The sequence below is a fragment of the Perca fluviatilis genome, chromosome 11 (genome assembly GCF_010015445.1).
Source record: "Perca fluviatilis chromosome 11, GENO_Pfluv_1.0, whole genome shotgun sequence".
Classification (NCBI taxonomy): Eukaryota; Metazoa; Chordata; class Actinopteri; order Perciformes; family Percidae; genus Perca; species Perca fluviatilis.
In genome coordinates this window covers 17,180,997-17,296,793 of record NC_053122.1, presented here as the reverse complement: position 1 = coordinate 17,296,793, position 115,797 = coordinate 17,180,997, and the positions used below count along the sequence as shown (strand labels likewise).

The window sequence follows — 115,797 nt, the reverse complement described above, 5'->3', positions numbered from 1 at the left end:
GTTGCTCAACAAGGATACTATTACAGCAGCAAAACCACAATAAGAGGCTTCAGTACCCACAACTAACAATACAAAATGTGTCTGTTTCACTGTGGATGTATTATATAAAGTGCAGAAAATGCTGCTGTGTGTGTGTGTGTGTGTGTGTTGAAGCTTTTGTAAATGTCTATTGTTCCTCATCCAACTTGCCTACTATATGACCCAGCTCCTGCCCCTCCCGTCCCCCCCCTGTGGAGAGTGTGTCAAACGGACATCTGACCTGCCTTACTAGGTTTTGTTCCGGGTCACTTCTCCCAGTGAGTCTGTGGGTCACAGGCATGTAAAAGTGAAGGGGCCCTGACATGTTTGTGGTGAAAACACTCACTAATAACTCACCTCAGTGCAGACTGACACATAAGGACTAAAGGAATAAAGATCTAATTTTACAGTGCAGGTTTTGCTCTGAGGTCCCTGTTCACATTAACAGCACTGTTCTCTGTAGGAAAAGTCCAGCCAAAAGCAGACAAGTACAATAACATTTTTTATTTATGAATCTTTATCTAAACAGCAAAATACACATAGCTTCATTATAAGTCAGGTCATAAGTAACCTATATCCTTGACTTTCCACTTCCAGGATTGCTCCAGTGCCGCAGGAAATTCCGCCGGATGCATGTATTTTTGCCGATGTCCGTTTCCTTCTGCTTTCTTTGTGTTGGAATTTTAAACTCCAGTTGATGCATGGTATATTGAGACAGCTAGCTAGACTATCATATGTCATATGTCATTTTTATTTTAGATGTTTTAGGGTCAAATTAGGACCCTAAATATATTTTTAACCTGCAGTAACTGATTTCTTTGGAAAACTGAATGTGTACAATAGTGTCATATATCTGTTTTTGGTCTTGACGAACTCCTGCAAGAAATATGTGGCACTGAACAAGTTCCTTCCCCTCAAATACAACCCATAGGAGCGTTTCAGAAATTAGCGCCTCTAGCGGTGGCAGGATATAAATCCCACAGTCGTGTGTTCTGTCCTCATATCTAAACCAGAGAATGTAAGGATCATAGTTCATAACACATCTGTTACTTCACTCCTGGTTATGCACATGACCCAGAATGTGACTAAGTAGATAAATCTCACCGGTAACTTTTATTTTCAAACAGGACACAAACCTGATCTCCTGGGTGAAAGTCCTGTGTCTGATTGACTCATCCACCACCCTAACCTACCTCCTTGCATGGAATTTGGTGCTCTTATACTTTGTCACCTTACTTTCTGCTTTGCTCCTGTCATTACTATGTCCACTAGAGGCTGCCGCTACTATAAACATAAATATGAGTCGTAATTGCTGCTTGAACAAAAGACTTATGGGGGCATTTTTCGGGGGAGGACAGTCTCCTAGCTCTTTAGCTGCTAAATTCTCCACTATGGCTGTCTGCTGTGGCCGAAAACTACACTATAAGAGCAGTGATAGTGAACCAAAGTGGTAAAGTTGCGTGCTGAACAGTTACACAATGAGCTGAAACTCTATAAGGTTCCATAAAGCCGAGGGTAGCTGCAGATTTAGGTGATAATACTCTATAGGTTAATCATGGGCGACCCTGTTCACATTGTTTCACATTATCATTTGACATACTATTATAGAACACTGATGATAGCCACTTTAAGGTTTCTTTTGAAATACTGGCATGAAGTTTTCACCCGTAATGACGCATCATGCTCTGTGGGAGGAGATGTCAGAGAGAGTTAAAGCCGAAACTCCCTCACATTTTCCCATGGGCCCCAAAAATTCCAGTCAGACCAAAGTCCTTTCCTGTATGGACAACACAGGACATACCTCCAGAGGCGATGAAGGGTTTTGGGGACAAAGCTTTCTTTCACAGCTCGAGCTCTGAGACCAGGTGAAGGGAGAGAAGCTGGTCATTTGATTCCCGCCTCTGGTTCTTCTGTCATGGGAAAGTGGAAGAGTCATAGTGAAGGGGGGCAGAGGGTTGACTGGAGACAGGGGGAAGAGAAAGTTAGGAGGAATGAGAGACAGATGAAAAGGAAAAGGAAGGAATGTGGGTCAGCAGGTTAAGAGAGAGAAGGAAGAAAAGAGAACAGAATGAGAGGTGAGTGTGGGGTGTTAGTTGAAGACAACTGAGGAAAAATGAGAGAAGAGAGTGCATGTAAAGGGGGGTGCTGCTGTAGTTTAGGGCAAATAAGGAACAACACAGAGGGAGTAAGTGGAAAAAGAGAAGGGGGAGTAAAACCATAAACAAGAAAAAAGGGGAGCTGGGGAAGAAGAAGCTGTATGTACCTCGTCTTCTTACACCTCAGGACGCAATGACACAGTGAGTTAAAATAGTCTTACCAGTATAAATGGTATTGCAGACACAAAGCAACCAGGGTTATATTTAACTCAACACTCAATGGGCAAAGCTACATCACTCACAACGTTGGAAACCACTATATTGGATTAAGAGGTGTCAAATAAAAACTCCAACCACATTTATGATCCGGTAACAGTCTGATCTACAGGATTTGTCGCTTCACTGGGTACTACAAAGATTTTCTGCCCATAACTTTGCATGGTATTTTAATGATCCCAGAAATGCCATCAAGTGGACTTACAAGTGTTTCTTGCTCTGAAGAGAAGTGTGTCACCACATTTTTTCCCCTACAGATTTAGATGTTTTTTTTTAAAATCAATCACATTTTGGGAACTTTTCAGATTTCCTCAGCTAAACCAGGCATACTAGGGAGAAAAAGGTCTATAAAGTGAAATCCACAGGCTCTTCCAAAGGAAAGTTTCAGCCCAGTATCCTCCTCTTTCTTTTTTTTGCCGTGATGATATGTTGTGCAGATGTTGGGAAAAGCTTTCCATCTCACTGCAAAGAATAACAGCAGCAGCGGAAGTCCCCCAGGAGAGGTTCATGCTCTGAAACTTGCTAATACACACACATACACACACATACAGACACATAAAACACACACGCATATGCAGACACAAACTCAAATACCTTTACATTTTTAGACAAGTCATGGATTCAGATAGTTGCTCACCATCTCTTTCTCTCACACACATGCTCTCCATCCAGCCTGAGAAGACACACACAGACACATGCTTCTATCTTGAGACATTAAAGAGATCCATGTAGACAGTAATCTTAATCTTGTTTCCCAAATTATTCATGTCAGTGAGTCTTACCACTTTAAGAGGGGCAACAGTAGTCTGGACTAGTCTAGAGTGTTTTTACCAATTAATCTTTTCATGTTTTTAAATTAACTAATTATTTGTTTTATACTTAAAAATGTAAGTACCCAGAGCCCAATATGTTGTCCACTTGCTAATTTTGTCTGAAGAAAACTTAAAAATGATATGAGAGTGAGAGAAGTTGCAAAATCTCACACTTGAGAGCCTGTAATCTACAAATGTTTGGAATTTTTTTATCTGATTACTTACACCTGCAATAGCTATTTTTTTATTTTTATTAATTGGTGGCAGCAACAAGCTGTAGGTAGTGTCTTTTCTATACCACACCACCAGTTGAAAATATATCCATGCTGTTATAAATGCATCATCTCAAAGTCCAAATCCAGATAACCCTGAGGACATCATCATTATTATTTTCAAAAGGATACAAAAAGATATGTCTCAAAGGTTCAGAAACATAAGGTCCAGTCAAATACCGATTATAATGCATGTTCAAATTCAACTCATGCCATGACTTTGCATATAGTCTCTCTTCACTGTCACATATTGCCACGCATACCCGATTCAAGATTTAACAGACATGAAACAACTATCTACAAAAAGCCAAATGTATCCCAAAGACTAGTGCTTTGCAATACATGCCTTCAATTGGATTTTAATAGAACTAAATAGAAGGAATGCCGTCCCGCTGCTGGTGACTGGAAAGTTTACCAAAAATTTACAGATGGAGTCAATTTTATGATCCTCTTTCACAGTAGTCAGCGGGAAATGAGAGCTTTGCTTTCACAGTCATAAGCTGAGCAACAGTTTTGCTGTGAGGAAAGTTCCCGAGCTCCCCTGTACTGACTGCTTCTAAAATGTTTGTCTTCTTCAGACATTTGTTACCATTTATACTACAATAACAGTAAATTGAAAGGTGCAGAGTTTCAGCTGTATGGCCTTTGGGAAACACTTGATTCCACCTTGGCTTCATTTTCTGCGATTTCCTTCCTAACAAATATTTCATGATATTCCTAAGAAATGCAATCACCGGGCAAAGAGTAATGAAACTACATCATTGATTTCATAAACTACTTATGCAACATTTAAAAGTGGAAAGCTCAGAATGAATTCCATATGAAAGCAAGCTTAAGATAAATCAAGTTTGCTAAGAATCTTTGAATCTTTAGAGCAGCAGTATTCCCTTTGACTCTCTCCCACACCTGACTGACTGTCAACCTTTTCCATGATATCACTGCTGGCTTAGAGAAATAGAGAGTTTCCTTCGTTTTCCAGCACTCTGCTCCTCCAAAGCATGGGGGGGGGGGGGTGCTTTTATCAAACACGTGCTGGAGTAATGCCTTAACCCACTGACCACATCAGCCCAAACCAAACATGCCCTCCAACAACACCTCAGTCTCACTCTGCTGGTTATCTCTAGTTTGTCTTAGATTGGTCATTTCAACAGACACCAGGGTTCACTTAACATAACGTGAGTGTGAGGGACCACTGCTGTTATAGTATCACATATTTGGTCAATGGAAATATAAGGGATATAACTGGCATCCCAAAATGCTCCCCAGATGATGAACATCCTCGCTAAACTGCAGCCATGTGTGGGGCAGATGTCAGTCTGTGGCACAGGAGGTAGCATTACAGCACTGAAATCATGTCTTTAAACACTCCTATCCTCTCCCTGAAGAAAATATAGCAACAAGTCTTTAAAGGCGAAATCGCAGTGCTGTAGGTCTCAGGCTTATACTTAGAGAGGAATAATGACAGGTTGTATAGTTGGCACGGAGAGGGGAGAGGTTGGCTGTAAACCTCAACCTGATCTCACACTAATGAGCTTTTGTATAAATGTGCCCAGCACCCTTTCGTTTGTTCTCCACTGACTTTATTTGTTTTCAGTTGTAAACTGTGGAGCCCAAGATGTGCCAGATCTGTCCAAGTTCCTGTCTTCAACTGGCTGCTTCTCTGTACTCACTGCCATAACAGTAGCCAAGAACTACCTCTGTGCAAGGCACTGGCACACACACACACACACACACACACACACACACACACACACACACACACACACACACACACACACACACACACACACACACACACACATATAGTATTTGTCGGACTGGGAGAATGTGTGTCAACAGATAAAGTTAGTCTCACTTTTATGATTTTTGATTACAGTCAATATTGAACTACCATGCTGTAGAACTATGCTGTAAAACATGTCTGTATGGAACTGTAAGGGTTGAAAAAACACATCCAAAATGAATAAAACAGAAAGTTGCTTAATATTTCAATATTGTACCTCTTTAATCCATTTCAGCCCATGTCTTAGTCACAAAAACTGAGCACTCAACTTCAAAACGTGAATCTTACCAACTCATATTCAACTTCACACAGAACATCACAGGAAGTTTTCAAAGTGATACTTGAAACTCCTAATTGATGGCCTATGTGGGGGTTATTGTCAGGTATTAATCTTTCGTACATTTCACCTCCTTCAGTCATGTGCGCTCCAAACACATGGTGTATTAATTAAGAAACAATGGTCTCTTTCTCGGAGAGACAGAGACGGAGAGAGAAACAGAGGGAGGAAGGGAGGGAGAGAAGGAGGTGGACTAATAAAGCACATCCCTTTTCCATACTGTAATACATTTAACCCAGTTTTTTATGAGAAAAGTGTGTCTGAAAGTAAGGCACACTGATACTGTGGAAAAACGTGTGACAAATTAAAAGAAAAGAAAAGAGGAAAAATAGTCATAACTTTGCGTAGCTAATATTGTAGCTAATGTGTTTTTTCTGTCCTCTACTGTTGATCATCTCAAGACCCATTAAATTAATCTTGTGACCCCTAGTGGAAGGTCCCACCCCCCAAGTTGGGCATCATTGCTTTAAGCCAATCACTGCAGGATTTTCTCCTCCCACTGCTTGACTAGAATTTACACTTATATTGTCATCTAATAATCTTAATACATATATATATATATATATATATATATATATATATATATATATATATATATATATATATATATATATATATATATATATATCATATGCAATACACCTCTTTGTTTTACTTGTTTTTTTTTTTTTTTTTTTTTTTTTTTTTTTTTTTTTTTTTTTTTTTTTTTTTTTTTTTTTTTTTTTTTTTTTTTTTAAAAAAAAAAAAAAAAAAAAAAAAGTTATTTGTGGGCTTTTTTCTTTTTTGTTTTAAAAATTGTTTTAAACATAGAGGCCCTGTAGAATATCCAGGAAGTTAATTTTGGAGGACTTCCATGAGGCATTCTGGAAAAATCCCCTTTCCTGCCAAATCAAATTAAAACCTCCAGAGTTGTGAGAGTTTGCAGCTGAATAGGATTCACCCCGTCTAACCTGTCCCTTGGTGTCTATTTTCTGTCTATTATAATCTCATCCCAAAACACACTGCAGTCACAGAGGATCATCAACACACCATAAACACCACGCTTTGGGCCTGTGACTGCAATTGTAAGTTTCCAACACTAGGGGTCTCTCTAAGGACTTGCTGAATGAAAGCCAAATTGCTCAGCAAACAAACCAGAAATTAGAAAAAACCCTGGTTATAAATTAATAATAATAATAACTTTGACTTATATAGTGCCTTTCATGGTACCCAATGTTGCTTAACAAATAGGGTGGGGGGTGTTAGGGGTCAAAGGACTTAGCGAAAAGAAATGTTTTGAGGTGCTTTTTGAACACGGGCAGGGATGGGGCAGAGCGGACGTGGAGTGGTAGACTGTTCCAGAGTGTGGGAGCATTGGCAGAGAAAGCCCTGTCCCCAAAAGTCCGCAACCTGGTGCGGGGGGTGTCCAGCAGGTCCTTGTCAGAGGACCGCAGGGAACGTGACTGAGTGTAGGGTTGGAGGAGATCTGTGAGGTATTGTGGTGAGAGTCCATAGAGAAATTTGTAGGTGAGCAGGAGGATCTTGTAGGTGATGCGTGACTTGACAGTGGAGCTGGTTGCCAAGCTCACCTCGTCAAGCAGGGGGAGGGCAAGTAAGACATCTTGTGCCCAGTGACCCCACCAGGGCAGCCTGGGAATGGGCAGCAGGTTTATTGACTCATTACATTACATTACATGTCATTTAGCTGACTTACAATTAAGTGCTTTCAACTGTGAAGGTTCAAACTCCAGACAAGTAGTAAATGCAAGTAAATTAGCTTTAAATAAGCAAAGCTACAAAGAGACATATGAAATATATATATATTTTTTTTTTTATCCGAGGTGTAGTCGGAAGAGATGTTTTTTTAGCCTTCGGCAGAAGATGTGTAGGCTTTCGGCCATCCTGATGTCGATAGGGAGCTCGTTCCACCATTTGGGAGCCAGGACAGTGAACAGTTGGGATTTCGTTGAGTGATTAGTTCTCCCTCGCTGTGAGGGGGCAGCAAGCAGTTTGGCTGATGCAGAGCGACTCTTAAAGCTTACAGAGGAGAGAGCTTTTGCCTGAGATTTCTCTTTCTCTCTCACACATTCAATTTCAGTTTGCTTTGCAGGCATGAAATCTGAAATATGTTGTAAAAGCACATAAAGAAATATAGTAGGTAAAGAAAAAAGAACAACAACAAACAAAAGTGATTTCAGTACCATTTCTCTTTTAAATCAGTTTTTTCAGTTACTGTGTGTTTTGTGCTGCTTTAAACTTATAATCCATTACATTATATAGGGGAACATTTTAAAGATCAATATTTTATATGGAAAACATCAGATTAGGCGTGTAAATATGATGTATGGTTTTACTTAATACGGTGGGTCCCGTCTTTTAATTCAATCATTCATTTAGAAGTTTGATTATGTATATGTTGTCCCTCTAAATGGTAATTTAAAGCCTTTGCTATTGTGGCGAGATCCAACTCTGGAGAAATATCTCAGAAAAATGAGTTCCCAACTGGGAAAATTCACACTGCATTTAACATTTTCAGATAGGGCATTCCTTGGCAGAATTCTGTGCTCTCTGAGTGCCCTTATGTTTATATTTGTTGTCTAATAAGGCTAAGAGTCAATAGCCGTGCAACTGGCTATTTGAGGCTCAACTATAGGCAGAGCGTGGCTTAAAACTAATGTCCAGCGGCGGAATGTAACTAAGTACATTTACTCAAGTACTGTAATTAAGGTACTTTACTTGAGTCTTTTCTTTTCATTTTCTTCTTCTACTCCACTACATTTCAGAGAGAAACATTATACATTTTACTACATTAATCTGACAGCTTTAGTTACTAGTTACTTTACCAAATCAGATTTTTGCACAAAAAACACATGTAGTTTATAAAATACAATTGTATTATAAATTAAAATACCCAACAATATATAGGCCTACAAGGCCAACTGAAATAATTAGCTGAGTGGCAGATGATTGACAGAACAGTTTTGATTGTTTCCAGTTTCTAAAATGTGAAGATTTTTCTGCATTGAGTACTTTTACTTTTAATACGTAAGTACATTTCCCTGATACTTTCATACTTTTAGTTAAGTAACATTTTTAATGCAGGACTTTTACTTTTAACAGAGCATTTTTATAGTGTGGTAGTAGGCTACTTTTACTTAATTAAAGGATCTGAATACTTCTTCCACCACTAATAATGTCAATATGCTAACATGCTCACTATAACAATGCTAACATGCTGACATTTAGCAGGTATAATGTTTTCATAACATTTTCACCATTTTACCCATTGTTTTTTACAGCCTTGACATATGTGACTAAACCTCTGCATTGTCATTTTATGCATCCCACTCCTCTGTTATGGTGTGGTGGCCATTTCAGTAGATTTAGTCACTAATGTTGTGGAAACACAATAAGCATGGAAACTAAATGCACACTTCCTGCATTACTGCATTACTTCAAATACTAAGTTACTCCTCTAGTAAACTAGTATTCACATGAAATAAAACAATAAAACATTGAGACCATTCAACAAAGCACTCTGGGTAACAAATTCAACATACAAACTGGTTGCTATGGACTCGTCAATAGGCTTCCTCCAATTCGCCGTTTAAACAAAGTGGAATAAACGTATAAAAGTCCAAATCTACACAAAACCTGCAATCAATTAGTAAGCTGACATCAAATGTGGCATTAAGGAAACCTTTATTGCAATGTTGGCACAGCAAGATGTCCAGACTAAATTTTTGTTTTTTATGTCCTGCTGCTCCCATCGTCAGCCAGGAAATAATGCTCAGTAGTACACATATATGGTTCTTTAATGTATTTGCATTGTACTAAAATGCGTTCATTTTCAATGGACATCAATGTGGCTGAAACAGGTGCATCCCAAATATTTCAACATTATAGTCATTATGGCCTTTAGAAAAAAAAATTTGTGGCGGTGGGGTAGTGCACTATAGGCCCCTGTGGCGCGGCCTAAGCATTTGTCATTAATGGCATTTTTTCCCCTTACATTACTTTTACTTTTATACTTTAAGTAGTTTTGAAACCAGTACTTTTACACTTTTGCTTGAGTAAAAAGCTTGAGTTGATACTTCAACTTCTACAGAAGTCTTTTTAAACCTTAGTAACTATACTTCTACTTGAGTAATGAATGTGAATACTTTTGACACCTCTGGGTATGTGGCCGCTGCCCGCTGGTCAAACTGTACAGCCTCTGCTCAACCCGTACGGCGGTCCGCAGCAGCCTCTTATTTCAATACAAACACAGGCTAATCAGAAAGCACTAACGAAGTGCAGGTCACAACTGTGTCTAGGATTTTCAGAAATATAGGGGGATCAGTGAGTGGCCCCTCCCCAAATGGCATAGCCCTGGTTGGCCTATGACGTTAAGCCATCAAACACCTCTTTTTTTCCTCATCACGTTTGGAAGTCTAATGTTAACAGATGTGAGTGTAATGATGGAAACCCAAAAAAGAAAAGGGAAAGGTGGCGCTGAGAAGGTCAGACTCAAAAGGAAAACAAGGGATCGTGTTGCTGTGCTGTGTGTTGTTCATTCATTCACTGGATCATCCGACCCCAGCAACTACTTTGGCATGGCATGAATGTAACGGACGCTCATTAATATCAAAAAGTTATGCACTAAAGCTTTAAGTAAAAGATCAAAATACTTTGCAGTCCTTACAGCAAAAAACAGACGATGCTGGCAGTGTTATAGCCTCATCAACAGTGCAATGGGTCAATCCAAAACACAAAGTAACTTTACTGAAACATGTTTATGAGTCAAGTCATTTTCACAACATTTACAGTCAAAGTTGTTTCCAGGGATGTGTTGCGCTACATTTTACAGACTCTCCATCACAAATCAGATTTCTAATTATCAGAACTTCCTAGTTGAATGGTGCAATAAAAGAGGTCTGTCAGTTAGTTGTATTTGCTTCTTTATTGAGTGTGATCGGGTTTCGGCCAAACGTTTGGAGCCAAACCTAAGCCCAGACTGTTATTAAGTGTGTGTGTGTGTGTGTGTGTGTGTGTGTGTGTGTGTGTGTGTGTGTGTGTGTGTGTGTGTGTGTGTGTGTGTGTGTGTGTGTGTGTACAGCACATATCTGAAGCTTGTCTGACAAAACCACCCCGTATTGGGAAGTGTGGGTAAGAGTGGTTTCAATAACATAACTGCAGCTATAAGCCATTGATGTGACATCATGTCTTCAATTACACTGAGATGATCGCAGGATGATGGGGCCACTTGTCACATTTGTCTAAGGAGAAACATCTTTCTATGAAACTCAAAAGTATTTGGTTTCTCCAAGATATATTATGTAATATATGACATAAGTGGAAGATTCCTTCACTCATATCACTTGTGTCTCTTATTCTTATCCATTTCCTTATTCCTCTCAATCTTTAAGAAAACCTTCAATCTCACATCTTATTTTAGGCTTCTCTCCTCACTGAACTATTGCAACTTTTCTTAGACACTGAACAATGTGCCCACATTTCTCACCCACTTACACCTAAACAGGAACTTTCAAAGTACAGCCTTTAACTTTGTGTGTATGTGTGTGCGTACATCTCCATCCATGACTTTAGTCGTGCACGGGTGTGCGTTTGCTTCACAGTTTATGCGTATATGTGATTTACTGTTATATTTGTTCCAAGGTATCAATTTGGTGAGCAGGGCTTGACTTGGTGGCCAGTAATAAACTTCTATTCCAGTGCTGTCTTTGCAGTGGCCTTCACCACAGGCAACTATGTGGCTGGCCGCCCGTGCCACCACAACGAGAGCCATACATTTGGCTGGTATGAGTCACTGCCCCTTTACTCTCTACAGCTCTCACACACAGGGCCACAAAGTGGTGCATCAAGTTTTCAGGCTTCAAAGTAGCTTTGAGTTTCAAGAGAATTATTTGGGGATTTTTAAGTTAAATTTAGATTAAAAATGCTTGCACATGACGGGCCATCTTGAGATTCACTGAGGACAAGGATTTCATAGATTTCACCAGTCATTATTTTAATAAACCCAAACGGTTTTGCATTTAAATCTATCTGCTCTGTTGAATAGGTAGGCTACAGTGCAGTTGTTCTATTTACTATATGTCCTTCACTCTGCTCACTCAAACTGGGTCATCAATCACAATTCTTAGATCAGAACAGTCCTCCTGCATGGATTAATTCCCAGCATTTTTGTAGAGACCTGTATAGCTGACAGGAGAAAATTAAATATATAAGAAACAATTCTACCTGATTCGTCGCAAAAGCAAAGCTGTCTTTGGAAATAATGACCCTCCTAATGGGAGGAATGATTCCACATGCGGGAATGTGTTCTCACACTTATTAAATGATTCCAGACACACTGCTCTCCCTATAGGCTTTATGCGGGTGTGCGGGCAGCAACATGCCCGAGTATAAGCACAAAAATGCCCATATACACACACTACCACTCCTTCCACCCGTGCATAGGCCTACACAATCTTGAATCTCTTTTGGGCTCAGTCGGGGCTCCACTGATCTGCAGCCCCCATGAGGTTTTGCTGCAGCATCACTTGTCAGTGACTTGTTATGGCATTATGCATCTGAGACCAAACAAAGGCCATTACTGCAAATGTAAATCCAGCTGCTCTGCCACCTCCATCTTTGAGTCTTAGCCAAAGAAGTGTAAGGATGTCCACTGGAAAAGGCAATAGATCAACGTCACTCAAAAATGTTCATAATGGTCTTTTCTGTTATTGCAGGTCCACCCAGCAGCTTCCTTTCCTTAAAGCCAGGATTTGGCATACTTTGACAGCCAGATGTTGGACGTAGAAAAAAGACATCTGGGTGGTGCCAACCTCTCTTATTAAGAGCAAAACTATTTTTGTAAAACTGCCGTGTTACAAAAACAATGGGAAGTTAGGTATTATAGTTTGGTCCGCTGTTGTGGCCAGCTTAAAGCACCAGTAGATGTGACACACAGCTTATGTAGGCAATTAAGGTAGGCCTACTTTAAAACCCTATTTGTGATTGCCGCGCATTGTTTATGTCAAAATTGTAGGCTACATCTTCTTAGAATCAAAACCCAATCAAATCTGAACACACATAAATGACCGACATGACAGAACACATATTTCTAGAATCAGTGTGAGTTTGTGTACTTTCCGAGGATACCACCATCTAAGAAAAGACGTTCCCTCCAGTTTTTAAGTTTTCTTTAGTATCAAAGTAATCTAGTGATAGTTATCCATACATCCATTGGTACATTGCAAACAGGAACTGATAATAACTAATTCGACATACTTTTAACAATGCAAATTTGGCAAAAATATTAACAAATATAGGCTACAAAAACCTGGGGCTCAAATTGTAACCCACAATGGCACCATTATACTTCCTGTTTACATCTCCCAAAAGGGGTTACAAAACTTAAATAAACAAATAATAATTATAGGAATCTGTTCTGAATGCTAATATTGGCCTGAGTCTGGGTGTGTTGGTATGTAATGTTGTTGTTGGAGGTATTTTGATTCCATATAATAAGGTTGTATTGTCTCTATCAGCTACTGAATGTTCAATGTGCAGAGAAAAGAAAAGAACACACTTTGAATATATTAATGGTAGAGCTGCAAAGATTAATCGATTAATAGATTAGTTGTCAACTACAGTATGAAATTAATTGCCAACTTATTTGATAATCAATTAATCAGTTTGTCACTTTTCTTATGAAAAAATGTCAGCTTCTTCAATGTGAATATTTTCTAGTTTCACTCCTCTGTGACAGTAAACTAAATATCTTTAAGTTGTGCACAAAACAAGACATTTGAGGATGTCATCTTGAGCTTTGGAAAACACTGATAAATATTTTTCACAATTTTCTGACATTTTATAGACCAAACAACTAATCGTTAAATCACCATAATAATGTTGAATAATCAACAGATTATTCAACAATGAATATAATAGTTGCAGCCCTAATTAATGGGAAACTCATATGGTTCCTTTACCCTCTTGCATGCCAGTCCCGTGTGTAAGAATGATGGCTTTTGATTGGCTTGTTGCAGAAACTTGTGGAGGGACGCAAAGGCACAGCAGCTTACAGGCACCGTGGAAACAACGCTTCATCCAGTTGGTGGTTACTGTAACCCAAACCACAATGTTGGAAAACATCCAATCCATACACTGTGGGAGGTGATGAACATGGAAAATAGTGAGCTACTGCTGCTACTGCTTTTACCTTTTCTACCGTAACTGTCAATATAAATGCGGGTAACAATCAGGATAGAGGGAACATGTATAAAAACTCCTGCCCATAGAAAGTACTTAGTTGAATAGGCTATCTACCAGGAGTACTCATCAACCAAATTATGTCGTACTTTACTCAAGCAAAGCATTGTTGCTGTGCCATCAATGGAATATATAGTTAGGGCCTCGTTGCAAGTGGAACAAAATGGCCCATTCATATTCTCAGTGTTGGGGGTGATATGAGTGCAGTACTCTATAATCTACTTCAGCTGTTTTTCCATATCTCCAGCCACAGTTGTGTCTTTGGTCTTGCCAGATTCAATCCTTGACCCTATTCTATTTTATTCTTATTCAAGTTCTTTTCAACATGTAGTTAAACCAAGAGTGACCTGATGTCAACTCCACTTACAAACATAAAAGTTTGCTAGTTTCACTAACAAAGACCACGGCAATACAGATATAGTTTAGAATAGTTTAATGCAAATTGTGGATAAAAGGCTATGGTGCTGTAGAAGGGAAGGGTTAAGGGTTCGAAAGGAGGAATGAGGGATGCAGGGCTGAGGGGTCGAGGGATGAAGGGATGGGGGAATGAGGGATGGCCGTAAGGAGGATGGAGTAGTGGATGGAGGAGTGGGGAAGCCATCTTTTTGTGCATTGCAATTATAAAAGTGCCCCTCCTGTAGCTCTTGTATTTAAACAAAGAGAGAGAAGGGAGGGATAAAAGAGAAAAGGGGTCAGGGGGGAGGGATGCAAAAACTGAGACAGTTAAGGGAACGGATCAGGTGCTTGAATACTTTTTAGTTGGATGTGTTCGAGGCGCCATCTTTATTCCTGAACCTAGTTATAAAACTTCATTAAATAACATTCCCTGTGCAAAGGTAAAAGTTTTATTACAATGATGATTATGCAGTGTATTAAGTAAATTAGCAACACTCAGAGTCTATAGCCAGCAGCTCTGTGAGGCTGTACTTTGGCACAGCGGTGATTTAAACTAAATGCTAATGTCAGTATTCTGAAATGCTCACAATGACAATGCTAACATGATGTTGTTTAGGAGGTTTTATTAGGGCTAAACAAAATGAAACACAAATAGATGTCATTAGTTTTGCAAGTATTTGGTCTTAAACCGCAGTTGTTGAGCTATTTCAGTCTAAACCAAAGTGGTGGGCCGACCCGCGAACAGTGACATTGTCATCCCATAGAGCCAGAAAGGGTTTAAGTGCCATCAGGACCAGTAAATACTGTAAATGATTACAACACAGATACCCTTAATAATAATCTCTTAATTGTTTGCCTTATAGTTTCAGACATACTGTAGTCCTTTTTTCTCTTCATTTGGCACAGGCTATACCATGTGTTGATTTACAGTATCAAATCCTCCAATTGCTTGATAAATGGTCTACATTGTGCCAGTTCAGCTGATGATTCTGCTGTTGATTTATGAGTTGAAGCTGTGTTTTTCCTCTTGGTTTCATTCATTGCATCATACTTTCCTCTTATTTATTCACACAATAAAAAACCATGGCTATCCATTCATGAGAATGACAGACCAAGGCAGGGTTTCAGGCTGATTTAAAAAGACACCTGGAACTCCCATTGTTACTAGCTTGTAAGAGTATGTGTCCAAACAGCTTCAAAGACTGCTAAAAACAAGTTAAAATTAGCCAAATACCAAAATGCAGCTCAGCACACAGCTGGGTTCAGTAAATATGCCTATATGTATTTGTGTGAAACTGTTATCTTAAAAGGGTGATGGCTGGTTGGAAATGGAGTCTCCTCTGTGACTGCTTTTATGACTGGAAACCCTGCTTGCATAACCACTCATTAAGATGTCACATTGAATATACCTGATGCAATAAAAAGTTAGCAAGCATACATTTGCTTAGTCACTAAACTGTGTGCCTGTGTATCTTGACAGTTCTCAGGAAAAAAGTGGAAAGAATAACTGTCGCCTGAATGTCAAAACATTTACACCAACCTTGAACATAACAGGGCAGTTTCTAATTTTTTACAGGTTTATCTTTAAGGTTCCCTGTGGAGTTTCTGACCACTAGTAGTCCTATGTTCTGATGAGTAGGTCCTGGTTTTGTTTGTATCTTGTGCAGGCAATTACCCTTCAATTAACTATTTCCTTGCTGAGCTGGGAAAAAGATTGTAAATTTAGAAAATGTATTTGGCTAACACAGACTGCTTAAGCCTATTAGCTTCAGCTGAACAGACACATCACACAGAGCACCTTTATCATCAACCCACAGTCATGTTTCTGATCACCGAAAGTCCACTATTCCCTCTGCTTTTAGCTTTGGTTTGGTCTCCACCAATTTCTGAAAAAAACACATAAAACTTGCTAGGTGTTTGTCTAACTTCACCAGTCAGTTGCTATAACTACAGTTGCTGTCCATGTTACTTTCATTGTCAGCAATTATAATATAGTGGGTTTATCAGGGCTGGTTGGCTGAAAGTGGCTTAAGAACGGTGAGATTGATCCATTGGCTACATTCAATTGGCAGGTCATAAAAACCAAAAACAATAACCAAAAAGAGACAAAAGAGCACCTTAAGTTGTTAAAAATGAATAGTCGTTATTTCATTGAATGCAATACGTCCAGAGTAATGCAGCTTTTTGGAACACTGAATGTTGCTGAGCTGCATTCACATGTGGTGATTCAACAGATTTTTTTTATTTACTTTTTACCACCTCAAACTTTGCCTAATTCCCAGTTGCTCAATAAAGATCTGCACACAAGTTTGTGAGAATAGTCACATTCAAAACAATTCCTATTGTACAAATGTCAGAGTGAAGCTGAATTCTCTGAATGTAAGTTTGTATGCCGAGCATCGAAGATGACACAGAGATTTATGCTTGACTACAATAAACAAGAGTAATGAGGAACATGCATGGCCTATAAAAACAGAAACTCTCAAAGTGCTCTAAATCCAATAAGGTTCATGAGTTCAAGCATACTCAGTAAATAAGCTTTGTGTCTTCATCTGCCAAGTTCTCTGCTTGTCTGCTTTTTTCTCTCATCTTTTGCAATTTGTTTTGTGTCTCGACTAACCCTACCCCCCCATGTATGATAACAGGACATTAGTTAACAATAGTTTTTGTCTGTGCCTTGCTGCGTTTGTAAGCCTCCACATTCAGTCAGCTAGTCCCTCTCAGCTTTCAGTTTTTACTGCTGAAGGCTGGAGACATGGGCTCAGGGAGACTTTGGCTCATGAAATACGAGATGCTTGGGGCATGTTTAGATTATGAAAGACCTCTCCACTTAACTCTCCATAACGCTCAGTTCACTGCTGAGAATAAAGGCATTCACATCACATAGACTTGACAAGAAACATGAAAATAGGATGCCCTCTCTTAATCTATGTCACTCCTCTGGTGTACTTGGAGGTTGTTTTCTGTGATATCTGGTCTCTACTTTTGTAACTATACAAACCTACCTCTGTACTGCTATCAAGATGGCACCTTTCATCCAGCTCCCGTTTACAGTGTGTGTTCACTCCATAACACTCACATCTAGTGTAGTACATCTTAATCTGTGTAAATTTCTGATTATGTTGCTGCCATGGCTCTAGGGATGGCGATGATGGTCTGTCAGTCAGTCCCCCACTTTGGTCCCGACTGAAATATCTCAACAACTACTGCATGGATAGCCGAGAAATTTGGAACAAATTTATATTGTCCCCACAATTCATTGACTTTTCCTCTAGTGCCACCATGAAGTTGACGTTTTAGGTCATGGTAAAATGTCTCAACAACTGTTAGATGGACTGCCATTAACCTGGGTACAGTCACTCATGTCCCCCTAAGGTTCAAATGTAATACATTTATTACACGGCTTGGTTGAATTCTTGATTCTGATTGGTCAATCACGGCATTCTAATGTGATGTACAGATTGGGGATGATTGTTTAATTTATTTGTGTATTGTGCAATATGATTGATTGACACAGCTGCCAATATTGTTGTCACCTGTGGTGTTGTGTCGGCTGTTTCGATTCTCCTCTGTTCACTACGTCAATGTGTAGCAAGAGATGACTCTGCAATATAAAACCAGATGACCTTACAAAATTTGAAAATGAAAGCACACCTTCCCACGTCCTAGCAAACACTAGGTGAGTCTGTCTGGGTACCACATGCATCTATAATAAGCATGCCTAGACAAACATACATTCCACTCGGTGGTTATGTGGTCTGCAGTGTCTAGTATGCATCCCTCTCCACCCCCAAGCCACACACTGCCTTCTAGCTGGATAATTCATGGTAAGGAGAAGCTCCTGAGGTTACATCTACTTTTGACCTGGTAGTGAATGTTAGAGATAAGAAGACCTTGTTGAAACTTTTTTTGGCATATTAATGAAGGGAAGGATCATTCAGCTGGATACATGAGTTCTAGGGCTCCCTGTCATCCAGGTGAAGTAGCTTTGAGCAACTGCTGAATTTCTATATGCTCCAAGGTTGCTGACAGCCATGTGGTGGAAGCAAATGGAAAGTCAACGTCAATGAGCTGTTATAATGAGTGTCTTGAGGAAATGCTGCTGCACATTGAGTTAGAAGACATTTTCTGGACACTGTATGGTGTTCCATAAGCATCACAATAAATGTACAGACATACAAGAAAATGGTCTGTCGTGCATTTAAGATAACTTTTATTCTTAAACTCCTGAACTCAAAAGACTGTGAGCTGAATTTTATTCTGAAACTTGAAAGCACTCAGATTAAAAGCTGCCTGCAAGAGAAAAACACAGCCACTGGGCAACATTTTTAAGAATTTTTTGTTTTTATAGCTGCTCTAGGCTGAACCTCGCAGGGAGTAGAGACTTATTATAGAATAATTATACAATGTCCTCTTGGCACACATTGGCAGTAAATGCATCAGTTGTAATCATATGCTTCCAACTACAAAGAGGGCAGCTCTAACGTCAAGTTATCCTGAAAATTGTAGACTGTCCCAAGAAACAAGAATCTATAAGGAGCCGCTGGACATCTGTCAGTACATTTTGTCAGCTGTCCTGTTTGAAAGGCAAACTGAAGACTTTCTTTTTGGTTGGTTTTTGTTCAAATTTCCACTCTGCCAACACAAGAGGGCTTGTCAAATTAAACCAAGCATTTTGGGCCATAGTCCCAGAAAGCAACATGAACAAGAGGTTCTGACATTTTCTGCCAAACAACTTGAAACCATATTACAAAAAAGCCAACCATCTGCCAGAAAACTAATAAACACAGCCAGGCTGCATTCATGAAAGTTTTAGTACTGCTGAGCAAGCACAAGGTCATCACATCAGGTCCTAGATAAATGATGCAAATAGTTCAGACAGTCCAACATCACAAAATTAGCCTCATTCTATCCCACCAAACATGAACAGTAATCCCTTTCTGTTCATATTTTCTTTTTGAGTATCATTAAAAACTCATTTAGTGGGTAATTTTTAGTGGGTAATTTCCTCCAAAGCAATTGTTCCAAAAGTGAGAATCAAATCCTTAAGTACACTAGGAGTCAATGTTCATCCCATTGATACTGTATGTTTGTTTTTGTTTTTAGCCATGCTATGTTGATCAGACTTTGGTCAGGACTGGAGTATCTCAGCAACTATGGGATAATTATGAAATGATGTGCAGACATTCATGGTTCCCATAGGATGAAGCCTGCTGACTTTGGTGATACTCTGACTTTTACTCTTGAAAAACTGTTGGATGGATTGCAATTAAATTTGGCACAGGCATTCATGATTCCTTTACTTTTCCTCCAGCGCCATCATCAGGTCAGACTCATTAGCACTTTGTGTTTATTGCTAATAAGCAAAGGTTAGCATGCTAACCTAAGATGGTGAACAGTTTACCTGTGTGACGTTAGCATGCAGACATTAGCATTTAGCTCAAAGCACCACTGTGCCTATGTGCAGCCTCACAGATCTGCTAGCATGGCTATAGTCCCTTAGTCATGTTTAAAACTGGTGTCAATTTCCAACCCTTTGATATTGCTGTTTGTCGTGATCACACCTTTTTATTTCCATCAGTACTCTGGTTCAAAGAGTCAGCTATAAAACTGAAAGTTACCAGTTTACATCCACAGTCAGGTGAGGAAATTAAAGGTTAACTGAGCAGTTAATTGAGCAGCTGCCACCAAAAGTGCCCATGAGCAAGATTTCTTCTCTTGTCTAGTAGAGCTGCACAGTGACCAACAGTTTAAAACTGTAGCTTTACAAAGGTGCAACCAGATTGTTTGAATATGCAAATTTCCCTGGGTAAACAAATGTGCATGGCCCTAATGAATCAGAGCATTACTCCTGCACAACCCTGGAGTCTAAAATAAATCAATCCACACTTACACACACAAAAGCATTTGACCTTATTCTGAAAGAAAGTCCAGACATAGCCATTAATCTGCATTTTTTAAACTAAAGCCCTATTAGTCATTGTCCAAACTATTTGTATTTAATTAGCCACACCTGCACTGTGCTGTACTAAAACTTTACTTTAGCATACTTAATATCTGCTAAGCCTGTGGTTCTAATTTCTGCCTTGTGATAAAACACGTAAACACTGACACATTTTCTGAAATATGGTTTGGGTTTGTGTGACAATGGCTGCCATCACACAGTTAAATCCGTCTTTCATCAGTACACAAGGAAAACCAAATTGAGGGGAGGACTCTATAGCTACCACCTGTGCTTCCATTCTTTGTTCCAGACATATTTAACCATTAATTATTTTCAGGCCTCAGGAGCCCTGCTTTCAGAAAAAAATCTAAGGGCTCTTTTGAGGAAACTCCTATAGTTTGGAAATCATTTCATTTTGGCAATTGGGGCTTTTCTATTAGCCATTGGCCAGTGTAGATGTTATTCAGGCTATTTTCACATTATTAGGTTTTCAGGAAACCTCTAAAAAAAACATCTCCACCACTTAATTTGCATGTTGCATTTAGTTTATTACCACTTTGCCCATTCTTATAAGCTTATTTTCTTTCGGGAAAGTTGGGGCAATGCCCTTTTATTTGCTGTATTTTCCTTTAAAACTTTGTAAAAGATTGTAAGAAACGTGTTTAGGAGCGCTTCTAGGATGTTTCCAGGATAATGCACCGGGTCCTGTAATTAGGTTGCACTGGGATGTAGTGATGCTCCGCTTGTTGCTGTTGCACAGGGGGCGGGTCCCGAGACAACTTTCCCGACTGGTGATTTGATGAACGGAGGAATTTCCAGTGTCAGTATCTTACAGTCGGTTCAGGTTCAGTATTGCGGCGTTTGTCCAGCCTCCTGACGGTGCGCGACTCTCAGGGAACAGAGTGGTTTCCCTTTTTTCTGGAAAGCCCTTCACCATCAGTCTGAGAGCTGGGCTTAAGGGGGAGCAGATCTGAAGGGCCCAGTCTGGCTGTGAGAGACATCCTTAGACTTTAACATATGGCGCTGTAGTATAAGCACACTTTTGTGGATTGTGGAAGGGACCGAATTTGGAAGGGACCGAATTTTATCAAAAGTCGCCCGTTTTCTGTACAGGCGTTCATCATGGAGATGCAAAGGTGGACCACCAGGTGGAAAACGAAAAGGTGGCTATGGGATTCAACGCTAGTCGCTGTGGTCACATTAAGTTTAATTCTACAAGCTGCCAATGTCAGAGCAGGTAAGAAGTTACTCCATGCCGCAGTCACTGTGCCAACTCCTGTGCATCCTGTACAGCTTGAGAGCGTCCTAGCTGGCGGCTAGTCCATATGTGCCAGCAATTTACTTTAGTTTAGTAGACTGCCAATGGCTGGCAAGGAAAGTCACCATAAATCAGTTTACAAACCTCAGTAGACCTGTCCACCTTATCCAACAGAACTATCATACTTAGCCTACTACTACTGTGTGTGTGTGTGTGTGTGTGTGTGTGTGTGTGTGTGTGTGTGTGTGTGTGTGTGTGTGTGTGTGTGTGTGTGTGTGTGTGTGTGCGTGCGTGCGTGGGTGCGCGTGTGTGTTTATATTCAAGGCAATTTATCTTATGACTGAATTTGTTTTTAGTTGTTTACGTTTATTTTTGAGTGACACCAAACTGAGCCCATATCACATGACTGCACCTGCATCCAAGTTTAGTAACACAGTGTGTCTCTACGATTGTTGATGAATTTGAAACGTGCCTTTACGCTTTAACAATATAGGCAACCTACATAGTTTGTATGTGTCCAAATTCATGTTGGATTGTTTGTGTGTGGCACCAACCGACGGAGATGCTGCTCTCTCTCTCTTAGTTCCCTCTGAGTATCTAAGTAGGCAAACTCTGCCATCGAGTTGTGGTCAGTGAGGAGAGACTGACAGTGTTGATTTCGTCTTGACACAATACTCTGGAGGTCCGCGTAAAAAGTGTGCGTTAACATGACGTGAGCAATGGACAATGGTAGCGCTTACTAGCGGTGAATATATACTGCGATTTACATACACATAATTTTGGAAGCTAATGTTATCACAGAAGAAAATAATATATTTGTGTTCCATTTTACCACTTGGCAGTAGCCTACTAGAAACCCTTAATGTTTTACGCATAACCTTTACGCACGACGTTTGGTGATATAACTAGTAGCCCACATATACGTTTTTCCAAAAAATCAGTTAAGCAAGAGCCTAATAGTTAAATGGAATTCACAAATTCATAAAATTGGCACATCATTGTTGTTTTTTATTTTGTCTAATAAGCTGTCAGCTGCCTTGCTGTCACCAGAGTTGTACTGTATTGTGTTTTGTGATAAGTATTCTGATACTTCATATAGTACACTGGGCACAACACTGTGGAATTCTGGGAGTGAAATTCATATTCTGGCCTGAAGGATCACCATCTTTCCACATTATTTGGGCTCCCACTAAGTCCAAGGGGGCGTTGATGGAAAAAAAGAAAAAAAGAAAACTGAGTTTTTTTTTGCTTTAAAAACACATATGTGGGTCACATTAACTACTTCTTTTATATTTCCTTTGTCTGTGAAGTCCATCCAGTACTGTGGCTTTAGCCGGGTTGAATTTCTGTGTCTATTTGGATGCATGTTGCTTTTTAATATTTGTGGTTTTGACATCAGATCAGTTATTATGCAACCTTTCAAAATATGCCTTCTTGTATCAGAGCCATAATACTGACAGAAAAATGTTAATTTATGACTTAATGAAAATAAATTAATGAAAATAAATTAATCAGAAGCTAATATACAATATTTGGTGATTTGTGTAATGTATTACATCATGTCTAGACAGTTGCTGTCTTAAGTCCCACCTTGTTTTGAATCATTGTTTTTACTGTACGATTTTTACTGTATGATACATAAATAAATCATTCAGCAGAGCGCAATTTGCAGAGAGTGCCCCCAAAATGAAAAGATCATAAAATCCATTATCACAGTGGCATGGCTTGCCCATTGCCCATCTTCCTTCACTCTGACTGATATTTAAACTAACCATAATTGCATGATGTGCTAGCAAACATTTACAGGCTTTCCAGTGTACTTTAATTGCTGCCTATTGCTGCCAACTGACTGGAAGCCAGTGACACAAAAAAGACTGACAAGACATCCCAATATGTTGCCACACGACCACAGAGACATTAAGTCAGAATGTCATGGATTGAAAAGTTAATCACAAGTCTAAACCTAAACATTAAACTGTATGGCTTTGAAGATATAGAGAGTGCTGGAAATTTTGACTATACAGCTGAAAATGGTATTTAAATGTTGCTGCTGGTGAAATTGCTTTCATGATTTACCAGGTTTCTCCTGTCACTACATGCTTCCCTGCCTCTGGGGAAATCCCACTTCTTTGTCATGTTAGCTTGTTAACATGGCAGATAGTATATCACAAGTCCCCAACAGCAGTCAGGAAGATGTGTCATTAAAAATCAGAGAGACTGACAAATTACCCCTCAGACAAGACTGTGGCTAGTCTGAAGCTGCTTTGGTACCTTTAGCATGAGAGAACTGTCTTCTCTCTCTAGTGGTTTTCATCCTTATCATTAGAATATGGGTTATTGCTTTTTAAGAAGAAGGTGGAAAAAGGGGAGTCTTTTTTCAGCATGTGTTGAGGGTAAAGCATGCTAGCTCCAACAAAGCTGAAAAGCATTTAAAAAGCTATGCCTAATTAATTTGGGGTCTTTAATGGTTTTGGGATATTGCCTGTTTTTCAGGGCTTCTGTGAAGCGATGGTTGAGGAAGGAGAGGGGCTGAGGAGTCGGGGGTGCGGGTAGGGGAGTGTGGGGGGAGGGGGGGTTCCTGGCCAATTCAGCACATCTGGAATATATGAGGCCTTGAGGTATGCAGTAATGCAGAAAGGCATTCTGAAATTCACAAAGAGACCTTTAGTACAAGCTTTCTATTTTTTTTTCCAAGAACCAGTAGCTCTGTACTTGGGACAATATTCAGAAGAGCCACAGACTATTTTCTTTTTTTATGAGGCATTTTGTGTGAGGTTTTAATCTTGGCGTTTGGTACCACACATTTGTATTTTATTCTGTCTGTGTTCAAGTCAGAAATGTCTGTTCAATTGCTCTTTGTGCAGTGTCAGTCATAAAGTCTTTGTTAATCCATCTCTCAGTTGAAATTAAAAGAAAAGATATGCTGATCTCCCAACAGTGCAGCTTGATTGATGGTTATACTCATACAATTTACAATTTAAATTCATGAACTGTGCCATCAGATGATCTGGACCCAAATCAGCAAAAAGTCCTTTCCATCACTTAAAGAGCAGATCTGCATAACTTCAAATGAGCTAAAATTTGAGACACAATCCCCGAGCATGTGCTGGAATCAAGCGAGTTTGATTCACCACTCAAGCTGTTATTTTTCTGGTCACAGGAGAAGTAGCTACAGGGATGGGGCCTTCTCCGTTTAGTCTCATGTATGTTTTAGTTGGGGGGTATAGGGAGTGGTGCCAGTACCATAATGGGTTCAGCATGTGGACTTTTAGCTCCACCCATCAGACCCCCTCCTGGTCACTAAAAGCGAACAGGAACTGCATAAGCAGTTCCTGGCTTAACGTGCCACATGACTTACAAAAATGGAAAATGTAAACAGGCGTATATTTTTACAATAAAATTCCTTCAGCTTTTACTAGAGATTGATGTTGAAATGTTTAGTTAAGAGGTACTATAGAAAAGTGTGGTAAAAGTACAGACTAACACAGTTTAGGCTCTACATTTTGCATTAAAAGAAAGAACATGTCGTTCTTCCATTGATGGGGGGAAAAGGGGTTTTGACGCTCTACTCCTTAATTTGATTTATCTATGTTGCTTGACCAAACTTTCTTTCTGTTTCGTGCAGTTTAATGGAGTATTATAAGGTGGATGAGGAGATTTCCTGCAATGTGAAATTCAAGAAACTCTGCTGTCTGATCCCTTGAATGATTTTTCCATAATGCTTGCAAGCCGGTATCAAACACATGAATCTCTAATTTTTTCAAGGAAGGGAGATTTCACATTAAGCCTGTTATCTGACATTCCTTTAAGACCTTATCTTACCAGTGCAATTTTAACCTGAGCATTTATACATTGTTTATCATTGCTGGGCCTTTTGAAGAGGACTCACTGAAAATACATATGAGTCATATGTGATGTCTGGTTGTGCTGGTTTCTGCTGCTGTGGTTTTTTGTAACAGTTAAACAAGTAGCATTTAATACTTGGGTTGCACTGAGTTTGGTATGGAGTGGAAACTCTTTATTATTAGTCATTTTATTATCTGCGTTGGTCTAGCTTTTAATATTCCCTTCTTAGTTGGGTAAAAGAGTTTCTGGACAGTTTGTAGATCACATTTTTCTTTAGGCCAATATATACTGCAGTATTGATGTGCAGCTTAAAGTCTTTGTTTTCACTTTAGTATATTAACAGTACATTAGCACAGATATTACATTTGGTGAATCTCATTAAATTACAAGGCAGCAAATGTTACAACATTTATGGCTTAGAAAGTGTTTGATCTGTTATTTTGAGTTCTTGTTTTAGAGACCCCATACCAACAGAGATATGAAGTAATAAATCATAGTTTTATTCATGATTGCTTATTTAAAGTGAGATTTTTGAAAGAAGTTCAATACGCGATAAAACACGCTTGCTCACTTCACCAACTCAGGGGTTTTGCTACAGCTGGTCTGGTCTGACTACGCTTATGGCTAATGTTAGCAAATATTAGCAAATATTAGGACATTTTAAATAGATACTTGTGTGTAACTGACATTACTGAGTCCATTTTTTGTCTTCATAACTCTTCTCTACAAGTATTACTGTTGCTATAGGCTACATGTTAGCATTTGCCGTTATCCTGTAGCCTAATTGTGACTTCTGGCCACAGTAGCTGGTGATCAGCAAAAGTTGCATAGTCTTGCTTGAAATATTTGGGTTTGAAATACATAAAACCTGCTTATAAACACTAGAGCTAGACTGATAATTGGCCAGGCAGATGCACGTGTGTATTTTACAGTGAATGGATCACTTAAGTTCACAATGCAAAGTACAGACAAGTATTAACCTACTGTAAGAACAACACTGTCACAGTCACAAAACACAAACAATTTGTTCAAACCTCAAATTAACAGCCTCCTCTTACTGTATATTTCGAAACGTACACAGACTCAGGCAGACATGCGTTAAATCAGGAATGGCGTTGCGCTGTACGTCAGCACTCCTGTTTATACACTAGCCTTAAAACATACCCCTTTTAGGCTTCTTAAATTCCCCATAATCACACTGTAACTAATGATGCGCCTCGGGGATTGGGAGAGGTACAGTAGAGGTTAAAGAGAAAAACATTTACAGAATGGGACAGAGAAAGGCACTCAGAATAAAGAGTAAAAGTCTCAGGAATGAAGGTAGAGTTGGACTATTGCAGGAGAGAGAATAAATGTGGAACAGTGTTTCTAACTGCACAGCACAGTAGTCTGACTCCTGAGCACCAGGTCCATTGATAGAAATGAGTCTAGTGTTAAGAAGCTTGTAAAGCTGCCCCCCTCTGCGCTCACTTTATTCCAAAGACCCAGTGATCAGCAGCAATGAGTTTTATCATCCCATAGATGCTGTGACTTTTGGCTGTGGAGGTAACAGTAGAGGTGGGGAGGGGGCCAATTATGTCTGCTGAATGGTTACCAACATTTGTACTGCTCCTCTGACAAGGTAGCTCATAAACGAAAAACTGGTTGGACTGACCGATTTGGCCAACAGTCAAGGGGTGTAATGGGTGTAAATGTTGACTTCTCATCTAATGCCAGTTCTGATTGGATTTTCTGTTAACTGCAGTAATATGCTTACAGTGTATTGTAAAATAACAAGCAGCTTTTACAACATCCATTGTAATAAAAGCATTTACTTCTGTAATCTCACATACTGTATCATCTTTATTGTTGTATTTATAAATATTTGATTGTTGTATGTATTTATAAATTTATTAGATTTCTATTAAATTAAATTAGGTGACTTTTTATTGTAACAGCATATGCTGCGAGTTATACCTTTAGCAGTCAATAAAATGTTCATTTTCTTAGCACATGATGCAGTCAGCCTGTGTTTCCAGCAGACTGAGAATTTACTTTGACATTTAAGAGTTTACTGGGAAACACATTTACAAGCTGAATTATGATTTGGACAGTCATGTTTTCCAATCTAAACAACTGCATATGAATACAGCATATAACAGTTTCCAAAGATATACATTCTGAGTTGCATTTTTGTATTAATACATACAAAAATACAAGAAAGAAACTCCTAAAAACTTTTTTAGTTGGGAACAAAGCTATTTCAGTGTCCCACGCAAATAAGGAACACTGACTCAGCACTTTGGACAAATGCATTCCCCAAAAAGCTTATTGCTATGCAAATGTTATGAAATGTTTCGCTGCCCAAGTATCATTGGGTAATGTAAACAATTCTTTGTTCTGTCTCCTCAGCTGAACCAGTAGATGTACTAAAGGCTCTAGACTTCCAGAGCTCTCCTGAAGGAGTACAGAAAACAACAGGCTTCTGCACAGTCCGGAGAGGATCCAAACCCAACATCGCTTACAGAGTGGGAAAACAGGCTCAGATCAGCGCTCCAACCAAACAGCTCTTCCCAGGTAACCACGCTCCCACAGATCACGTGCATTTACACTGAAGCTGAACCAAGCAACCAATCAGAAGAAAATGGATTTCACAAGAAAAGAGAACCCCATAATTAGTTTAGATGTAAGAAAACTGCCACAGAATTCACCAGATCATCTTGAGTTTGTTACGCTTTATACCGAAGATATGAAAAGAGGCTGAAGTTGTAATGTTGGTGAGTGCAGCATTTTCTTGAGGGAGGAGAATGCCTGACGTGCCAGGTGTTATACCCACACTGTACATTTGGTAAGCGAGACCTATGGTTCTAAACCTTTTTCGAGTCACGACCCCCCAGAATAATGAGGTTGGTGTTCATGACCCCCCCTTTACCCCCCTCGACAGCGAGAGAAAGAGAGCTGCAAACCGGTGTAAACAGCTGTTTCTACACGACTCCCCCTGTTGATTTTGAGTGATTTCTGTGAATGCTCTGTTTAATACACGTAAACAAATAATTCTTTGCTTTAATGACAGTTTAGTTTTAGTTTTAGAAGCTAGCACATAGCCTTGTCCAATGTGCTCCAGGCTCTGTGGATTTTTGATGCATTTGTGACTTTTTCTCTCCCCTTGACCCGCCTTCAGACCCCTTTCTGTGTTCCAGGACTTCCTGATTTACAAATGAAGCTCAGTCTAGAATATGTTATTTAATTTTTTTCTCCCCAACCATTTAGCGACCCCCAGAAATGATCTTGCCACGCCCTTGGGGGTCCCGGCCTCCAGATTGAGAACCACTAAACTAGACTACAGGGAAATTTACACAATCTCATTGTAAAACAAGCTACCTGGCCTTTAAACAGGACTAAATCTGCAGCCATGCTAGCCACTCTGTGAGGCTTTACTTAGGCAAAGCAGTGCTAGATGCTAACGTTGGCGCGCTAACATGCTCACAATGACACTGCTGTTAAGCAGGTGTAATGCTTACCATGTTCATCTTAGTAGACAATTTGAAATGTGAGGGGTAGAGATATTTCAGTCAAGACCAAAGTGGTGGATCAACCGACCGACAGATGGACAGTTTGACATTGCTATCCCTAGAGCTAGAAATGTTATGTCTACTCTAACAAATAATTGGATGAAAATGAAACAGATGCTTTTGTTTACTGTCTTGAACCACTTATTGGCAAAATAGAAACATCTTCACAATATTTAAATTTCACAATAAAATAGCAAAAAATGATGACTAACTGTAATGAAAACCCTCCACTACAAACACCTGACTTCTAAAATGCAGTGCAGACGTTCAGCATTTATTTTCTAGAAGATGCGTTGGTGTTTCAGTAGGCTCCAAGAGCCCATAGGGGATGAGAGTCACTCAGGACATGGTGTATGAAATGTCATGTAAACATATGATTCAAGTAAGAAGAGCAACACCAGATTTGTATTTGATATTTTGGGGGAACACACTTGTTACAGAAAATCAATGAGATGAATATTTCTTCTGATGTTTTGTGGACTGAGCTTGTCAATAAAGTATTTGTCCTCAAGTTTGATTGCTGGCAGACTCCAGTACACTGGGTTGGGCTGATGATATCATACTGAGTGCGTATTGCCTGATTAAAGTCTGCTGCCCGGCTGGTTGTGAGAAATAAAAGCCATATTTATTTTATTAGTAAAGAGTCCACTCAGAGAATCAAAAAAGTTATTTGACTGTAACAATTTGATTTGCTACTTTCTTACACTCATTGCTACTCATAAACTAATCCAAAAGTGTACAAGACTTCTGTCATTACTGATGGCTGTAGCCTGTATAAAACCAATGAGCTGTTGAGAGATGTGCTATTTGTCAATATCCAATCTTGCCAATTGTTTTTTTCTAGCTGAAATATGAAACATGGTGTATTTAAGCACAAATACAACGAAATATAATATATAACAATAATACATTCATACATCAATTGGAGGCCTGTTCATTTTTTTTATTCCTGGGGCAAAGTGTAGAAAGCACTCCCAATTGCTTACCTACTCAACACTAACTTGGCAAGAAAGAGTATAGACATTTATTAGGTGAGTACTGTTGGATAATTTGTCCCAGTCTGTGTTGGTTTTTCTTCAGTTTGGCTTGATGTCAAAGAATACTAAAAAAATAGTTCAAAAATAGTGTGAGGTATTAGAACTAAATTTCTGTGATTTTTGGCATATACTGCCAGCACACCTTACACTTTCAGTAACGGAAATTTGAAGCTCTAATTAAGCTTGAGAGGTGAGCCATTGTAGGTGCCATGGAAACAAAGTGTCAAAATGTCCTCAGTCAGAATAACTGGACTTTTATTTGATCAGGGTCACATATTTTGTCATTGAACCCAGCCATTATGGTTTGAAAAACTATGACATTTGTTTGAGTATTTACAGCCCTTGTAAAATTATTGTGGATACATCAACCCTATTGAGTCCTTTCAGGGGATGCCAAGGTCTCCTTCAGCTTCCTTAATAAACACTGATCCAGGTCCAGTTGTCTAGACATTAGGGTTTAATGTGAGAAGAGAAAGTTAGAGAGCTAATAAACTTGCCATTATTCAATTTAGTCATTAGAATACAATTGCCCTTGTAATGACATCAGTAGAAGACTTATGAGTAAAGGACGTGACATAAGGTGAAATGGAGTCTGCATTCCATTTCTAGCTTCATATTCACTGTACACTGTAACTTAACAGAGTGGCATCAATCTCATCTAATCTCAGCAAGAACATTTATTTTTCTCTAAATGTCAAACTATTCATTTAACTTAAAAAAATTAAGGAAGCCAATAAACCAACATCCACAAGAACTTTTTAAGTAAAAATACCGTGGTTATACTGGGAAGTTCCCATGTGAGTAATTGTATTAATCTGAAGCAGAGCAATGCTATAAAAACCTCTGACAAAAATGTGCACCTACATTTTGTAACTAAGTATCTGTGGTCTTTACTAACATACCAACCTACATGCCTGCTGCTTGTTCAACCTTCAGGAGGAGATTTCCCAGAAGATTTCTCCATCCTGTTCACCATCAAGCCCAAGGCTGGCCTCCAGTCCTTCCTACTGTCCATATACAACCAGCAAGGCATCCAGCAGCTTGGCGTAGAGGTGGGCCGTGCCCCCGTCTTCCTGTATGAGGACCAGCATGGCAAGCCTGCCCCGGAGGGGTACCCCCTGTTCCGCTCCATCAACCTTGCTGACGGCAAGTAAGTGACTGACTCCTTCTCAAGAGGACTTGTACATGTTGGCTCAGATGTGGGTGGTTGATTTTTATGTCCCCTGGATTTCTGCTTGTCTGTGTCCCATTTTCAGTTGAATGTAAAAGCTCAAGTTTGTTGTGAAGCTTGTGTGATTGGCTCAAGAGCAAAGCAACACATTTTTAGGCTCATCTTGAGCAATTTATAGGTTATGCTTTACATATTTTCTCAAGCACTTAGAACATAGTTAACTCTTCTTGCTAAAAATCTCTGAGGATTTATTATCATCTTATGTTTGTTCAGTCATTAATACCATATGGAACAAATTAGACAGCAATGGCAAATATATTGCTGGCAGCAATTTGATGACAGCCTTTTCTTTTCCAGATGATTAACAGCAGTTGTATACTGATATGCAATACTAAACAGGATCTTCATAAATGGCATAGCTGCCCAATGATGCTGATACAAATCACTGTTAAAAGTTGCCATCAATCATTAGCACAAATGCCAAAAGAAATTATTCCATCGTTTGTCTGCAATAGATTACATCATGAACAAAAATATTACAATTTGACACTTTCCAAATGTATACTAACAATACTACCTCTGTATTTATGAACTAACCCATGCAAAAGCAGTGGTATATTAGATATTGGTATAATTTTTAAATTCATTGGGTTTGCATAGGCTTTTTCTGATTCTCTCTGACATGCTGTATCACCATATATAAAATATGTATGGAACATGTGGACATTCATAAGAATAGTCTGACATGTTGGAAAATACACTTAGGCTACTTGTTTTCGAGCCAAGAGTTAGATGTGAAAGTCGATACCACTCACATCTGTAAGATAAATATAACGCTACAGCCAGCAGACGATTAGCTTAGCATAAAGTCTGGACAGAGTAAAACCGCTAACATGAGAGATATTGTGTTCATTAGTGAACTTTAGAACTAATGGTAGACATATTTAGTTACTTTCGGACAGAGCCAGGCTAGCTGTTTTCAGCTACTTCCTGTCTTTATGTTAGGTTAAGTTAGGCTAATCAGCTGCTGGCTGTAGCTTTATATTTTGCGTACAAATCTAAGAGTGGTATAGATCTTCTCATCTAACTCTCGACAAGAACACATTCCCAAAATGTCACACAATTCCTTAGACTGGCAATTGTCTTTAAAAGGATAGGAAGTGCCATTCTGGTTGTATTTCTGACCTCCTTCTTTGCTCCCCTGCTGCACAGATGGCATCGTGTAGCTATCAGCGTAGAGAAGAAGAGTGTCACCATCATCGTGGACTGTAAGAAGAAGGTGACCAGGCCCCTTGGCAGAAGCGACCAGGCCGTCATCAACACAGAAGGCATAACTGTCTTTGGCACCAGAATCTTGGATGAGGAAGTCTTTGAGGTAAAGGGGCCACAATTAATCCTTATTCTCCTGGATTAAGCTAGCTGTGTTGTGACGACTATGATGTGAATGGGTTTAAAGGAATGTGAATGGGAAATGCACTTATTTGCCTTTTCTGTTGAGAGTTAGATAAGAAAATGGATGACACAGTCAGATATGAAGGTGGTACCAATCGTCTCCTCTAAATGTCAGCAAGAAAGTGAATGTGTGCTTTCCAAAAATCTTTAACTATCCCTTAAATGCCCTCCTTGGTTGTATCAGTGCAGAGGACTTCAGTATGATTTATGTCAATGGCTAAATTATCGTTTATTGTTATCGTCTTGCTTTTTCAGAAAGACATAATATAATTAACCTGTGTGGTAAGAGTCTGCCTCAAGGTGTCTTCATCATCTCCACAGGAGTGTCTTTCACAAATATCATGTAGACATTCACCACTAGATTGAAGGGATTATGTTTTAAGGGAGTTTGGAAAACTCACCTAGATGCAAGAGATTTCTCGATTCTGGATAAGTATGGATGTACTAGGATGTAATAGAAAGCACATTGTGAATCTGACTCTCAATGAATCTCATTTACCATTGTGCAAAGGGGATAATTTAAGTGTCTAATACTTTAAGTCCAAACGCTTTAAGGCCGGACATTTTTATTTGTCTTTCATTAACTTGTGCATACAGTAATGGTGACTTTTATTGGCCAAAACAACAATATTGGCTTTGTGTACTTCAGTCATGGGCAATGTCTGTGGAAAGGTAACTTGCGCAGTGTGTTGTTCAAAGTGCTTTTTTTCTCTCAACACTGGTTTGGATTTGTCTGAATAGTTGACTTATTAAAAGGCTTGAGGTATTATAGGATTCAATTGTTTATAGTCTGTTATTTGAAATGCATGGATTTTGCCACTATTTGGGAGAGGATTTTTTATATTATTCCCTCAATAGCTGTGACTATCATAGCTCAGAATCAGAATTAGTTTATGGTTCCTGAGCTGGTGATTATTCAATGGAGGCCCTACCAGGTTTAGCACAGGTAGCTGTAAACTGAGTGGAAAATGTGAGCTGAATGCTTGCTCTGAAGACAATAGCCTCTCTTTGATGTCTGCATGTGGAATGCTTGCTAAGTAGAACAGCCTGCAAAATGTTTGCCTCCAGGTCAGAGATGACGTTCCCCAGAGGAGCCACTAGAAAATGGGATCCCACCCTTCTTCAGTGATAGGTTTTTGGCAAGCAGATCACATTGTTGGATATAGCTGTTAAACATACAGACAAGTTTAAGCCATGATAAGAAGAGTCAATTTACAGCAATATTTTGTACATTTGACATGTACTATAATATTAAAGTACAATGGGCACAACCATAGTAAATTGCTGAGTGAAGGCCACAGTGATTAGAGTTGGGATTGTAGTTAAGGTAATTGAGAGTTAAGTGGAAAGGCTAAAAGTAGCTTAGTACTATCACCAAGCATTTTCTATTTTAAATGCTGATTTAAGACCGTCCATTTGGCTTTTGTGAGTGCTCTTTGTTTGAACATATATTACATTTAATGTTGTTGATTTACAGAGTCATTTGTTTTGTTTACTTTTTAAAAACCTAGAGAAGAGAAAATATTTCCTTTTGTTCCCAGAGTTGAGTTTTTTTTGCACGTCCCAAGGTGGTTTTAATCAGTGTATCACACAATAGCAATGTTGTGGTGGCCTAGCTAGAAATGCAGCCATATCTTAAACTGTAATTATTTTCATTTCAAGTTTGATAACCCTGGATTTGTTGATTGCAAACTGGCTACTTGTCGACACACTGCACTGCTGATAATGGCAATAATTCTTACTGGCCACATGGGTTTTGGCTATTTACTATATATTCTATACATAAAACCAGGTTTGTAAAGTAGATGTAAGCCATGAGTTTGGGTCGGATTTGTTGGTTATGGGATTATACTTTGGCATCCATTCTACAGCTGTTATGTATACTACAATGAGCACATTGGAGGCTGTGGAAACTTTTGGAACTCTTCTGGCTGCACTATCTTCTGTAGATAAAGACTGTGAAAATTTGAAACGTCTCTTATTGAGTCCAGTTCTTCCAAGGTCTTGTGAAGTATTTGTGTTTAAATCCTATACAGCTTCTAGATATGCGCTAAATTATGGATTCATTTAAACAGTGATTCTTAGAATTCCTATCCAGCTTCATTGTTTGGATGTTAGGTAGGGATGTGCCGATCAGCTTTTTTGCCCCCCATCTGATCCCATTTTTTAAATATTGATATACCGATACCCGATCCGAAACTTGTATTAGCTTGCAGCCGGTCTCACAAAATTCGGTGAAATGATCATGAACTGTTAACACCGCATCACGTGGTGGTGGCACATAATGTGTGAAAATTCTGTGTGGCCACCACGGAAAACAATGCCAATGTAAAGTCAATGAGAAGATGACAAAGCATTAAGAGCGACTACGGTAGTGAGTAGTATGAAAGCCGAAAACTCTGCATAGGGAGGTTGGTTGGGGTGGTGGATGGGTCAAACAACACAGGACTTGTTCATTTCATTTCACGGAATACTTCTGTGGGCCCATCACGGAATTTTTTGCGATTCCCGCGAAACTGCCACAGATTTTGAGTAACTCAAAATCTGTGGCAGAATGGATGAATTCCATGGAACTCTGAAATGAACACGGCCCCGGGGCCGTGTTCATTTCATGGAATTCTGTGAGATCATGTTGATTTGCTCAGATAATAGAGCTGCACACCGTTTTTTTTTTGTTTACTAAGTAAACACAGTAATTAAAATATGTCTTAAATGTAACTTAGTGCAGCAAGCATGTCTTTTCTCTCAACACAAACAGTTCTCTTTAGGATCCCACCACGAATAAACATCAAGTTTCCCGCAGGTCTTGTGTGATTAAAGGTGGTGATCACTACAAGCTGATGTACATGATCGGAGTACTGCTGCATTCCAGGCAACCCATAACTTGTGTTTTCACAACCTTCTACCCGTGAAAGTGCCCTGGAATGGCAGGCCCGTAACTTACTACTCGTGAACTCGTACCAGATCGTTGTACTCCCAGTTACAGTTTTGACGTCACACACATAAACAACAATGTCGACCCCTTTTGATGCTGTACCGGTGATTAACAGTGAGAAATAGAAACAAATAGACATAAATAGGCAACGTAAAATAATTCTGCACATTGTAATCAAAACAATACACATACGATTGTGTACTACTACAGGTTATGTTTATTAAATGAAGCCCAAAATATGTTGCAGACTAGAAATCGCTAGTATCAGCTAGCGCTAGCTAACGTCAACTGTAGATAGGCGCTAGCTAACGCTAGCTAACACTAGCTAGAAGGGTTTGTCGTGACTTTGCCTGGAATGCTACCAACTCGTGAGTTGTGACTTGAAGTCGTAATTTACGGGCTAAAAATTGTGTCTGGAACGCAGCATAAGGTAAACGTGGTGAATGTCGATCCCCTATGAGTAAAAAAAAAAAAAAAAGCCCAAATCGGCTCCCCGATACTGTGATCCGGACCGGGACATCCCTAATGTTAGGTAATAAAGCTCTGCTGTGTATTGTATAACGAGATACAACATGTCACTTGAGGTTTTTGTAGGTGTGTTTTTGCACGGTGGAGAGAGCCAGGCTAGCTGTTTCCCCCTGCTTTCTGTTTTTTTGCTAAGCTAGGCTAACCGAATCCTTACTCCACTTGCACACTTAACATTTTTTACATTACATTTAGTTGATGCTTTTATCCAAAGTTACTTCCAATTAGCTAAGTGCTTTCAACCTTGAAGGTGCAAACTCCGGACAGCAAGAATTTCTTTACAATTAATTTAGCATTCATATTTATAATTTTCCAGAGGATGGCTCCCAATGGTTTAGTTGATCCCTGACCTTTGTCAGGTCAAATCCCACTGTACCTATAGGACAAGATGGAAGCCCATTCCTTAAAAAAACAAAAATAACATGACCATTTCCAGCCCTAACTTAAGCATTAAAGGTATCTACTTTATATAACTTACCCATCTCAAGACTCTTACCTAAGGTTACCTTGGTAAATGCATCCAACATTAACTGCAGATTGTCTCTCATCTCATGATCTAAAGAATTAGAGGTTTACAGCTATGAGAAAATATCTAAAACATATCAGATTAAAAAATTGTGGCTAACCAAGCTTGAACTTTGGAGTTCCTTAGTGTAATTGCTGAGCTTGGCTGTGATAATTCTCACTAAAACTGCTTTTGAGCTGTGAGCACATGGCTACCTTACTGCAGTAGATTGCATAAGCAGGTGTCAAAGTTGGAAGCACAGGGGAGAGTGAAGGCTTGGGGAAAATATGATCAGTGTGTGCTTAGTCTTGGCTCAGATTACACAGCTGTTTAAAAGATATGCTCACTGACCGGGCCTCCAAATGCCTTTTTTCTTCTGCTTTTTCTTCTTTAAAGTAAAAGCTGCATGGTATTTGAATCATCATTTTTATGCAAATCACTTCTTCAGATTTTATAGGATAGGGTGGGATTGTTTGTGTGTGTGTGTGTGTGTGTGTGTGTGTGTGTGTGTGTGTTGTGTGTGTGTGTGTGTGAGGAGGCGAAGATAGTTTGTTTATATGTCTGTCATTACTGCATAGTAGATTGTTCCCAAACGCTGTCCCTCAAGCAGGACAGTCTTTGGCAGTGGCATCTAACAAGGCTCTGATGGGCTTTAAGCCTTAAAGTGAATCATTGTTTATGGTTGAGCTGGCAGGAAGAGAAACGGTCTGACTGTTTCTCATCTGCCTCAGTCACTTTTCACCCTCCAGTACTTGTCACAAAATGTTTTGGTTAGCGTTGTGTAATAGGAATATAGTAATATATATTTGAATGAGTTTGAGAATGAGTGTTACTGAGAAAGGTCATCAGTCACTGATATTTTCAACATGTGTATCTGACCTCCTTGTGCTGTAACCCTCACTAACTGGTCCCAGCACAGCCAGGAAATAATGGACCCAAGGTGCTTCTTAAAAATCTTTGCTGATGGAAAGGAGCAAAGCGAGGAAAAAAAAAACTGAGGGAGAGAAGTGACGGCAGAAGGGCAGGCAGACAAGCAAGCAGATGGTTCAAACAGTTCAACAGTTTTTTGAGCTACTGGCAGATGAAATGTTTTAATATTCGAAGGGTGCAAGACATTATGCCTCCAGTGCTTGAAAAGAAACTTTATCCTTGCACTGACCACAACGGCTGGGAGGAATCAGTAGAGTATTATACATTTTCCTCTTCTCTGCTTCTTGGTTAATTGTTGTCGTACAGTTTTGAAATTCCATCTGTCTATTTGTCCTTTCGAGATGTGCTCCCCTCCCGGAGAGTGGAAAAGTTGAATTTTTAGATGATAAAATAAATATAATACAGAAGTAAGTTATGGCTACAAGAGATACTGCACATTTGCACGATATGCATGTTAAAAGCAGAAACATCTGCCAGAGACCTTTGATTTGAGCAGCTGTATTCTGCATTGCCTCTGAGCTGGCCACATCTGGCTGATAATGGTTTAGTGTGGCAGGCTGGTTACAGTGACACCCGTAAAGGTTTCGTTTGAACTATTTCTTTGATACTGTAGAAAGTAGTTCTAGTAAAAGGTTTTTACCAGAGGTGTGACGAGATCTCGTCCCCATGAGATCTCGCGAGATTAAACGTGACGAGATTTCTCGCCGAGGTAAAAAGTATCTCCCAATATCAGTACACAAGTGTAGAGCAGCAGCCTTGAAATTAGCATAGACAATCCCCTGCCCATTCTATTTTTGTATGTGCTCCGCCTTCTAACGGGCTTCTTCTTCTTTATTTATCTCTGTCTACTGTACAATTAAACATTCAGGTATAAAACAACTGGTCTCAAATACTGCCAGAAAATGCTTAGTTATGTTGTAACCTTGGTTCTCTGAGTGAAGAAACTATCTCTCTACCATACATATGGAATAAGTAACGGTGTAACTGTTGGTTATACAGGAGAGACGCCAGTCATTTGAGTTTTAAAATAGTGTTAAAATCTCGTCTCGTCTCAATCTCGTGAACCCAATCTCGTGTCTAATCTCGTGAACTGGGTGTCTCGTCCCACCCCTATGTTTTACAGCAAGGTCTGTGGATTATCCTGAGTTGGGTCATTATTTCTGGAAAAGCAAGATGTAAATATACACCTTTAATGTCATCTTAAATCTCAAATGAAGTTGCAGTAGTAAGTAGTATTGTCCTTCATTCATCATTCCTTCATCCATGTTGAGAGCCCATACAGTTACCCTTTTTTACTCAGATAAAATCCTGGTGCCATGTAGGGATGCTGTTAAATAGTAGAAAGTCTGTAAAATAAAAATGTATCACTCGAAACATATAATTGTGATCACAGCACCCTTTTTCATTTGTGTTTTAGTGGGTCAGACTGTAGTCGCTGGCATATTTCCAAATGTGTGTTCCAGGTGCATTAATATCCCCAAGCTGTTCCCTGCAGGCAAAGTGACCTGCTGCACCTGGCCAAAGACAACCTTTCAACCACCTAATTACATAATTAAATGTTGTTCTGTAGGCATTAGTGAAAACTACGTATTATATTTAAATAGTGTAGAATAGGGCTGCAAATTGGGATTATTTTGTTATTGATTAATCTGCTAATTACTTTCTCAATTAATTGTTTTGTGTATAAAATAGTCCCAAGCCCAGGATGATGTCTTCAAATGTTTTGTTTTGTCCAATCAACAGTTCAAAACCCAAATATATTCACTTTGTAATAATCTAAAAGAGAACAGAGAATAAACAGTTGCTTAATACTTTTTTTTCACAATTGATTAATCTACTTATTGTCTTATTTGGCCACATCCACGTTTAAGTTATTGCATTCACAGATTGTCCTGATTTTAATGTGCTTTTATGTGTACTTTAGGTACAAGCACAGATATGGGAATTTATTTGGGGGACTGCAGATATGTCCCCGAAATTTGTACCAAATGTAAAACTATTTCTGCATTTTATAAGCCTCTCAGGCAGCACTTTGTCACAGGATTTGTACTGCTTTAAGTCATACATGGTTGAGGGGACATGTGTAAAAAACATGATTAAAGTAGGAGCATGGATGGTTTAAGGTTTTGCCAACCCCAGCCAAAGAGACAGATTTGAATGCAGTTTAAAAAGATGGTATGCCTGTAAGGCCTTGGGGGAAAAACAGCCAACATTGAGGTTGATATACCTCCAGAAATTACACTCTAATGTTGATCAAGTTTATAAATCAAGTATGGTCTCATAATTCTTGCGTCAAACACAAACTACATCTTTGTTTATGCCTTCAAATTAGTCCAACAAATGGGAAAACCCTCATGCCTCCTGTCATATCTGATCTGGCGCCAGCGAGAGCTATCTGCATCTAATCAAAGTTGTGCCTTGATTTTTGAGGTCAGTCATGTGCTTTATGAGTAGGGATGAGGATCTTTAATTTTAATTGATATTGATACCATTTTGAAGACTGTTGACAATCCGGGTCTTTATCAATACCATTATCGATACTTTTCTATTATTTGGTGGAAAGACGAGACGACAAATTCTTAATCATAACAGAACTATTATTGCTTTTATTGCAGTCTGTGACTGTTTGATTTCTTCTGTCTCTGTAGCTGATGAAGCGGCCCGCAGAGCGTGCTCTCGGTAGCCAGTCCAACTATGTTTTCAATGATTTGTGGTGGGAAGGCTAGTCTTTACCTATGGTCTTGGTACGCACACACTGTGCTCATAAATAATTTTTCTGGTTTGCGCACATATCTATTATCTATATATAATCCACTAGTCTTCATAGCAGTATCGATAAGCTCGGACCTTATTGATTTTCGGGTTTGGAGAAATTTGGAACCGGGTCCTAATAGAACCGGGTCTCGACCCACCCCTATTTATGAGGTAATGTGTGCTCATAATCAGATGTCAACTACTCATTTGACCCCCCCCCCACCCCCTCCCCCAACACACACACAAACACACCTCTAGCCTTCTGAGTGGCATACAGAAGCTCCTATGTGACATCCTATTAACAATATAATGCCAAAGACAGATTTCATGGTCTGCTGAGGGCTTGTAATACCGTTTACTGTTAGGCAATCATCCATCTACCAGTTATTTTCCTTAAATTACTTGTGTTCCTTGTGGGTGTGGGCTGTGTTGGGAAGGAATACTCTTCACAGCCAAGGTCACCTAGCTCAGGGAGAATCCAGTGGCGTGTGTTTTACATTTCTTAGCTTAAAATCAGATGTGAAATGTGTATGCTTGAGGAAAAACCAGTAGTGTCTATTTCCAATACAAAAAAGCAGTCATTCTCTGAAAATGGTTTGCTTACGGGTGAAATATAGATGAGAGGAGGGATTCAAGGATGCTTCAAGTCTCTTCTTTTGTCTTTGACCAGTCAGTCTCATCCTTTGTGCCTTTATGTACTTGTTTCCCAAATAGTTGTCGTTACAGCGTGCAATGAAGGTTAACATGTATTCGAGGGGCGTTGTATTTACACCCACATGCACATTCTTACCATACCCATTAATCGATCGATTGTAGTGTAGCCTAGACAGAGGATTTATTCCATTGTGTCTATGCCAGCTCTGAGCAGAGCCAGGGCATTGCTGTATATCATTCCTGGAATTCTGAGATGGAACCTCAACTCTCATGCCAGAGAGGTGTGCAAGACAACCCAGACAGTAACATTAACAAAAGCACTGAGATGCAGACAAAGGAGACACAAAGGGTAAAAGAAGAGAGGGGGAACGGTGAGGGAGAAGCCAGTCAGGGAGTATGGGAGTTATTGAATCACTGACTTCTCCGTGAACCATCACCTTATCGTGGTGGAGAGGTTTGTGTGTCTCTGTGAACCTGAGGGCTGTGTTGTCTGGAGCTTTGTGCTCCTGGTAGGGTCTCCCAAGGCAAAGTGGTCTCAGGTGAGGGGCCAGACAAAGAATGGTTCAAAAACCCCAATGGAAAAACAAGGTAGAAATGGAGTGACCCTGCCCGGAGGAAGCCCGGGGCCCCCGTCTGGAGCCAGGCCCAGACGGCGGGCTCGTCGGCGAGCGCCTGGTGGCCGGGTTTGCCACGGAGCCCGGCCGGGCACAGCCCGAACAAGCTACGTGGCTCCCATCTCTCCAGCCCATGGGCCCACCACCTGTGGGAGGAACCACTGGGGTCGGGTGCGCTGCCACATGGGTGGCAGTGAAGGTCAGGGGCCTCGACGGACCAGACCCGGGCAGCAGACGCTGGCTCTGGGGACGTGGAACGTCACCTCTCTGTGGGGGAAGGAGCCGGAACTGGTGCGGGAGGTGGAGCGCTACCGGTTAGATCTGGTGGGGCTTACCTCTACGCACGGTCTCGGTTCTGGAACTGTACTCCTGGATAGGGGTTGGACTCTTTTCTTCTCCGGAGTTGCTCAGGGTGTGCGGCGCCGGGCGGGTGTGGGGATACTAACAAGCCGCGCCGCGCGCGCTGGGAGTTTTACCCCGGTGGACGAGAGGGTCGCCTCCCTACGCGCGGGTTGTGGGGGGGAAAACTCTGACTGTTGTTTGTGCATATGCACCAAACAGGAGTTCGGAGTATTCGGCCTTCTTGGAGACCTTGAGTGGAGTCCTGCATGGGGCGCCAGTGGGGGAATCCATTGTTCTGCTGGGGGACTTCAACGCACACGTGGGCAATGATGGAGACACCTGGAGAGGCGTGATTGGGAGGAACGGCCTCCCTGATCTAAACCAGAGTGGTTGTTTGTTGTTGGACTTCTGTGCTAGTCATGGATTGTCTATAACGAACACCATGTTCGAACATAGGGATGCTCATAAGTGTACCTGGTACCAGAGCACCCTAGGCCGAAGGTCAATGATCGATTTTATAATCGTTTCATCTGATCTGAGGCCGTATGTTTTGGACACTCGGGTGAAGAGAGGGGCAGAGCTGTCAACCGATCACCATCTGGTGGTGAGTTGGGTCAGGGGGTGGGGGAAGACTCTGGACAGACCTGGTAAGCCCAAACGTAGTGCGCGGGTAAATTGGGAACGTCTGGAGGAGGCCCTTGTCCAACGGACTTTCAACTCGCACCTCCGGGCGGAGCTTTTCGTGCATCCCTGTGGAGGCTGGGGGCATTGAACCAGAGTGGACAATGTTCAAAGTTTCCATTGCTGAAGCGCGCGCGAGGAGCTGTGGTCTTAGGGTCTTAGGTGCCTCAAGGGCGGTAACCCACGAACACCGTGGTGGACACCGGTGGTCAGGGAAGCCGTCCGACTGAAGAAGGAGTCTTTCCGGGATATGTTATCCCAGAGGACTCGGAGGCAGTTGCAGGGTACCGAAAGGCCCCCGAAGGGCTGCAGCCTCTGCCGTGAAAGAGGCAAAGCAGCGGGTGTGGGAGAAGTTTGGAGAAGACATGGAGAAGGACTTTCGGTCGGCACCAAAGTGCTTCTGGAAAACTGTTCGCCACCTCAGGAGGGGGAAGCGGGGAACCATCCAAGCTGTGTACAGTAAGGATGGGACACTGTTGACCTCAACTGAGGAGGTAATAGGGCGGTGGAAGGAGCATTTTGAGGAACTCCTGAATCCGACTAATACGCCCTCTATGTTAGAGGCAGAGCTGGAGGATGACGGGGGATTGTCGTCGATTTCCCGGGCGGAAGTCACTGATGTAGTCAAACAACTCCACAGTGGCAAAGCCCCGGGGATTGATGAGATCCGTCCAGAAATGCTCAAGGCTCTGGGTGTGGAGGGGCTGTCCTGGTTGACACGTCTCTTCAACATTGCGTGGAAGTCTGGAACAGTGCCAAAGGAGTGGCAGACTGGGGTGGTGGTCCCCCTTTTTAAAAAGGGGACCAGAGGGTGTGTGCCAATTACAGGGGTATCACACTTCTCAGCCTCCCTGGTAAAGTCTACTCCAAGGTGCTGGAAAGGAGGGTTCGGCCGATAGTCGAACCTCAGGTTGAGGAGGAACAATGCGGATTCCGTCCTGGTCGTGGAACAACGGACCAGCTCTTCACTCTCGCAAGGATCCTGGAGGGGGCCTGGGAGTATGCCCAACCGGTCTACATGTGTTTTGTGGATTTGGAGAAGGCGTATGACCGGGTCCCCCGGGAGATACTGTGGGAGGTGCTGCGGGAGTATGGGGTGAGGGGGTCCCTTCTCAGGGCCATCCAATCTCTGTACGACCAAAGTGAGAGCTGTGTCCGGGTTCTCGGCAGTAAGTCGGACTCGTTTCAGGTGAGGGTTGGCCTCCGCCAGGGCTGCGCTTTGTCACCAATCCTGTTTGTAATATTTATGGACAGGATATCGAGGCGTAGTCGGGGTGGGGAGGGGTTGCGGTTCGGTGGGCTGGGGATCTCATCGCTGCTTTTTGCAGATGATGTGGTCCTGATGGCATCATCGGCCTGCGACCTTCAGCACTCACTGGATCGGTTCGCAGCCGAGTGTGAAGCGGTTGGGATGAGGATCAGCACCTCTAAATCGGAGGCCATGGTTCTCAGCAGGAAACCGATGGAATGCCTTCTCCAGGTAGGGAATGAGTCCTTACCCCAAGTGAAGGAGTTCAAGTACCTTGGGGTTTTGTTTGCGAGTGAGGGGACAATGGAGCGGGAGATTGGTCGGAGAATCGGCGCAGCGGGTGCGGTATTACATTCCATCTATCGCACCGTTGTGACGAAAAGAGAGCTGAGCCAGAAGGCAAAGCTCTCGATCTACCGGTCAGTTTTCGTTCCTACCCTCACCTATGGTCATGAAGGCTGGGTCATGACCGAAAGAACGAGATCCAGGGTGCAAGTGGCCGAAATGGGTTTCCTCAGGAGGGTGGCTGGCGTCTCCCTTAGAGATAGGGTGAGAAGCTCAGTCATCCGTGAGGAGCTCGGAGTAGAGCCACTGCTCCTTTGCGTCGAAAGGAGCCAGTTGAGGTGGTTCGGGCATCTGGTGAGGATGCCCCCTGGGCGCCTCCCTAGGGAGGTGTTCCAGGCACGTCCAGCTGGGAGGAGGCCTCGGGGAAGACCCAGGACTAGGTGGAGGGATTATATCTCCAACCTGGCCTGGGAACGCCTCGGGATCCCCCAGTCGGAGCTGGTTAATGTTGCTCGGGAAAGGGAAGTTTGGGGTCCCCTGCTGGAGCTGCTCCCCCCGCGACCCGACACCGGATAAGCGGACGAAGATGGATGGATGGATGGATGGATGGATGGATGACTGACTTTATAAATGGACCAAGTGTGTTTGGTCCCTTGACAAGCCCCATATGACGTTTTTGTACTCTTCTTCAGATCTTCACCACATATTTGTTTACTTGTAGTAAATACATTCTTGATATGTACCTTTTTATTTTCTTACTAAATATACATATCAGGAAGACGTAGACATGAAGACGCAGACAGAGAACTGTCTATGTGTCTATGTTTTTAGCTGTCCTCTCTGTTTCTGGCTTTGACTTTGGATCCATTTGGGGATTAACAAGGGCAGTCATTAATTAGAATTTTTTTGTCATTGTAGTTTTAGTTGAATAGGAGGTTCAAAAGGTGCAGGATGAACTCTTTTGAGCAGGGTTTCTTCTTTTTTTCCCACTGAGTGTAGGTTCAATAAGCACACATTTACCACACTCCGTTACACACATTCACACCCGGAAGCTGCCCAGTACAACCATAGTTTGATCTGTTGGCCACAGTTGGGCATTAAATGTCTAGAGGGGTGAGAGCTGTTTGCACTCTCCCCACCCAGATTTATGCTGTAGTCTGGGGATGAAACTGATGACCTTTAGCTTTTTCAATTAAGTGTCTGTGGATTTGAAGGAAGACAAACCATTTAAATTAAATGTACGGTACTTCTTTGTCTTTTAGAATGATTGTGCATTTTTACAATTCTAATTCAAATTTGTGAAATTCTTGAACATGATACAGAAAAGGGTTGGCATGTGCAGATCGTGAGTGTTACTGTTACTCAGCACACATGCATTAGTCCTAGGGGTGTGAATCTTCACTAGTCTCACGATTCAATTCGATTCAAATCGATTACGATTATCCTGTCAACGATTCGAATCGATTCAACTTCCCAATGCATCACGATGCGTCACCCCCTCAATATTATTATATATTGCTACACATGGTTTTCGTCAACAAATTCAAGCAGTCAGATATGAACTCCCCTTTTTTATTGAATCTGCTCTTAAAATAGACACTTGAAACTAGACACCTGACAAACTAGACACCTGAATATAGCGGAGTTTGAACACAGCGGACAACAGATAAAGGCGGAAACAAAAAAAAAGCACGACCAGAAAATCAACATGTAACATATAATTGGTTATGGTCTGTCACTGCATCGATGCAGAATCGTTCAGGTCCGCAATGCAATGCATCGATGCAATGATTCATTTCAACACCCCTAATTAGTCCAAATGTAAAATTGTTTATATCTTTTGGTTGTTGTTTGGGTTGTTTAATACCCTATTGAGAAATACTGGTCACGTATGATGGAAGCACGGGGCGGTGAATATCTAATGTGTTCCAGAGGTCTAAGCTTGTACAGATGTGGCCTCCTGTAATTTAATGCAATCTGCATGTATGTGCTTCCTCTTAAGGGGCCACCCTGATCGCAGCCTTCTTTCACCTTTACACAGCATTTAGGTTATTTTCCTTATATATTTGTTCTTTTTGTTACTTACTCCAGGTGGATTTGGAAAAAAGGTCAGCTGAGGTGGCCCTTGTTGATGGGTATAGATAACATTCTCCACATAAGTGGCATAGCAGTTCCTGGTTTAAAAAAATCCTTAGGAGACGATCATGGAAAAAAGGGCCTTTGGCTGATGGAAGGGTTGGGAGTGGGGATCTAATTTCCTTTGCCAAAAACTCATGAAAAACAGACGGCCTCAGATAAGTACAGACCTAGGTTATTTATCTGCTGTGTAAAGGGGACTTGCCGTCCCTAATGGCTGAGTGGGGGGACTATACAATAGTTCTTTTGAAAATCTTACAGACTCCCCTAAAGCCTTGATTTATTCCATAAAGATATATGTAATTAATAGTCAAGAGACTACTGCCTTTGGTACTGGACAACATCTGCCTTGTTGTTTTATTGTCACATTTTATTATCACCACATTGGTGCAAAGCTGAGGCAATCAAGTGAGGAGGAATAGGTGTAAACTTCATCGACATGGTTTCTATTTGTATTAATGAAAGAAAAATGAAATGGACAATGTGAGTGGTCTCTGGTGTGGTTTTGGGTCAGGCTTCAGGAAAGTCACGTTTATTTTCTGAACATACAATGTTAGCTGATTGGCAGTTGGAGCACTTCCAAGGGGCTTGGATGGGCATGAAATTCAAGTTGAATTTTGAGCACAATAAATTAACAACTGTCAGAAAATACCTGCTTCTTTGATCAAAAAGTTTAAAAGCAAACCCTGTGTACAGTACATACAATTGCAAGTAGAGTGGTCAACTACAATTTCCAATGAGCATTTCCAATCATATCACAGTTCCTGTTGGCTACAGCTCTTATTTGTGCCTCTGACTGGCGTCTCCTCCTCAATAGCTGGCTAAGGCTCCTCCTTATTGTAGTATTTGGCGCCATTATCCAAACCACACTGGAAACTAAGTTGAAATAAATAAAATTGATGGCCATAACATAAACATATACTGCAGTAGTTTTATGTGAGAGACACTGAGGATAAGAGAAAACTGACATGGGGATTTACAGTGGGGAAAGCCTATGGAATTTGTTGACATGACTTCTGCTGACATGCTGCTTTTCTTCTTTTTCTCTTTTTCCAGGGTGACATCCAGCAACTGCTGATAGTGGCAGACCCCAGGGCAGCCTATGACTACTGTGAACACTACAGCCCTGACTGTGAAACCCCCAACCACCACGACACCCCCCAGGCTCAGCAACCTGAGGACGAGGTCAGTATCTGGTGGAGGGAGGAAGGCAGACTGGGCGAGATGGATTTATTTAGGAGAAGAGATCGGGTGGGGGTGTAGTTGTCCGGAGGGAGGTAAGAAGGAAAAGAGAGTTGGGAGAGAGGAGGGGAAGGTAGGGAGGGAGGAATAGTTATAGTGAAGAAAGGAAGGAGGGAAACACAAAGGGAGAAAATATGGGAGCTGGAGTTTGAGAATTAGTAAGGATGATAACAGGAATTTTGAAAGAGGCCTTCAAACGTGGGTGTTGTTAGTAAAGTTAGAGAATAAATTACAGTAGGAGGCTTGGATGGATGAAAAATGAAGTAGATCAATTTGAAAGATGGGGTGGCTTAAAGTTAAACAGGAATTTGAATTATCTTAACTTTTAGTGAAAGGAACTGAAAACTATAATGATACTACGTACATGTACATCTGTTGCTGAATGTTACATTATTTATTTTAATTCATCCATCAATCCACAGTTGTTGCATTTCGCTAGAGTGCCCAGAGTATGCTCTGCCACTCTTTGAGTGTGGTGCTCTGAATAATCGAACTGTATATTCCAACAGCGCTCCAAATTTACAAACGGTCCAGTTTGGGCCAGAATGTGCTCTGGCATTCGGGGTGACTATTTACAAAAGTACCCTCAGCTTTAAGCCGGTAGGTGGCCCTTTCCCATGGCAACATACCACTAAAATTCTACGGCCGAAGAGATGTTCTGTCAATGTTTGTCGTGAGCTACTGACTGGAGAACGTCGTAGCCCTGTATGCTTTACAAACATTGATGTATAAGATACTTTTCCCCTTTTTTCAGTGCCCACTAACCCAGATAAAGCACCAGTTCCACGCCCCCTGGAGAACACTAATGTAGGGGGCACTATCATGGCAGAGAAATAAATAAAACCTAATTTTCTTCTTTTTGAAAGACCTACTACCTACTAACCGGATAAATACATGAGTGAAAACAAACACCATATCTACTGATTTTTTTATTTTTTGTTGTTGCAAAAATTAAACTTCAGTTTGAGTTTAAAAAGGTTGGGATGGTTTGGGGGATGATAAAAGTACAAACTTGATGCTTTAAGGCACAGAGGGAATGATTCTGGGTTGGACTGTCAGCCTACTGGTTATTTGAGATACACCAGTTAAACACATCACCCTAATTCCCCCAATTTTTATTATGTAACATAAACAATGGTCTGTGACTAATCAGTCTGCCAGAAATGCACAAAAATTGCAAAACATTCTCTGCAAATGATGTGATATTAAAACATTTTTACAAACATTCCTCCAGGCAAAAGTACTTTGACAGAGACAGGCTTGTATGAGTTTCTATGTCAACTCTAATATGTCTCTTTCTTTAGTCTGTGTTTTACTGGTGGAAATGCTGACATATCAAAATACATTGTTGAGTTTGAGCTCATATTCTCAAATTCAAAATGTATTGCCACTGGCTCCAAATCATCATTTGTTGCAGCCTCTTCAGCCAAATATCTTAATTGAAATACAATGCTTAGTTTCAGCGCCTCATTTTTCTTTTTTCATCTTCATTTTTTGTTATTTTGCTAGTTCAAGCCTTTTTGTCGGCTGACATTTTCCTTCAGTATTTCACTAAATAACTGATGAGCTCACACTGGAAACTTTTCCTTTTGCCCTGCCACGGAGTCTGAGCCCGCTTTGGAGTGGCCCCGTGAGTTATATCACTAACGAGTTCAGCAGGCTCTGCCCAGACTCCCAGGGAAATTTAAGCTTTTCCTTCCCCAGCTATCCAGTACCTGGAAAAGTAGACTTTAGATCCCTGGTTCAAGAAAAAAATCAGGAGCCGGTTCTCTATTTGAAAATATTGGCTGTACAGTGGGTATCGTGTCCTGGAAAATATTGCTTCATCATCAAGTTACTCTTCAGTGCCAAGACAAGGAGCTTGTCAATTCTAAATAGACAGCAGGGAGCAGTTTGGTTTCAAGAACATTGTAAATCTGGTTTATTTATTGTTGGTTTCTGTACAGTTATAACAGGAATATTTTTCCTACATTCCACATCAGAATTTTAAAGAATTCATTTTCTCTTGCACAACTGAAAAATATTTCGTTTCACAGCTCACCAGTTTTTTTAAACTTTAAAAAGTGTTTGTGTACGTAGCTTTGGCCTTAGCCTCTGATGATGCTCCTTGACCTGAGGCACTCCGCTCTTTCAGTCGTCAGCCACACGTCTGCAGCTGGGTTAAGATAGGAGCAGGGAGTGATGCAGGAGGAGGAAGGGGGAGCTTTTTAAGAGCCCACTTTAGTATTTACGCCTTTCATCCAAGCCTGTGGTGAAGGCCTTTAGCTCAGCCAAGCACTTCAACATCATAAATCTTTATAAATTCTTCCTTCGTTCTCTATCTTTCTCTATGTTTCTCCCTGAACCCTCTCCTTGTCTCCTCTGTCAGTCTAGTTGGTCTGGCCAAGGCTTCTCTCTTGAGTGACCTCTCTCTCTCTCTCTCTTGGCCACTGAATGGAGTCCAGGCCAAGACTGCAGCAGGCCGTGGATCTTGTATTATTTTTATGAGCTTAGCAGTCGTCCAGGGACTAATATTTATCCCTGCGCTGATAGAGCGATGCATATCAGGGGCTGGTCTGTTATCTTAATCTACCTCACCCTTTTTTCACAATGTCTATAGAACTACAAGACGAGGAATCTTAAATTTATGACAAGACAAATTGCATTCTATTAAATTGGTTGTAGGCAGTGTGCCAAGAAATAGCTGTCAACATAAGTGATTTAAAGGAATAGTTTGACATTTTGGGAATACCCTTATTTGGTTCTTTGCCAAGTGCAAGATGACAAGATTGATATCACTTTCATGTCTATATACTGTAGCTAATATGAAGCTGGAGCCATAAGATGATTAGCCTAGCTTAGCACAAAGACTGGAAGCAGGGGGAAATAGCTTGCTCTGTAAAAACCACAACTTGACATTTTTTACTGGTCAGTTTTTTAGTGAGCTTTAGAGATGCTGGTCGGGCAGGTTATTTGTCTGCCCCTGCTTTCAGTCTGTATGCTAAGTTAAGCTAAGCTAACTGTATCCTGGCTCCATTTTCATAATTACCTGGATTAAGTTATTGATCTTCTCATCCAACTCTTGTTAAAAAAGTGAATAGCCGTATTTCCCCAAATATCCAACTATTATTTTAAAGTAACAAGGAAGCCACTTCAGGTCGCAATAATTCTCAAATGTAAAAATATGGTTGGAACACATGTTTTTTTACAGATACTGGTTTAACAGTGGTTTTACCCCCTGCTACTGTATTCTGTATGTTTCCTATAATTAACCAACATGCAGTAAGTCAGGACAGTTTCTGGTTTCTTAATGGTCCCATTAATGGAACCCTGGAGCCATTGTTGGCATACAGAATTAAACAGTTGAGACAGATACGTTTTCATTGGCATCACATTAACCCTCTAACATCCTGTTGGAAGCAAACAAGAATCTCAATTGCTGTTTGCTTGGTTACAGACATGAACCTTTCAATAGGGTCATGTGACGCTCGGGGGGTGGGGGAATTGCTGCAAGGATTGCTGCTGTCCATATGCAAAAATCTTTTTTTCAAGTTTTCTAATATGGATGTGATATTTGTTGTACTACATTTGAACATGTTATATCCAAAATAGCATGATTACAACATAATATATTGATAATTTAATGGTTTAAACATTTTTTTAAACTGTTGTTTAAAAAATGATAATCTCTTCATGCCATGTAAATAATGTGCAACATGTCTCTGAGATGTTGTGCTGCCTTATTTACATGATTGCCCGTCATCCTTTTTTCCTTACAGTACACTAACTATGAATATGGTGAATATGGTGACTACAATGAAGGAGAGTTAACCACTGATGCTCCCCCAACTGAAGGAGCCAAGACTGAGGTAACACTTACAGTCATATTTATATGGCTGAACAAATAACACATATTCAAGGACTTGATCTCTTTTTGTCAACCTTGTCCACCTCTCTCATTTTCAAACTTCAGCTCTCTCTTACCCTCTCTTTCTCCCTTTTCTCTCACCCCCCATGTCCTGCTTCACAGGCATGTCTTGATGCCAGCCATAAGTTTTACTTGATAATTTAACTGTTACTTTATTTTGTAGCAAAATATATTCTACACATTTCAAACATATCATGACTATAATACTTGTTTTGCTCCCCAAATGTATAGAGGATAATCATATCACCCTTACATTCACATATGTGCATTAACAAAATCTCTTGAATATGACCTGAAATAGAATTTACCCATCTCAGATATGTAATGCTTTCCATGTGTGCTGTTCTTGCCTGATTTTAGACAAATGTGGGTGGAGACTACTACACGGGTGAGTATGACTACACCACAGTGGACGAATCGATTTTTTTTTTTTTTTTCCTATTTGTACCATGGAACCCCCCCCCACCCCCCAGCAACACCCCTTTTTTTTTTTTTTTTATTTTTCACAACCTCATTTGGGATTGTAATGTAGAATTATTTGTATTCTTGACTTGATCTGTAAAATCAGAAAGGTTCGGACCACCATCGTGGTGGAAAACTTTCAGTGCGTCACTGACTTTTATCATCCATCCATCCAATTAACATCCAGACTCTTATTTATATAATTACCGGTTTAAAATGAAATTTCAATAAAACTGCTTGGGTATCACAAACAACAAAACATAATTTTATGATCGTCTTTGGAGGTTGAAACCCAACAAGGCCTCACTAAGATCAAACTGCTCAATCTACTCCTTGATTTCCAAACCGACTCCATCAAAAAGAGTCTGGATAAGGGCCGTAGCAGGAAAGCCTTGTTATTTAATGAACCGTAACCAATGGAAAATCAGTAGACAGACGCATCCCCTATGTTTCTGCCATATCCTGAATTTGGCAGATCCTGTCTTAATTTGTGCTAAACCATCACATAAAACACAAGATAATGAGGACCATTTGGGGATTGAACTAACACAATACGGCTGTGTGCTCCGCCAGCCAAATGTCTGCCGATTGCATTGTGATGTACCTTGAGGTGGATAACGCAGCTTCACTCAGCTTGAGACATTCATTTAAAATTTAAAATGACAGGCCAGAGGGCTAACCATGGAAACTATACATATGCTGTCCATGTTGGAACACTTGTCTGATTACTGAGGACTGTGATGCACTGGCCAACTTTTAGACAATGTCACAGGGTCATATTGCCCATAGACTTAACACAACATACAAAATACTATTGGTGGATGCTTTCAATATAAGCGTGTTGCGGCTTTGTGTTGTCAGTGGATGGCTGAAGCCCTGAACCTGGCAATTCTACTGCTATGCCTTACAGTCTGTCATTTCGCATTATATAGCATTTTGCATTGGGTGTCTCTTTTATTACTGCTTAAGTCTCAGCTAGATTTAGCTATGGATTATGGTTTGTTAGATGCCCTGTTGTGGAATTTACATTTTGGTAATTATATACAATAAATTCACCCTGTAATAAATACAATCAGAGATTTGTTTGCGAGTGATTGTAGGCTACAATATACAGAAATAGAATTAAAAGCTGACGGTTTTAGCCGTGTGTATGAAAAAAAAAGATTAAAATGGTATCTAATTCATTGACTGTTTAGAACAATGAAAAGATCCCGTGAAATGAGTTCTTGCAGTGTGCTCAAATGCAAGAGATTACACAAGCTGAAAACTGTGCAACAACTTTCCCCCTAAAGACACTGTCAATATTTGATGTCTAATGATGCATTTGAGTGTAACCCTAATTGGCATCATTGAAAACAAGCTGAGCGCAGTCTGATTGACAAGGCAAAGCATGTTAACGTTTCCTCAGTGCCTCAGATTCTTAAACGTATAAATGTCCTGCTAGTATTCCTTATTTGATTCTTCTTCTTAAAAAGCTCTGATTTTGACTTTACTGAGTCTTTAATAGTTCTCCTAAAAATTGTGTAGACGTTTAGCAAGTATTTAAGATTACAGGGTTTTCCCTACCATTATAAGGCTTAGGCGCAGCACCCAAGCTATTTTGGGCGCCACCTAAGCCGAATGAATGTAAAATCAATATGAACATCAAAACTAACTGAATTACTTTTCTCAGATCTAATGATTGTAGTTGGTCCTCAGTGGACTTCTTTAGCAAGTTTTGTCTACAAGCTTTTTGAGTGTTATTTATTTATTATCTTCTCTAGATTTTCCGTGTCAGTTTAACACTGATATGGTAATAACAATAGTCCAAAATGATGTGCAATGGCATTTTTTTAAATTGAAAAACGTAACATTTTCTTAAGGGAGGACCCGCTAAATATGTGCAACTGAGCATTTCACCGACCTAGGGAAAACACTGTCTAAATTACCTCACTAGTCTATCATACTGTCATTTCAAGCATGAATATATTTAACAGTATACAGCATTTCTATCCCATATTGTACAATATTTTACAAATTCCTATTGCTTTACAGAGAAACACTTCCTAATATAAAATATGATTATAGATGTTAATGTTAATAACAGTGATTGTTGTTTCACATATGTTGCATTTTGGATGCCGTCCCAAACTAGATATATGGATTTGTGCACAACTAAGTTGAAAACTCTTCAGAGGAGTTTAGCTTAGTTGGTATCCAATACTTTCAGTGTAGTTTAGTGCTAAATACTAATGCCTTGACTGTGAATCATGTATCATAAAAAACATGTGAATCATTGAAACTGTTCACATGGTTTCATTTTACTAACCAAACTTCCATGTTCCCTCCTATCTTACCAATCCCTGCCCCCTCTTTACGATGCCTGGATTGATCCCAGAGCTATGAAGGGGAAATAGTGGATGATTACATCACCGGTGTGGAACAGGTCGGGGTGGACCCCACCGTTGCTGTGGAAACCGCTGCCCCAGTGGACACCCTAGAGAAGGTGGATCCTGCCACAGACGTGTATGAGTTTAAGGAATACGACCTAAAGGAATATGACAACAAAGAGATTGTAGAGAAGCCATACGAATATGGTGATTATGGCGATTATGGCCCCACTGAAGCCAAGCCTACATCTGCAACATATGAGGACGAGTTTGGTCCTGGAGTTCCAGCAGAGACGGACATCCGAGAAAGCAATGTAAGTGATGAAGTGGTTAGGAGTGATGGTGGGAGGGGAGAGAAGGACGGAGGTGGTGGTCAGGAATGTGGAAAGATGGAGAATATGCTGGTGGCATTTGTTTTGATGAGGTGTTTGCGGTGCCCTTTTTGTTTGTTGTTTCTAATGGTATTGGGTTATAGCGTGGATCATTCTGCATGCACCAAACACAAATACACCAGCAAGCACAAACACACACCGTGTCTATCTTAGACTCCTGCAGATAAACAGATGGTGACCCAGCTGTCAGCACACACACGCCCATAACCTTTGGCCTCTGTGACCTTTGCTGTTTATGAAAGACATGCTCCTTCCTTGTTATCGCACCAATGGTCTAAAACTAAGTCTTTGCACATATTTATTCACCAAATCCATCAACGTCGATATCTAAAACCAGACAGAAATATCTGCTGAGCCATTGTCTATCATGGCTTGTTTCCAGCCCCCTTCCTTGCCTCAGGATCCAGATTCTCAGAGGTAGGAAGTGACTTGGTCCCTGTCTGGAAGTTGGCTTGAGATCTGTCTGCCTTGGGTTAATCCGAACCACTCTATTGGTGCTCTCCGTTCTGCGATCTCAGGACACCGCAGCCCTATCCATGATTTTCTCAAAGAGTCTCCTCTTCAGGCTAAACTGTACAATCGAGTGGTTTTTGGACACACTGCTGTAGGTGGTTTGTGAATTCTTCTCATGTGAAGTCATTGTATGGATAGTGTCAGGTAACGACCTCTGCATTTGTGCACAGTTGGGGGCTTTTTTGAGTTTCTGGCTTTAAGGAAGCTTAATATATAAGAGTCAGACCAAAGTCTAAATTATAGCTTCTTGCAAAATGATTCTTGAGGTGTATTTTTCCAGCAGGCAGAGAAAAAAAAAACAGCTTTTTTGCCTTGAGAACTACCTAAATCCATGCAGAACACTAGTCAGCACTTTGCTGAGCCTTCTAGCAGTTTTGTCGGTATTTTAAGTAACCTCTATAAAAGAGGAGACACCCAACAGGACAGGGCATCTGTTGCTTCCTCAGTTTTTCCATTTTTGTCTTTCAGACCATTGGTGCTCTACCCTCACATGTAAATTTCTGGCTTGTTACTGTGTAAAACGCTCACCTGGTCGGTCTTATGTCTGTAGGTGGGTGGAGGTCAAAGCTACCTGGGAGAAAAAGGAGAGAAGGGTGAACCTGCTGTCATTGAGCCAGTAAGTGAAGTATTGCACTGCTGTGTATTAATTCTTATAATAAACCTCACTTTTGTGTACCAAAACAGCTAACATTGAAATGTTGAAAGCCACATTCACTAATTCCTCTAAGGTTAATGTATTAGAAAGAAATGTCTTTACGCTTTAAGATAATGCAGTATATTTTGCCTACTATAACTATTGGACATTTGGTAGTTGCTAAATAGCTACCCACCAAACTTTTATTTAGTCTTTTATCCCGGAAATGATAGCTAACTTTTCTAACAGTTGCACACAATGATTTATAAGTCTTTCCTCGTCCTAAATCAGATTAATTGCATATTTGCTGGGGAATATGTTTTCTTTTATCTGTTGTCTTGAACAAAAAAAAAAAATAATAGACGTCTCTTTCATATCTGGTTAACATCCATATGTTTGTTTTATTCATTTCAGTTTCAATGTAGTTTCAATTTTATTTCCCTAAAGCACTTACAACCAAGACTCCCTCCTGATAAGATTTAACGCACATTTTTGGTCATAGACAAAACAACTGCTGTCTACACCAAATGCCAAAGTACATACGTTCTTTATAGAGCTATCCTATACAATTTACCACTAAAGGCTAAACATTGACTAAAATAGAAGCTGCAGTTAACGTCACTCCTCCCATGCCATCTGTACCACCAAAGGTTCCCATCCAAATCCACACAAACACACACACAAACACACACACACACACACACACACACACACACACACACACACACACACACACACACACACACACACACACACACACATTATAGAATAGAACATCAGATAGCTAATGTATTGTTAACATCTTGAGCTTGTAGCTATAAGTAAACTCCTCAACCTCAAACCCAAAGCACCCTTTGTTCCCCCCTTTCTCCATTGCCTGTGGATTTACAGGCTGCCCTGTAATGCTACTGTATCCACTTTTTTCTTTTTCAGGGGATGCTTATAGAAGGACCCCAAGGAGCCCCCGGCCAAGCCGTGAGTATCACGTTCTCCCACACTCCTGTCTGCCTTGCACAGATGGAGAACCGCTAAAGAGGGGAAAGAATTCTTTATGGAAAGAGCATCAGCCCTGATCACCAGTGGAGCTTGAGTTTGGAGAGACAGTCAAAATGTGTATTTGTGCATGAATGTGTGTACATGTGTGTCTTTGTGTGAGAGTGTGCAAGAGAAAGAAAGAAGGGGGGTTGGGGGCTATTTTATATTGAGGCTTATTTCTTTCTAAACCCATGTCTATGCCTCTGTCTTTGTTGGCCTATGCATGTGAAGTACTGCATAGACTGACTGTGGTGGGAATGCTGGTTAGCAGCAGTTTGGGATATAATATGCTAAAGTATATGTGTGTCTTTGTGTGTGTGGTCTCAGGGTCTTCCTGGTACCCCAGGATTACAGGGTCCTCCAGGTCCCCACGGAGATCACGGTGAGAGGGTGAGTGAAGAGTGGCCTCATTTCACAGATGATTACATATGTTTCTGAGAAGCTCTGTCACCCATTCTCTACTCACCATAAACATTTAACATTTAACAACTGGTTATGTTTTGCTGAAAAAGGACATTTGTGCACAAATCAATTTAGGTTTCAGATAAGTAAAACACATTTTTTTCAAGTTATAATTGACACAAATGTACTGAAAAACTAACTTTAAACTTAGCCATTCATTGTACTTGTGGAATTATGGGAGTCTGCAAGCTGTATATATCACAATAACAATACAAACACCCCTGCATTAGTCTTCTTTATTGGAAAGCTGTGGAGTTAAGTATCAATGCAATGGAATGAATAATACAATTGGACACAGCTTACTGCTGCAGCAGTAGGGGGGATTAGCAAGTAGTGGTGCAGGGAAATGAGATGCCCATAAACTGTCAATGTACCAACAAACAAAGGTTCTGAGAAACAGCTGTGTCGGTATGCTGCGGGACTTGTGAGAACCTCAAGGAGTTTGCTTTACAATGTGTAGAAGCCTAAACATTCTCAAACCCTTTTTTCCCAGCGCCGTGGGATTCCACTCATTTATTTGATTGATTGGATGACACAGCATAAGTGCCTGTCCCCTCCACAAGGCTGGATCTCAGCTTGTTTTTCACAGATGTGATGATTGCCCCTCCTTCATCATCCTTTTAGCAAGTATATACTGTCTCTTGAGGTTAACCCTTTAATTGCCAACAAAAAAAAAAACCTAACACACCTCCTACAGTATGACCAACAGACATTGTCTGTACAAAAGGCTTATTGTTCCACAGTTTCTAAGTAATTAGAAAATATTTTGTTGGTCCAAAAGTCTCTTTCCCTCCCCTTATTTCCTCCCATGAGAAACAGTCTTGCTGAGGATTGAAGGGTGCATTAAAAGTGACTCGTTTCTGTAGTCTTGTGGTTTTCTGTTGCGCACAGTATCCGTCTGGACTCAACGTTTGATCGGCTCATTTCTCTCATAATCACCATCTCCCTCCTCTCCACCAAAACACCACTTTCCCAGGCAATGTGGGACACTAGATGCCGCTATGCTTACTATAACAGCGATGGGTGGAGAGTATACCACCTCTGGGAAAAGTCAGATGGGAACACGTGGCATCAATTTGAGCAGTCTGAGATTGCTGCACATGACAAGACTGCTAAATAGATCCTTAGTTTCTCTGGAAACACTGGGTCCTGCTTATTCATGATCCTTAAGATAAGTTTTTGTCTTTATTAAATCAAAATCTATCTCCAGTATAATGTAACTGTTTATTTTTACTGTCATCCAGGATGAGTGACCTTTATGAAATTATTTTGCTTTTGAATAGATTGCCATGAAAGTTGGTACAGACCCAGATGATGAATTCTGAAGACTTATGTGACCCCTGGACTTTTCATCTGGAGCCAAAAATGCTTTTCCAACTGTCCAAAACTTTTTTTCATGACAAGATTGTCTTAAGCCTCAGCTGTACTTTGATCTGAATGCTAATATAAAATGCTAACATCCTACACTTCACCTTCCTATAAGTTATTAGCATGGGATGAGCATTATAGCCTCGCAGGGCCCTGGCTGTGGATTTATAGTCTTGCTATTAAGTTGGTGCTCTCCTGCAGACAATATCCCTAGGCCAGCTTAATGAAAATAAATTATATGTCTTTGCTCGTGATTGAATCCCCTGTCGTATTCTTCTTGGTAGGATTAGTCAATTATCTATTTGGAATAGGCAACAACAATGCAGATTGTTGCAAAGCACCTTGTCATTGAAATTATTGTTAAAGAAGGGGTGTGCTGTGAACAGATCAGTCTCTGCACTGTTGCTGTTGTTTGTTAGTACTGATATAATTTGTTTTCTTCTTTTCAATTTGCTGAGCTCCTCAAGGGGATTATAGAGAAATGGCAAAATAATCATATTCTCTCATAGGAAAATAAATGGCTTGCTTATTAACCACATCAAACTAATTGTTCCGAGAAACATTACGCACTGATATACAAGTCAACAAATTATGATTTGAATACAATACTTTCAGGATGTGTTTGTTCACAAGAATACTATAGGTACTTTTGAATAGCATTATTGCAGTAAATGAACATTGTATATACTTGATGGTTCAGCTCCAACTGCATTACACAGTCACAATAAGAAATAATATTTTTGTAAAGAACCAACTCTCCCTCCCTCCTCTGATTCTCCAGGGTCCTCCAGGGCGTCCTGGTCTTCCTGGTTCAGACGGTATTCCTGGGCCTCCAGGTACCATTCTGATGCTTCCAGTAAGTACTGCTGCTTTCCACGTGTCCACTGGGCTGTCTGTCTTACTTTCCCTCACATACTGTACACCCCACTAGCCCTTGAACTCACTTCATTTAGTTAAGTTTACCTCATAGCATCACCAGTAGGCCAAAGGATCGCAACCTTAGTTGGGTTACAAATCTCTAACCTTGTAAATGTCAGCCAGTGCAATGGAGTGGAACCAGTGACTGAGGCTTGGCGACACACGTGTGTGTGTGTGTGTGTGTGTGTGTGTGTGTGTGTGTGTGTGTGTGTGTGTGTGTGTGTGTGTGTGTGAGAGTGTGTGAGAGAGAGCGCGCGCGTGCGAGCGTGCATGCGTGTGTGCATGCGTGCGTGTGTGTGTGTGTGTGTGGCATGTTGACAGCTTTACAGGTTAAACAAAAAAAAATTTGAACAAACACTCACCAGGGGAGACCATTAGAGATCTCACTCTGTAAAAACAGACAAGTCAATTTGTTTTTAATTGTGTTTCTTTTTTGTTTTGTGGTTGACAGTTCCGTGCGGGCGGTGAGTCACACAAGGGACCTGTGGTTTCAGCTCAAGAAGCTCAGGCTCAGGCCATCCTTGCTCAGGCTAGGGTAAGTGTGAGCCATCATTTTCAGTTTAGAGAGGACACTTTACTATGATTTTCTGTGCCTCTGTGTACTCTCATTAGCTGCCATGTAACTTCAACCGAATCCAGTTCAGATGCAAAATTGAGATTTTAATTTATAAGAAATGCTGTGGACCAAATTATATGGAAATAAGCTTATAAAATGATCCTTTTAAATGTCCCAAAAGTTTAGTAAATAATGAAAGGAGGAATCACTATTCACAAGTCCCACTCATCCTATAAATCGTCTAAATTCCAAAATATGGACTTGTGTTAGGTTAGGTAGTATATTAAGTCACACCAGATGTTCACACTCCTCAGGGGTCCTGATAACCATAGCACTGTTGAAAATCAGGCTGAATTATATGGCTGTAAGCAAGGTGTGATCTATAGTAGAACACATGGAGATCATTAAATGTCTCACAAACACTCTATGGAGTTGGAAGGTGGCGAAAACTGGTTTAGTAATGTCTTGAAAGCATTTGTCACCTTTCTATATTTGTCTTTTATGCCAGTGGTTTGCTTTGGTTTTCATTTAGCAAATTCTCTCATTCAGTAATCAGGGTGCAAACTAATCCCAGACAGCGTTTTTGGCAGTACAAGACTGTGGTCAACCATGAACAAGAACAAAGTAAAGTTTGCACATGCTATACAGAGGCTAAATTGTTTTTGTATTAGTGTTTTATTTTCTTTATTCTTAATTCATTTTGGTGTTAAGCCTAGTTAGTTGAATGAATGTTTGTCAATTTCAATATGAAAAATTCCTACTTTAGTACAGGGACTACATGTAGCATTTTAACATGCATACCAAATTAATTTTGCAATATTAGAATAATCCCTTAAACAAACAACAATTTGCACATGATGGTCTTCATTTTGAGGTTAACAAAGTAAGAATAAAGCCCACTTATTTTCAGAAGTTTCTATATTTTGAACAGACACACTACAGATCACTTCACTGGATTCTAATAAACTTATAATATGCAGACATGGCTGCACTTCTAATGCAAAACATACATTATCGTATATCCTTGTGATAGAGGAGGAAATATTCTTTTGTTTTTATACATTCAATTGGTATAAATAAAAGAGTGTCGTAATTGTGAGCTGACCAGTGATGAATGGGTTGTTTCTGTCTGATCCACAGCTGACCATGAGAGGTCCTCCAGGGCCAGTGGGCATGGCAGGAAGATCTGGTCCTGTGGTGAGTAGCTTTTGAAAACCGTCTACACACAATCACATACACGGCATTGAGCTACTTTCTGTGACATCCGTTCGTTTCACAGTTGATGAAAAGCATAGTGAATAGTTATTCTTCCTGTGAAGGGTTTAACTCAGCATTTATCATTTCCTAACACACACCCATACGTGCATATGCACGCATTTATACACACACCACTATCTTTCCTATCTATCCGTAGCAGATTGTAATTATTTTTTTTATAAACAGGATATCCAGCTTGAATAATTTAATGAAAAAAAAACTGATAATAGTTGAAGCGTTCCCTTACATTTTGGGTGTGCCTTTGTGCCTTTCTCGAACAACACATGATACACCAATCCTTTGATACCGGAGGGATTTTGTACAAATGCAAAGATGCTCCAGGAGGTCATTCTGTTTTATATTCACAATCCAAGTTTGAAATGTTACATTATGTGTGTTTGGATTTGCATCAGTTTTTAGACCAACCTAGATTATTCTGGTGTCCTAGCCAAATGATGGGATGACAAAATATTGGCTTTGTGTCTGTGTTTATGTTTTTTTAAATAGGGAGGTCCTGGAGCTCCTGGACTTAAAGGTGACAGTGGTGACTCCGGACCACAGGTGAGATGAGTACCTTTAGTTTTACATAACTATTATCAATGTGTAACTTCCTGATTTTTTTACTTTTCACATAAATTGCACATAAATCATGTTTTCAATGTTCAATTTTTTATTTAAAACATTCATTTGCTTTCCCCATAGGGACCCAGAGGTCTTCAGGGTGCAACTGGTCCACCAGGGAAAGCAGGAAAGAGGGTAAGAGTTTTTTCCAACCAGGCTCAACAAGGATGTTTTTTATTCTTTATAGTAGTACTTTATTATTTTTTTCATTCACCTCCTCTAGCCCAACACTGCATTGCAACAGAAGATTAAGTTAAAATTCCCACATTTCTAATATGTCATGCCAACACGAGTGCAAGTGCTCCAGTGCCCAAGGAGAAGAGCCTGTCTAGTTTCATACATGGCCTTATTTCAAATAACTCAGCTGCACTCAATAATTGTCTCTGCGTGTTGTGTAAATTCATAAAGTAATGTTTATTTAACTCTAAACTAGTTAGAACCATCAAACCATCAAAGATCATATTTTTTCTAATCTGATTTCCATGTAGCCTGACATGATATTTGCGTGTCCTCCAGGGTCGTAATGGAGCCGATGGTGCTCGAGGAATGCCAGGAGAGGCAGGGACCAAGGTAAAGTACACATCGGGTTATCCAATAAACCAGTGAGTGTCTGTGGGATGTATTTGAAAAGTTGCTCCACTTGAAAGAGCTAACTATTTGTTACTGTGCTGTTTCAGGGTGACAGAGGTTTTGACGGCCTCCCTGGTCTTCCTGGAGAAAAAGGGCATAGAGTAAGTATGAGGAGAGATAATTTTGGGTTTGGTGAATGAACAAGGTCAGAGGACATCAAAGACTTATATCTGTTTCCAAAAATAAGATCCTACAGTCTCTTATTTCTAGACCTAAAGAAACCCTCATTGATCACAGTCATTGCCGCTCTGTACCCTGTCCTTACAGCAGAACCAGGACTGATTGGTTGCTCAAAGGCCACCTCTCATCCATCACATGTACACTCCAGGGTTGACAGATATGAATTCTAAACCAGTGGAACTCATTAGGGCGTTTGACCCACTTATGAGAGGTGGGACTAACTCCAGAACCACTTGGGCTGCGTTTAACCAGGCCTGGAGGCAAATGAAGAGTGCTGAGTTTAGTGTTTATGGAATTTGGGCCTGCGTAGAAAGCCTAAAGAGAGAGGACAGAGATCACAGAGTTGTATTTCTAGACAGGCTTTGATGCCTTATCCTATACTGGTTAATTACAGAGCCACCAGAGGTAGGCCAGTTCTTATAGAGCACTATAAATACTAGAAACCATATAGGCCCATGCCAATTGTGGTGTACTGTAGAATAAAGGCAATTTTGTTGCCATTTTTGTTTTTTTGTTTTTAACATTGTTTCTCTATGTTTTGTAAATTGTTGACCCCCATATCATACTTTTTCAAGAAGTAAAAATTAGTTTTTGTTCTCTTATCTGCAGTGATCAAGCTTGTGGACACTCTAGTTACTTGCCATTCCCATTCTTTGTTGATATGCCTTTTCTGTGATCTTTTCTCCAGGGAGAACATGGTTCTACAGGACCTCCAGGACCTCCAGGAGAGGATGGCCCCAGAGTAAGTAGTACACCAGTCACCATAGAACATAACCTTGTTCTCAAAAGTCTTAAAAAATACTCTGCATTCCTTGATAACACACATTTCCTTTTCTATCAAGGGTGAAGATGGCCAGGTTGGACAGAGAGGTGTGGCTGGAGACAGTGTAAGTGTATTTATTTATTATTTGATGACACAGTTGGACAGGATTGTTAAACCAATAAGAAATTGACAAATATATGACCATCATGTTGCTAATTTCCTTTGCTACAACAGACCTCATCCCCTCATTCATTCCTCTACTTTCATTTTGGCAATTATTTAAACACACTCCTCTTGCAATTGTAACGACATTCCTGTCTGCAAGGACCATTGCATTTGTAATCTGGACCTTGCCAAACAGAATGGCTCTGAATAAAAGATCAGAAAATAGAACTGGGGAATGTGTTGTTCAGTCATTACCCATGAGAAACTGCCATATCCTGCCAGGTTCAGTTCAAATGGACCATAGAGTTGCATGAGAAATGGTAGCTCCCTGTCATACCCAAAACAATGTTGTCCTTTTAAAGCAATGGTTGCACAGCATTTCATCACACACACACTGTCCTGTCCATTAGATGAAAGAGCACAGTAAGTGCAATGATTTATGATGTTGAGATAAGAAACTTTCATGCTCACTCCCTGAAATGTACCTGCAGTTGCCAAATATGTCCACAAGGGGTCATTCTTTTACACACTTAAACCATATATGTTTATGTATTAGTGTACTTAATTTTGCCTGAACCTATGTTTGTCTTGATATACAGGGTCCTCGAGGTTTGCTTGGCCCCAGAGGGTCTCCAGGTACTGGTGGACAGCGTGTAAGTACACCTTCTGTATCACTTAATTCTGTACTCATTATTTGTGTTGTGATTTTCATTGTTACATTTTTGATCTCTTTAGGGTCTTCCTGGAATTGATGGGCAAGCTGGTCCCAAAGGAAACATGGTGAGAAATATTTATGTTTTGCTAATTTTTAATATTTACCAGTGAGAGTATAAATCTAAATGTTATGAAGGGAATGTTCCTGCAAATATTTGTGAAGACCACCTAAGCAAATTGTAATTTGGCCTGCTTGAGGCCAATTGCAGGTCAGTGATCTTTTACTCCTGTGTAGAAGGGGTGATAGGTCATTAGCTGACTGGAGATGGTAAATGGAGACGGGGGGTGTCTTATAGTCATCAGACTTTTTCCTTAAACTACAAAGCCTGCTGGCTTGCAGGCTGTGATAATGAGGCCTTTAACTTTAGTAAGGGATGAAACAGAAAAGCCTGGCTGTGATGGTCCCCTCATGCATTCAGCTTCTCAGTGGGATGTGTGAGTGAGGTGTAACATAGCATTGGTCAAGGCAGCTGGGCAAGCCCACATGTTGTCTGTGGTCACTGAGTCACTGAGGTGAGGAAATAAGCAGCTGTTAAAGGGACACAAAACAATGGGAATATGGTGTGCTTCTCATTCATTTCTCCGAAGTTAGTATTGATCTTAGAGATACTTGAAAGTATCTACAGTAGAAAAGTTTCCCAAAGGGTTTAGAAACCTGTATGATGCCTACAACAGCCTCTGACATATGGATGTTTTAAAGACATCCTTTACGAGTTGCTACATTTGGATCGAACACTTAGACGAATGTCCAACTTTAGATTTTGCACTCAAGGCCCTGCTAACAATCTCAGTCAGACAACCTTAACGTCTCTGAATCCAGCTTTTGTATTTAGTGTTTGTTGTAACAGCTGGAGAAGACTGCTTCACATGGGTATTGTCGGTTTTTGTATATGTTTGGTTTGTGACACACTCATTCTCAGCAGGCATACCAAACAACCCACCAGTTCAGTTTGTCTCATTAGCTTTAATCCATACCCAGATGGCTCTGTAGCCCCACAGCGTTTATGTAGAGAAAGCTGTGTTTCATAGCCGTACTTAGATTCTGAACAGCCACTAGATTTTAAGGCTGGCTTTGATAGGAACTAAACATAACTTTGGAGAAGGCCAGAACACAGATAGCTCTGCTTCATGAGTCAGTGTATCATATTTCTTTGTTTGACATTCTTGATGTAGATTGGATAAAGCCAATTCAACCAATCTATCCAAGCAAGGTCACCCACAGTTTTCACCTAACCCAGTACCACAGTTTAGATGTGGAAAAACAACAAAAGACACATGGCACCTAATGACTTTAAGATTTGCTCCTCGTTGCCCATATACAGTATATACATTTAAATGAGTCCTTGGCTGTGTTTCTTTAAATTATCTGAATATTGTTTCAGTTTTAATAGTTGTGCAGATTCACACACAATAGAACAGATAAAATAGTAGCACTTTCAGCGATTGGAAATATTAATAGCATCCTCTTCTTTTTCTTTGTTATGCATAGGGTCCACAAGGAGAGCCGGGACCTCCTGGGCAACAGGGTATGCCTGGTCCACATGTAAGTTTCTTTTCCATCCTCTCTTTCTCTGTATATCTTTTTTTCTAACCCTGTCTGATTGCTCCATCTCTCCTGCTGTATCCCCCATTCTCTCCTCTCTTGCTCAATCTCTTCCTTCCTCTCTTGTCATCTCTCTTCTTCCCTGTGCTCTCTGCCTCAATCTGCCCTTTTCACACTCCATCCTTGTTGCCATATCTATTGTGCAACGGGAGATACTATGAATTGGGATGATCACTCGCACTTCTGTTTTCTTAATCAAACATTCTCAGACTTATTTTTCTTTTGCTCTACTTCCCTTTTTCTCCTTTCTCGCCATCATTCATTCCTTAAGGCTACTCTGTGGGGCATTCAACAAAACTGACACCAAAACAGAGCAAGGACTTTACAAGTGTTTACTAACATTGTTTCTCTGCGGCCATGAAGAAGAAAAATATACTCTCTGTCCGGCTGAGACATATTGTGATAATTTGATAGCACTTAACCAGATTATATATTGTCCAGTTGGGGGCAGAGGGAAAAAATTAGTCATCTTTAATACAAAACAGCACACTCAATATTGTAGCCAGGGCAAAATGACCACTGCCAGGTAAGATTTTTAGTCCTGCTGACGCTCATAGCCTGGACAGGATGGCGTCATTCCCCTGGAAAGTATTATTATGGACCTATCCTGATGGTATACATGTTGAATAAATAACTTCATTTTAGTTAAACCTGGCCAGAGGCTGATTGATGCCTTTCAGGGAAGGCATTGGCCCCATCGAAAAATAACACAGCTCGCTCATATGAATTGTTAATAACTTTTTTTGTTATTCTTCACGGGGTGAATTCTCAAGATGTCTACAAGCTGTGTGACTTTAAAATGACTGTAGAAAAGAATGAACCTCCCTTTGCCCAGATGAAGGAACAGAGCATCAGAATAAGCAGCATGAAGTAGCTCAGTGACAAAAACAAATGGCTGGAACTGTAGAAGGAAGTAGATGAATATATTACATAATAAGCAAATTACAAATACAGCACACCATGAAAATTAGGTATAGACTTTCCCAAATTGACAAAACGGGTGTTGTTTTATCCCAAAATGCACTACTTCATTTTGTGTCAGTATCATGTAAGCCTGGTTTTGAAAAAAGTTTGGCTGACTGTTCTAATAACAGACCTATCTTGATTGTCTTTCAGGGTCTTGTTGGTCCTCAAGGTCCAATCGGGCCTCCTGGTGAAAAAGTAAGTACACGGGGAACCCAGTCACCCCTTTAGCCTTCCCACCACAACTGCTGCCCCAATAATTGAATGGTGAATGTTCCAGTCAAGACCTCATAAGTGATTCTGCAGATATACTGCTGTCTGAGGCCTTTACTGGCTTCGCTGAATGCTAAAACACACGCACACACACACGCACACACACACACACACACACACACACACACACACACACACACACACACACACACACACACACACACACACACACACTATATACATCTATAGGACTACTCCTGCATAAGCACTTATGTTGTCTAACTGAAAGTATTTTATTAGTTTGTGGATATTTAATAAGATTTAGTGTAAGTAGATGAACTTGTAGCAGTCTTCATAATACTGTTAGACGTGATCAGTCTACTGATCTACGTATCTACTATCTGTCTTTCTATTTACTGTAACTTCCCATTTATTGCTTTCTATTCATAGGGACCTCAAGGGAAACAAGGTTTGGCTGGCCTTTCTGGTGCTGATGGCCCTCCTGTAAGTAAAACACCTGACTCCTTTTTAATTGTTATTTAATACCAACTGACAAGATTGATCAACTATTGTATTAGTATATAACTAATCTCTTGGAACCTTTTATAGGGTCACCCAGGAAAAGAAGGTCCTCCAGGCGAGAAAGGAGCAGCTGTAAGTATGATGTTGTTAAGCTGGTAATTTTGAAGTATGTAATTACTATTGTTCTCAGAGTCATCAAATGTGTCACTGCACAGGGAAAAGGGCTGGGTGAGGCAGACTTTGCAAATAATTAAATTTAGCATTTAGCCCACATAGTGTGCCAGTAGGGTGAGGTTTAATATAACCACACCATTTAGATGATATCTGGTAAACTGTCTCAGAAATAAAACACACTAAATTGACCTAATTCTTTCCTGTGATTGGCTAAAGTTGTGATTCTCTGTAATTGCCTTGTTGTTCTTTGTGGTAAACTGTAATTGAGTTTGCACCAAAAAAAGGAATACTATAAATATGCTTTGTAAAGAGTCAGTGTAGAGATTTGAAATAGAATATTAGCTCATTTCAAGACATGGTGTTCATAAAGTTATTCTAACAATAGATATGTGAGAAAAATTATTAAAATCACGCAATTATTTGTACGAGACAATTTGACTTCATAGAGATTAAATCAATTTCTATAGAGTTGATGTGTTCATTCTACTGTATTTATCAAAGTTTAGATTTCACTTTACATGAATCCATGTGGTAGTTTATCTTCCCTGTCATGTTAAATAAAAGATACACACTACAGGATTGGACCAAGTACAATCAAATTTAAACAAAAGTACTAGAATACTAGAAATATTAAAGACTTTGACTTAAAAAAGAACTATGGCTAGATTCAAGTAGGTATTGGGCTTTTACCAAAGTTTACTTGTTTAATTTTATTGTATTATATTTCACTACTGGATATTAGGTGATGCTGCCATCGCGTAAGTTTGGCTAATAGCCACTTGAGGGTTCACTGTTTAATAAAAACATTAGGAAATCAATGAAAAAATCTCTAGATTAGATTCAACTTTACTGTCATTACACAAAGAACAGATACTAAGACAAGAAAATGTAGTTTAGCATCTAACCAGAAGTAAAAAAGCAGTAAAGTCAGAGTAATGTACAGAATTTACAGAGCAAAATATAGAAAAAATAGAATGTGGAATAAACAGTGTTGGGTATGAATACACTAGATATATACAGTATGAGCAGTATGAACAGTATTAATAGTAGTATAAATATGCTAAGGTATATACAGTAGAACATTGTAAGCAGTGCAGGTGAATAAAAAGAAACATTAAGTACAAGTTGTGCTAATAGTAAATATATACGGAATAACAGCTGGTGGTATGATATGAATAGGTGTATACACTATAGATCAGGTGTGTACAATATAGACAGTGGCATCAATAGAAATAATAGTTCAGTCTCTAGTGAAGTGATCTTATATACTGTAGCAGGAACACATTACAGTAAAGGTTGATGCATATTTGCAATGTTACTTCACCAATCACGTGTCTCTTTTTTACAATATCTTAGGGTCTTGCTGGTCCTATGGGATCCATTGGCTACCCTGGACCTCGTGGTGTGAAAGTAAGCTCTATCTTTATCATACAGTACCACCCTTTCATGATACATTTCCATTTTTCCTGAATTTCATCTTCACTTTATTGTCCTCTCTCCCCAGGGTGCTGAGGGAATTAGAGGCCTTAAAGGTGGCAAAGGAGAAAAGGTAAATACCTCTCCAGTCTCCTCTCCTTCCTCAACATGATTGACAGATGTCATTCATCTAAAAATTGGATCCATCACGGTTGCAATCCCCTTTCGAATGAGGCATCATTGCAATCCAGCAAGTGGAAAAAACTCTTAACGGCCCATCAGGCTGGCAGTTAAGTCCTCATGCCACTGAGCTGAAATGGAGTGTGGCCCATTAAACCAGAATGAGGCTGTTTGTAGGGCAGTTTCACTGGAGTTTGATCCGTTGCCATTGTTTTCTCGAATTGCTGTGGTTGAACGTAGCCTGTTGCTACCTCAGTGCTACTGGATAGGTTTTCCACTCTATTGTCAGGAAATTGAAGCTCTTAAGAGATTACCTACAACACTGAACAACTGTTGTTAAAAGCTCTTCTACTTTGATACTTCTGTCGTAAATAAAATCCTGTGGGGACAAATAGTCTACCAATCCCAAATCATACATAAGTTTATATGCTTATCATAATATATTGGGTTGTTATTTATTATCTTAGTGGTTTCATGTATGAAAATATGTCAGAAATTTGGCATCAGTGTATAATTTGTTGAGAACACAGCCATCATGAACCAGTGATAGCAGTGCCTTGGAAAAGAGTGAAAAGTGCATTCTGAATTTTAACCAGCAGATGTCAGTAGAACAACAGAGAAAAAGAGAGACAGTTGCCTCTTAAAACTGCTTCTGTGAGTCTGTGAATGCTTTAAGTGGCCACTAGGTGTCAGTATTAAACTATCCTAAGGTGCCATTATACTGTTAACTACCAATAGTACTATACAGTAAGACTGCCATGATAAACTTTCACTATGATTTTGTCACTGGTGTGTAGTCTTCAATCTGTTTTGCTTTTTTAAAGTATTTCAAATGTGAAATATTTGACTGGACTGTATCAGTTGTGCCTCTGTGATACTTGCACTATATAAATTCAATTTATTATTATTATTATTAGCTCTTAACAGCTTTTTTTCTTTTATCTTCAGGGAGAGGATGGATTCCCTGGCTTCAAAGGTGACATGGGTCTCAAGGGTGACAAGGTGAATCATCATCTCTGAGGAGAATACAGATGTTTGCGGTTGCAGAGAGTGATAGGGTGGTAAAGATAATAACACCGTTTATATATCTTTTCTTTGCATCAAGGGTGAGGGTGGTGTATTAGGACCCAGAGGAGAAGACGGTCCCGAGGGTCCCAAGGGCAAGTCAGGACCCAATGGAGAAGCTGGTCCCTTGGGACTAGCTGGAGAGAAGGTAAATAATCAATACCTGCAGAAAGAGTGAATTGCAAAACTGTGGATATCATTTTGATTATGTTTCATTGACATGCTGAAGTTCAGGTTTAATTGCATAGGATAATTACACACAAATGAAATTAAAATGCTTTAAATGAGTGATAAGAGGTTAAAACATATAAATATAAATACTCATATATGAATAGAAATACAAAGTCTGTTTCAGTGCTGTTGTGGGATCAAAAACAAGACCACGGTCAAGATTGCTCATTTCCTACAGTAATAGGGGTCAAATAACAATACAGACAAATAACAGTCTGAAGTGAGTGATTCACTATAGTTTCGTAGCTGTCCTGATCGTATTGAAGTTTAGATTTCCTCCACCTCGCTTCACCTCTACAACAGTCCCATTTAATTGGTGCTCTAGGATTTTGGGCTTGTCGTGAGCTTAGCCATTTGTTGTGTGGGCAGATCTTCTACGCTTTATTGTACATAGTTGTGTGTTTGTGTTTGTGCTAATAAAGCTCTTTCTTTGAATAAACTGCACAGTCCTGGCAAATAATTTTCCTTAGGATAACAATGACATGAATATACAACATAGCATATCATATGAATATGAATAAATATATATAAATATATATATATATATATGCAGTATATATTATAATGACCCAGGGTGACCAATAGTGACAGACCTGCCAACCAATCACAAGTGATTGTTCTTGTTTAAAAGGAGTGGTTTCATCCAATACTGAGTGAGGAAAGACATTCTCTGGCCAGGCGCGGTGTCGCTGCTATTCATATGCTAATTAGAGCCATTCGCACCTCCATGGAAGCTCGCCACATACGTCATGGTTCATTTCCGTCAATATGTGGCACAGACGAATGACGTTCACAGGCTGTAAATTGTCGTTAACTGCCGAAAATTAGGGAGATTTCCGGGCGATTACGGGGACGAAAATCCCACTTTTCATGTAGTGACAGTAATGATGCAGTTTTTTTCATTTGACTACAATTTAAAATCACCCTTTGCTACACATATGAGCTACTTTGCAATGCTATTTTTGCTATATCAATAACCGTTTTACATTTTTCTGACATCCTGATTTGCTTAACATTAGTGTAACATTGCAATAAGTACAAAGTACAAATTACCAGCACCAGAGTCAGAAGTATTGGATTCATAATAACAAAATAAAACTAAAAGAACAGACGGAATAGTTGCATTAGATTCTGTGTACCTCTTTATAACCGTACACCATGATTACCAAAATGGACCAAAGTGAACTCACATTTTGGTGAATAGCAGAAAAGCCTCTGTGCGGATTATTTCATGTTCATAAACATGGTAATAAAATATTTCCCACACTAGAAGTTCAACTTTGCGTGTATAGGTTTATTGCTTTTTGCAATGCTTCCGTGAACTTTACTGCAGTCTCCTAACAATGTCTGTGGTGACACAATGAGAATTCATCATCTGAGTTTTGTTTTTCTTTGCTCCTTTTAAGGGAAAACTTGGAGTCCCTGGATTGCCTGGGTACCCTGGTCGACAAGGCTCCAAGGTGTGTGAAAGCATGAAAGCAATAACCTCTACTCCACTGGGAGGTCAGAGATCAGTAGATGTGTAGATGTGTAGTGTCTTGTTCAAGGGCAGATCAACAGAGGAGACGTTTGCCACCTCAGTAATGTGAACAGTTGAAGGACAATTGCTGTGTTCGCTCACTACACTGCCTTTACAGTGTCAAACTTTTTATTCTCATGTGCGTGCACATAATGCATGTGTACATATGCATGCGCATGTGTACATACTGTATGTGAATGTTTACGGTATATGTGCATTGATTCTCTCAGTGATCTGTCTTATCAACTTCCACCCATATCAAACTTGCTCTCATATGCCTTTTCTAGAATCTGCCAACTTGCTGACTAACCCTTACTCACACAGACACAAACCCAAGCAGACACCTACTGTACTTTCACCACAACTCCTATAGGAAGCCTAAGTGGCATGGTCACCTGCTGGAGACATCAGCTGTCCTCCCTCCTTAAACTCTTCCAGGCATTATCCAACAGTCAGGCATTCCTTACACTGCAGCGCTGACCACAGTGCCACAGCTCCACTATTGAGATGTGCTGCTGCAGCTGGTTCTTCTCTGCTGCTGTCAGCACTGACAGCTTGGCACTGATATGACGGGTCAGATACACCTACTCTCACAACATCCAGATAGGCAAGTCTCACACTTTGTCTGTAAATGTCAGCAGCAGTTAGAGATCTGGATCAATTACACAAAGTGGGAGTAACAGAGGAAATAATACAAGTTACAATCCCAATGGATAGTATTCTTTCCAGTAATTTGTAAGCAATTGTATAAGTTCTTTAAATAACTGGCTATTTTACACAATAATGGCAAAAACACAAAGGATATTTCTTTGGTTTTATGCATAGATGAATTTAAACAAAGGCTGCCGACAAAGGTTCCCAGTTTAGCCCAGGATCAGATCTCCTTTTTGAAACTCTTTATACTTCAAAAACAAAAGTTTCTAGAGAGACAGTAAAGGCATCCTGGCTTTGGCATGGTGTAAACAGTGCCATAGTTTCCTCTCTGTAGTCTACATTTGAAGAGTTTTCTTCTAAAAAAATAAGACAGATATCCAGCATTTAAAAATTGGGACACCCCTCTGTTAGCTAAAACAAAGTATGAAGCTGTCTATAGTGACCTATAATGAGGATGCTTTTCCTCTATCATCAAATCCTCTATCATTTTAAAAATACTTTACTTTATATTTCACAAGAACTTAGTATCACTTTTTGGAACTTTTTTTCTTAAATTGATTCAAATAATTTAAAAGATCAAGTGCTGTTTGTTGTTTGAGATAGAAAGAAACATCTCCCACTGGGTTCCCATTCCACAGTATCATCAATGTTATAAAATGTCCCATCGTCCTCAAGAGTAGGTTCAGGGTCAAAGTCCTGGCCCATTTGCAGCCTTTATCCCCCCTCAATCAGCCTGTGCACGAATCCCTCCACTGGCTGTTTTTTTTTTTTTTTTGGCTGCTGCACCCCATCACTCTCTGTTAACAGCTTTCCCACACCGTTAATTCTGGATGACATTTGCAATAGCTTCAGTGGACTGCCTTATCTCTGTGGCGCAAGTCAGGCTTGTCCAGTACCAGCTCTCCTTTCAGTTTACCATAACTGCACCTCTGTGAAAAACAAATTAGGCAGCATAGATCTCCCTTCCTGCTGTCTCCACAATGTTGGGCTGTTTACCTCTTGCAATTCTGCCCACGCTGCCTTGTGGTGGTGCCCTTGCTTATACTGAACAGTATTATGCCTGATATACATATGCATGTGAACAGTAATGAGCACTATAGATGTGCATTGCATCAAAGCCTGTTTTAAACTCTTAACACTCAGACATGCTCATGACCTTGTAGTGCAGCTGAACCAAAAATATATTTAACTAAAATTGGTTGAATACATATTTATGCTACCTAATGCTGCATTAAGTGAGGCTGTATTGGTAAGCTGGCGGGTACTCCTTTTATTCATCCACCAGTGATTGCCCTCCTAGTATTTGTTTGACTGGCACCATTCCTGCTATCAGAGGGCACAGCCTGCGAAAGTCCAATAACTAAATTGCTGATGGGTATCAAGGGGGATCTGCTGTTTCCCCTTCCTTTGTCTTTATTTGCTCCCGCACCCTTTTTTATCTTCCTATTCTGCTTCCTATTTGTGCGACCTAATAGCACCTCTGTCTGTCTGTGTGTCAGAAAGTCTTTAAGTGGTGAGGAGGAGACTTTCCCATTTGGCTCCTCTTAAATATTAGAAGAAGGTCCTCATTTATCTCTGGGGACTCACAACCTATGAACTGTGGCCCTATGATAAGAATATGCTGGCTTGCATGGCAGTACTTATGTTAGGGCTTCACAGTTTCTCTATTAATTAGCCATGGTCAGTAAAGCGCAGCCTCTGTCACATTGTTACTGGACATAGACTATGATAGACATCTCTTATTTTATACCCTCCAACTATCTAATGTATTTCCTCTCTCTGTCACTTCTTTCTTTCTTTTTCTGTACTTGTCTTGCAGGGCTCCAATGGCTTCCCTGGATTCCCCGGGGCGAATGGCGAGAAGGGAGCAAGGGTGAGCCACAAAATGCCTTATTCTCTCCTATTACAGACACATACTATTGGTCACTGTGGGGTTTCCTGTGTAGGAGATGGATTAAGAGTGGATAGTGTGGAATACTGAAACAGAGGATGGTCAATGTGTCTTTTAGACCGCAAGGCCACTAAGGCCAGCAGTCCAAGTGGAAAAACAAAATGTAAATTTAACTGTGATGTTGCTGGTTCGTGTCTGACTGAGAAAGGCAAAATATATCATTACGTTTCAACTTTAAATCTACTCAGTGTCATTCGTCTGAACTGAAAAATAACTTGTATCCATGGACTGCATGTACAGTATTGTACTGTGATTATACACAGTTAACGTCAAGTCAATTTTATATACAATATATAGCCCAAGTCCACAAATCCCAAATTTGCCTCAATCTCCATACAACATACAACACAATCTCTATACAGCATACAACACCCTCTATCTTTAGACAGAAGTAGAAACTCCCCAAAAAAACCTTTAACGTGTAAAAAAGAGCAAAAGAGACAGCATCCCTCTTCCAGGACAGAGAGAGACAATAAAAGATGTAGAGTATCGAATAATAGTTTAAGAATCAACTGTGTTAGCATATACATTTGTTAATGCTGGATTTAGCTTTGTAACCGTAGAGTGGTCCAGTTGAAAAGCGTTACAGATGAAGGGATGAGACGAGGGTTATTATAGAAGAGACAAGCTCGTCTCTGCTCTCAGACAGACATTGAGAGGCAGACACCCATGGCCCCGGCATGCTAGAACTGACAGGTAGTTCAAGCTGTCAAGTGCCTGTGGGTAACCACTTGCCGCAGCAATTTGATTATTTGTTTTTGTCCAAAGATGCTTAGATGGTTCTATTTCAACTCTCACTCAAACCCCCTCAGCATTTGTTTGTCTGATATTTAAGGTATATCTGTACAGTAGTTGCTTTAGCTTAAAATTCTAAAAAGAGATAAGAAAACACGTATATTCTCTGATCGTACTAGGAATGATTTTGTCCTAAATCAAAGCTTTTATTTTTATTTCTCAGGGAATCGCTGGCAAAGCAGGCCCTAGAGGTCAACGTGGCCCAACGGTAGGCAATTCATCTGCCAAATCAGCTCAAGCCCTCCACATAAATTATTTATTGTTTTCAAATGAAAATCTCTCTCTTTATGTAGATGTGTATGGGCTTTCATTTCTTGTCTTTTGAGGGGGATATGCACTGGGTGGGGAATTGTAAAGATGGGCAGGGAAGCCATCGATGACCTGGCCTAAATACTTAATTACTTTGTCTGTTTTGTTTTTTATTGATGTGTTTTCTAATATTGAACAAAATACTGAAAAATGCTATTTCTTTTCCTTACAATTACTGTATTGTTTTAAATGCTATGTATGTAGGGTCCACGTGGTGGGCGTGGTGCTAGAGGACCAACAGGAGCGCCAGGTGCAAAGGTGAGAACTAGGACTATTTTAGAATGTAGGGGCCAATGCTAATAAATGAGTCTACATGCTTAACATTGTATACAGCAAGAATAAAGTACCCAGAGCAAATTCAGCAGTCTGAATGTAACATTTATCTATGTAAAAAAAAATATCAATGGCAATAAATTTAATTAATTTGCTCACATGATGTTGAAATTCTTGAGTACCAATTCAGGTAGAAATGTAAAGGCTTGCTATATAACCTCAGTGTCAATGCGTTGCATACATTTTATTCACACTTCATACTTTGACAACGTTTCTCTGTGCCTTTCTCCTCAGGGCACCTCAGGCAACGATGGACCAGGGGGCCCACCAGGAGAGAGGGTTAGTATCAGATATGTTTTTAATAAAGAATATACAGTAAATTAATTATTTACCAGTAATCGTGGTAAGAAAGCTGGATTTGGTAACTAAAATCATAATTCAATACCAATAACCATTTAAAGTTGTGTTGTGTGTCTAATCCATTCTTCTCTCTAATCGTTCTGTTCATTTTATTTTCATTTAAGGGACCTCAAGGACCACAGGGACCCGTCGGTTTCCCCGGACCTAAAGGACCCAATGTAAGTAGCTGCTGTCAAACTGTCTGTGAGTTAGCAACAACAAGTCCATGTTGACACTTTTCATATTAGCTTTTCAAATATTAATACCCACTTCCGACCCGATGTCTTAGTTTTTATGAACTGTCTACCTGTTCACCCCCAGGGCCCCCCAGGAAAAGATGGGCTGCCTGGTCATCCTGGACAGAGAGGAGAGACGGTGAGTGTGTAGTTTCAAATGCCGTGTGTTGTGTCATTTGACCCTGAACATCATGCATCAGCTCCCACTCACTCCTCACTTGGTCTTTCACTCTCGCAGATAGGTTGTACAAAAAAATAAAGCAAGGAAGATGATTACTGAGATAGCATACAAATTGTTTCAGGGTGAAAGTAAAGCACCGATAATAGAAGGGAAACAGTTACATGGATGTGAAATGATCTTTCTTGCTCTAAAAAGTCATTCTCACAGGTTGAATATGAGACCAAATGAGTTGTAAAGATACATTTATTTCTGCAGTGTACAAACAGCATAGCTACTACGCTTATTAATAACTTAAGAATATTTGTATTAGTGACCAACAAAAAGTGTACACACATTTTTGCCGTACACTGACATAGTACATGGCCGTACACCAGTGTCGTAGTCAAGAACACCTAAACCGAGACCGAGACAAGCCCAAGACCAGACCAAACAACTGAAACATGCAGTATATACACAAACACAACTATCTAATATTTATAGTTAATATTCGCTTAATCCCTTTGGGTGAGGGGTGAAGGGATTTCTGGAGAGTTTTGGTCGCTAACGTCACTTACATTTAGCTTACCTTTCTTTATGCTTCCTTACTAAGTGCAGTTAAAATTGAAGGTGGTCCCAGTTGTGTCGGTTAGCGTTACATTGCAGAATTTCAGGGTTTCCGCGGGGTCTTAAAAAGGCTAAAATTTCAAAATCAAAATGGCCTTAAAAAGTCGTAAATTCATTAGAATTAATTTTAAAAGTATTGTGTTCTCGGTCTTAAATAATCTTAAACATGTCTTCATTTTCCTACGTCTATGCAGCTCTACCGCTAATGCTCACGCAGCGCTTTACAATGGTTTTGTTTTTGATTCCGTGGTGTTGTAGTTCTTTCTTTCGCTAGTCCAAATATAATTTGCTGTATTACGACAAAAAAAAAAGACCAACATGCAACTTATATTGCAGCCAATCAGCTTTCATGTTATGGCGCAAGTGTCTATCGGATTTTACCGCAGACATAAAACTGATTTTATTCTTCAGCAATAGGGAAGTGCAAGTTTAGCGGTACAGACTATGTTTCAGGACTCTGACATCTGACGTTTTCTTTGTTTGTTTGGTGTTGTGATATAGGTCTTCAATTTCATTCATAATGGTCTTAAAAAGGTCTTAAAAAGTCTTAAATTTGACTTTGTAAAACCTGCAAGAACCCTGAATTTACACACAGATATGTGTTTTCTTTTAGATGTTGTTTTGCATATAAACTCTTTAAAAAATATATAATGAATAAAATGTAATACATAAAATGTTATTACCAACGATTTGGCTGACATCTCCCAGACAGCCAAGTCTCGAGTACTACAGCACTGCTGTACACTGACGCTGACACATAGCTCACACTTGTCTGTGTGGCTCAGACCCTTTACATACTGTGCAGCACGACGTAGACAGTACATACTATATAACCCTGCATGTGTACAGTCTACATTGTCTCTGCTTTCCCCTTCAGGGCTTCCAAGGAAAGACAGGACCTCCAGGACCTGGAGGGGTGGTTGGACCACAGGTAGATATAAACACCGCTACAGTTACATTCCTCCCCCTGACTTATTCTTTGTCTTGTTATGGGATAATTATGAGAGATTGAAATCTTTGAAAGTATGTAGTTTTAACAATAGCTGAATCCTGAAAAAGAATACCCATATGCAGAAAATATAAACAAAATGCATTAAAAATAATTTTGAATGCCTTCAGTGAGATCTTTTCTCTTGAAAATAATGAAACTTGGGCTGAAAATAAATTGTTACATCTCATTAAGACTTCCATTTATTGTGTGTAAAAAAAAATTTACACACAAAAAAAAGCATGATTTTTTGCTACTATCAAATGCATATCTCTGCTGTCCGCTACAGGGCCCAACTGGAGAGACAGGACCTAGCGGAGAGCGAGGACACCCAGGTTCGCCTGGTCCACCTGGTGAGCAAGGTCTACCTGGAGCTGCTGGAAAAGAGGGTGGAAAGGTAAATGAGCATGTATTTTGTATGCTACAAAAGCAAAGTGCGTACTACGTAGTAAGTGCATCATACTTGTATGATGCCAAGTGTTTTTGCTCATAATGTTTTTTTCCTCGTCTTATTTGTTAGAGGACCACAGTGGAAATTAATTCCTGGCTTCTTTGTTTTCATTCTTGGAGGTTATTTGTTATGTAGTTATGTTTTCCTCTTTATTCCTATACTTGAACTACCCATTGTATTTTAATGTAGTTAAATGAGTTATTCTAATATAAGTTATGTATAGTATAGTATAGTTATATAAGTATGGGGAAAACACAGTGTAATAAAGAGAATGACAAATGACTAAGTTCTGGCCAAATTGGCACAAATTATGTTGTAGTTGAAGATCCAACTGCAAAAATATCTGAAGTCATACAAGGTTCTTTATTGATGTAGAACAGTGTAGTTGTGTTTATTGAGATGTCATCTTTGTCATTGTTCTTTTAACAAGTCACATCAGAATAGCAACTTGTTTTTGTTGATTTTATAGCATTTATTTCTACTGTTACAAAAGTGCCCTCTTATTGTTAAAAATGAATTGATTCAAAATATTACTAAATATATATTAGTTTGTTAAAAATTGGCACATCTTTTTTTTATTACTTTACTTCTCAATGTTGTTGTTCCCGCGTAATAACGGATAATTTTAGCTTTTATCAAACAGATCAATCACTTCAGTTGTTATTCTCTGATGCCATTCTCACAGATTCAGCTCTGCTCATTGTTTTTTCCTAAGGCAATTGTGCTAAATGATTACCTGAGGGTACATTTTATATATATATATATATATATATATATATATGCTATTTTTTTCTCCCTCTATAGGGTGATCCAGGTTCTCAGGGTCCTAGTGGCAAGGCAGGACCTGCCGGCCTACGGGGCTTCCAGGGTGCAAGAGGTCTTCCAGGGGCCATGGTAACAAACAGACACACACATTTAACACACTTGTGCAAACATACACGTGTCATCAACAACATTGTGTCATCCCACATTCTGATCACACACCTGGTTAAATCTAGTGCCAAACCCTAATTACCAGGTCTAACACCTGCTGTTAAACCAAATGTCAGGCTTGGCAGTGGACCTGACTGAAAGGTGCAGAACTGGCTCACATAGACGGTATAGATGACTGAGCCAGATACAATATTGACAAATGTTATGATCGTTAATCTCAGCAGCATTTTAACCAGTAACATATTTGTTATCAACTGTAGTCTTTCCATTTTAGAGGCATTTAATTCCATGTTTAGGTCTGCACTAGTTTCAGATCATTTTCTTTAAGCAATTCCTGTTTTGTTCCCGTCTGATTCTGATTCAAACCCATGACTTTGTGAGTACATCACATAACCCTATAGCCTGCTGAGTTACCCCAAATTTAATTCTCAAAAGAAGTGGATGTGAGTGAGAAAAAGTTCAAGGTGAGAGCAAATGGCTGTTAGAGGCTGACTGAGGATCAGCTTGGGGGATGAGGCTGAGGCTCATTTCAAGGCTGACCATTAAGAGAGCACACGACAGCACAGCCCAGACTTATTACCACCTTTATGCTTGTCCCATGTGTGCAGAGGGATGGCTTTCTCTTCATAAGAGCAGCACACACACACACACACGCTCTCTCTCTCTCTACACAATCAAATAGAGCCTCCATTCTCTCCTAAAGTGATCCCATCCAATTACACGCAGACAAACATACATAAACATGAACACCTGTTGTATGAGCAAGAACATGAAAAAGTTCATCCAAGTTTGCTGAGAGAGCGCAGGTACAAACACAGACACTGAGCAAGTACACACACAAGTTTATACCTATCCAAAAGAGAAAAAATAGATTGATGCACACACACACACACACACACACACACAAAACACACACACACACACACACACACACACACACACACACACACACACACACAAAAACAAAAAAAAACACACACACACACACACACACACACACACACAAACCATTCCATCTCTCACTCTTGAGGAAAGGCACAGTAGCAATATACGAGCCAATAAATAACTTTTTGTGTGTCTGGCAAAGAAAGATCCTTCCTCCCTTCTAATGCACCATGGTGAAAATGTGGAACCCGGGGACGCGGCGAGCTTGCTTGGCAGCGTCTGCACCCCCTGACTCTGTCAGATCCTGTAAATTAGATATTATAATGAAAGTCTTTACTGCCCACGGTGAACTGTGTTTTCAATATGCAATCTCAGCCTCCTTGGTGCTATTTTTTCAGCAGCACAAGCATTTCCATCCAAGGGTTGGAATCTCCAGGAGATGACAGGGGTCCAGATAGATGGACTATACTTGAACTCGTGGCCCACTGCTGACTTCAGAACCTTGTCATCCTTTCTCTTTTTCATTTCCTTGGAAGCTCATTTAATGAGTTATTTTGCATTGATAATATAAATACACATTTTTTTTTTCACTTTTGTTAACATTGCGGGATAGGGCATAGCCATGTCAGAGGTCTGCGCTTCTATTGTATTAAAGCGGCTGTATTCGATATTCACAACATCAATATAGCAGTAAACTAATATTTCATATTTAAAGGTCATGAATATTTCACTTTATGAGTTTTTTTAACATTAATATGAGTTCCCCCAGCCTGCCTATGGTCCCCCAGTGGCTAGAAATGGCGATAGGTGTAAACCGAGCCCTGGGTATCCTGCTCTGCCTTTGAAAAAATGAAAGCTCAGATGGGCCAATCTGGAATCTCCTCATGAGGTTATAAGGAGCAAGGTTACCTCCCCTTTCTCTGCTTTGCCCGCCCAGAGAATTTGGCCCACCCATGAGAAAGAGAGAGACATCATGGCTTGCAAACAAGGAAAGTGGCAGTTGGTCAAGGCCACAACCCCACCATCCACCTTGCCCCCCCTTTCTCCTCCTCAATAGCATTTAAAGCTAAAGACACAGAAATGACACATACTAAGGAAAGCTCATTGTGGGACTGGCTCTAGTGGCTGTAATTCTGCACCAAGGCTGAATTTTGGGGAAGAGACTTCAGATACATTATTAGGGGACCACTAAGGTCTATATAAAAGCATCCAAAAAGCAGCATGTCATGGGACCTTTAAAGGAATACGCCACTGTTTGTTGAAATAGGGCTTATCACGGTCTCCCCTAGCTGTAGATAGGTGGGCCAATGCATTTTTTGTCTCAGTGCAAGTAATTAGGTTGTTTTTTTGTCTTTTGTTGGCTCACTTTTACTCACAACATGCTAACCGGGAACATAAGATTCCATTCACTACGCTAAGCTAACTAGCGGTGGCGCTGCCGGTGCTGCACCGGACCAAAACAATGCATGCACAAAAAGTAAGTTGTCCCACCTACAGCTAGGGGAGACCGTGATAAGCCCTATTTCAACAAAAGGTGGCGTATCCCTTTAAGATATAGTGGAGCAATGGCGTCCTGAGCAGACAATGAAGTCACACTTCCTCTGTGTGTGTTATCTGAGCTTCTCAGTTCTTTGTTTTAAGAGCCGGTCCGGCCTTGTGCGTCAGTATCAGAGACAAAGCGTCAGTATTTGATGAGTTGGGGAACTGTCCTGAGAGTGGTGTGGAAGCAATCCCAGAATATTTTTTTTTTGTTGTTTTGAAAAAAACACCTTTAAGTAATAGCCCATTTTTTTCTGGTGGAGTTGAATTGCAGTAAATGTTTTGAAATATTGGTATATCTTTAATAAGGATTTCAGTGTCATAAAATTATTATTGTTTTTATATTATTTATTTTCTGAGTTTGGGAATTTTAAACAAATCTACTAATCTATCTAAACTACTGAGTTCATTAAGAAAATGCACTGCGGCTTCTTAAAGGGTTAATTCACCCCATAGAGTTTTGGTTTTATGTGCTCAGGTTTTAAGACGTCTGTCTCTGAGATCTCTGCCACTAACCCAATACAATTGTTTGTGGTGCTTAACCTTTCTCTCCATAAATGGTGCTCTGTTTACTCTGAATAATACACACACCTCACCTCAACAGTTCTCATATGGACTATTTAAAAAATATAATAATATAATAAAGTAATCCTAAGGAAATATGTGCTTTACAATATTTTAAATGTTTTTCTTTTCTATATATCCAAGGCTAACAAGTGAGAAAATATATTTTTTTTGTATTTTGGGTAAACTGACCACTTAATTACTTGCTGCCTCAGTAAATTGGGAGCTAATAACATCGGGATTGTGAGCGCAAATTCAAAGAAAGCACATTGCCCTTTGCTTTCATGTTCATACATCTGGAAGGAATACTTTAAGTACAGTTTAGAAAACTTTCCTTTGGAGTCAAAGCAAGAAACGTTTGTCAACCATCAATCATCTTTTGGTAATGATAACATCATCACTAATATACAAAAAGAGATACTACTATGATTACTAAACACTACAACTACTTAGAAGGTTTCCTCCCCTTTTAATACTGTATAGATCACAGATTGCTAGCTACTGTATGCCTTTCTGGATCTAAGCCCTCCACACACACATAAACAGGTATACAGATATCTTTACACGCATGCACACATGCACACACACACGGTAGCATTCAAAGGCCCATTTGACAGCTGTGATTACTGCTCTTTGAATGGCATTGAGCAGCAGCCCGCAGTGAACAAGATCTAACCCTCTCCTGTCCTCTGCTTTCAGGGTCCAGCTGGCTTAAAGGGAGGAGAAGGGCCTCAGGGTCCCCCCGGCCCCATCGTAAGTAGCCCGTTACTATGGTTACCTCATCTTCCCTGCCACAGAGATTACAGCGAAAAGTGACTTGTGTTGGTGGAGAATGGAGTTGCACGTGCTGTGCGCAGTTCGGCTCTCCAGTCATTAGCAGCACCTGTAATGTAAACTGCAGTGTAGAGGGTGGTAGAGTAGGGTGGGGAGGTATGATTGAAATCAATCCAACAATAGTTTAAAAAAGATGTCGTTCAAAATTTATATACATGACAATATTAAATGTCAAATCTCATTTTCCAATTCTTTGTTTAGTTAGTTAAATTGGAGAAAAAACATCATACAACACTTTAACCTCTGTTTTTGTTGTCATAAAATGGATAGTACTACTATTGTTTTTTATTGTGAATCACCTCTCATACTGATGTTTATTGTGTTAATGTTCATGTTGCACAGGGGTTTCTGTTTTAGCAGTTTAAAATAGGAGGGCTATGAATGTGTATGCTCTGGTTTGATAAAAGCAGTATGATGCTTGATATATATATATATATATATATATATATATATATATATATATATATATATATATATACTGTATATATATAGTGTTTTTGAACAGCTATGAGATATTCTTAGAAATGAAATTAACGAGAGTGCCCAACAACATCACTTTGAAGCAGCCTAATCATTGCTTATTTTTTACCAATTGAACAACTACAGTAGCTTCATCCCAGTAACTTGATTAGTCTTAGATGTTTTCCTCTCACATTTAGTAGTTACTATAGCAACTGTTGTGACACAGATGGGGGTAGTGTCTTGTTTTTATTTTTGTATGACCACTACTTTTAATCACTCAATCACACGTAATACAGTTAGGTTGTTTTTCTCTGTGATTATGGGTGCTTATGTTGAATCCTCTGCATTAATCACAGTCAATGACATCCTCTTAGATATTATAGCTGCATTCATATACTGTGCTGTTGCTGTCACATAGTTTAGGACCGTGAAAAGGAGCAGGAGTGGCAGGGCAACCCATAAATAAGTGGGTCACTTTTTTCCTGCCTGTGTCTCTGAGCCCCTCAGTTAGCGATATATGCGATGAAAAGCCTCAGGCGCTCCGGTGGTGAATCGGTACAGAAAGCTGACTGACAGGCAGCTTTGAACTGTCTGACATTTTGTTCAAGCGTTAAATGCAGACTCCCGATAATTGCCACTGCTCACTAGTGACAGAGCAACACCAGATTAGATGACAGCGGATATGCAGAGCATGGATGAAAAGATAAAGAAAACGCAGAAGAGGGGCGTTTTTCTGAATGAGTAAAACAATTTCCTCTGCGAAATGAGATACTTTTCTTAAATTGGCTTGAAAGTGAGCCATTGGATAAAAAAAAAACTGATAGACTGTTTTGGTAGTGTTTGGAAGAAAAAGAAAAAAAACTCCTTGAAAAAGAGGCTGGTGTGCAATGCCCACGCACACAAGAGATCTGATATTTTCCTCCATCGATTGCCTGCCAGAGACTGAGTTGCTGTTGTGCTCTGGGAAAGTCTGAGTTCAGTGTGTTGCTATTTCATAGTCTTTTTAGAATTTTGTGTGTGTTTGAAAAAGACGGACCAAGAAGCTAAGAAACTGCGCAGAAAAAAAGGACAGAAAAAAGGACAGAAAGGATAAATGCAACAAGTTGAGTCACAAACACAAATAATTTCTGTTGCAGTTCTGATTTCTAGACAGAGAATCACATGTATGAAAGAAGAAACATGGGTGAAAAGAGAGGGAGGGAAGCAGAAAGAAATAATGTGAAGTTATGTTAGTCAAAGAAACTGTGTGTTATTGTGTATGCGGGGGGCAGGTTTGGATTTGGGTCAACTAGACAATGATTTTAGACCTGCTGATGTGGGAAAGAAGTCAAACATTCAGGCTTATTCATTCAAATATATCAAGGAAACTTCACATTATATTGACCATAATCTGTGGAAAAGGATTTTTTTGAAAATGTCCTTGATTATTAACAATAATAATAATAATAATAATATATATTTTTTTGTATAGCACCTTTCATGCAAGAAATGCAGCACAAAGTGCTTTACAATAAGGAAATTATATAACATAGAATGAGCATAAATACAGGGACAGAATGCCACAATCAATGGAAAATAAGATGGAAAACAAAACACACTTGATAATAGTAAAAAAAGATAAAACAGGATGAAAATAGAATACATTGAATGCACAACAAATGCCCATATTTGCAGCATCAGTGATGGAGATTTGAAGACGAAACTCAGGAAGTATTTTGCCTGCATGGCACTCTCTACTAATTGGCATCCAGGTCTCTGAGGCTATAAATAAACACAACAGAACCTACTTTTCCCGACGGACTTAGACTCTCCACAGGTCTTGATTACATTGAAAAAGAATTTTCAGCTACCTCAAAATGTAACCTCACTGTGGGTCTTATCTGTGTAAGTTACCTTGGGAAAAAAAACACCTTTCCTTTTTAGTGCAGCCTTTCTAATGAAGTCAGAGTTTTAATGCTTTCAACACTTTCTGTGACTTTCAGCCATCACGTGCCTTTTCTGAAGGGAATTGACTTCTTTAGTTAGCTACCAAATGATGCAGCAATGACTGATGGGTCTCTGTTATTTGGTGACAGGGTTCTCCTGGAGAGAGAGGTGCTGCTGGCCCTGGAGGTCCCATTGGTCTAGCAGGACGCAATGGACCCCAAGGACCACCCGGCCCTGCTGGAGAAAAGGGCGGCCCTGTGAGTATTTCTTTCGCTCACTCAAACACTTCCCTTGTTACCTACCATATACTGCAGATAATGTTGATTTGACTGCTGGTAATGTGACACTTCTTAATGAATGTGATGTGTTTAGGGAGAGAAAGGTCCCATGGGCCCTGCTGGCCGTGATGGCATTCAAGGTCCTGTTGGTCTTCCTGGTCCGGCTGGTCCTCAGGGTCCCCCTGGAGAGGACGGTGACAAGGTGGAGTAAAGATGTGATGCACTGGAATACCACTGTAGTAATCCTTGATTTAAACATTTCAACATCTTTAACCAGCTCCTTGCTAATGAGATCGGAACAATGTTGTTCAACAGCAAATAATACAACTCATGTCCACAAATGTCAGTATGTTCAAAATGTGAGGATGCACTTCTTGGCATATCTTCTTACTTTGTTTCTTTGGTATTTGTATACTTGTGTCTACTGTTGTAAAGACACCACATGACTATTCCACAATAAGCATGTATTCCAATGTCATACAAAATGCACGTCTTAATTTACAGTGCATATAGAAAACACACATACATGCATATAAACAACATAGTAAACAGTCACTCTCACAGTTAAGCCTCAAGCCTACAGTGACAGAAAATAATATCAAATTGTTGCATTCAGTAAACAAAATGAGCACACTCTGGAAACCTTTCTGAACAACATCACTGAACCACAGATCTGGATTTTTACATTTGTAACCATTGTGCCTCTCCAAGCCTAGTCACGTCTTCTATCGCACCATTTTGTCAATCATAGTGCCAATGGGCTTAGACAGGGAGCCAATCAATTAATTGCAAACACTCGCTCAAGGTCTTTGTGGGCCAATCAAATTAGAATCTCTTGAGAAATATTTACTACCCACTTGTGGTAAAGGTGACACTTTAAGATATTGGACTTTGACTAAACATGGGAGGCAAGGTCCTTTTAAGATGGATAAGAGAGATGTGAGCTCTGCTGTTTGTATTGTACTGCAGGGAGAAGTTGGCGGACCTGGACAGAAGGGAAGCAAAGGAGACAAGGGTGAACTTGTGAGTCTTTTTATTTTCTCTCTCCTATTACTTTTCCTAAAAAATCTGTTTGTAAGGCAATGAGTTTTGAATGATAAACAATGCTAATTGAGCAAAGAACACCAATCTCAATTGCTGAATTCTCATTTGAGCTGAATAAATCAAAGAACACGGGTCACTTTGCAATGACAAATCTCAGGTTATCTTGCCCTCAACAGTCTGCAGCAAAATATTAAGTAAAGTGCTGCTATGTTTTCTTAATTATTATCAGTGGGCTTTGTCCTCATCTAAAACATTTGTGTTTTTCATTTGACTTTTGTTTTTCTAAAGCATCAATTCAAATAAATTAAATATTGTTATGTGTTTTCCTTTAATTAGGTATTGTGTGTGAGGATAAACAGATTAAGCATGCAATTGGTTTAATTACCTTCCATTCTTCTCACGTGTAAATGGAAACTGGTAAATGGAAACTGGAAACAGGTCTATATTGTGCATATCAATAGTCGGACTGTAGTTAAAACATTAATTATTGTTTTTGATGTGATTTTATTGTTGGTTCCAATGACTAATGGGGATCGCAATAACAATATCTCATTGCTCCGTGTGTTTGTAGGGTCCACCAGGCCCAAGCGGTCTTCAGGGTGTGGTCGGAGCTCCCGGTCCAGCTGTGAGTATTACTTCCTCTGGCCATCTAATGTCAACTTTTCCCCGTGAAATATTATTATACACTCTCAGTTTACTTTATTAATGGAGGTCATGTTCAAGCAAATGACCATTTGGTAACACATGCAAACCAATATTTACTCATAAACATTTTCCCTTTTCAAAAAAGTTTCCAAGTTTTATTTGGCAGATACTGAATTTGTATTGAATTTTTAAAATTCCACAGTTTTCAACATTTCACATGAATTAAAAAATGTAAATGTTGTAGCTAATGGTAGCCCCTGCTTACCATGGTGGGTTCTGGATCAGAACATTGAAGCATATAGCACATATATATAGCATATTAAAGGTGCTCTAAGTGATGTGATGACGGTTATTGGCTGGAACACTGTTTATTATGGTTTGTTGTGCAGGTTGGCGCGGTTTGTTTTTGTTGCCGTTTGTGGAGCCTGGGCTGTCTACAGAGACCGCATTTACTTACAGTGTGTTCATGGGATAGGCAGCTAGCGGATAGTGAGGAGATGTTTGCTGTATGTGACAAAAAATGTTGTAGCCTAAAAAATGCGTCACATCACTTAGAGCACCTTTAAGTTTAAAATATTTACTCAAATTCAAGGCCCCATGAAGACAAAGACAGTGATGATGCAAAACAGAAATTGGAAACGCCAAAAGCCAGTGGGCAGATCTTTTTAACTTGTCTCCAGATGAGAGTGACAGAATCATGTCAGGTTCTGCAGCACAAGACCCTGTTATTTCCAATCATGTTCCGGAGAGCAATGCGGACTCTATACAGGTTTTTATTTAGACTTTACCATTCCTGGCTGATTGTGTAATAATCAGTTAAATGAGCTGTTAGTGTTTAGATACGGAAAACGGATATCGGAAAACTGGACACTTGGCTCTTAATGGCGCATATTTGAAGAACGCTGTTACAATAAAGTAGCCTGATTCATCAAAAAAAAATTCCCAGATGGGCAGACATTAATTACTGTTTTAGCCAGGTCAGGGATACATTATGCAAACAGTTTTGCTTTATTCACATTCGCCTCACAGTCCAAAAACCTTTGGCTGCCGTCCCCATTTATTTTATTTTTTTTACACAAATTTCATTTTAATCACAACTATTGCTATCAGCAGGGCACCCCACAAAGACTTTTGTCATCATGGTTGTTAACAGCTTTTCCTTTAGAAAGTTTTTTAGCACCCAGCCATCAATTACATTGCAGTTCTGTATTTGGGATTTCTTGAATTTGGAGTCTCACAAATCACAATGGCACACCAACTCGCCAATCATTTCCATGTATAAACCTTATATGGCACCCGGTTTAGCTGAGAATACTGCCTGCCTTGTATGCTGCAGAACATCCTCTACTCATCCATCTCATTAACACAGCAAAAAAAGTCCTGTTTCTACAATAGCTAATGGCCTGAGGGTGAATAAGAGCTCATTGCTGTAAATTATCAGGCCTTAACAACCATTCTAGCAAAAATTCAGCATCTGCAGCGCTCTGTGGGGGCTAGAATAGACCTGGTGAGACGGATTGCCGCGAGCAGGTAGTGCACACAAGCTGAATAACAAATTATTTAACAGTTGTTTGTGTTGGTGAGTCAGTCTGCTCATGTGTATTCATACCTTCATAACTGGGACCCGACTCATGCTGTGTAGTTTCACCATTATCTGCCCTCTTTCTATTACTCCAAGTTTAATGCTGTTATACATTTCAATTATACTATCCACCCCACCTCTCAATCCAGGAACAATGTTGGTGTTTTCAGGGAAAAAGAATGATCCAATTTTCTTTTCAGCTAAGGCTTAACGAGGTTTACAACAGCTCATTCACCAGTATTGTCTTTAAGATACAACTAAGGTCAAGCAGTTGGAATGAAACTCTATTGATCTTAATTAGGATATGGTAAAACATCCTTTCCCACAAATCAATTGTGTTTTTATATTTAGCAGTAAATATTTTATCAGAAATATTTTTTAAATGTTTGTTTCTAACATAACATGAGGAGAACAACAATCCTTAAATAGCCACTTAGATTTGTTTCAGGCACAATCTAAACATATAATAACATCTGCCTCAGCATGTGCGTGATGCCTCCAGGCCTAAGCACATATGCCCGCAGGTACTAATCATATCTAATTCAGTTACATCAGCCACATTTCAAATTTTAGATAGACCCATATAAAAATAACTACATAGTCCTGAGAAATGAAACATTCACAATTTTAGTACAAGTTGTTATTCATTGATTTATGATGATTAAAGCCCCTAAGAAATAATTTTTGTAATTAGAACTTCAGTGTGTGTTGAATGCACATATTTCTGCTCTCTTACAGCTGTAATACAGAAAACACAGACAGTTTTTCAGAACGTAATGTGTCAAGTCTGGGGAATATACTTTTATGGCACATTTTAAATATTTAGCTTCTCTTAGCTCGACTTACACCACATGCACAACTTTACACATTGTCTGATTAATGGAGATGAAAAGTCATTCATTACAGTGGAGGGGAAACGACGGACAGTAACAGACTAGTGCCCCCTTGTGGCAGTTTGATCTGCCTGACATCGGATTAGTGATACCTTGGATTGTTTGTGTCCTCTCGTAAACAATATCTTTTGTTTTATTTTGCACATTTAGACAAAAGAAAACCGTTTGATGTTAATGATGATTATAATGTAACTGTAATTAAAATGTATTTTTTACGCTTTCCCACCCATTATCGGCAGGCTTCATGCTCATGATCACATAAACACTTTGCCGTTGTTGGATCATTTCACTAATCATGAGAAGCAAGCTACCCCAATCAAGCTTTGCATTTTGGTCATGATAACGGTTCTAGGCTTCCCTAAATGTTATTTTGGCTGTTCCATCTAATTCCATCAATCGAAGAACTCCAATGTGTCATGAAAAATAGTGGAGCAAGTTGTGCATGTGGTGTAACAATGAAAGACAAATTATGCAGCATTTAAGTTCAAACACTTCACAGACACACTCATTTCTGATTCCGATCTCCCTGAGGAGCTGTCGGAGCAGTCCGATTTGTGACTTTGTTTTGGTTACAGTCTCTCTAAACTAGTCCACCTTGTCTGCGACTCTTCTGTTCAAATCTGTACTCATGCTACCTGTAATCACCTAACATTTTGCTTTCTAAACTGCTCTACATTCAGTACCAGCACCTGAGGCTGCCTACATATCCCAGGGCTCAGCGAGAGCTCCACAAGCACTTTCAAGTGCTGACATGCGTTTGAACTAAAAACTCCCAGTTTGTCAGCACTTCGCTCCTTCCCTGTAGTCTCCCCTTTTTATCCTCTCTAGCCCTATGCACCTCTTGACTTCACAGATGAAGTCAGCATCTTTCACATACACTGTTTATTATAACCCTGTGGCTAAACTGTACTGTATCCTGCATTCCCTGATGAGGCGCTTTGGTACTGTAATCTGGCTGCTGTTTTCCCATGTAGCCCAGCAGCACAGTGGCCCCATGGCTAGAACTGTTGCCTCACCCTTGTCCTTTTCTCTAAATGCTTGAATAGCCTTCAAGATTTGCAGGTAGACTCTAAACTTTAAATGGCCTGTGAGTGTAAATGTCTGGTTATGTGTTAGCCCTGAGATAGACCCCTGACCTGTCCAGGGTGCATGCTGAGAAAAGGTCCAGCCCCCTCATGACCCTGAGCAAGAATATGTGGGTTTAGACAATTGACGGGTGGAAGAAATTGCCATAAAATGACTTCAGAAAAGGCATTAGGGTAAACTGTCTGTCCTAATCTGTGTTTGAATACGAGCATCGACCCACCCTCCACCATGTGAGCTTGGACATACTCCATCACCTTGAAAAGGATTAAGAGGGCAGAGAAATCCCATAAGAGAAATTTCACTTGTGGTTGTGGACTTGCATTTGCCGAAGCTTTGGCTAATGAGGATCAGAATAAAGATGTTTAGATTTAATGAACTTTGACCTCCCACAGGGCAGTGATGGTGAGTCTGGACCGAGAGGACAGCAGGGTATGTTTGGCCAGAAAGGAGACGAAGGAGCCAGAGGATTCCCCGGTCTACCAGGACCCATCGGACTACAGGTAAGGTCAACATCTTTTACACACACACACACACACACACACACGCACAGACACACACACACACACACACACACACACACACACACACACACACACACACACACACACACACACACACACACACACACACACACATTAATTCCCTTTCTCTCCTTCTCTGAACACATGGCAACCAGATCACGAAGCCTAGTAGATATGCACATCACTTTTCCTCTGTCAGAGCCAGCTGGAGCAGAATGAGTTCTTCCACACCCCTTAAACCGACAACATTTCACCACTCCTTTACATCATTTACATTACATCAAAACAGAGCCTAATTTATTAATGCAGCCTCAGCTCCTAATATCACTTTTCATTGCTCCTGGGAAAGTAATGCTTTTTCCCCCTCAAGGACTTTCCGTAGCATAGACAGTGCTCAAAATCCATCACCATTGCTAACATTTTGCATTTGGCATTTTGCCGTGCCGTTAATAGGGGAGGGAATGCTGCTGTTGGTTTTCCATTCAGACTACATCATTATCATGCAGTAAACCACTTCCTTGCAGTGGTTCCGGGCCCATATAAGAGACCAGCTGCCGTGGTAACCTGTATTCAATTAGATATTTTAATCAATGTATAGTTTAAATTAATTTCTCTCTTGCAAATATGGTCCACAACAGTATTCATTTCCTAGATGATTTAGAGAAAAGAGGCAGCAACTCTGAAGCAGGCAGGCAGTCTTGATGCTGTCAGGTATCAAACCTGTGACGCTACAAATAGTCGAGCTGTACACCCTGCCTACACAAACATGGACTATGCAGAATAAAGGCTGTGTAGAAGGGGGATATTTGAGGGCTTTTATCAATATATGACCAGCAGTTTTATTTTCCACTTCAGCACACGTTAATCTTATTTCTAATGGTAGTAGTTCATTGATTTGTAGAAAGTGTTTTTCATTGAATCATGCACAAAGTATAAGCAGCCATTTTGGTATTAAAATTAGACTACTGGCATGATACTTTTGAGAGAAGAAGTAACACATTCATACACTTGCAAATTACACGAGAGAAAGATAAAGCAATAAAATGTGCCTTTCCTCGTTTAAAAAAAACTTACTTTCATAGTGTGGTATAACCAGTAGCTTGTAGTGGCTAAGGTTAACTAATGTAAGCTAACTTTAGGTAGATGTTGCTCTGTAACTGACATATCTGAGTCATGTCACTGACACACTGATAGATAATCTCACTTCAGGAAACTGACTAAACAGTATACAGTGTTTGCTTTTAAATTTCTCCATAAGGATGTAATACTACGATTAAGACAAAGCTGTACATTATATGACTACCACCCCACTCTAATTTGCTCTATTTAGCTCTCTTTTCATCCAAACTGCAACAAGTGAAAGAAAAGCAAAAGAGCCCAGCATTGGCTTATTTAAGCCAAATGAGCTGAAGTTGAAGAAACTTGCTTTGGTGGCAATGAATAATGAAACAGCACATTTTAGAATATCTAAAAGTTTTTTTTTTTTATATTTTTTTTTTTAAATTTTTTTTTTTTTTAATTTTTTTTAATAAAAAAAGCAGGGAGAGAAATTTAAAAAAAAAAACCTTTTGTTGGGTGGGGGGGGGGTAGTTTTTTTTTTTTGTTGTATTTGTTTTAATTGGGCATAATGCACTCCATCTCCACTCTTTTAATTATGTTTAGCTAAGCTGCCCTTCAGTAGATGGCAGCAGCCACTGTGAGCTCAGCTCTTCAATTTAATTATCTGTAGCATTAATGATTTTTGACTACGGGGAATGAATGCCTTCGGTTTGAAAGGCTTCCATCATTTAGGCCTCTGTTTGCTGTGGAATATTGGAGTCTTTGCTGAGTGGATGCATTGTTCTGATCAAAAGGTTAAGATGTGGATGAAAATGGGAATTAATAACAGATTTTATTACGCCAGGCTAGTCAGAGAAATATTAAATCATAGGTAAGCATGTATTTATTTGCTCTGACATGTGAGCAAAAGAGTAGTTATGTGCGTATTTATCTGTTTGTGTGGATGTTAATTTAACTCACAATACACCTCTTCTTACCGGCCTTCTAATCCATTAGTACATTTTTCAAAGAAACCTAACATGAAGCATTGATCAAGGGCCTGTCACATCCAAACATAATGCATGAAATAATTTGATGCTTAATTTATTTTTCCATTCTTACTACCCTCATGCTTTATTACTGTGACTTAAGTCCCAGGCAGAATCTGTTATAAAGTAGCCTTCTCTGCCATTCCAGAGGTACATTAAATCAACAAAATGGGCTGAAACTACACATATGTGATCTCAATGATGGATTTCCATGTCATTTTGGTTTCACAGTAACTTATCATTACCACGGCTTTCCACCCATTGAATATGCATGCTCCATCATCAGAGCTTAACTAACACAACAAATAATAACTGCAATTATGCAGATAGACAATAAGCAACAATAGCATATGAGAGCTCCTTCATTTGTGTCACACATACACCTTCCCAAGTTGTATTCAAACTGTTTTAGTCAAACATGATTGAATCCCAAAACTGGAAAATACGCACCGCCTGCACCGTCCTCTTTGTTTCCACTTTCCTGTGGACATAGATGGATGGAGCTCCCACCCTGCAATTTACACAGGCTGATTATACCCATGCATCCCATACCCTTTAATTACAATAGGTGTCCTTTTTGACTAATTGTGTGTTTACACTCAGGGGCTCTGCTTGTATTAATGCATTCACCATCACAATGCATTCTAAAGCTCACTATTCAATACACATCATCTGTAAGTACCTATTAATGAGCAGCACAAATGTATTCCTGCTCCTTTCTGTGGATTTTCTAATGTGCCGTTTTGTCTCAGTTGCTGCTACACATGACCCTTCTTTCTTTGTTCTGAAGAATATGTGCCTTCTTTGCAGGGTTTGCCCGGCCCTCCTGGTGAGAAGGGAGAGAATGGAGATGTTGGACCAATGGTGAGTTCAGCTCTTTCTGTGATTTTTCTCTGTTGCAGCGATTCATATAGTTTTCGTGTAAAACCCAGACACGTGGGAAATAGTGCTGATTGTTCTGAAGTGTTGGCTCGTGGCTGCATTTGGCAACTCCTCAAGCCAATTAACAGATCTTTTGAATTCTCTAGAAGATGTATTGACACAAACATTTCTACTGGTGAAAACATGCTCTGTTCCCATGCAGTATGTTTTTTATTTACTTGCATTTATTAATTTAAAAAATACTCTGAATATAGCACTAAAGGGTGGTGACTAAACAAATACCAAAAATATACATTAGAGCACCGGGTGATTCTTTTGGATTTATTTTTTACTGTGAAAGTTTTACCTTTTGTTTGCCTTCTGCAACATATAGAAAGTTATATTGGCACGACTACTATACTAACCACAACTTCTATTTTTGCTGACAGGGTCCACCTGGTCCTCCTGGCCCCAGAGGTCCTCAGGGTTCCAGCGGTGCCAACGTAAGTCCGATAGTTTTTTTTTTTCTTGACGGGGCTTCAGTCATACTCATACGTAGGGCTGGGTGCCGATTTCAATACTTTTCAGGTACCGACCAAACTGCCTCTAAAGTATCAAGTACCGAAGAAATGCCTCGTCATTCAAGACCCAAATTCAGTACTTCACCGACATGCTTCTACCAAGATCTAATAATGTTTGTGAATGGCTGTCTAGTGTTACACGTCGCAGAGGCAGGCAGAAAAAACTCTACATTACGCACAGAGACGGGGCTCATGTTTGTGCCGTAATGTGTAATGTTGTAATTTCTTTTTGTTTTATAAAATTGGTATCGAAAAAAGTATTGTTTAGGAACCGGTATCAAAGTCTCGGGATCAGTATCGGTACCGGTATTGAACAATTTTTTTAAAGATACCCAGCCCTACTCATACGTCTTTGTCAATCAAAAGCACACATTTTTCTCGTATGATTCTTACTTCCCTAAATGTTCTCATTGTGATTTATCCACAGGGAGCTCAAGGTCCTCCCGGTGGTATTGGTGCAATGGGAGGTGTTGGTGAGAAGGTAAGAACCAACGTCCAGACGATTGTGGAAGCACTTTCCAAACAATTCCATTTTTTTTTTTTTTTTTTTTTTTTTTTTTTTTTAAATAGTAAATTATTTGGAATGTTTCTCTTTCTGCTCCTGCAAGGCACTGCCATTTTTAGTACCATGTAGTGCATTAAAAGTGTGTGTTTGACATCAAAGTAGATGTACAAACCAAAAGTTAGTCAGCTGATAACACTATCTGGATTGTTTATTGCAAGTGTGATATTGCAAGTGTGATAAATCCACATTTTCACTGTGATCTAACAGGGAGAAACCGGTGAAGCTGGCAACCCAGGATCAGTTGGAGAGCCTGGGATTGCAGTAAGTACAGTGTCATGTTAAAATACTGATGATCTCATTTAGCATTTGTTATTTTCAAAAACAAGATAACTGATCATTTATACATGTGTAAACAGCACTTAGAATGCATGGCAAGAAGCCCAACACACAATCTGGCAGTGTGTCCTTGTGTACATACAATACAGTATGCAATTGTGAATTGTTTAAACAATCATTCTGTGAATAGAAAATCTGTGAGTGCAGCTAATTAAGTTGTGTTTATTATTTGACACTTCAGCTGTCTACTTGGGCTGTTCTACCTCTGTGTTACTGCAGGCTGATGTGTAGCGATGCTAGCAACCTGAGGGCTTTTCAGCACATAATTAGCTCCACCTCCACCGTTAGAGGTGCTATTAATCTAACCTCCTGTACGAGGCTGTTATTAGAGGCAAAAGTCAGAATATGCCAGGAGTTATTTTGTATGAAAAAAGCATCACAATAGCATGGAGGTGTTCCCCACAGTAAATGTAAAATGTGTCTCCTAACTCATTTCACATCAATGAGGACTCTATCACCTGCATTGCTCCATATGATATGCACAACATCAGTTTCATAATGCAGCATCAGTGTTTGGCTACAAAAATGCCTCTGCTCTTTACTTTTAAGTATTTACAAATCAGAGCAGTGCCATTGATCCGGGCTAAGCACTGGTTGTGTAGACCAGGCAGTCCTCACCTTAGTTATATGTATGGGCTTGAGTCTGAGTCCATCACGTTGTATTGACGTATCAGCATTCTGCTGTGTATCTGTGAACAGTGACAGATAGACCCAGTGTTGCACATCACATCAAGGTCAATTTTAAAGGTGCCATGCTGGCATCGACAGAGATGCACTCTGCTCTAATGGGCCAACTAACGATTTTGGGCTTGCCATTATTCTCCAACTGCTGCTCTTAGTTAGAGCCAAAGCTTTAAGACACTGACACTATTACTAGAGCAAACAAAATTATATTATAATAATAGGACTTTTTTTGTGTAATCATTTAATGGATCAAAATAGGATTTTAAAATGAAACTCCTGAGCAGATGAAAACAGCTTCATTTTTGGTTTATTTTTTTTTTAGCTCTAAGAGCAATACTAGTTCTTAGAAACAGTTTGGTGCATTTTTTTATGCCAGTTGGTGTGACAGATTTCATAACGTGTATGTGCCTTATTTTAGCCTGCTATTGTCAATGAAGCGTGGATGGCTTTATGTGGTCTTCCTTGTGACAAGCCTGTGATGCGTTTTTCCACAGGGACCCAGAGGAGAGACTGGTGAGAAGGGAGAAACCGGGCCACCCGGAGCTGCTGGACCCGCCGGCCCCCGTGGACCCTCTGGAGATGACGGTCCCAAGGGCAACCCCGTATGTTCCCTCCACTGTCACACACACAGCCATGACTGATGCATTCTTTAAGCTGTCAGCTGCAGAACCACTGTCACATTTCTCAGTTGAGCTGTCTTCTGTCAGACATTTTGTTGACACAATGTCAAATATCTGAGTCAAGCTCAGTCTTCTCAGTGTCTCCATCTGTCTGCAGGGTCCTGTCGGCTTCCCAGGAGACCCTGGTCCCCCTGGTGAGCCTGGTGCTGCTGTAAGTGCTACATTTATCCCTCAATTAAGCTTATTTTTAGGATGATGTACCATTCAGTGAGTAGCAATACATGCCTTTATTACCAATAAGGTCTTGTTTTTTTCTCTTTTTAATGTGACATTCTTGATTTTCCCATTTTGTATAGGAGGATTTTGTTATTGTTTGTATGTAAATTTCTTGAATGTGACATTAATGTAGACCCTGCGTACAGTATAAGATCTGACTAACGTTGTCATTTGTGTATTTTGTTTTAGGGTCTTGACGGTTTACCAGGTGACAAAGGAGACGATGGAGAGGCCGGACAACCAGTAAGTCTTACGTGATCTGAAATTGTAGAAACGTGCCATGTAAACAAATCAATATATCCAGCCAATCACATTCAGCCACTAAACTTGATTTTACATGTACACAATGATGTGCAAGAATACAGCAAGATGAATTCCTTAATTTGTGCAGTAACCTGAGAATGCAGAATAGTTTGAATTATCAGTATTTTGTTTATCTAGTAACTGAATTATGGGTTATTTTCAACATTCCGAATCTAGAAAATGTGTACAATAAGTGAAATGAAACTTCTAGCAGTGTAATTTGAAATCATGTTGCAGTTAATTGTACATTTTAAATTCAGCTCTGTTGAAATCGAAACAAATGTAACTATATGGTGAAAGGGGTGTGAAATAAACCCAAAAAATTACATTTATCACTAGGGATATCTCATTATGTAACAACACTTTTTAGTTTTGTGGAGTTAAGTGTTCCATCTACTCTATTTTAGGGCCCTTCAGGTCCATCTGGTGAGGCTGGAGTACCAGGACCTCCTGGCAAAAGGGTGAGTACATTTCTAAAATGATGCATGAGATGATACTTCTGCTAACTCTCGAGATGTTCTCTATTTTTAGATTCACAATGCTCTTGCAGGCTTGCAAGCTATTACCCACTGTAGAGTGATACACATTTATGATAGCATTATATGTTTGGAATTTAAATTACTATGTACTGTATATGTTTGACAGGAAATGGTGCCCATTAGGTAAACTGTATGTGTGGAATAGCCAGTAATTGCAGAAAGACATCATCCTGTAAGAGAATATTCAAGTATTGTGAGTTTGACTTGAAATCTGCTGCTCCTAATGTCAGGAAATGAATGTGTCACTTTAATTTCTGGCGCTCTATGTTCCCTCTGTCACATCAGACTTGAACTGACATTATTTAATTTCACTAGCGTGGCATTTTTTACGATGCATTTCATTTACTGTAATAATGTTTTACAGTTAGCAATAAAGCACACAATTAATGTACTGTATGAAAGGCTGGCACAATATGGCAAGAGAGAATAGAAACTGATATTTAGTTCTGTTTATTTAAGCCAAGATGATGCACAGTAAGTGTAACTTATCCTCCAGAGTATGGACCAGCTCTGCTGCCATCTCTGTATATTAATACAAACATAGTATACAGTATGTATACAATGTAGCTCTTGTATGTCATATTAATGTATGAACACTGTTTTTTTTTAAATGAGTAAGCAGTGATAGAAAATAGGTATATTTACTCAAGTACTGTAGATATTTGAGGTCTGTGTATTTTACTCCCATTTAACGCTATTTTCTACTCTCTTCTCCACTACATTTCAGAAGGAAATATTGTACTTTTGACTCCATACATTTATTTGACAGCTATAGTTATTTGTTAGACTAAGATTTTACATTAATCTTAGTAATCTTAGTACTTATAAAACATGATTACCTTAAATAGCATACTACATCAATTGCTTATGATTATACCAGTGGTTCCTAACCTTTTTGGTTTGTGACCTTTTACAAAAAACAATGTTTACTTGGGACCTAATGTCTTGTTTGAGATATCTAGTTGTTCAGATGGTTTCACTGAAATAACTGTTTGAGTTTCAAACGGTGTAAAGTATCCAATGTATCCAATGTGTTTACAAAAAAGCAAAGATTAGAGGAAAAAATAAAGAAATACAAGTTTGTTTATTAATTAATAATCTCACAACCACTCGGATTTGTGTTGTGACCGTAGACTGTTACTATGGGGGTGGTGATGGCGCAGTGGATATGACACGTGCCTGTGGAGTGGGAGATCTGGGTTCGATTCCCACTGCGATACATCAACCAATGTGTCCCTGAGCAAGACACTTAACCCCTAGTTGCTCCAGAGGCGTGTGACCTCTGACGTATATAGCAATTGTATGTCGCTTTGGATAAAAGCGTCAGCTAAATGACATGTAATGTTAATATTAATGGACAGAGCATGTGTGACGTTGGATAAAAGCGTCAGCTAAATGACATGTAATGTAATGTTAATATTAATGGACAGAGCATGTGTGACATCACCCATTGGTTTGTGGAGATCTGCTATGAGTCGTTGAGTTTGCCGTTACGGGCGCAGCCATCCTGGTTGCGGATGTGATGATTTTAGACGAGAGGGAGGAGTGAGGGAGGAGCCACGTTACGTTACACACTTTCACTGGCAATTACATCATAGCAACGCCCTAAAACACAAAAATCAATAAGACCATAATTCAAAACATGAACATCATTCTGTGTTGCAGAACACTTAAAACTAGCGATTGAGACCATAAACTCATTCTGAAAATGTTTATTGAGGTAATAAATCGAGTGAGAAGTGGGTCACTTTCTCAAAGACTTCTACAGAAACCAAACTCCTTTTGCAACCGCATGTTTCACCCCCTGCTGGAATTCAGATAGAATGCAGGTTTAAGGCACTTCTGCATTTGCAGCACTTCGCCGAACCGGATGCTTTCTCCATTTACATTTACAGTCTATGGTTGTGACCCACTGGAAGGTCCCAACTAGGTTAGCAACCACTGGACAAACCTATCTACTGTACACAATAAAACTAGCTCTGCCTTGAACTCCAACAGTAAAAGGCTATTTTGATGCATCAGTATAATATTACAGTACATCAATCACAATCACTGATACTTGTATACTAGTAAAGGATCTGACTACTTCTTCCACGACTGTGAATAAGAAATGAAGCCATGTGTTGCATTGATCTACATTGCCATTTTCTCGACCTTGGAGATTTCAAAATTTCAATACAATTTACATATAGTTGTGGTTGAAACACATTCATTTCTCAAGCTTGTCATGACCACACAGCTTATGGTGAGATCCTGGACAGTCCTGCACAGTAGATGACCATCCGGTAGATACAGTAGCAGCTACCTGAGATACAAATGTCTAAAAGATTTTTTTTCATTGTGGTACTTCACTGCCAAAAATGTTCTTTGTTAAGCATCAGACACACTTGTTTGCTTGTTTTCCTGCAATTCGGTGGCTAGAATTAAAATGCTGACTCGGAGGGTTGATCATACATTTTAAAAACGTAGGTATGGTAAGCACTTTTTAGACCCACAATTTGTATTCCAAGGGATACTATCCAGGTGACAGAGGCTACAGAACAAATTAGATCCCAGCTCCATGTCCATATTAATGGACTTGGCAATATTATTTTTTCACCAAGGTAATTCGGGGTCTCTTTCCCAATATCTCTTCGAAATTGACTCAGGTTTGGTGCTCATTGATGCATGTGGCTTCTTGTCTACAGCACACACATGCCTCCATACACACATTCACTAATGCACATACACAGTTGCCAGGGCTCATAACCTACATTGAAGACCGATGGCTTTTGTTTGGTCTATTTGATCATGGTTCCTAATGGCAAATGACAGCCCACTTACGTACAAGGTTTTGACCAGAGGCTGTTTGGTGAAAATGCTGATGTGCTTTTAGCTCAGTATGTTTGGAATGTAGGGCAATCTGCTTGCACTGATGTTGCCTGGCCCTGCAAAACCCTCTCTCTTTGAAAAAAGATTCAAGGTCAGATGATGCATCAGCTGAACAATTAGTATGTACTGTACATGAAACTACTGCTGGGCAGCAAATGTTGGAGAACTCCCTTGTAGAGAATACTTGCCTATTTTGTGTTGTTTTCAATAGGTTTATGTAAAAGGTTTTGACATGAGGGAGTATAGTTATTAAGGTAGTTTTTTTGTATTACAATGATATATTTGTATATTTTAATTATTCGTGTGCAAAACTATAATTGCATTTTGTTGTTGTTTTCCTCAGGGAACTGTTGGACCAGCAGGTCAGGAGGGCAGACAAGGAGAAAAGGGATCCAAGGTAAGTTGCTAACTGTCTGACATTAGCTTGACTTTTACAAATAAAATCACCTAATAATATTAGCTATAAGATAGCTCTTATTCTTTCTCCGATCAGGATTGGATAATTGTATGGAAGCAAAGGAAAGCCTTAATTTGAATCTTATAAGCAACTGAATACCTATTTATTCTAAATTCTTTGCTAGCAAACCTTGAACATGCCAAAATGTGAAATATGTCTACATGGAGTACATAGTTATTCTACAACTACACAGTGTGGAGAATAAACTCTCCAATAATGAATCAATATTTACATGGGTTTAAATAGAGCTTTTCCCAGTAATTATTTCCAGGAAACTTGTGTTATCAAGTAAAATATTAGTATTAATATTATAAAATGTCACAATTAGGTATTAAAGTGCTCATATTATGCTTTTTGGCTTTTTCACTTTCCTTTGTTGTGTTATATATCTTTTTTGTGCATGTAAAAGGTTTACAGAGTGAAAAAGCCCAAAGTACACCCCAAAGGCACTTAACCATCACCAACAGAAAACACTGTTCATAAACTGCTCCAAACGGCTGTATTGTAGTCCAGCCTTTACTTCCGTGACGAACGTGCGTCACTTTGTAACACACGTTATAATGCTTGCCTAGATGCTAGCATGGCATGCCCTCATACTCTGCTTCTGACTGGCTAGTAGTCCTTACCTAGCTACTGCGCATGTGTGACTCCCAACAAAGATGGAACAGAAGTGAGATGCCTCACTCTGTAGCTAAAACAGAGAGCTCAACACACAGGGTGAAAAGAGGAGCTGCAGCAATGTGCAGTACAACAAAAATATGGTGTTTTTAAAAAATTAAACCATGTAAACCTATTCTGATATAACCTCTAAATACAATTATGAACCTGAAAATGAGCATAATATGAGCACTTTAAAGGCATCCTGTGGAGTCTTGTAAACAAACAAAAGTTACGTTTACATTCAGTTTTGCTCACCAAAACGCATCGTGTGTATCCGCGAGGTTAAACAAGAGTGTCAAGTGCGTTTCCATCCTCATAAAACACACCATTGTTTACATCCATGTTTAGCAGCTTGCAGTCTTTTCTTCTCAACCTTTGTTGGCGTATTACTGCATATCGAGTGCATGTTACCACCACCTGTAGATTAGCGGAACAGTGGGACACCATTAGTAGGACTGTGTATCGAGTGCATGCACGAGATAAACAAAGCAGGGACCCGCTCATAGAAAAACAGCTTTGTAATTTGTATGGCCTGTCTTTGCTTCCATAAATGACTGCCAGACTTCACTGCCTAAAAGGCAGTTAATACAAAAATGGAATGAAATGTCTGTAATGATATCAAGAGCAAAGTAACACTGATTTAAACTCGTTCCTGTAATATATTATGCTCTAGTGTACATTTATGTGTTCACCTCAGATCCTGTAGGTTGTAAAAATTGGTGAACTTGTCTCAGCAAAGAAGCAGTGGGGTTTCCCGGGGCTATCAGCAGATTTGATTGCTTTGTTAAACATGCTAGCGCTTGCACAGTTGAAGACCATCAAATAGGAAGAATCTTTGTATGTCTTAAAGAAATTGTTTGTCTCCGAATCAGTTGGCTCAAAGGAAAGCACAGATAGAAAACCTGACAAATCTCAGACATAGCCTCGCTCTTTCTTTTGTTCTTTGTCGTTCTCCATCCCTCACACAGACACACACACACACACACACATATGTACAAAGTACACCTTCTGTCCACATTGAGATAAAGGATTAGAGTTGATTTGATGGAGACACAGCAAAGCCTGCATGTTGATCCTAGAGTGTCAAATCCAGGCCTAATTGGTTGTCAGAGCAATTTAATCCCCTCCTCCTATCATCCTAGTTGATATGACAGCTCGGAAACTTCAACACATAAAAACTCAGCAGGAACAGCTCAGAGACAACAGATGAAATCTGGTAACATTTTATCTGTTTGAATGTTACAAATCCTCGAATCCTTCCAATCTGAGGTTTTTTGTGGAGGCAACACGTTGCATAATATCGGACAATGTGACTTCTGAATCCATGAGTCCTTTAATTATCAAGTGGAATAGAGGTCTTGTTGCCATTGCTGAAGAGACTTATTTGATCATACACATTGCAAAGTGACAGTATTTAAGATGCTGTGTGGAGTTTTTGAGCACCAGTATCATGTGGAGCAATGTTTTTAAGAGTGAGTCCTGCTTTTGTTTGTATCTGCTGCACAAGGACATACTTATATACAGTATGAACACAGTGTCTGAAAGATCAGCTTTTCAAGTGTTTTTTAAAGGAAGAAATTGCATTTAAAATGTTTGTTAAGACTTAAGGATACACAAAATTACATTCTGTGTGTCTAACTAAAACACAGAATGTAATTTTGTGTATCCTTGAGTCTTAACAAACATTTACAGTAATCTTGTTGCTCTTTGTTCACAAAAAAACTGCAAACAATACCTTTAAGCGCTCAGACATGTATGAGCCGGAGACCGTGAAAAGGGAGTAATTGTTATTTTGTTCTGATGTTTTATAGGGCGAAGCTGGAGCCGAGGGCCCTGTTGGGAAAACTGGACCTGTGGGACCTCAGGGGACTGCTGGAAAGTCTGGTCCCGAGGGACTGCGTGGAATTCCTGGCCCTGTTGTGAGTACATTTTGCTCATAAAAATTTGTCACTTTTTATGCCACAGGTTTCACATTATATTTTGATTGAAATGCCACATCTCAGAATTTAATGAATTCATGTTTATGGAATAAATGACATGATTGAAAGTTCTTGTATTTAAACTACAATTATAGTATCATGGATACTTTTTGGACATGTATTGCTTCTTAAAATACAGTTTAGTAACTAGTTTAAATCTTTAAATCTAGTATTTAGATTATTCTCATGTTATTTGCCAAATACTGTAATCATTTTGTCTTTATTTTCAGGGTGAGCAAGGACTGCCTGGTGCTTCTGGTCAAGATGGCCCACCAGGACCTATGGTAAGACACGTCCCACCTGCTCAGTAAAACAATAGTTGTAGTTATTGTTCAGTCAAATGTGCTGACTGCAGATACTGTAGCACTGTTTGCCACTCCTTGTTTAATGTTTTGCATGCTTTTAGCCAAATAAAGGACATTGGTCAAAAATGTACGGTTCAATATACCAGGTATTGGTGTGATAACATTACAGTATTGTAATAATGTAACGGTTAATCGATTAGAGAAAATTAATTAGCAACTATTTTTCATAATTGAATAATCGTTTTAGTCATCATTTGAGGAAGAAATGCTAAGCATTTGCTGGTTCCTGCCTCTTAAATGTGAGAATTTGGATTTTTGGACTGACAAAACATGACATTTAAAGGCATCGCCCTGAGCTGTGGGTTAATCATGAAAATAGTCCTAGGTGCTCCCCTGAATTATTGCTTACAGCAGTTGGAAAATTTGAGAATGGTCACCATGAATGCAGAGATCTGCAACGGCTGCCATTGTAAAATAATGTGTATTCATTTCGCTGTCAGTTATGCTTCACAAACTGATTCTTTCCCTCCACAGGGACCCCCTGGACTTCTTGGTATGAAAGGTGACTCTGGAGGAAAGGGAGAGAAGGTAAGACATTATTACGATGCTAATCTTAAATTGCTTTATTGTGGATTTCTCATATCTGCTTATGCGCCTTATCGGAAGCTTCCAAAGTAAGCAAACATCTGGGCCTATTGCCTGTATCTCTTTGTTCAGTCTCTCCCAGTAAGGATGAAAAAAGCTTCTGCTCTGCGCCGTCACACAGTGATCTAATGCAGTGAATGAATATGTATAAGTCCAGTAATATCGTCGCTGGGATGGTCATTGGTTATATGCCAGCATGCAGTAGTCAGACGCAGATAACAAAAGCTCTGCCAAGCAGCAGGTGCCATTTACCATTGTTAAATGTGACGGCCCCTATGAACACACATATTATTTATAGGCAGAAATAAGACTGTACTGAGGTTGTGTGGCCAGACATAAACTGTGCATAAACTTTTTCATTTTCTGCAAATGATGAATGAGCAGAAATTAAACTTTAGGAGATATGAAAATTACTTTTTGTCTAATGCATAATTGATACAAATATTGTTTTGCTCTCTAAATGTATGTTGATGCTTTTGTCTCACTTTTTGTTCTTTATTTTTTCTTCCCTGCCTGCGCCAGGGTCATCCAGGTCTTATCGGTCTGATTGGTCCTCCTGGTGAGTCTGGAGAGAAGGGAGACAGAGGATTGCCTGGACCTCAGGGTACTGCAGGTGGCAAGGGTGATGCTGTAAGTGTCAGGCAGAGTATGCTTTATTAAAATATACTCTCCATTGTCTCCACTGGTTGTGAATCTCATAAAGTCATAGCGCTGCATGTTAACATATTTTTAAAAGTGTGACCTACTAAGACTTAGAGGTTAAAATCTCACAAGACCACTAACTTATTTTATTACAGATATGAAGACATATTAGAGTAATTAGGGCTGGGTGTTGTTGTTCATCGACATTCAGTAAAATCATGTCGGGATCACATAGAAATAGTACTGTTTTACAAATTTCTGGTTGAATCTGAGATCATCTTAACATAAACTAAGTTTGTTTTACATGTGTCAAGAGTATGATCTGATGTAATGCATAACAGTAAAACCCATTTTGTATTGAATTTGCCTATTTTGATTTTGCATGCATTTGCCATATTGAAAAATACTTGTATATATTAACCAATATGTTAACCATATCTCCAGCCCTAACTGCAAGACATTTTGGACAAATATCCATCCATCCAGTATTTTAAATGAGACTATCTATCTATTAATTGCATTCTGACTGATCTGTTATCTGTTATAAGGGTGGTACTGGTCCCCAAGGTCCTCTCGGTCCTCCTGGTCCCCCTGGTCTTTCTGTAAGTTCCATTTGTTATTGACCAAAACATTTTTCCACTTTGTAACATCATGACTCTTCATCTCTTAATTTTCTTTTTTCTTAATTTTCTTTTCAACAGGGCCCTCTAGGACAGAAGGGTTCCAAGGGATCAACCGTAAGTTGTGTTTTCTTTCTTTACCGTGTTTTGATGCCGTTCATTGCTCGTTATGTGTTTTAATTATGTCAACGGTACTTTGTTTTCTGTCAGGGTTCAGCAGGTCAGAAGGGAGACACTGGACTGATTGGACCACCTGGACCACCTGTAAGTTTATTATCATTAAATTTAGATAGTTTTACCCAAGCGTAATTGTTAAACACATTATACTCTAAGAATGCTCTAAATGTGCATGAACTGTAGCTTTATGATTAAATGCTGTACTCCCTACAGTTGAAACAATTAGTTAATTGATTAGTCAGAAAATGAATCAGCTGTTTTGGTTATTGATAAATCATTTCAGTCTTTTTTTCAAGAAAAAAAACATTTGCTGGTTCCAGCTTCTCGAATATGAGAATGTGCCACTTCTTTCTGCTTTATAATTGTGTAAACTGATGTTTTGAAGCCTGTTTTTTTTTACAATTTTTTGACATTTTTGGATGAACAATTAGTTGTGAAAATAACTGGCAGATTAAACAACAATTAAAATAATCGTTGAATGCAGACTGAGCACTGACAAGATTCTAGATTCTTCTACGCTGGAATTGACAAAGGCTGTGCACACATTGGAAAACATCCCTTGATAAATATGTATCAATAGAATTAATATGCTTGACCTAAACCTCCGTGTTGCAGGGTCCACCCGGTGACATCATCCAGCCACTGCCCATCCAGCAGGCTGCCAAAAGGACCAGACGGCAAGCTGAGAAGCAGGGAGACAAGGCATTGGCAGACAAGGCATTGGCAGACTATGGCGTAGATGGCCTCGGTATGGAGGGAATGGAGGATGTCTTTGGATCCCTCAACAACCTCAAACAGGACATTGAACGCATGAAGTTTCCCATGGGCACCCAAGACAATCCTGCCAGGACCTGCAACGACCTGCACCTCAGCCAGCCTGACTACCCAGATGGTAGGGCGGAGACTGGTTTATATTAGTAGTAGTCTATATCCACAATGTTCCACTTCCAGGATTGCTCTGTTGCCGAAGGAAATTCCGCTGGATTTCACTCTTTTAGGCCTGTTGTCCCGTTACCTTCCGCTTTCTTTGTGTTGTCATTTTAAACTACGGTTGATATATGAGGACTATGGTTAACTGCTCCTCAGATCTCTGCAGGGTAAATCCAGACAGCTAGCTAGACTATCTGTCCAATCTGAGTTTTCTATTGCACAACTAAAACAACTTTTGAACGTACACATGTTCCACCAAAACAAGTTCCTTCCTGAGGCTATTTTGCAGCGGCGCTGTGGCTCTGCCCGTTGCTTAGCCGCCCATGACGATTGTGATTGGTTTAAAGAAATGCCACTAAACCAGAGCACGTTTTTCTCCCATCCCGGAATGCTGTGTGGATTAGCCAGACCCTCCTCCGTAGCGCAATCGAGGAAGGTCTGGCAAAGCGAGACTATATTAGTATTAACCAATGACACAGGATCTATCAATAGTAGAATTTGGTCTACAGTTGCAGTCGTAGCAAACAGTAATCATACAGTATAGGTCAAGTGTCATGTATAGCCTATTCTATTCTATTTACTTTTAGAGTTTCAGTTCTATTAAAAAAAACTCTTTAGACAGGGTCCTCTTACTGTCTAGCTGCCAAAATCCTGAAGAGAGAGAAGAGTTAATAAAAAATGTTGTCCTACTCATCTGAGTCACCTTTAAAAGCAGCAGCACAAGATTGTTATGTACTTTTAGTGCCTGGGCTTCGCCTCTCAGGCTACTTAATTCTAGAGATTGTTGAGCTGTATGAAAGGAAGACTGCAGGCACTACTCAGGGTTGAAAAAAAATGCCACTTCTGTGCATGTCTTTGGGGGCTTACATTTTTTTTTTTACTTTATTTACATGTAATATCTTTATAAAAGTCATTAGCATCAAATCAATCAAAGATAAGGTAGTAAAAGACAAAGCTTTTTGTAGTAAACAACGAAAAAAAAGAAATTCATAAAAAGGGAGACTAAACATGATTGTAATTTAAGTAATAATGCAGGTTTTACATTTAGTTTTTAGTTTCATAATGTTATTTGCTAGATTGATATATAAATGCAGGAACTAGCATTCCCATTTTTTCCTGTGCATTTGGCTAACCAGAAACAGCATTGTGTCTTTTGAAATGAAAGTAGGTTGCAACTAAACTTTACATTGTCTATTAATCTGCTGATTATTTTCTCAATTAATCGATAAATGGTTTGATATATAGAACATCAGCAAAATGTGTTTTCTTTTAAGTTCCCTTCACAATATCCGAGAGCAGAAGGTGACATCATTAAATGTCTTGTTTTGTTCAACCAGCAGTTGAAATCCCCCAAATATTCAACTTATTATAATGTAAGACAAAACAAAGAAGATAATTCTCACATTTTAAAACCAGGAACCATGAAATGTTTTTGCTTGAAAAATTACTTAAATAATTAATCAATTAAAAAAGAAAAGTTGCTAATTGATTTATTTTCAATCAACTGATTGATTAATCAGCTAAATGTTGCAGCTCTAAACCAAAACTACACTTTTGGAAAGAACAAACAACAGTTACAACTGGAAACCTGACATACATACTACATCAGTGTATTCTGAGACAGTTAAGCTCTGATGATGTAAACACTAAATAACAGCAGTAGGAGTAACTCTCTCGGAAGCCAAATCTGTGCTTCTTGCCCCTTCCTTGGCTCTGTGTGATGGCTGTGTTTCTCTCTCAGGTGAATACTGGATTGATCCAAACCAGGGCTGCATAGGAGACTCCATCAAAGTGTTCTGTAACTTCACAGCAGGCGGAGAAACGTGTATCTTCCCAGATAAGAAATCTGTAGGAGTAAGTAACAGGCAGATGTTAACATCTGTTAAATACAGTATGAGACCTGAATCAAATGGTTTTTATGACAACAAAAAACAAAGGAGGTATTTGAAGCTATTTAGTTAAAATCTGTGTATAGCTATTGCAATAGTGTCACGTTTTAAAGTTCTCCAATTGTCATTCACTTTATCTTTTTGCTGTTTTTCATTATAGGTTAGAATATCCAACTGGCCCAAGGAGTCTCCAGGTTCATGGTTCAGTGAATTTAAACGTGGCAAAATTGTGAGTCAAACCACATGACTTTTTCTTTGCTTATTTTCTTTTCTATTACCTCCCCGTGGATGTTCACATCCTTTTTAGATCAGTTTTTTCAATTTTACAGCTTTATCACACCAATCTCTCTCTTCTTCCTACCCTGCCTTCCTCTGTTATACATCTCCCCCCATAATTTTATTCAACTATCTTGTTCCTTCTTTCCCCCCTTTTTCCATATCGTTTTTTTTTCCTCATTCCCCTTTTCCTTTTCTCCATCTCTCTACCCCAAGTTGAGCTACGTTGACATGGCAGAAAACACCATCAACACAGTGCAGATGACCTTCCTGAAGCTGCTGAGCTCCTCAGCACGGCAGAACTTCACCTACATTTGCCATCAGTCCGTGGCCTGGTACGATGCCAAGGCCGACAACTACGACAAGGCGCTGCGCTTCCTGGGCTCCAACGATGAGGAGATGTCTTACGACAATAATCCCTTCATCAAGCCGCTGATGGACAACTGCTCGGTAAACACAAATTTTCTAACTTTCAGTTTGCAATTAAACTTTTACTAAATCCCATGAAATCCCCCTAATCCTCACAAATATGTAGACTGTTGTAGAAGAATGTCATACAACAATGTTTCTACAGCTACAGACCAGAAGAATCTGTGTGTTGAATCTGATATTGGTTAAGAAAACGTCAATCCTCTTTTTATGCACTATTTACAGTATTTAATGGTTTGTAATAAAATGTGAAGGTATGGTTGAAATGATTAGATGATTAACCAGTTAGTCGATCCACAACCTTTTTTGATAATCGATTAATTGTTGAATTTCTTTAAGCAAAAAATGCTAAACATTCACTGGTTCCAGTTTCTCAAATTAGAATATTTAATGGATTTCTTTGTTTTTTTCATTATATTAAATGGAATATCTTTCGGTTTTTTAGTCTTGGTCTGACAAAACAAGCAATGTGGCTTTACTTTAAGCTTTGGGAAACGTTGATGGTCGGGGTTTTTTCTATTTTCTATTTTATAATCATATTGATTAATCAGGAATAAATTGTGCGTTTTAGATAATTGCAATTTCAATAACCTTTTTTTTAATAATACAAAATAAACAATGAAGATGTTACCTGGGGCTCTCTTTCTAACATTTTACAAACTAAACCGGTATTCAATTGTTTTAAAAATAATTTAAAGAAGGTGTCTTACATCTGTTATGTAAGTGTAAGAAAAAGTCAGTACAGTATCTGCTGTAAAATTAACAAAAACTACATATCATAGGCGTTCCACTAAGGCTGCAGCTAATGATTATTAACACTTTACTTGAAGGTATCGACATAATCGTGTGACACTGTCATGAACGTGTCATAAACGTTATAAACAAGTCATAAACGTTTATGACTTCTGTCATTAAGTGTCATTCGGTTTTTGTCATGACAAGTTGACATGTTTTTTTTTTATGATGATTATAAAAGGATCCTAAAATGTTTTGCGACCCATACTGCAGCACCCAACTACATAACTGTCTGTCCTTTGTGTTCACAGCTGAAGCAGGGCTATTCAAAGACTGTGATGGAGATCAACACTCCCCGCATCGACCAGTTGCCCATCATTGACGTCATGCTGAATGACTTTGGGGAATCCAACCAGAGGTTTGGCTTTGAGGTGGGCCCTGTCTGTTTCCTCGGCTAGACACACACCTACTCCCCGCTGAAGGACAGGGTCAGAGGGTACATATTAACACCCACATGCTGAGATCCGACAACCTTTACCTTCTCTCCCTGTGAAGCAAAAAAACCTGTGTTTTCTTTTGTTGCCCGAGAAGATCCACTCAAGCCCGGAGAAGAAGAGTGCCCCTAGGCCCTGTCATGAAAGCGCTGACCAGGGGAAACTACTCCTCGCCCTTGTAGGGCCAGAATCACATGACTTTAACTTACATGTTGTAATGGGAGTGACATCAGGAAAAGGACATTTGATGCCGTGGCGTACAGTGGCGCACCTTCGGCAACAGAGAGAGGATCCACTCACCCCAAGCCCCATCCTCCCTTGTCCTCCCCCTCCCACCACGCCTCCCTCTCTGGATGCTCCAGGTGCTGCTCTGAATAAAACCACAGAGGTGCTTTTGTGCAGAATCACAAAACACTCAAGGTGCTACAAAAAGTGCTTTTTGATAAAACTGTAATTATTATTATTATTATTGTGTACAATATTGTGCCTTTCTGAATCCACCCTAAAATCTTGCATGTTCCCCAGCTCTTAAGTTTAAATAAGTATTTGGTAAACAATATAGAAATAAATCTAATGAATATAGTTGATGTGTGTTGAAAACAAATTTGCTAAAAAGAATATCTATTGAAAACATTCCAATTTGTAAAGTACAAAATAATCCTTTTGTAAATAATATAACTTTCAATATTTGATTTTTATGAGAGCTAACACAACTGGATCATAAAACACAACTCTAAAAGCATTCTGTCTTTTTTCATGACAATGACACCAGTTGGTATGTCCATCGGGATATTAAGCCATAATAAAATGATATAGTAATATAAATATTTTAAGAAAGAGCTTATTCTTCCAAACCTTATTCACCCAGATGTTATATTGTACCTCAGTTTCTTTTAAAAAATGTGGACATATTTGGCTCTTCACCCGTGTTTATATATTGATAACACAATCAAGTTTAAACATTATTTGTGGTGGCTAACTTACAATTTATTTTCTGTGGAGTTAAATTTGTCCAATAGTGTCCAAAAGCTCTGTTGATTTTCTTATTTGTAATGAACAAAATGTTTCATGTGCCTTGAATTGTTCATTCAAAAATATTAAAACTGGATTCTGAAAAATGCCTGTATTGGATTGTTGGCTATTTGAGTGCAGAAACGATTAATGTTCTTTTTGTGATTCTGCGCTGCCCTATACATATCTCCTTCCTTCGCCATTTGGAGGATTAGTGGCTCCAAGTGTTGCCGTTCATGTGATTGATTCTGCTGAGCCCAGGTGCTGTGATCTCTTTCACTTTCTTTCTCTGAATCAAATTTGACTTTGATCATGATATGTTTGCATCTCCACCTCTCTAGCTTAAAGCTATGATAGCATAGACTTCGGAGCCGCTTTCAAACCTGTGTAATTACAGTATGTTTACAACCTATGTACAAATGAAATAAATGTTTGGTGCTTTGCCAAATGCACATTGCAATCGTTTGCATTCACTTACAGATTATCCTATATTTATAGATAATTGAGTCCATTGAACCAGTGTATCGAGACAAAATGCATGGTCACACGATGAATGCTGAGATCCTATGTGCCAACACTGGATGACAACAACACTCCCCAGGCTGATTGGGCTTCTACTGCATCACTGTCTGTGTAGAAAATAAAGTCAGACCACATGTCAGACAGAGAATCTTCACAGTATGGTAAAAATAATTAATTGGATTTCAGTACCCTTGCCTCAAAAATGTTACAAACACATATTCTGTTAGTGGTTTGTCAACATTTAGGTCAATTCATAGTATGACAACCAGAAAAACATTCACTTTTCAGCACAGAGACAGCGCCAATTGAATGATATGTATATCACACAACATACTGGGTCATTCCAGAGAGTTCAGTTCCATTTATCCACATACAGACATACATTTGAGATGGTATGTGGTATCTTAATTCCTATTCTTCACAGTCAAATGGTTTGCTTTTCTGGTATCACATGAAGTGTAATTTGCTACATAATCCACATAGTGTTGACTTAACAATAGCTCACTGTAATGCTGCTGATGCATCTACAGCAAATGACCATAATTATCTTTTCTCCCAGGGTGTTTGTCATTTTAGCAATGGTGAGGATGAAGTAACAGATTAGGTTTATAATAATGAAGAATGCAAACCATGGACTTTACAAAATAGATGATTTTATATAGATGTTTGTTTCTGTCTGCCTGTAGTGATGGTGAATGCAATGTAATGTGTAACAGTATCTCCACATTAACGTACTTGTATTTGGTAGGAAAACACATCAAAATAAGACAAAGTATACTTTCTTTTTCCAGCTGCATAGGATTATGGTTTTCAACTCACTTTTGACACAACTACAACAACACGAATAAAAAAAAAGCCCAAACAGTTTCTAAATGTTCATGCCCATTGTGCGATTAACAATGTCACCGACTCCTCTAGAGAGCTCACAATAATGTCAAGTTGTCAGAACAGACATCATTTTCAAAGAAAGTGATTTTGAGGCAGAGTCACAGTCACAAACATACAACAAATAAAATTTATATTTTGCTTATTTATGCAGTATTACCGTCCTTTCTTTGATTCAATAGACCCTGGTTGTAGCTGGCACACAGTACAGCATTATGATAGCTATTTGGCTCCCAATATTGGTCGTGAAAAACATTCAAATCTTTATTAATTTTCCTTGCTAACTACAAAACTCACATGAACTAACTTCTAACACAGCTTTGTTATCCTCCAAGTCTCAGCTGTGTTTTTAACCTATACAGAAAAACTGGCGTGTTTGACTGGTGTGAGGTCTTTTTTTCGTTTTTGACTTTCTGAAACTGCTTTCATTTTGCTGTGTGAATCATTCTGTTATTATAGCTTTCTGTGCGCACTTCATAAACCTGAATGTTGTCATCATGTTTTTGGAAGCACATATGGTGATGAGTAATCATTAAGTTTGTGTGCCTGACAATTTTGTTTGGGCTGTTGGCTTGTCATCATTCTTTAAATGAATACAGGGCCACCTGTTTTTCATCTTTGAAGGAATAACAACATGTTTTGCTGGTTAAAATGGCTGCAGAATCAACACAAGGAAAGGGAAATAAGGCTGCCGTCTAATGAGAAGATGTTTGCTAGGGTAAGGGGCAGCTTGCTTCCCCTAAACATATCCACTCCAAACTCTTGCCTAAAGCTAGTCACAGCCGATCTTTTATGCCAACTTTGGTCAACATGCCTAAATTATTGTCAAACCTCCAGGGCTGCTGTGGGCTTTAGTCACATCTGATGAGAGGCAGTTTCCATAGAAAGGAGAAGTGGAACTGTTAAATCTTCTTCTATTCTTACACATCTTCTTCTTTTCTAACACATTTTCTCTACCCATTTAATCCTTCCAAGGGTCATGAAGGATGGACCCTGCTATAGCATGAATAAAGCCAGAGGACAAGAAAGCACCCTAAAAAGTTTCCACTCTGTCTGAAGACTAACATGAAGAGATAGACAATCACATCTAACGCAATGGACAATTCAGAGTCTCTGGTTCATCATGGGTGGTTTTACAATCAGAATTAACCCCAGAAGAAGCCTACAAAACAACAAACAACACAACAAAAGATATACTGAGCCAACTCACCACATTTA

At 39.6% G+C, this 115,797-nt stretch overlaps 1 protein-coding gene across 1 annotated transcript; it reads left to right on the top strand.

Moving 5' to 3' along the window:
* The first annotated feature begins 21,004 nt into the window (after window positions 1-21,004).
* LOC120568842 (collagen alpha-1(XI) chain-like) lies at window positions 21,005-113,632 on the top strand. The gene is given in 67 exon segments (XM_039816565.1): window positions 21,005-21,406; window positions 27,665-27,829; window positions 30,798-31,011; window positions 32,245-32,407; window positions 47,151-47,279; window positions 51,095-51,184; window positions 51,604-51,722; window positions 54,067-54,388; window positions 55,530-55,595; window positions 56,547-56,588; window positions 56,976-57,038; window positions 59,260-59,334; window positions 59,848-59,931; window positions 61,093-61,149; window positions 61,717-61,770; window positions 61,912-61,965; window positions 62,347-62,400; window positions 62,508-62,561; window positions 63,329-63,382; window positions 63,483-63,527; window positions 64,168-64,221; window positions 64,304-64,348; window positions 65,772-65,825; window positions 67,002-67,046; window positions 67,512-67,565; window positions 67,671-67,715; window positions 69,114-69,167; window positions 69,262-69,306; window positions 70,302-70,355; window positions 70,459-70,566; window positions 72,056-72,109; window positions 74,642-74,695; window positions 75,732-75,776; window positions 76,082-76,135; window positions 76,445-76,489; window positions 76,675-76,728; window positions 76,871-76,924; window positions 78,447-78,500; window positions 78,847-78,954; window positions 79,813-79,902; window positions 83,629-83,682; window positions 86,301-86,408; window positions 86,524-86,631; window positions 87,399-87,452; window positions 88,045-88,098; window positions 92,072-92,179; window positions 95,098-95,151; window positions 95,598-95,651; window positions 96,157-96,210; window positions 96,502-96,555; window positions 97,809-97,916; window positions 98,092-98,145; window positions 98,400-98,453; window positions 98,921-98,974; window positions 102,267-102,320; window positions 104,852-104,959; window positions 105,250-105,303; window positions 105,859-105,912; window positions 106,492-106,599; window positions 107,160-107,213; window positions 107,313-107,348; window positions 107,442-107,495; window positions 108,024-108,300; window positions 110,080-110,192; window positions 110,388-110,456; window positions 110,720-110,953; window positions 111,979-113,632. Coding segments are annotated over 67 exon segments (5,523 nt in total). The 5' UTR covers window positions 21,005-21,291; the 3' UTR covers window positions 112,126-113,632.
* The last annotated feature ends 2,165 nt before the right edge of the window (window positions 113,633-115,797 follow it).